General features: G+C 39.7%; 2 protein-coding genes across 7 annotated transcripts; one reads left to right on the top strand and one right to left on the bottom strand.

Annotated features, from left to right (window-relative positions):
- The first annotated feature begins 30,013 nt into the window (after positions 1-30,013).
- RNF38 (ring finger protein 38) lies at positions 30,014-119,968 on the top strand. Of its 6 annotated transcripts, XM_063294846.1 has the most exons (13): positions 30,014-30,825; positions 74,982-75,052; positions 95,459-95,652; positions 97,229-97,439; positions 101,076-101,243; positions 102,367-102,537; positions 104,849-105,013; positions 107,338-107,444; positions 109,444-109,528; positions 110,172-110,293; positions 112,433-112,532; positions 116,433-116,539; positions 116,739-119,968. In XM_063294846.1, exons 1-12 carry the CDS (start codon positions 30,276-30,278, stop codon positions 116,493-116,495), a joined length of 2,007 nt encoding a protein of 668 aa, XP_063150916.1. In that variant the 5' UTR covers positions 30,014-30,275; the 3' UTR covers positions 116,496-116,539; positions 116,739-119,968. The 6 variants fall into 6 exon arrangements, with proteins under 6 accessions (XP_063150916.1, XP_063150915.1, XP_063150918.1 ...); XM_063294845.1 differs by having other exon boundaries at positions 116,433-119,968; XM_063294848.1 differs by lacking the exon at positions 30,014-30,825 and adding an exon at positions 30,977-31,079 and having other exon boundaries at positions 116,433-119,968.
- Positions 119,969-122,727: 2,759 nt separating this feature from the next.
- On the bottom strand, positions 122,728-138,472 carry NANS (N-acetylneuraminate synthase). Its single transcript, XM_063294869.1, has 6 exons — positions 138,249-138,472; positions 130,412-130,627; positions 129,369-129,468; positions 127,579-127,733; positions 127,041-127,307; positions 122,728-124,471 (listed from the first exon to the last, which is right to left on the bottom strand). Exons 1-6 carry the CDS (start codon positions 138,378-138,380, stop codon positions 124,262-124,264), a joined length of 1,080 nt encoding a protein of 359 aa, XP_063150939.1. The 5' UTR covers positions 138,381-138,472; the 3' UTR covers positions 122,728-124,261.
- Positions 138,473-140,148: the final 1,676 nt, after the last annotated feature.

Below are 140,148 nucleotides of genomic sequence, written 5' to 3' on the forward strand. Positions count from 1 at the left end.
TTGCATTTTGGCTTGGGATTATTTTGATCTTGAGGAACCTGAGGAAGGCTGTTGCCCTGACGCTAAAAAAGGAAGTGAGTTGAGAAGGTCTGGTGAAGATTCAGCTGCATGAAATGGGTTATCTGACCATTTTCAGTCAAAGATCAGGCCCAGTCTAGTGACAGAAACAACACTGCTTGCTCTAGTAGATGAATTTTATGGAGACTTAGAAGGGGTGAGGTGCCCCTCCTGGCCCTTTAGGATCTTGTGATGACTTTTGATGCTATTGACTTTGGTCACCACCTGCAACCACTACAGTGGTTCTTCTGCTACCCAAGTAGGCAGTTCCACCCTGTGATGTGGTCACGTGGAAACAATGGTTGAGTCCTTTGGGTACCACAGGGGCTCAGTTTTTTTCCCCAAGCAATTCAATATCTATACAAAGCCAGCAGGATGGGTCATCTGTTGGTTTGGGATGGATGACAGCAATATGTTCATGACACCCAGCTGTATATTTCACTGCAGGAGAAGCAGGAGATGCTGTAGACACCTTAAATCAGAATATAGGGACTGTTAGGATCTGGATGAGGAGAAACAAACTCAGAGTAAATCCTAGCAAGATAGAGTTACTGTATATCTGTAAATATCATGGTCATCCATACCAGCCCTGGTAGCATCTCTTGATAAGGATGTATTCTTCCAGAAGCGGCTGGTCCACAACTTAGGGGTCTTCCTGACCTCACATTCCTGCTAGATCAGCAAATGTAGACCATGGCCAGAGGAACCTTTGCCCAGCTTCTATATGTGGGGTTGTCTTTGAAGATGATTTGGAAGCTACAGCTAGTACAAAATGGGATAGCCAAACTACTAGTTGGATAGATCTGTTATTGTGGAATAATACCTGTCTTGTGGTTGCTGCATTGTATAATGTAATGTAAGATTCACAAACTGGTAAGGATTCAGAAGATGGTTTAGTAAACGGCCACTTACAGGCTCCTCTGTTATCATGATAGAATGTCTCCTTGCTGATCCATCAGAAAGTTGTTAGCAAGAAGTAAGGGTCTTTGTTCTAATGTGTAGAAAGTAAGGAAGATGATATTGATGGAGCTATGCAGGAACTGTTACCTAAGCAAAAGGGGCTGAGATATATTTTAAAGTCCAGAACAATGAGATAACATTCAAAATCAGTTTAGACAAATGCCTCCCTAAATTCACTGAAGTATAAGATGGAAGAGGAGGTACAGCAACATGAGACTTGCAAGATTCTATTATTATAACCAATCTCAATAAAAGTAGTTTTAGCCTTCCCATGGAGTTGAATTCCTGGTCTGGTCTACCCAGTGGGGCTGACAAATGTAAGTTGCTGGAATTCTTGTAACTTATCTCTTTTATCTCAACAAATCTTCTTAAAGAGGCTTTGTAAGAATCTTGGGTTTGTGGCAAGTGCCCAAAGTTTGATGCACTGTCTGCAAGTAAGCTTCCAGGTCCAAATCAAAGTGCTGCTTATCATCTATAACCCCCTATACAATAGCATGAAATATGATATATCACAACAACATTGTGATGTATCTTACTTGGACTTGCCAAGTAGGATTCTGATAATCAGGGCTAAATAACAAGGGGAAGGGTGCTCCAGATTTCTCTCCAACAGGAATTTAAGGAAGAGTAGGCTAGGAAACAGGACTCCTTGATAGTAGCCTCCATGTTATGGAACCCTGGAGGTGTTATGAACCACCCTGTGCTCCTTGCACCCAGGAGGGTCTTTAAAATGGTCTTATTTCAGTGGACTTTTGTGCTCTAGAGTGATTAGACATGCACATCTATTTTTGATATTGACGTTTTCCTATTATTATGAGTTTGATTTTATTTTATTATTTTTGTTGGGGTATTTTGTATTGATTTGTTCATACGCACCAGCCAGAATTGACCAGAATAGAGTAGTTTATGAATTTTATCAGTCAATTAATCAATAAGAGAGCTGAATAAATTATTCCACCATAAGTCCTGCTACAGCTGTTTATGTCAAGTAAAGCATACCATGATGCTGTTGATACTTTGTTTTTCTCCAGGAGCAAATCCATGAATATTTTCTAAACAGTAGCATAAATTTTAGTAAAGAGGCATCTGTTTCACCCTCTGGTAAATCCCCAATCACTATTCAATATAATTTTATGTAGTGGTAATAATGTCGAGATAAGAGAGAAATTCAACTATGTAAGATATGTGTGAAAGATATAGTGTCCCAGAATGCTGAGAAATCTTAGAGCTTATGGGTAGGCACATGCTGCTCTTAAAATAAATTGGTTTTATGACTGGCAATACACTACTTCAATATTTGTGCCATCACTTGTAGTAATGAGAAAGGAGAAGTACTAATAAAATGTAGTTGAATCATAAATACTGATTAGCTTTTCAATGCACTAATAATCACGACATGATAATATTACTCCAGTACTATGACAAACTAGCTCAAGGGTGTTTTTCTTATTCTATTGAGGGCTGTGCCAATGCAATGAAAGTGACCAGTGACTGGATCTCTCAAAAATATTGGTATTTTACTTTAGCATCAAATGGGGTATATTCATGATGAGAATGAGGGCTGTAGCAGGTAAGGACAAAAGTAGAGAATCTGACCCCGTACAGGATAGTTATCAAAATGCAGGGCAAGTGACTTCCACACCCAAATCCAGGAAATGAGCAGAAGAACGCCTTATCATGCAAAGGCAGAAGAAAGAGGTGCTGGGTTTAAATCCTGGGGGTGATATATCTAGAGGGCTTGATTTCTAGTTCCTGCAGTTACTGCTCTTCTTCACTGTTGGTGCTTAGTTGTATCTGTGGTTTAGGCAACATACCCATCTAAGCCTGGTCCTTGATTCTCCCAGGTTGAGTTTCTAGGTAGGTACAGGATGTATTTACAGATACTGGGTGAAACTCAGACACAGAGGTTAGGAGCAATTTTTTAAAATAAGAATTGTATTAAGTTTCAAGCAAAGATAAAAGCTACAGAAAGACAAAAAAGCTACAAAGAAAAAACTAAAAAGTATAGAAACACAAGAGAAAATTTTTTCAAAATTACAAAAAGAGGTGACTTCTGATTTTTACCAGCAAGGATATACAAAAAATTTTCCATAATCAATCCCTTACTCTATATTAAACCAAAATCACATTATTTCTATACAGTAAATCATTCCAATGGCACATTATAAAAATCACTAAATACAGTTACTCCCTCCACTTATTTTTTTTTAAAAAATATAAACTTCCTAATCAACTTCCCCCTCAAAGATAACATTTAATTATTTCCTTCCTACTACTATTCTATACATTCCTGTCTACTATAATAAAGATCAAACTAAAAAACACAGAAATTGTCTGCCATTGTACTTGATAATATAGCAATTTTAATAATCTCGATCATATTAAACACAAAACCATCCAGATAGACATTTATTATTATTTTTATTATACCTTAATAATGTTAATCCAGATCATTAAAGATAAGTGAAATCAGCCAAACCCTAAAAGCAATTTAGATAAATATTCTTAAACCCTTATCCCACTTCAAAATACACCAGAGCATTTACATATCCCCACAATGTGCACAGAGCTTTTTTCTTAAAAGAATCAAACAGCCCAACTGCCCCCCTCAAAAACTCTGACTTCTCTTCAGGAGACCTCCTATACATAATAACCCCTTCTTTTCCATGGCATTCCACCAGACGATCAATTTCACTTATGGCTTGCAACTCACTCTCTTCCTTAAATTTCTCCAGCTCGACTATTCGATCTTCATCCAGCATTTCAACACAAATCCCAATCTCACTCTTAGAAGAGACATTTCTGTCACTGTTAAATTCCTCAGTTTCATTCATGACATCCCCAACCAGATGGCACATTTTAGACCTCATATTTTCCACAATGTCCTGAATGCCTTGTATAAAAACTTGGTAGGAATCAGAAAGAATCTGTTTAAAATATTAGTGGAAGTCAGAGAAAGTCTGTTTAAAATCCTCCATGTCTCATGCAGTAGATTATGGTGCCCCCTAGAAGCTTATAGAGTGAAAGTCGAAGATATGAAAGGATTCTGGAATGTGTTTACACAAGCTAAAGTAAGGTAGTGGACAGTTCCCCAGGAAAAGTAGAAGCAGAAATCTGAAAGTTCAAAACAACCGATTCAACATGTAGGAAAAAGCTAATATCTTCAAATTTAGTACAAAAATAATAACAGGGAGACAATTATTTGCTCTCAATCTTACTTAATATTTGGAGGAAAAACAAAGTCCAAAACTTTAAAAGAAATTTTGAAAAAAATTAATCCCCAAAATAACGATAAGCACCAAGAGAACCAGTTTCTCCTTGTTGTAGAAAGCCTCTCTTAGGGTACGCGTACTTAAAAGAAATATAAATTGGATGATTTAGAAATGGGGTGGCTGATCTTAATGTCCCTTTAAGGCTACAGTGCAGCTTGGAAATGGTGATGTCCCAACCTCCCAGCTAGCTCTTACCAGTCGAGTGTGAATGCTGTTTGCGATCTTCTGGCTGCAAGCAGCCATCCGGAGGACAGGTGGGGTGATTCCAGGTGTTTTCCTTTTTCTGGAAAAACACTCCTGGGCTTCAGGAAAAACCTGCCCAGGCCCAAAAAGATTGCCACGCTGTCAGTTCTGCCCGCTGAGCCAGCAGGCACAGCTGTTTAGTCCACCATAACCCCACCGGAAGTTGAAACTCAGACACTGAGGTTAGGAGCAATTCTTACTGCCCATCACCACATGTATAGTTTTCCCAACCCAAATTTCCACAACACTCACAACAGCCCTGTAACAGAAATGACATAGCTAGTTATGGAGTGTGTATATTTTTCTCAAAAGCAGTTTGGAATGTGGTAGTCTTGATTGGGCATAGGAAGAAGGGTTAGTACTCTCTCATTCAGGAATACAGCTAGGGATTTTGAATGCTGAACTTAATGTTTTTATGTGCCCACCCCTTGCTCAGACCAACATACACATTTAGTTGTAAAACATATTTTTCTCTTTCTACCCCTCCACCCACCTTATGCTCTATAGTCCCTTCTACATTTCTCATACATCAGAGCAAATAAAGGGAAACAAACAAAATATCAAACCTGTTTGCAAACCTTGTTTTCTAAAAAAAAAAATACTTCATGTGTAAGTATTTCCACAAGTTGAACTCACTCAAATCAAAGAACCATCAGGACTATATTCTTGTGTTGGCCTAATGTGAACCTCATTTATTTCTGCTATAACCAAAGAACAATATTTTTATAAAGGAAAGATTGAATCTATATGTTTGGCCAGCTATCTTCTAACTCTGAAATATAAAAAGGATATTGCTACAATCAGCATTAGCCGTGGTGAGCCCTAGCATGCTTTGTCACCCAAATGCTTGCACCAGGCCTATTCATTTGTTTCATTCATTCGATTTGTATCCCACCTTTCTGCCCAGATGACACCCAAGGGTTCACCCACAACCTGTTGTTGTCTTGGGTAGTTCAGCTGAAGTCCCCTGAGCTGTAGGAATTCAAATCCTATTGGTACCCTTGCCCTCATCTAACTTTGATTATGGAAATCAAATAAAAGATAGGCCTACATTAAGATGTTCTCATCCAATCATTTGTACCACATCTGCTTTAATCTTGTATGTAGTTTGGGTTATTTCTAGCCTCTGGTAACAAGGCTGCCTAGGGATGCCACCATTACAGTCTTAATGTGGGAGAAGTTCAGAAATGCAGTTGCTGGAATCTTTCTGGCTTACTATCCCCTCTAACCAAATTTCACCTCCCTGCAGGAAAAGCAACACCAACTGCTTTCCCTAAAGTTGGCTGGGGAAGGAGATACACTTAAACCAATGGGTCCATGAGTTGCTTATCTGTCAAAATCTGGTACTGATTCAGAGTAGTCAGAGTATTCGGATGGGACCAGCCCCTAAAGTGGCCAATAAAAGCATGGCAGATCCCAACACATGACCCACCGCATGGTCAGTCAAGGGTCACAGATTGATCCGAAGCAAAAACTGTATTGGGACAAGAGGGAAAAGTCTGCTTTAAAACAGAAACAGCTAAATACAACTTTAAGTTGCCTCAACTGCAGCCTGATGAGATGAAAGCAACATCATAAGGGCATGTTATATGAAAACAGTTACCAGAGCATGTTTATACCATGGTCAGGAGGACATAAAGCTGAGCCCCAGTTGTTAAAGACAGGTGGTACTCAATTCTGAACTCTCTCATTTTACCCAGACTGCTTTTTCTGGCACCTTTCCCTATTGATTCTCTTCCTATCTGTTTGACAAATCTTTCAATGTTTCCTGAGATAATGATTCTTTGTCATTTCACTCCTATTGGGTAGCTCACTTAGTGAGATTGTCACTCCTCATCCACAACAATTCTGTATCATTTATAACCCAGTGAAACACAATTGTTTCTTTCCTTTTGCTTTCTCTGTACCTTTCTATATCTGCATGCCTCATCTCCATTTCCATTTGAAAAGTTAATTTCAGTTCTTTAACAATAGGAGAAATGATTTTATTTTTTTTTAAAAAGGAAGAAAAGCATAAATGCTGCTTTTTGCTGTATGTAGATTTTTTTCACATCACGGGAGATATTTTGATCACTGCAGTTGTCAGCAAATCCCTGATGCTATTTCAGATCAGGAAAAAAAAATCTTCACACCCCTTACCTTCCTTCTTTTTCTAAATTTACAAGAGTCTTTCCCTGATGTTTTTAGATGTGTTGGGACTGTAGCTTTCAAAATTCATAGCTGGCAGATCTTGCCATAATTATTGAAACACAAAAAAGGAACAGTGTTAGAAGAAAATAATATGCAGAATTTTGAAGCAATGGCTGAAATCCAGTTTACTTAGGCTTGTAAGGTAAAGGTAAAGGTTTCCCTTGACGTAAAGTCCAGTCGTGTCCGACTCTAGGGGGCGGTGCTCATCTCCGTTTCAAAGCCTTGGAGCCGGCGTTGTCATAGACACTTCCGGGTCATGTGGCCAGTATGACTCACGGAACGCCGTTACCTTCCCGCCGAAGCGGTACCAATTAATCTACTCACATTTGCATGTTTTCGAACTGCTTGGTGTGCAGAAGCTGGGACGAGCAACGGGAGCTCACCCCGCCGCGCGGTTTCGAACCGCCGACCTTCCGATCGACAGCTCAGCGGTTTAACCCGCAGCGCCACCGCGTCCCATTACTTAGGCTTGAGTGAAGACTATTAATTGCTCTTGAGGGAACACAATTAAGAATGAGTGAACAGGGAGAACTAATGGTTCCCCAGGAGTTCAAGGGGAAAGCCTTTAACAAATCTTTAACCTCTAAGTGGATAGTGGAGAAGAGAATATGGATAGATGCAGTTCTGCAGTCATGACCTGCAGTGCTTGTAGCATGCTTGTGTTCCTTCCTGAAAATAACAAAGTGTACATATACAGCAAATACAAATGTATTGCAGTGCTCTAGGACTTAGGGGAAAATAGGATCAGAGCGCTGAATAGTTCAGCTCATAAGAGGAGATGGACATTTCTTGGACCAAAGAAAGGCGGTGCTACAAAAAGAACTGACAGAGGAAGTTTCTCTCTACAAGGAAGAAAGCAAAAAAGAGAAAGCAAATCCTATGGATGAAAGGACAAGCAGGAACAAGAGAATCGGAAGTAATTTCAAAGCAGCCCAGAAATAGCTTTCAGCAGATGAAACAGGATCCAAGTCACCAGGGAAGAAATAAGAGGCTATGTTGCATGCAAGACAAGAAGCTGGACACCTGAAGAGCAAAGAAGATACAAATGCTTCCTGCAAGAAGGTGAAGAGTATCTGCTGACCCTATACTTTGAGAAATAGAAACATGTGCCAGCTGAATCTGCTAGCTTTCAAGGTGTGCTATCCCCAGAGCACAGATCAGGGATGTGGCAGAGCAGCTGCCCAGATGCATCAAGTCCACTACTTGCCAGGATCCACTCCCTTCCTGCTGATTCATATGGAGACAAAAGATACTGTCAAGAGCATCATCAGCTAGGACTTCAAAACTCCAGAGAAGACAGTGAAGAACTTCAGGTTTCAAGTGGTACTCTCATCTGTCCTTTTGGTCCATGGTGGATGATTGAGAAGGAAAAGAATACTGAAAGTGAATACGGAGAATGTAGTAACACCAGCTTCCACAGCAGTTTTTGTGACAATTATCAATGCACATAAAGGGTTATGAATATGCAAGATGTTGTATAAATACTAAGCAGCTTTCATTAAGTAAAGGAGCAAAATGTCCTGTACAAGATGAGTGTATTGGTCTTTATAGTGGCTTTTGCTGATGCCTTTCTCACAAATAGGCTTTTCATTTTTTTAAAATAAAATGCCTTGTAAAGTTAACCATTTGTCATTTCTGCACAAATGAAATAGATGTATGGATGAATGTATGCCAAAGACAAGTCATTCCCAGGAAATTCAATTTGGTATGAGAGACCCTCAGACTCTGTAAGATTCCCTGTCCTGTGAAATGGGGTAACATGCCCCTATTTTCCCCTTCCCTAGTGCTTTAAAGGACAATTGTACCCACAACATATTTTTATTTATTTGTTTATTTGGTGCCTTCATGTCAGTTTTTGACTCTGGGCAACTTCCTAGACTAGTCCCTGCATCTTCCTTGTCTAATGAGGAACATTCATACCTTCAATTCTGTAACCAGTCTGAAGCAGTGCAATGTAGCAAAAGCCAAAGTTTGTGATTGAGTTGATTGCCTAATTAAGATAAGCAATGCTGAAAAGCAACCAGAAGACAGAAGCAACCACTGGGGATTCCATATGGGGTTCCATATTAAATTTGGAGGGATTTATGGGAAATAATTAGGTGGTGTGGGTTTGCTGAAAACTGGGTCATGTTCCTTAAGCCTTAGCACACGATGTTTGCTTTGCTTACTGATGCATTTTTAATCAGCCCAGCTTGGTGGCAGCATCTACCTGACTTGGGCTGATTTCAGACAACCAAGGAGAGTTGGATTTGGTTATGCTGTATTTGGATGGGAGACCATTATGAATGATCAGGGCTGCAGGCTAGACATGAACAACCTGCTTTTTCTCTGACTGCGGGTTTCTTTCAGCCCTGTTTCTGCACCAGTTAACCAATTTCTCTATAAAACCTGCATAAAAACTCACACATTTTTATATCTTGCAAGCCGCATTTCCTTAATATGTGTTTTTGTGCATCTTTTACCCTAACATATGCATTTTGTGTGTGCATTATTTCCTTGGTATGTAAACATTTTTCAGTTGTGAACTGCTTTGACAAATTCTGAAACATGTTTGAAAACTAAAAAGTATGCTCTTGTTTGTGTCTAGGCTTGCAGAAAGTAGACATTGTTAATTGGTAAAATCTGTACAGAAATTCACATGGAGTAATAAGCTTGCCGATCCATAACTGCCAGAGGTAGAAAATTGCCATGATTCCTAAGCAAGCTCCCAATGCAACCACCTTTGAACTATTTCATATGTTTCTACTTCAAGGAGAGAAAATTGGGAGGGAAATTAGCAAAGAGTTTTAAATATTAGAAGTCCTGCGGTATGTTACTTCAACATGCACTGAGGTCTGATTTCTAAGTTCAGTGATTGAAGAATGTTGTTCACCACTTACTGTGATTAGGTGCTACTGTATGTGGCTGATGAGGAGGGGATGACATATAGGCTTGCACAAGCTCTAATGTGGCAAACAAACCACATGTGTACCTCCATTAGGTTTTGATGAATCTCACTTTTTGGGGGGGGCGGTCCTATGTACTTAGGAATGAAAACCAGAGGGGTATCATGTCCTTGATAGGTCACTGTGCAGTACAAAGATGGTAGTTTAGGTTTAACCTGCAAGGTCATGAGTTACATAAGTCAGATATCCATCTGTATGCACAACATATTGGCTGATAACATAAGCAGAAGCAAAATCTTAACCCCTAGGGGTTACAATCCAAGTTTAGAAAGGAAAGGAAGGAAAAGGAAATGGGAGCAAATGTGTATGACATGGTCTATACCGGTTGGAAATAAAAATGGAACTACACCAGGAACTATAAAATAGAAGGCCTATTTTCACATCAAGAAAATGAGGGGCTTATGTTCACAGTATTATTTGGGGGGTAAATATGGAAGAGATTAGAGTAGTGGAGAAAACAAACCTAACAAAGAACATTTCAGGGTCCCTCTTTCTTGTAAAGCAGGCACCCACCCAGCTTTTTTGTTTTTTGGGGGGGGGGTTGTTGCTGTTTTTATTTGCAATAAACATGGTTCTCCTTAGTGTTGTGCTCCTTCTTTGGAGTGAATCCACAAAATTAGAAACCAGAAAAAGGTGCTGTCCAACAAAACAAGGCTTGAATAGGTTACTTTTAACATGTGTTTGTCTCTATATAGCTATGTAGTGAAATTACTACAGGAACCAAGTCTGTTTCAGACAGTTCAAACAAAGAGGCCTGGAGGGCTTAGGAAGTTGATAATAAGATAAAGAGCCCTTACCTCTGGGTCACTGCTTTGAGCACAACCCTGATTGGTAGAATGGCGTCCAAGCAGATGCTTAGTGACCTGTATGTTATTAACTTGTGACCTTAAGCCATGACCTTGCATGACTGAAGTCGATAGATCTGCCGTTGACCTCTGTGACCAAAAGAACAGACCTCAAAGGGGTCAACAATGTGAATATGATCATCATCCTTTGCTCTGCAACTTTAGATTAGATCTGTCTGCACACCATAAATCATTGTCGTCGTCATCATCATCATCTTCAAAAAGCTGGGTCTGCCATTTACAAATCCATACAGTTTCCTCACAAGCCAGCCTTCTTCAGGCTGATACTGGCCACAAGTGATGGACTACAGTTTCCACATAATCTCTTGGCCAACATGCCTATGCTAGGAGGGGGATCCTGAAAGGGGTATCTCAGGAAGGTTAGGTTTTGGTTTAGTGTAAACCCGTTGTGGGCTGTAAATCATTATTTATGATTTAGCACATTGTGCAATATATTCAGTAATTAAGGTTCTAGCATGAGGTAGTGAACCCAGTCAATAGGTGCACGTATAAACTAATGGTATCAGCAGAGGGATACCTGAGAAAAGTTGTCCTGTTCAGTCATTCTTTTTGTGAGTGAGCTCTACATTTAAAGAGGGGGACTAGAGCGGGATGGGCTACTTTTACCCCCCAACTCCCAGTAGCTCTTGTTCCCTTTTTCACATAGAAAATAACCCTTTGCAATGCAAAGCTCCATCTGTCCAGGAAGATGTTTAGATCAACACTAGAAACTTGGAAAACCAAGATTTTTTTAGAAACAAAAAAACTTCCCAAGTACCTTCACAGATAAAGGATGTACCCTGCAGTTGTCCTCCATGCGGTCAGGCAGCCACAGCAGAAGAGGCCAACCAAAGATGCTCCTTGGCATTGTCTCGCCATGTGTGTAAAGCTTCCACATGAGGAGGAGGATTAAATAGGGCTATAATTATATCACAATACACCCTAGGTGGGGGGAGTTTGTAGGAAGGCTAGCAACCCATACTATGATGGAGATCACTGAACTGTGCTCGCTTTCTCTTGTTCACCCAGTTATTACAATAAAGCAGCTTGCTGAATGCTTTCTATGTAAAAAGAGGCCCTACACATGAAGAGACATTTAGCAATCTAGCTGGCTATGGCAACTTTGACCTGTCTAGTGATGAGGCCGTATCTGCACAATTTAAAACTCATTAACCAAGGCTTCAAAATAACATTAATAAGTGAAATAAGAGACCTGAGGATTTTTCTCAGTGCCTGACCATTCTATTAAGGGATGTCTATATAACTTAGCGAGAACAAAACAGCTATGTTTCCTGCTTTTACTTAAGGCTAGAAATGAACTAGCATTCTACCAGGAAAACTATATGCTTCCAATAGCTTCCTTTGCTCTAGAAGTATTAAATTGCTGGAGTCAGCTGTGGTTCAAATACACTATGAACTGGGGAGCCGTTTGTATACTGCCTCCAGCTCCAGTACAGAAAAAAAAATGGTAGGATATAACTGAGCTGAATAAATGAATGACTGCTGGATAATATTGGCAGAGGAAAGACTTATTCCCCATCAGCAAAAGAATAAATCTTTTTTCAGTACCATGCAGTACACAGGGGAGCTTCACACTTTTAGTTCAAGCATGGAGCATATTCCTGACAGCAATCCCAAACACCCCTCTAGAATATCTGCACTAAGAAAGGCTAGTCTCCTTCAGATGACTTGAGCTTCAATTTTTGTGATTTCTAGACATTACTGCTGATGGGAGTTCAAAACATCTGGAGGGCACCAGGTTGAGGAAGGCTAGTATATATGGCTGGTTTTGTTTAGAATATTGGGATAAGTCATGCTTCAGATACATACAGCAGTGTTAGAAAGTTCTCTTCTTCTGGAATTGAATCTATCCAATTATCTTTTAGGCTTATTAGATGTATTATTACTCCTTTTTACTACTTTGCAATTTGCACCCCATTATTTTAATCTTTTGCCTTGCCTTATTCCTTTTTTACTGGTTTGTGCAACTATGCTATGGAGGAATGGGATTAGAAATGCATTTCAAGTATGTGCATATATGCATATATGCTATTTCCCAAGTGAATGGGTCCACAATTAAAATATTTAGGTAGTCACTGCTCGATAGTGAGAAGAAAACTGGCTTGAACTTAGTGGTGTCACTCATTCACCTGGGCCATAAAATTGTACCAGCACAAACCCAGAACATTTTAGTAGAGTTTTAGCCAGTGAACTTTCTAGCTGACCAAAATCAGGGAGAAAAATTCAACCCTTTTCTATTTTTTTAAAAAAATCAGTATTAATATTTATGAATCACCCTGCAATAAGCATGAGAAAGAAAGGAGGTTGATATATTAAAAAAAGCAGTCAATAAAGCCATGCACATAACTAATTATATAGGTAAAAACTGGTTTTCTTGATTAAAGATACATTTATCAAATTGCCCAACCATTTATCTCTTTTCTATGATAAAGAAGTACGTGTTTGTCTTCTGCCATACACCAAAGATAATAGATACCCAGAGGGCTTTTCACATAGGTTTGTACACGTTCAAATTCTTTGCTTGTGCACATTCCTTTAAGGAAAAAAAACACTGTAGAAACCGGGCCAGCTACATATAGTTGTACTAGTGACAAGACTCTGGCTACGATACCATACAGAGCTTTATGTGCAAACTGAGCTGTTCCTCCATCAGGAAAAGATCCAGTTGGCTGGGTAAGCGCATGTACAAAATGAACATGAAAGAGAACTGGGAGAATATCCGAGGCATGTATATGAAGCATGTATTGATGGGCTACTCTAGACCCAGATTAGTATATAGGCTACTAACTTGGCAAGCTTGCATAATGACATTCTGAATCTCAAGCTCTAAACATAGAGCAAAGCAAGGGATTAATAACTGGGACTAAAATAATGATTGCTGTTGTAAAAATAATCTTTCCTAAGCACAACCCCCCACCCCCAAAATTGATCCCAGTAAAGAGTGAGAACTAATGGAGCCAAAGCACTTTTTTCCATTCTCAGAACCATCAAAGAGGAAGCAGTCAAGTAGCATGCACTTGCATGCTGCTAGTTAAGTATCAGGCAGAATTCTGAAAAAAATAAGAGATAATAATTGCAAATGCACCCAGTGATAAGTGAAGAGTCCTGGTTTATAAAACAATATATGGAAGAGCTGCATATAGCCAATTCACTCATGCTTCTGCCTTCGGTGAGTGCTGCATATATACATACCTTCTGGGGTATGACACATCCACACACCCACACACCCAGAGAGAGAGACACACACACACACACTGTATATTCAAATTTATGGCTGTCCGTATCACCCAAGCAACTCCAGGTGGTGAACAGAGGTTAAAAAATCAATATAATCATAAGAACGGCAATGCAACAAAATAGAGTGGCAGCCAAGAAGAACCATCAACAATTATGACAATAATTATTATTTTGTGATTAATTAACAAAATTAATAACAATTTATTAATTTTGTGAGCCTGACAGGCTCACTAACTTCCCAACCCCTGGCTCCAAAGCACAGACAAGGAATAAGAAAAGGGCTCCAAAGACAAGATAAGGAAATACAGCTAAATCTAGTTACACCAATACTTTTCACTCTACTGCTCCATAATTCTCTATTCTTGCAAACAATCATTTCTTCTTCCAAGTCTGTATCCTATTCATACACTGTATTTTATCCTTTAAACATCTCACCTGTTTATTTTTGAGGATCCCATCCATTCAATCCAACCACAACTTCCTTCGTCTTCCCCTTCCTCTCAACCCATCTACTCTTCCTTCATATATTTGCTTTGGAATTTGATTCTCACTCATTCCTTCTACATGGCCAAACTGTATCAAAGCCCTTCTTTTATATTGGCAATTCATTCTATGTTCCGAGCATATTTATTCAGCACCTAGTCTCTCCTTTTTTCACTACTCATAAGTCTCCCATTCCCACTGCATCTAGCTTACTTTTATGTTTCTCCTAACATACTCAGCTCTAATTTCTGTATTAGACAGTGGGTAGACTGACTGCAGCTACCTTTACTTCTTTCGACACACATGTATTCTTTGCAACAAACCACATATTACTCACTACCTTTCTACCTGCACTTTCAACCCCTAATTTATTTCTTCGTTGTATTTTTTTGCTGCTTACTGTATGTATAATTTTCAATTGCTCACCTCATTTTCCCTGCCAAGAACAACTCTGATATGTTCATCTTCAAATCTTACTGGAAATCATTCAGATTCTCAATCACCTATATCAGGTTGTCCAAGGAAAGACTATTCCATAGTTCAGGGGCCGTAACAGAAAAGCACCCTGTCCTGGCCTTGGGCCCCAACTTTTATACTATATACATACAAAAGTACATGTACATTCACATTCACAACCAGCACTTCTAACATTACTGGCAATATGTTTTCTACTACAGATTAAGGTTACTATGGTAACTAATCATTTTGGCCAGGTGAAGAGGTTGAATTTTATTGTCCTCTTTTCGGATGTTAATTTTTGCACCTGGGGAGAAGAACTTGCCTGGACTTGTTTTAGTTTGTTTCCCTTCTGTGTAGGCATGTAGAGAGTTAAGCAGCTCTCACTGAGAACCTGTAAGTATGTTTGCTTTCTGTAAATAAAATTATTTTTATAGAAATGCCTGGTGTGTGACTTTTCTGATCTCTCCTGGGCCAAAGGCTTTCCTAGCAATCTGCTAACAATTACCTGAGTAATTCCTTGTCTGTTGATCCATAAACTCATTAAACAGAGGGTTAACATACATCCTTGTCTTACTCCTAATCTATGGTGAGCTATTTGTTTAACATTCCATTTATTCTCAGGTATGCATTACTTCCTCCATATAACATTCTTACCATATTCTGCAACCAAACTTCAACTCCATGTTGATACAAAATGCAACAATGTGCCTTTTAACTGGCACTAGTGTCGACAGCTCATTACACACTAGGACTGGTTCCAGCATTGGTTGCCAATTGGTTTAAAGTACTGATTTTAACCTAAAATGCCCTATATAGCATGGCATCAAGGTAGTTGCAGGACTATCTGCTCTATCCAGAATTGCCCTGTCTGAATTGTGCCTCCTAGGAAAAGCTGCATTCTGTGAAGTTGGGGGTTCAGGCCAGGATGAGGTGTTTTTCCATTACAGTTCTTGTCCCATGGCTTCCCTTAGAGCAATGCTTCCCAACCTTGGCAACTTGAAGATGGGTGGACTTCAACTCCCAGAATTCCCCAGCCAGCTATCCTGGCCGGGGAATTCTGAGAGTTAAAGTCCACCCATCTTCAAGTTGCCAAGGTTGGAAAATACTGCCTTAGAGGTAAGGCTGGCCCTAACCCTGATGCTTTCCTGCAAGTTAACATAAAAATGGAACTCCTCCAGAGAGCTTTTATGATTTAAATTGATTGATCCTATCATGCAGATCAATAGTTTTTGTACATTGCTCCAGTTGTTTTAGTAATCATGCTGTTTTTAATTTTGCTCATTATTTACTCTGCGTACCTTAGATGCTTTTGTATGATGTTTTAGGTTGTTTCGTTACGTCAAGCAGTGCCAAGAGTCTTTTGATTTCAGTGGCACAGGAAAGTGAAATGTACATACTGTATTTGCATAAAACATTCTATATAATATTTCAAGCCTATTCACTTTATGATTTACTTCCTTGAAATTACCATAACCTTTCTCATGTTCATACATTTCCCAGTGAGTGCAAAAATCTGGTCTTCATACCAGATAAAGCTACATGTGCTTCCCAAATTCTGCTCATTGTCATTCCCAGGCACCCTTTCTATCCTGTCCCAAGCCAGACACACACACATACACAAACCAAACAGTTAGTTACAAGACTTTACTTTGGATTTGTGCAAGCTAAGACAGGTACAAATGCATGCATGGAATAACCAAGTCCCAATCCCAAGACAGCTTGCCAGCAAAGAGTTCTAAACCACCAGAATCCAAGGGGAGAAGCAGAGGTCCAGTCAGGTCATGGTCCACAAGTCCAAGAGTCCAAACATGGGTCGTCAGCTAGTTTGGGTTCAAAGGAGCAGAGTTTCTCACAAGCAACAGGTTCCGTAGACAAATGCAGAGAGTTCTGGTAAGTGGAGTGGTTGCTTCCAACAGAGGATTGCTGGCAGTGATAGTTCTTAAATGGTACTTGCTGCAGGTGTAGGTAATCAAGGACTGGAGCATCTTTGATGGGCAAGAAGTCATGCTGAATGCCTTTGCACTGGTTGGGACTCTGCACACATGTTCTAGGGCAGGGGAGTCCTGGATCCAGCCCCTCATCACCTGATGCCATCAGCTGCCCACATGTTCCCTGGCTCCATCAGCCCCAGGTTCCTTATTGCTAGTTCCTGAGGCTAGTTTTCATCTGGGGCCTCCCGAGTGGCACCCTTCTACCCTTGTCCAGCACATCCCAAGTAGCATCTTCCAGCTACTTCTACTCTTCCAAATCTGAGCTGACCATGACACTTTGAAAGAGAAGTCTGCCAATCCCCTTCTTAAGTGTATTCAGAAACTAATACCTTGGTATTCTTGCATTGCTGCCTCTATCTTGCCCTTCTATAGGAGAACAATAATGGGATTCTTCCAAATGTTGGGCACAGAAGTCATCTTGACATACACATTAAAAGGTTGCATAAGCGCTTCATAAGCAAACCCCATTGATATTTTAAAATTTCTCCAGATATAACATCTATTACCGGAGCATTACCATTTCTCAACATTCTCAAAGCATTCATGACTTCCCTTTCATCTACTTTTTCAATGAAATTAACATTTATATCATAAATTTCCCTTTCACTCTTCAAGATATCATCATTCTCTCATGCAAACCTCTATGATCATTTCAATTTTACCCCAAATAATTTCATTACTTTTATCTTAATTCTATTCATTCCTCTGGAGGCTCAACGGGGTTGCCCTTGAAAAGCATTTGAAAGCTTCAGCTGGTTCAGAATGCAGTGACATATGCAATGCTGGGTGCATCTAAGTTTGCCCACATGACAGCACTGCATTGACTTGTAGCAGCTTTCTGGGTACAATTCAAGTTACTTTATATCACCTTTGAAGCTGTATATGGCATAGGATCAAGTCTGAGGGACCTCCTCTCTCCAGTAGTTTCTACCTGGCAGATCCAAAAGGGTGGGTGTGCTCTGCATCCCTTCTAAAAAAAACCCCATTCTGTTGCAGCACCTGCCCTATGGAACTTCTCCCAAGATCTGATAGCTCTGATTCAGCTGGCCTTCCAGAGGGCTGTGAAAACCTGGCTTTTCCCTCAGGTGTTAGGACCAGGATGTTAATGGAGCAAGTTTTGGGGGGCTGTGAGTTGCCCGTGAAATGTTTTGGCTCTTATATTCATTGCTTTTAATTATCTTGCTTGTATTCTTGTTGCTATCCAGAGTTATTTGCTTAAGTCAGACAGCCATATAAATTTTTAAAATAAATAAACGATTTCCCCATCCACAGCTTCTTTCACATCATCTTTCCACCAAGCATTCTTTTTATACTTCCTGTCACACTTCTATGGCATTTTGTAATCTAATTCTTTTCACTGAGTTCCAAGCATTTAACATTCTCTTTTGTTTCATCCATTTAGTGGGCATTCTGGCAATGATTAACTACATTTTTCAAGCATTTTTCTTTTTTTGCAATGATTAACATTCTACTTTCTATTTTCATTCTCATTTCTTTCACTTCTTTCACTTTTTTCCAGATCCATTTTTTCTATTACCTACTCTTGACACTACAAAGCAATGGTCTGTCCCACATTCATAACCTCTCATCACCTTTGTATTCTTCAGTAATTCTCTCACTGTTTTATCATAAATGATCAAACCAATCAAATTAGTCATACTTTTAGATATATGGTGTACCAAAAGTCAGGCCTCATAGGTCAATCTCAATATGTTTTATTAATTAATATTTTTTTCAGAGAAAATCTTACTGTACTTGAAATATTCAAAGGTCACACATCAAACAAGTAAGGAAATATTTAGAAGAAAATGGCAACCCATTCAAACATGTTACGTAATTTATATAATAACTTGTCTATGGGGACTGACTATCATTCCGTTGTCATGACTAGTACATACTTATATCTTTGAAAAAAATACTCTTGTTTTGTTCCCACTCATCCATTCATGACATCAATGATTTTTCCACTATATCAGGCTCCTTCAGAACGTTGCACAATTTCTCTCAAAAACTCATCTCTGGTTCTTTCATTCTCATCATATATAACATAGAATTATCACCAACCTAAGGATTCCTGTTTTCCTATCCATCTATGACAACCTAGATGATACCAATTCATGCTTTCTGGCATATATTTTAGCTCTTTCATTCATAATTAAACCGATAATTTGCAAATTTGCCAAATAGGTTGTGATCTACTATAAAAGATTAGGTGCTTTAGTCCAAACAAGTCTTACGACAAAATATACTAGTGATTTGTCTATAAGAAACTTACTTTAATATTGCTTGCTGCCCAGATTCACTTGTTGAGATCGCTGGCCATACAAATTGGATGGATGGATGGATGGATGGATGGATGGATGGATGGATGGATGGATGGATGGATAGATAGATAGATAGATAAGAAATGGAACCCTTAAAGCAGAGATTGGAGGTAATCACAATGGGCACTTGGCTTGTGCAGATGGTATGATTTCCAGAGTTTCTATGTGTTAGTTACGTTGAATCTCCTGCAACTCACTCAGGGGTGGGGGTAGTCAAGAATCATTAAGTCTTTTTTATCTTTTTCATTTTGTGTCAGCTACAAACTGTGCCACCTGCATTGCTCTCAGTCATCACAGATTAACTTTTGAAACAGAAAGAAAATGGTTTTAGTCAAGCCAAGCAAGCTACTCCCTTCCCAAACTTTTCTAGGGAAAACAAACTGTTGGCTCATTCATAGAAACATTCAGAGACAAGAATGTTAATTACGTATGGGAATAACACTGGGTAACAAGACAACTAGAAAATAACACCTAGAGAACATAACACTTCAATAGTAACCTTTATTTGAAGAACACGGCCCTTGTAAACTATTGTCATTACAGTACCTCTCTTATTACCTCACTATACTTACCTCATCAACTTGCATATGCTGCTACCCATAGTCCTCGATCAGCGACCATTCAAAGTTACGATGGTGCTGAATGAGGGGATTTATAACCATTCCTCATAGTTGCAGCTGTCGCAATGTCCCCATGGTAACATGATTATGATTTGGGTGCTTGGCAACCAGCTTGCAATTACAATGGTCGCAGCATCCTGCAGTCACGTGATTGCCATTTGTGACCTTCACCACCGGCTTCCGACTAGCAAAGTTAATGGGGAAGCTGGCAGGAGGTCACAAATGGTCATCACATGACTGTAGGGCACTGCAACCATGTGGGATCCACCTAACAATGACAGCTGGAACTGCCACAACTGCTGTCGTGAGTCGGTGCAGTCACGTGATGTGCTTTATAACTGCATCCCTTAGCGATGGAATTGCTGGTCTCAATTACCATCATAATCGAGGGCTACCTGCATACCCAATTGCTTATTCTTCTGTACTAATCATATGTATATTGTAATTAGCATATGTCTATAGAGTTACAGCCCCATCCATCTTTAGGCTTGCTTCTGCTGCCTCTCGTACCATATTGCTGTAAACAATCTGTGCTTCAACACAATTGTGTGGTGGTTTCTGGTTCAAATGAATTCTCATGGAAATTTGTGTGAGAGAATTCTCTTACACTTTCAAGACTGTTCTTAGTTTGTTTAAAGTAAATCTGTTGCAAACAAATTGGATTCTTGTGGGTTTTCTTGGGGTTAGCTGTCTGCCCACTGGACAGGGACAGCTAAGCTGGGGCAGAACATACATCAGTTAATCTCCCTTGATGAGGCCTCCATGCCTCCTCAAAGTGTTGGGGTAGAGCTAATCTGCAATAAGCCATGCACGGCAGCAAGTTTTGATGAGCCAAATGTTGCAGCAGACAGCTCTTCACTTAGAAGTGTGGTTTGCTTGAACTTTCACTGAAGCAAAATGCCCTTATGAAGATCTGTGTTCATCTGCTTCCATTCACTGGAAAATATCTAAAGTTTTACATTATTCTCTTTAGTAAGTTGAAGTGAAAAGTTTACTTCCTTTTTAGTGTAAAATTATCTCTACTTTATCCTCAAATTTTCTCTATTTTTTATTTATTGATAGTGATTCTATTAATAAAAATAGAATAATAAACCATTCCATTTCTGTACTGGACGATATTTCTGTGGCCTCCAACTTTCCCTTTTTAGGGAAGGTTGTTGAGAAGGTGGTTGGTTCACAGTTCCAGAGTGTCCTGGAGGAAAAACAGATTATCTGGACCCCTTTCAGTCAGGTTTTAGAGCAGGATACAATACTGAAGTAGCATTGATTGCATTTGCAGACCAGGATGGGGTTAGTGCATCCACCCAAGCCCTCCTTGATCTCTCAGTGGCTTTCAGTACCATTAATCATGGTATTCCCCTGGACCAGCTTTAAAGTTCAGAAGTGGGAGAGATAGTGTTGCAATGGTTCTCCTTCTTCCTCCAGTCAGTGTCGGTAAAGTGGGGAGAGATCTAGCTGTACTGTATCTTTACTCCTATTTAACACTATAGGAAACTGTAGGTGAGGTCATCCATCAGTGCAGGGTTATATATCATCAAAATGCTGATGATACCCAGTTATACATCTCTACTCTAGGCCAACCAAATGATGCTATCAAGGATCTTTTCCAGAGTCAGTGTAGAGAAAAGTAGAGATAATTTTGATGAAAGAATGCAGGATCTGTTAAGGGGGAGAAATAACAACTTAGTCCTAGGAAAGAGAAAATGTGTGAGAGAAACTCAAAATAATCCCACTTGATTCTGTTTAGTATAAGAGGGGGCAAAGGAAAATTGGCAGGTTTCAAGATAGTTGTAGATACAACAAAGTAGCATTCCCATAATCTTTGAGGTGTCTGTTTTCTGACTTGGACTCCCTCAAAGGGCAGATAGTTTGCAAGCTATGGGGGCCTCGATGGAGAAGAACAGGCTTTGACCCAACCCAAGCAAGACCAAGTGGCTATGGGTTTTGGGGCTCCCAGTTTGGAAGACTTTTCACCTTTAGTTCTAGATGGGGTTGCACTCCCCCATACAGAACTGGTGCACATTTTGGGGTCCTCTTGGACTCTCAGCTACTGCAGAAAAAGCAGGTGGCATCTATAGCCAGGACAGCCTTTGCACAACTCAGTCTCCTGCACCAATTGTGCCCTTTCCTGAATTGGAAAGCCCTGCTTACGGTCACTCATGCCTTGCTCCCCTCCTGTTTGGACTACTTGAATGCATTCTACATGGGGCTGCTCTTGAAAACCACCTGGAAGCTGCAATTGGTCCAGAATGCAGGGGTGTGAGTAGTTATGCATGCACCTTGGTACATCTATGAAATACCACTGCTTCACAACTTGTACTGGCTCCCTACAGGCTTTCAGGTACGCTTAAGATGTTGTACTAAAACTTTTATGGTAGATGGCTGGGTTATTTGTGGGATTGCCTATCTCCAATTATCTCTGCTTATCCCATGTGATCCAGCAGATTGGGCATGCTACAGGTCCCTTCTACAAAACAGTGTCACGTGATAGGACCCAGGAAGCATGCTTTCTGTACTGCAGCACCCTCCCTATGGAAAAACATACCCCCTAAGATTCAGGTGGCCCCAATCCTGCTGGCCTTCCGTAAGGCCCTGAAAATCTGCTTCCTTCCCCCAGGCATTAGGCCAGAGCATGGGATTAGCACATCCAAAAATGAAGATCTTGAATGAAGTATGTTGGCCTGTTATTGTATGAGGTAAATTAATTAATTAAAGCTTTTGTAAATTTATATGCAGAATAATTTTAACTATTGAGAACAGATTTTAATTGGAGAAATTTGGAAGTTAATCTCTGTTCTTATTATTGTAGTTCTTTTAGCTTTGGTACATTGTACTGTAATGAAGAATAGCAAAGACTAAAAATGGTATTTCCTCCCAAGACTGAGTATGGTGCCTTTTATAAAATAAAATATAAGTTATTGTCCACTTCCTTCAACAGCACAGAAAAGAAACCATAAGTGAAATCTTCTTGAAAATGTATCCACTTTAATGATTAATCAACTGTTTAAAGAATGGTACTCAATTAAAATTAATTAACTGATCAATACTCTTAGTCTAATGCCTATTATATTTCCGGACTATCCATTATCAATACATTTATATTTATGTTGTATCTTCTGATTATCTATTATTCCTATAGGGTTGTTTTGTTTGTTCTAAATATATTAGATTTCGAATGCATATGAAATTCCATAGAAACTGATTGAAGTCCATTTCTGGGGCCTGAGAAGAACACCAACCAGGATCTAAGAGAATAAAAAGTTGAATACCATTATTCACCATGCCACATTTTCATAGTTAAAGATATCATGTATAGACTGAGCTGAGAAAATAGTTGGGAATCAAGTTTATACAGTTGACTGGTTTATTCTGGCAGAATGGTTCAAAGGAAGTTTATTTATTCATTCATTCAATTTATATTGCCGCCCATCTCAAACTAGTGACTCTGGGCAGCTAACAACAATAAAAACAGTCATAATATAAAACAATAAAAACAGTAGCAAAAATTAAATATAAATACATCTGAGCAATCTTAAAAGCCATGGTGTTAACATAACTATGAAATGGGGCCCTTCTCACACTCTGGGCCCCAGGCCCAGGCACAAAGCCAGGTCTTCAAGGCCTTCCGGAAAGCCAACAGGGTCAGGGCCATCCTAATATCAGGAGGGAGGATGTTCCAGAGGGCAGGTTGCCACAGCAGAAAAGGCACACTTCCTGGTCCCTGCCAGCCAACATTCCTTGGCTGACGGGACCTGGAGCATGCCCATCCTGCTGGACCAGATTGGACAGGCAGGACTAACTGGGAAAAGATAGTCCCTAGGGTAACCTGGTCCCAAGCCATGAAGGGCTTTAAAGGTGACAACCAGCACCTTGAATTGCACCCGGAAGCACACTGGCAATTGATGCAGCTCCCGAAGCAGAGACGTTATGTGTGCTGAATAGCCGACACTATTTACAACCCAGGCAGCTGCATTTTGTACAACTTTTGTTGTGTAAAAGATGGAGTCTGGAAAAATAAAATATCTGGGGTTTTAGACTGCTGACCATGAAAACATGCAAGAGCCTACAAAAGGACTGTTGTATGAAAAAATATTCTCAAAGACTCTGAGAAGGGAAAGAAAAATGGGAGAGAAATGGGAAAGTCAGTGTTTACAGATTAGTTTGAGCTAATGTGAGTAGATCAATAGGTACCGCTTCGGCGGGAAGGTAACGGCGTTCCGAGTCGTCATGCTGGCCACATGACCCGGAAGTGTCTATGACAACGCCGGCTCCAAGGCTTAGAAACGGAGATGAGCACCGCCCCCTAGAGTCGGACACGACTGGACTTTACGTCAAGGGAAACCTTTACCTTTACCTTGAGCTAAGCAGACTCATTAGCTGTAGATTTCAGTTATGTAATTTTAGAATCTGGACTTAGTGAACGTTGGGAAAAACCCCTTTTAAGATGGTCACGTGATGACCTCTACAACACGTGTTAAGTCTGTCCTGTTGGAGGAAGGAGCCAATTGTATTCAGGCCTGGACACTTCTCAAAGTCCAGCTGTGATGGAACCATGAGCTATGTAGATGCTAAGCAGATAACTGTGGACAACAAAGACTGATTAACATTCTCAACTAAGTTTAATTAACCACTGCAATTCTTCATATACTTTCTCTGAAAATTTTTGTGACTTTTAACAAGGTGTAATTCTGAGCAAAGGAAACGTTCTCTAGAAAAGTCTCCCAATGAACAATGGGACTTGCACAAAAGCAGTTGTATTTTTTGTTGCTTTCTACAGTATTAATTAGCAAGGGTAACACACGGCAATAGGCAATGCTTCGATATCAGTGTTGGGGAAAAACGGGGGGGAGGGACTGAGACTTGAGGTGACAGTGCAGTAAGGCCATAGGTTTTTTTGTTAGTTAAGGTTATTGGAAGGTGATGAGGATGGTGCTGATAATGACAATTGAAAGAATTTATACCACGCCTTGCCTTTTGGCATGCTCTCAAGGTGGCTCACAAAGAATTACCATTACAGTAGAAATACTTTTTAAAATATCAAACCAAAATATAAGAGTAGCACAAAAGCATTCAGTGGAAATAAATAACATGTCCAAAACAAAACGTTGTCTTTTTGTATCTTAGCAATCAATGTTATTTCCAGAATTGTAGAGACAGATGATTTCCCAACTGCTGCAAGTGTACCAGAGTGTTTTTTTTTTTTTTCATTTCTTGTACTTTACCAATAAAGATTTTCAGGCTTAAGTAGCATGACAGGAGGCCTTGATAAACCCCTTCGCCTTATAAATCCATTTCTTCCTACTAATGAAGATCAAACTAGATGTGCCACAGAAAATAATTTTCAGTCTCACACATCTCCTGTAATAAACATTTCAGGGGAGAACTGGTGGATAAGCCAGGAAATGCTTCACTCTTTCTCAAGTGATGATTGGTTATAAATCCCCACCTGAAAGTTCTTTATTTTTCTTTGAAATGGGGGTTCCAAAGTTAGAAGTGACTCTGGATCCAAGGGAGAAAAACTGCTGTGGGGGATCCTGGAGGGACAAAATGACAAGTGGAGACAGAGTTGTGGTTATCAAGTCCCTTGCTTGTTCTGATCCCTCCCTGTAAGGGGCCCCTTGATCTCACATTCCTACTATCTTGGCAAAATGAGAGGCAGGAAAAAAGGAGGTTTGAATGGTTGCGCTTGTCACATCCAGCCGTAATACGCTTCACTTGGTTTTAGCTTAGCGTGTTGTGAAAGCTCAGCCCCTGCAATTTGCAAGCCATAGTTTATAATAGTTTGATTTGTGAATTCAATAAATTGGCCCTTATTTAACCAACAGCATGGCTTAGCATAATGTGTAAAAGCAGTGCATGTCTAACTTGGCCTTGATAGCCAAAGATAATATATCCAATTGGAACTGACAGCCCTGGTTTACAGGTACATGAATTCCTTAGCATTAAGCAAGCTATTGGTCCTGTATGGGCTTCTTCGTGGAGAGAAATTATACATCAGCAATGGCCTTCCCAGGATATGGAAGCTCAGTCACTAGGAAGCCAAAGCAATGGACTCACCAGTTGTTCATAAATGGCCCTGGGGTACGTTGAGCAATGCAGGCTCCCTCCAGATGAATCATGTTTGAAGGAACAGCCTAGTTCTTGTTGATTTTTAAAGCTACGGCTTTGGAAGTATTCTATATTTCCAAATTTGATTAAAAGAAAAATATGAAAAATTGCCTTTGCAAATTCTTGTGGACAGTTCATACTGAGCTGATTAAACTAATAAACTGGTTAAAAGCCAAAAAGAGAGAGAGAAAAGATTGCCATTTGGTTATAGCTCCTAACGTACACACACACACGCATGGTTAATGAATCAATACCCTTTCACTAAATGTCCACTATAAGAAACAAACAAGCAAACTTTAATGTAAGAATACCTTACTTCTTCCAGTAATAAGCATTTTTGCAGCAGATCTGGTTAATTTCAAAGGCTGTCTTAGGCTAGTCAAACATTTCAATTTTAAGTTTCTAAGCAAAATCATCTGTTTGTTTTTTAAGACACCTTTTCTGATTGACTTTGACAGTGGAACAGGGCACTGCTGCACTAATTAAACATCTGGGATTATCAACTGAAAATTAATCTTCAGGCTCATACTCTGCACGTCTGCCCTCAAGAGACACGCTAAATGAATAAATAAATAAATAACCCCGCGTTAGCCATTCCTTGCCTTCTGACAGTTTTAACTATGTCTGAATACTAACCAACTAAAGTAGCCCCATTTCTCTGGAAATAAATGGATTTTTTTTAAAAGTTCTGCAGTTTGGTTCCAAAGTTCCTGTTCCAACACAGTAAGCGATAACCTTAAATGTATAGCAGTTGTTTACAAAACTGTAATTTTAGATTATTTTGTGTTCCTAATGTCCTGTAAAGTCAGCCTGATGATGGCTGGATTTGTACCAATGCACCAGTCCATAAACTAGCCAACCACATTTGTGTGATGTGAATTCACTCTATGTGGTTAATGCATGAGTCAGTATGCTGACTGAAGCCATAAAACAGGGGATTTTGAGTAACCAATGATTAATCACAATTAAATGTGTCATGTGAACATAGCCTAAGATTTTTTAAAAAATAATTGAAGTCCTTCATTGATTTCAGTACTGTTTACAGGTAAACATGGGTAGGATTACAACTCTACTCAGAAAGTAATCATACTGTATACAGAAAAATTTCCATCCCTACTACACCCAGTAATCTGGGAGATCCAAGGGCTGGTTTTGGAGTATAATGAATAAATCTGAATTGTCGGTGAACTTTATGGTTGAAGATGGCTTGGAACTTCGGACAAGCAGATACTTTTTAACTGTGTTGATATACAGCCTGATCCCATCTCTGTGCACCTCCAATCCTCACTAAGATTTGCTGACACACACATGGCTGCAGTCCTACTTACCGAGAAATCCTAATTCGTGTCTATGCATTTCTGAGCATGTGTCGCACAGCAAGCTCCACATGGCCAGGCTCCCAGACAGTGGGCACACGATTAACTCGTGTGCATGTGTGTGCTAACACTCTTCAAGACGGGAGAAAATCCTTAGTATGCATTCACCAACCCCGCCCCCCCCCTTCAGCGCTTGTTGACGGCGACAGCTTCCTGCGAGTCTGTAGCGTGCTTGCCAGATGTTCCTCGCCTTTTTTTTGAAGGCTTGTACCAACCCTGACAGCTCGTTCTGTATACTTTATCCTCTCTCCCCGCCCCCGCGCCTTTTTCTTCCAGAACACAAAGCCTCACCAGGATCGCTTAAACTTTTTCTTTTTTTAAACCGGACTGTCTGAAAAGGCCCGGCGCATGTATGCTGATGACCCATCTAAGTTGAATGCCCAGGCGCCCGTAACATCGTGGGTCGAGGGGTCCGAAGGCTGCTTGAAAAGCAGAAGAACTTGCATTCGAGCAGCGCTGATGCTGTTGGCATTGTCCGCCTAAGTTTAGACAAGATCACAACACCAGCCGAGGCAAGCTGTGGCCACAAAGCCTGCTGTCAACAAAGCGCTGCTGCGTTGGTTGGAAAATAATTGATTCCTCCCTCTCTTCCTCCGGCTCTTGCACCCCCTCCCTCCGTCAGGCCCCAGCTTTGTCCGGCGGCTCTTCTGTCCCGCTCCCCGCCCCCCGTCGCCGCATCCTAAGCGCCTGATGGACGGAACGATCCAGACCCGGAGCCCAGCGATCAGCCTCGTGCAATCGCCCGGCTGCCCAATCGATCGCTCCCCCACATTCCCTCCACGCCGCTCGCGGCCGGGGAGGGCAAGGGAGGGAGGAGGGTTCCAGCCAAAGGCGATGAAGTCGAGAAGGGGGAATGCATTATTTTAAAAATAATAAATCATACCTATTTTTTTTTCTCTAGGTAGACAAAAGAAAAAAAAAGTTTGGTTTGCTAAATTGCGGGATTCCCAGAAAGCAAGCTCTAGAGGGGACTTTCCTGGGATTCACTGCTGCATCACAGAATGAGGAGGGATCGCTGATCAGGATGAAAAAGATACTTTTTCATTATTTTTGGTTCCCCCCCCCAACAAGTCCCAGAATTTCCGGGAACAAAGAAGGGGAGACGCGGGGGAGGGGGGGAAAAGAGTGAGGATGATTCCGGGTTTGGCTGCTCAGGTCTGCCTCTAAGGCAGAGCTTTCCAGTGTTGATCTCCGCACATTTCACCCCGCGGTCGCTGTAGCCAGACGAGGTTTCCTGTCTCTGTGGAAACTCTTCGCATCCCGGGTCAGAATTCCTCCGGAAAAGCATTCATTCCCCTAGCAACTTCCTACGAACTAATTCACAAATATATCGGCGTAGAAATGACCAGATTCCCGGATGCATATAAAACACGTGCGTCCATCCTTCATATGAATGTTCACCCCTTCTTTTATTATGCATGGATGGATGTACGCACGTGACGAAGTAGAGCGTGATTCACGAAACTAATTTACGCGACAGGAGCCTTAGTCTTTCTAGGGCCAGAAGAAATGCTTTGTAAAAGCATTTAAAATTAGGACTTACAATTCCGATTAGATTACTCTTACAGGTGAACAAGGAAAGAAGAGTTTGTCTTTGAACCCAGGCAATCTTTCTTCCTCCCTCCGAACTCGAGGTTGAGCGGAGGTGGGGAGGGAAGAACTATCGCTTTAGAGTACTTTTAACCAAACCTCGGAGTTTTACAATCCTCAGTAACTGGAGCCAGCACAATCTCGGCTCCCTTTACATAACCAGCGTGGATAATAATCCCCACGCCTACTCTCAGAAAGAGTGATGAAACATCCGCTTTTACAGGTACCCTGATGAATACCGTCGGGATGATTAAAAGGTCGCTAATTACGGGCGAACACTGACTCACGTCAGGACAGGTGATGCTGAAGGTGCGCCTTTAGTGGCCGTTGGCAGAGTTGCAGCTCTGAAAATGATCGCCCACCCCGTGTCCAGTAAAAAGCCATCCCAAGAGCATTTAGAAGTAGGAAAGGATCGGTGCCGGACTAGCTTTAGGGATACAGTTCAGGGGGGCGATTAAATAACCAACCGAGGCGCCGCCGCGTTTGTTTGGAATACAACGAGCGTACGAAGGAAGAACGCCCGGAATGCGGACGACGAGTCCGCCACGGTCTCTGCATGAGTGTCTGTTCTAGGGAGGCTCGCATTTACCTTCCCCTTTTCCGCTTCTTTGGATTGAGCTGCCAGGGAGCTTTAAGACTGGCGGCTTGTGCTCCCCCTGCCTTGTGTAATTTATGCTGCGCTTCTCAGGCCGCTTGCGTAGCTCAGCCGGAGCCCGCGGTGCGGATGGGAGGAAGGAAGCAGCAGCCAGCGAAGAGTTTTTAATTTCGAGGTTGTCAGGAGGAAGCCGTAGTAGCAGAGAGAAGAAAGTTCTTTCGCTCGGGAGAGAGGCCGGTGCCGGAATCCACGCTTGACCCTCAGCCCTGCCGTACAGAAAGGAGGGGACGGTGGCTCCCACACACGCGCACAGAGGGATACGCGCTTACCCGCACAAAGACCGACTCGGATGTTATTACTGGCGACCGGCGCACTCTACGCGCGCGTCTACCTAGACTCCTCTTCATTCCTGACTTTGCCCGGGCTCTGAATCCGAATCAGAGAGTGGATTTTACAGCGGTTCTTTGGGGCGGAGAGGGGTGTCGTTCAGACATTCACTGCGTGGATGCCCTTCGCTTTCCCTTCCCCCTCTAACACGGCGTGCTGCTGCTGCTCTGGCAGGGAGGCGGTGCGCGAGCAGCTGCTGCGTTTCCTGAGCAGACCCGCCTTTTGTTTTTGCGATTGCACCGAATTAAGCCTCCCCGCCCCCCCGTTACCCCCTCCCGCGGGCCAGACAGGAAGGGGCAAATCAGAGGCAACTGCCCGTGCGGGTAAGCGGTTGTCGCCTTCTTTCCACCCTTCCTTTCACCCACCCCCGGTGTACTTTGCTCTGCTGCTGCTCCTCCTCCTCCTAAGGAAGTTTCCTCCCCTCTCTTCTTCTACCACCCGCGCCGCACTTCCCCTATTTCGCAGGCTGCCCGCCCCAACTCCTCGGGGAGGAAGGGCTGTTTCCATCACCCCCTTATCTCGAGCGGGGCTGGGCTGGGCACAGACCACCCCCGGCCCCTGAGCGAGGCCGAATGCCGGTGGCCGCAAATTCGCCACCCCGCGCGGTGCAGCAGCCCGACTCCCGCCCCTTCCCTGCCTCCGCCCGCCTCCGGGACCGGGACCCCGCCAAGCCCCACCACCACCCAGGGGCCGGCGGCGCCGACGAGCGCCAGGAGCCCCAGCGCCACGGCCAGGCCGGCGGGGAAGCGGCGGGGCGGACGGGCGGTAGTGGTGGCGGCAGAGCGGCGGCTCCTTCCGGCGCCCCTTCGCCACCCCCTTTGCTCGCCTTCTTGCCGCCCTCGCCGCCGCTACGTCCCGCCGCGGGCCCTTCGCCGCCGCTGGAGCCCCCCCGGACTCGCTCCCGTTCTCGCTCCGGATTCTTCAGCCTGCTCGCCATGAACGGCGGCACCGCCGCTACAGCCGCCGCCGCCACGCACTTCCAGCCGCCGCCGCCGCCGCCTGCCCCACCGCATCTCCTTGGGCCGAGCCTGCCCGAGTTAGGCGCCCGCAGCCAAGGCAGGGGCAGCCCCGCCGGACACGGGCACCCTCGAGCTCCGCCGGGCGCCCGGGCGCCCGCACCAGGTAATGGGGCCCAGGCGGGAGGGAGAGGCGATGGGAGCAGGGAGCTGGGCGGGCTGCGAGCCGGGGAGTTGTCTGGGCTCTGGGCGGCGGAGGGGAGGGCACCACGCGAACGAGCAAGGTCTTGGGAAGTCGCGATTGAAGGGGAGCAGCAGCGCGAGGAGAGAGCGGTGGCCAAGCCGGGCTGCTCCGGGCAGGCTTTGCGGGAATGGGAGGTGACAGGATGTCCGCGGAGTGACTAATAAAAGAGGGCTGAGGTGAATTATAAATGGATGCAAAAGTGGGGCGGGGGGGAGAGAATTTGGGAAGGTCTTGGCAGCCTTCCGCTTAATCGTGTTTACTTGGAAGTGAAGTCCCACTGAGTTCAATGGGACGTAACTTCCTACTGAGGCGTGTTTAGGCTTTTCGCTTGTTATTTTTTTACGCGTGCTTAGAATTGCACGGCTGGGTTCGGGTTGGTATCCTGAGAATCTCCAGATCGCTCAAACACCCTCCAGTCCTTCTCCAGTCTTCACGGTAATTTTCAGAAGTCGGATCTTCGCCATAGCGAAGCGTCATAATAAGCATTATAACCAGAGACTGGGGAAAGGAAAGGTTAGGGAAGATGCGTACATGAGGCAAGAGGGGAAGGTACTGCTTAGTTTAAGGCTAAGGAGGAAAAAATGGTTAAAAGAAGTTCGATTTCCCAGTAGTGCTTTGCTGTAGTGAGTTCAAATATGCCTGGGTTCAGGGTTTGTTTATAAGCAAACTGTGTAGAGGGACAGAGAGATATACTTCCTACTTTCTTTTTAGTACTTTTTTCCTGTCATATTGTGCTTCGGAATAGCAGCAGTATACAGTATGTGCTCTCTCACGCTGCTCGGAAAGGGACTTCTGATTCTTTAGTATTGAATCTGTGTGCTAGTAAGTCTACATGGACAATTAAGATAATTTTGTCTGCTGGAATTAGTTGGGAGGTTGCATCCCTGGGATGAAATGGTTGTAGCAGTGTGCACGTGAGAATGAAACAAGAGGGTCCATACTTGGGATTTGGAAGAAAATAGCGAGCAGCCGGAAGGAGTTTGATAGGATAGAGTTAACACGGCCAAGTTTGACAGGATTGCAGCTAAACTTTTTCACTGTGCAGAAATAGCAAGGTCAGGATCAGTGTGGGGTTAGACCTAAGCAAGTCATGGGAGAGTAGTTTATGTGTAGTACCTGAAATTTTGAAAGGCCTGTCAAAGAAAACAGTGGAGCTTGTTGGTTATATACGTTTTATGGTCAAACAGTACCTACTGCAAGCAAAGTTTTTGTTTCGAGACAGTGTGTGGATTTTCCTTCTGCTATAAGTAGAAATATACTATGGGCAGAGAGATGTATAGTTGTGGTAGATCATACATTTTTATTGTCTTTTTGTGCTCTTCTAATAAAACTTTGTGTTCTCCGAAGTAAAGTTCCATTCATTTCCGCAAGAGCATAAACTCAGATAAGTATGCCTAGGATTAGAGTGTATTATCTCGTTGTTGCTATTATTCCTCCAAATAGCTTATTTATATTGGTTATATTTTTTATATGAACGTTGTAGACCTGGGCCTTTTTAAACAGCCATAGGGCTTTGCGAATAATAATAAATACAGCAATGTAACATTTGTGGAATGTCCATGACTAATAAAGTTTTAAGGTAACAATACAGTTTTGTACAAACCAGAATTAATAATTGCTATAAATAAATTAAAAATGCCACAACTGTAATTCTTCCTGGCAGTCACACCCTCTGCCCTGGAAGATCTTACTCCTGATTCCAGATGTGTGTGGGCTGGTTGTAGTTACTCAGTAGTGAGGGAAATACACATTGCAAGTTATGAAACCGAACATTCCTTTATTATGTGACCCTTTAGAGACTTCTTAGAATCAGCTTTCATTTGCCTTTATTGGTTACCCAAAGTAGAATTTGTGATAGGTTTGTATTTTGTTGTCTAAAACAACTGAGTGTACAGAAAGTTTTTCTGTGTTTAATAAAGAATACAAGTGCCAGCACTTTTTTCTATTTTGGAAGAAAAACACACACAATTTTAGATATCACTTGTTTTAAAAATACAAGCTTGTTAATTCTAAGGAATGTCAGTTTTTCTTAAACACAGCAACCTGTGAACAACTGGTACAGTCATTTGGCTGGAAGAAACATGGAAGATAAGTTACCTTTTCTAGAATCTTACAGATTTAGCACATATCACCAGAGTAAGTTTGTCTCCCGAACTGAACACAGTACATGTGGAATACATCTGTCGTTCCTTCAGTGGAGCAAGCGAACCATTTTTTTCTGTATGTTGGAGATGAATTTTACATAGCCAGATATTGCCACTCTTCCAGAAATACTTTTTCTGTTGTAAGCGAATATTTACAGCAGGGGAATCTTTGGGGACAGTGAGTACATTAATAATTTCAAGAGAATCTTGTGGATGTTCTCACTGAATGGCTGTCCTGGTGATCCTGCCTGTTCACAGGCTGCTGCCAGGCAGGTGCAGATGCACTTCCCTCTCCCTCCTCATGCTCTTTCAGTATAGTATGCACAGTTCTAAACAAAGCAATCCACTGCTCATATTTTTTAAGAGCGCTTGTTTAGCCTTTGTGGAGCCCAGAGGCATTTTTGACTTTAAAAACTGTTGCTTTACTTTGCAATGTGCCAACTTCTCATTTCTTCCTTTTTAAATTAATTTAAAAAAAAGTCAGGTGGGACAGGAAGCCTGACAGGTGTCAAGGAAAGTGTCTGCAGGCACGCTGGAGTCCATGCATATTTCAGTGGTCTACTCCTGCTTTGCAGTATTATCTGCTGCAAAAATGCAACTATTTGTGTTCAGTTTTTAATCAGGTGAAATACTAAGATTTACACAACTGTTACTGTTAAGGTTCTGCATTCCACATTTTAGTAGGTAGTTCAGAATATTCCCTTTTATTTATACTTACAAAATCTTTAAATGAAATGATCTGGCACAAATAGCAATAACAATTTAGAATGCATATAAAGCATGTAGTTGGAATGTAGTTTCTAAATTTATATTTAGGTGCAGTTATTAGAATAATATATAGAACTGACTAAAAAGAGGAGTTTATTTGATATATATATATAGATAGATAGATATATACTTGCTATATTATATATATATTGGATTTTAATACTTTCTGTTTTAAATTCAGTTAATTCTTTATGATGATGTTGGACTTCAGCCTTGAATTCAGACAGGCATAACCAGTATGCCATACTGGGTATGACCAGTAAATACCACTAAAATAGATGGTCTTACTTCCAATTTAGTATGTACAACCACCATAGTAGGATCAGTGCTGTGAATCTCTGTGACAATACTATAACTAACTACATTTTTTAAACCTCAGAAATAAATTGAATATACTTACAATTAAAAGTTACAGGGAGAGTTTAGTTGTGGATTCTTTGTGTCCATGCCTTGCATTTTTCAAACTCTTTTTTTTCTATTACTCATTTATATTGTTGCTTCACTGGGAAAGTAAATCAATTGGAGGACGAAACAGCTTGACTGGCCTTGGTATATTATTGATACAACCCACCCTTTCCTCGCTGGCATGCACCGAGGTCTGTGGAGAGAGGAGGTGAGGAACCCTTCATTTCCTACTGGGCTTTGGAGGTTTTGAAAGTAGAGAGCATCTGTAGTTTCTGGATGTCCTGAAGAACTTGTGGGAGAGGTACAGTTTGGCAGCCATGTCCATCACATGGTGAGAGCACTATTACGATACACCAAAATCATAGCAGGAGTGTTTCTGTATGTGTCACAATTTTATAAAAGAGGGTGTTTGTGTAGTCAGTTTTTCATGCAGCTGGAATTCCCCCTTCTGTTTAACTATCAACAGATCAATATTTTACCAAACTATTTTTGTCCTGGAGGATAGGCAGACTTGAACTCTTTTTCCAAATCTTTTGCACACTCTGTTTTAAGCAGTCCAGAAAACAGAGTTGTGAGCTATTGCTGGTCACATCCAATCTGTATAGCAGCTATAAGCAGAAATGCAAGCCAGATCGAACTCATCTACACACAGAGTAGGAGAAAAATGCAGGCTTGGGGTGTGATTTTAAAAATGATTTTTAAAAAAACATTTCAGTTTTCAGTCAGTTCAAAACTGAAGTTTTGGGATGTCTGAGCAACAAAAATAAGTCTTGTGTCACCTTCAATTCAACTATCACATTCATTAAATCCTACAGTTCAGCTATCACATTCATCTAAGGAGAATCTAGTACACATAAGTATAGTCATAAGAAAGCATCTTAAAGATAGCACAGTATTTCTTAAACAACTGTTTTATAATGAAATTTAACGTAACAGAGGGTTTTTTTAATTGAATTTAAACCTGCTTTTATAAAGAGAAGAACCAGAGGAAAAACTTAGCTTATGACTCATATTATAACAGTCACAAAGTGTGATTGTTCTAGACCTAGTGTGTGACAAATGATCACAATAGATGTATCTTGGATCACCCATTATCTCTGCTTGGCTGGCCTCTATAAATTGCTGGCTTCTTGAAAATTCTCTTACACATTCTTTAATTCCACAGGATGCCCAGTTCTAAACATTACTCACCAAATAAAGTGGTTGTTCTGATTTTAAGGAAAAAAGCTGTTTCACTAATTGCTGGCCTTTTTTAAAGTGGGAAAACTAAGTGACTTTGCTGTATGTTCCCTGCATCTGGCAGCAGATACATCATTTCTCTGTTGCTTTTTCTTCCTGCTCCCTGTACCATCTTAGCTAATATAATTCCTTACCGATCAAGTAGGCTGCATAATCTGCTTTAATCAGTTTAATAACCTGTTAGTCTATAGTCTGAATTACAGTATGGCAGAATCCCAGAGGAGAAAATACATTTGAAACAATAAAAATTATAACTCTTGTTGCTCAGCATTGACTCAGAGGGTTGTCTTAGCTTGGAGGCTTAATATTGATGTTGCATGTAGTTTCTGGACTGAACTTGCCTTCTGAAGCCACAGTATTCCCTCACTGAACACAGTACAAAAGGGAACATCAACAGGATGTTGGTTCCAGCTTTTTAAGTTTGGGGCAAACTGATTGTAGTATTTGGCATAGTAGCTCCTTCTAAAGAGATGAAAGATTCGTGGGACAAAAGAAGATTGTTTTGTAATAAGCACATCTTAATACTTGAGTCCTTACCCTACCTTCTCTATAGCTTTATAAGCAATTTCCATGAGATGATAAAAAGCTGGAAGTTCCTTAAGATAAATTCCATATATCATTTCAGAAGAAAAAATGCTGAAAGTGTGTACAAGGAATTTTAAAGTTTGTTGGCCTTTTTTTTTTATGGGAGAATCCTCTTTTCAATTATTTTGTGAACAATTGTGTTTGTTTTGACTATTATACATATGGGTGCAGATTTTAAAACTCTATCTTCTTGTAGAGCCAAGTGGTTGACTTCTGGAAGGTCAATCACTATGGCTTTAAGAGCCACAGATTGTCTATTTAATCTGTGTTACTTGGAGAGGAAGCTTTGTCTTTAGAATAAGGGGTTAGAAGTGTAATTAAGAGTATGTGGATTTTTATTATTCTTTCCATCTATTCAAAACAGTCAGGTTATTTGAACTTGAATATTTAAAAAAAAACCCAGAAAAATAAGGCCATGTATATTTGCTGAGCTCCATCCATTTTCTCATTTCAGTGACCTTGGAAAAATTAAATTTGAGTGTCCCAAGGGAATGTATTAGCTAATTCGTTTTTGTCTTTAAAACACAATCTAAGATCATCTCATGATAAGATGTGAGAATCACACCGAATACATTAGCAGCTGTGTGGGTAGCAAGTAGTACCAAAATGACAAGGAAAAAAAATCAGTTCATATTTAGTCCTGAATACATCTTCAGTGTGCTTGACCAAATAATGTCATATATGGTAACTCTGTATGTCAGTATTCTTTATAGAACTGATGTATGAGTAATGTAACTAGTTTTGAAGCACTTTAACTGGATGAATTCAAGGTTAGAAAAGCATATGCTGTATATACGAAGCTGTTTCATCAGTTTTATTTTAAGAGCATCCTCCTCCTATGAACTGTGTATACAATCTCAAATATATATAGGTAGAACTGCAGTTTTAGTGGAATAGTCAAGGGATGAAGGTGATTTTTTTTCTTAACAACCCATTCCTCTTTCATATTACAAGATTTGAAGAGGCCCACTGATGCAAAACACATAGGAAAAAGGGTCTGGTATATCTGTCTGATGTAAAAGATACTGGGTGAAAAAGTCAGGGTAGGTTTATATAATAGATGATGTACAGCTCAGTCACAGTTAAACAGCCTTGTATTCTGATTTGTTATATGGACTGCATTCCTCATCTTTAGGCAGATGGAAAGGAAAAAATGATTTAAAAAGCTCACGTGTGTCGTCATACATAGTTCATACATTTGGCTAGCAAGGAGGAACTAGCTATGCAAACATAAGCTAGAGATAAGGCTATCACGATAAGGGAGAGAATAATTATATTAGATTAGTAATTAAAATGTAGATCATCAGTTACAAATACATTTATAAATAGCTATTTTCATAGTTCTGTTAGAGAGTTCTATATGTTCTAAATTAGTTTTTGGACTGACAAACATTAAAAACATATATAGAGATACTTTAAAGCAATGGGCTGACCTAGATTTAGCCATCCATTAGAATAGTACATTTACAGGTACACTGATAATGGTTTGAGTGTTAGACCAGTGCCTGGTAGATACTGTACTGAGGTCTGCCCTCAGTGATGAAACTTCACTGGATGATTTTGGACCAGCCGCTTGCTTGCTTGCTTGCTTGCTTGCTTGCTTGCTTGCTTGCTTGCTTGCTTGCTTTCTTTCTTTCTTTCTTTCTTTCTTTCTTTCTTTCTTTCTTTCTTTCTTTCTTTCATTCATTCATTCATTCATTGTCTTGTTTAGGTCACGGCATTGTCGGGGAGATATAGTGGTGGAGGGACTACTGTGCAATCTTCCTGAGTTCAGGAGGAAAGGCAGAATATAAATCCCTTTAACAATGTTGGTCATCATAAACTTGTCCTGTTGATTTTAACATGGCCATTTTAAGTATGACTAATACTCTTTACCTAAGTTCTGTACCCGGAAAACTGGTTCTGTGCTTTATGGCAATAGTATTCCTATAACTAAGTTTCCCACTTAAGTTAATTAGTGGGGTTCTGGGCAGCATTATGATATTGTTAAATGTACAAAATTAATTTTTAGTTTATTATGACTAAATACATCGTTAAGAGAATGTCAAAGAATGGTGATTTATTTTTAATATATGACACAATCTGTGAAGAGTATCTGATTTTAATATATTAAATTGGCATAATAGGTTGCTAGTCCTCAGTGAACATGTTTAGCAGAGTTCATAGTACATAACTGAGCACAAATGGGCTGAATAAACTTGATGACTATGCCAAATAATATTTATTTTAGTGCCCCTGAATTAATCATTATATTAATTGAAACTGCATTTGACAACAGAACGAAGGTTACCAAATAACAAGATTTAACACCCAGAAGTGTATATTATATGAGTTCTCCTATTGCATGAAGGTATTCAGAGTTATTGTGTCTGGAAGAGTTGAATAAATGAAGCATATTTGAATTTGGATCTCTCGACAGCACTTAGCCTTTTTCACAGATATGTAAGAATGTTATTCAATCCATGTACCTCTGCTCTTTTTTCTTTTTTCTTTACAGAAAATAAATAAATAAAAACTTTACCATGAATATGTGGCAAAATTCATTGAGCTGTTTATATGAGACTCTTAGAAAGCCAGTTCACAAATGCATGATTATTACTCAGTGGCAGGTTCTTTGAATGAAATTTCCTTGTTCCAGAGCAGTAAATCTTTGAATATGGAATGCCGTTGGTAACTCAGGAGTAGATGTGAGAATGCATATGTTCACACCTGGATGCTAGTGTGGATTGACGCATCATCTCAACCAGCAAGGTTCTTATGGACTTGCTTATGTGGATCAGGTATACTTTTCATATTGTCAGTTCTAATACTTTGATGGAATTGGTTCGCTAATTTGCTTTGACTCACTTACTGAGTAACGAAGTGGCAAACATCCGTGTGTGAACTAGCCCATAAAATGACTGGCGTTTTCCCTGTTATTTGAAATCCTCACCTCCTTAGTTGGGGTAAATTTAAAAAAGGTTTGATGTAGTTACCGAAAGTGGTAAGATTATTAAGATTGGGCATGATACCATAATACTGTAGGCTGCAAGTTTGCAGTACTGTACTGTCTTTTAAAATATAAGCAAAACAGTTAAAGATGAAATATGGCTGAAATAATTTGTAAGTTTACTTTATGTATTGCTAATCAAGTAACAACTTTAGGTAGAGGCTTTCATTTGCAAAAGTGTGCTCTCTGAGGCTTTAGGCATTTGACAGATGTAATATAAATTGTACTGTTAAGCTATCTATGTCTATGAATAATAAAATCTGCAGACAAGAATTTCATAATTAAGGGGAAGATCTATTTCTGTATGGCATATTATTATGAAATATTATGAGAGGAAATTGTTCATTTTGGTGTTATATATTGGGATTCCTCCCTTTGAATTATCAGCTGTGCCGGATTTATCTAGCAAGGATGCTCTGAGTCTGCACTCCTATTGATTTTAAATGGGCATTTAGAATTCATTAGCTTGCTGAATCAGCCTTAGAGCAGTTGAAGTAGCAGTGCTCTTCCATGTAATTTTCTGTTGTGAAGTACAGAAGTGGACATCTGCATAGCACAGGTCCATCTGGATGTGGCGCAGCATCAGCAATGCCATACCTCGAAATGAAGCAGGAGTGATTTGGGGCTGCTAGTACCTCATGCTACAATCTTTGTAACTGAAGTGAAGCCTAACAGAATTCTTAATTCTGCCACCTTTTCAGCAACTGCTCCAATGGTATATATATATTGGAATATTCAATCATCTCTCTTAGAATGTTTTAACAGCCCTCTGTATGTATTGTTCGAAAATGTTGCATTAGCAATCCAAAACATACCTGGCCATGGAAATGTACTGAACCATTTACAGCTTACGCAGGCATTTCAGCAGCCATTTATTTGGCCCCAAATTTTTAAGAGTCACTTGATTTCAGCGAAGGAGGAAGTTGTGTTGCAGATATACTTAAGTTGGTGAGGTAGTGATACTTTTTTGTTTTGCTTTGCTATGGCTGCTAACCTTTTGTTCATATCTGTGGGACTGAGTCAGCCACTTCCCATTCATGGTGAATTAGTAGACAGCAAAAGAGCAGCTGCTGTAGCTGGGATCAGGATCCACCCTTGACTGGACATAATTTTTTGTGCTGCTGTTGCACCTGTGAATGATATGCTCTGTCACCACTTGTAATCCACTTGGACTAACATACATGGGTGGTTTTAATTGATGGTAGTTTAACTCCTTGATGAGTTAAAGATGTGTCCCATATTAAAATCCTCCTATCTTAACTTTCCATTAAAGAGGGGTAGTGCAAATGACTTTGATAATGTGAGTAGATTATTTTATGTATTTTATGTCATAGAGTTGGTTGTAAATAACAATGTATTATGTCACTTTAAGAGACTAAAAATCATTATTAAACTCTAAACTAAGAATGAATATTGAGAACTATGGTCAATGCAGTATAAATCACTGAGTAAAATTATAAACTATAATAATTCAATCCATATTAACACAAATCTGATCTGTTTTTGATATCTTGTGAATTTAAAATACAGATTATACATAGGGAAATCCAAAAATTGTTTCACCAGTATTATACAAAACGTTATAAAGGAGAAGAGATTTTCCTGGTAAAAGTAGAAGAATATTTAATGAAACAAAATTGACCAAAGATAATGGATAAACAAAAGCAGATAATGAATGAACCTTTAACAATAAGGGAAGTCTGTGAGGCTATAAAAAAAGACAAAAATAGGGAAGGCTCCTTGCCCAGATGACTGATATATTGCTTAGTATCAGTATATAAGACAGCTTCTAAATTTTCCAAAATCAACATGTGTGGCATTGTCTTTATTGTTCCTTTAATCTAGGAGTACTAGGTATTTTAAAAGTTGTCAGTCCCTTAATCTGAAGAAAGATATTGACAAAAACTAGATCATCTGTAATAATGAACAATCAATTATACAATTGCTATAGATTTTATGTTGTACAGCAAAGGTTTTATTCCCCTTATAATATCTTTAAAACTTTACTCCTGCAAACTACACATAGCGCACATACCACTCACCCTACAGCTCACATTCGCTTGAATTATATATGTATGTAAGATGTTAACAATAATTGGACTGACTTTGCATATATTAGTAAAGTATCCATTTTAAGTTATAGATACTTGGTTATTCTGTAGAAGTGTGTGGACTATCTATTTTTAAAAACAATTTTATTCATTATGTTCTTCCAGATCTCACTGAACCTTTAATTCAAACAGTTTTGATCAATCGGTGTAGTTGTTTGAAGCTGGCTGGAATAGGCTCCTATTTATTTTAGAGGATTTCTTTCTCAAATGTTTTAGCTAAAGCTCTCTTTCTATTTTGCCCGGAGAGACAAGGCCCCTGTGACTCTGGACACACAGAATCAACAGAGCATGTGCTTCTTCAGTGCCTGTTCTACAGAGACTTTCCTCCTAGCCTCATCTCACCACTACTGCATAAATACGCAGGGCGCACAGGACAATTGTACACCTCCCTGCTGCCTTCAGATACCAACCCTGCTACAGCATTCAACGTTGCCAGGTCCTGCGCAGCAGCCCTTAAAATCCGTCAGATGATGACCTGTGCCATAACCTAGACTTAATGAGCATCTAGTTCGCCATACTAGAGTGCTCTGTAATTTGATCGATACAGTCTTCCACATACTACCCTTTAGGCTTCCCTACACCCATCTAATGCTCCTACCCTGCCATTTAGATTCTTTGACTCTTGCTATTTATATATACATTATGTTTTAATACATATATTTTTATATCTTCTAGTTTTTCATAATTCTTTTTAAGACTGCACTGGTCTATGACCATAATAAAGATTTGGTTTGGTTTGATTTGATGATCTTCCTATTTTTTATACATAACATTTATTTTTGAGGGACGTGTGTGTGTGTGTGCGTCTGTGTTTTCAAAATAGTAGGTTCTCCTTCAAAAAAAAACCATACAAAAATATATATGCACAAACACATGGACAGATAATGGGCATCTGCCAGGGCTTGCTTCTTCTGTCAGAACAACAGTAGCGTCACGCTGCAAGTTCCTCCCCTTTAGTACATGCATGCAGTGTCATGATGCACTAACAAAAAGTCTTGCATCACAATGGTGCAATGCTGCTTTTGTAATTCTGTCCTCACCCTGACCCAGCTGATGCTGCTGTGCATATGATATGCAGGCATTTTTCCTTTCTCTTAAAAAAAACACTCATCTTTAAGCATTTAATTGCATGAATGTTAAATGTATTCAATTTTTATTTGAATTTTTCTTAAGCCAAAAAAAATGCTCTTAAGAGTGCTTTAAAAAGATTAAGAAGAAGAGAGTCTCTGTCTCTGACTTCCTGACTAAAAGAGCACAAAATGAAATGAGATTGAGGGGAAAAGGGATAGACCAGTGTTTCTCAAACTTGGCAACTTTAAGATGTGTAGACATCAACTCCCAGAATTCCCCAACCAGTGGGAGTTGACATCCACACTTCTTAAAGTTGCTGAGTTTGAGAAACACTGGGGTAGAGGAATAAATCACAGTATTAAGTCTAGAATTCTTGTACTTAACCACCTAGGAAAGAAAAACGCTCAAGGAGAGAAGAAGCAAACAGTTGGCCAATCACAGTTGAATGACATGGTGAAAGCTGCTTCTGGATTATTCTGTTCATCAATAAATAATAGGAAGGCCCTTTAATCTCAAATCATTCATGGAATAGGGTTCCAAATGACCCCTAACAAAGATTGATCTGTTTATTTTGTTTAATTTGAATTTTTGTCTTAATATCTATGTGAGAACAATGTCATGGCAAACAAGGACCATAATATTCACATGGATCCTCTTCTGTATTTTATATTTCTTTTTATTACAACATGACACACATATGCAGTATTAAAAAGACATCATTGCTATTTGAATACAAGCTTCTCAAAAGGAGGTAAGATGTCAGCATCTAAAGACCTCTTTATTTTTGGGAACAAGAGTTCAAACTGTACCAGCTGATATCTCCAGTTTGCCATTGATGAGAGATCTTGGGAGTTAAGCTGTATTTGGAGAGCCACAGGATCCCCAACCCTTCTGTAGAAAAATGCTAGGGAGAACACACAATATTAGACCCAGGACTAGTCTTTTTCTGGAAGAAAAGTTAGCTTCAGTCTATGTATAAAAACTTTTTAGATGATGAAACCACGTTGGAAATGTACTTTCTGTATCCTGTTCAAATTAACAATTTATGTGTGTTTCCAGTGGAAATGTGGAACATACTGGCTGGTGAATTGTGATATCACATGCTCATCTCTCTTTCTTTCTCAAAAATTGGTTGCTGTTGTTTTTTTAATGAAGAAAGGACATTTAATTGAATAAAAGCACATATGCTGTCAAAAATAGGACAACTGGACAACTCATCTGAAATACCTAAAGAGAAGGCAATAACTGAATTAGCACTTGAATTGATGGTTTGTCTGCCAGATACCTTGTGAAGGGGAGAGGAATAGGCTTGCCCAATGGGGAAAAAATCCCCCTGTGACTCGTAGTTTAATGTTTCATTTGTGTTAAGCTCTCAAAGTGTAATTTTGATTACAAATAGTATCTATTTTCACGCTTAGCCCTTGCCCTTGTTTACCAAAACAGCTGAAATTTAATTTTCATTCTGCACTGTTTTTCTTGCTCTTTATTATCCTCTACAGACATATTTTGCTGAGGTTGCCCTTTCTTCTTTGCAAAAACATGTGTTTTGTTTTAAAAGTAACTTCTTTTTTGACTGTTGGAAAGTTTTTGACACAGTGGTCCATCTTGTCAGGTGTCCAGACATGTGTTGTCAAGGTTTTTTTCCTCTTCAGCACTCAGACTGCTTCATTCCAAGGAAAGTAGGCTGTGAGAAAAATGGCAAAGAGAAGATCGGAGGACTTTGGACATCCATAGGATCTCTGCATTATGGTGTTGATTTCCCATGGAGCTAACTGGAGCAGTGCCATTCCAATAAATAGCAGTGGGTAGTCCAGGGCATCAGAAATTGATATAGGATATGCACTGCATTTGTGGCTCTTAAATGTGACTACTACTTTGACATGCTAACTATTTATCTCTGAAATGCCCTTTCCAAATTCCTTTCTGTACTAAGCTTGGATAGCAAACATTTTCCTGCTTTATTTCTTCTTTTTATATTGTCTTTTCACTTCCTCACTGAGCTAGATCGTATTCAGCTCCGTAGGAGTTTGGGCAAATGGTATCTGGCTAGTTTGGACAGAAAGTTTCCTTATCTGTTGCGCTTCATTTCTCACATAATCTTCAGCCTTTAATTTCAACTTAAAATTAGTTTTGTGGCTTTTTATGATTGGCTGGGTAACCTTCAAAGGCAGAGAACAAGATTCAAGCATACTCATGATGTGTCAGTTCAGTACAGCAAGCTTTCATCTGTTCTTCCTGCATACATGCAAGGAGGCCATTTTCTTGTTCTGCTCTGTCACTGCATTCCGGTGGAAGAATTTATACGCTAAGTCAGACATTGAACCCTTAAGTTGTTTTCACAATGTCTACATTTTTTTGTTGTTTATTCGTTTAGTCGCTTCCGACTCTTTGTGACTTCATGGACCAGCCCACGCCAGAGCTTCCTGTCGGTCGTCAACACCCCCAGCTCCCCCAGGGACGAGTCCGTCACCTCTAGAATATCATCCATCCATCTTGCCCTTGGTCGGCCCCTTTTCCTTTTGCCTTCCACTCTCCCTAGCATCAGCATCTTCTCCAGGGTGTCCTGTCTTCTCATTATGTGGCCAAAGTATTTCAGTTTTGCAATTAATATCATTCCCTCAAGTGAGCAGTCTGGCTTTATATTCTGGAGTATGGACTGGTTTGATCTTCTTGAATCAAGGCACTCTCAGAATATTCCTCCAACACCACAGTTCCAAAGCATCTATCTTCCTTCTCTCAGCCTTCCTTATGGTCCAGCTCTCACAGCCATATGTTACTACTGGGAAAACCATTGCTTTAACTATGCGGACCTTTGTTGTCAGTGTGATGTCTCTGCTCTTAACTATAATAAATAGAAACTAGGTATACCCTATTTTTGTTACATAGATTTCAAACAGCTTTTATGACACTTTTCTGTAAATGAATATTTTCATCTATTTTCAGTATTGTGAATCAGTATACATTCTTAAACATTTTGCCTTCTAATTTCATGATGCAATGGCTGCTTATTATTTTGATAAATTTATATCTGGCCAGTCTCATGGCTCTGTGGCTTACCCTAATAGAATACAGAATCACAGAATGGAAGAGACCTTGGAGATAATCTCTTGTCTGACCCCTCCCCACCAGTGCAGGAATCCATCCCTACAGCATCCTCAACAGGTCGCCTTCCCACAAAGGAAAGTCCACTACTGCAGAAGGAGTTTCTCCCATTGTTGAACAGTTGGAACACACAGAGTGTAGAATTACTAAGTTTGATATGCTTTTCAGTATATTTTCTTGTTAAACACCTAAGGATGTTAACCCATATACTATATTCTTGGGGATAAATGTGAATCAGTTTCATAGACTTATTTCTGAGTCACCTTGAATAGAGCTGTAAATTGTTATGGGTGGAGTGTGAGGATTGGCACCATACTATGAGGAACATAACTAGAAGTGAATAAGATTCTTGTACGTGCTGAATAGAAGATGGGTAGGTGAATAAAAAGATAGTAAAAGGAGAAATCCTGTTAATTTAAATTGTAGAAGAAAAAGCATAATTATGTTCAAAATCTGCAGGGAGAGACCACTGTGTTGCAGAAACATTCTCAAAATCCTTAACAGCTCATTAATAGCCTTAGATACTTCCTTTACATTTCTTTACATTTATAACCCAAGAGATTATCCTCAACATGCTACTTATTGAATGGGATTCAGTCTAGTGGCTTGATGGGCTAGCAGGCAAAGAATTTCAGTAATTATTGCTGAACAAATCTGTCAGTTCCTTGAGCTAAGCCATCTTTGAAAGCAGTTACGATGATACACATGGAAGAATAAGAGGAGAATCAGTTCTAGCTGGGCAGTATATGTGAACAGTACCCATTTGTAGCCTTCAGTGAAGGCCTGGAGATCCTCAAAGGGAAGACTCAGGACTGAACGTGCTATTCTTGGCCAACTGCCTGCATTATGAATATTGAGAAACTGATCAAGTAAAAAGAGTTTCCACCAACAGTATCTGCAGTACCAGCATTGGCATTGTAACTGGGCCTTCTTTACTATCATAACTTGGAAAAGGACTCTGGTTATCAGAACACATTTTTAATGTACAAATTTATTTGAAACCAGTTACGATGAAGGGAGGAATGGAAATATTTGAAGTAAATTAAGTGCCTGTTCTAAATATAGTACAAATTGGCTCCATCTTTTGTGAAGATGAAAATGGTGTAAATCTTTGTGTCCTGTCAAGATAGTTAAGAACCACACACACACACAAAACCCAGTTTGGCATAGAAATGATAAAAATCATACAGCCAAGAATATAGCTGGAAGGTTGTTGATGAATGCACTGAAGCTGTTCTTGGCTGTGTTGCTTCAAAAAGTAGTAGGAAATACAGTATGTGAACTTCATACCTTCATGATAGTCCAATTTAGCTTAAGTATTAAAACATGTTACTTCTTTTGAGAAATTGTGTGTCTGTATAGCTTTGAGTACATCCACACCCTTTGGTTACAACAGCAGTTTTGAAGGAGGCGGCAGCACAAAAATAATGAATTAGAAATGTTGATAAAATATGCACCGGACTAATGATTCTATACTGTAACTGGAAAAAACATATTTCCTGCTTTCAAATGCAGCGTTGATATTGCTTTGTTTGTCACAGACAACAGATAGGATGGTCAGAAACTTAGTGGGATGAAAATTATTGAACTGTGGGTGTATTGTTCTCCCCCTTGGCACTTTACTATATTGCAAAAAAAACACCCCCTTCTTTTGCTACCATCTGTGCTAAGCACACATTCACACTTACAAGGAAGAGTAAGTTGAGAATGTAGAGGCTTGAAATGAATGTGATGGAAGTCCCTAATGATCCCTCTTCCCCTGACTGTAAAATTAGAGTGAGTACTATAAGATCTGAGGACAGACACCAAGAAAAGAAAATTGATGCTGTAAGGATAATTGTCGTCATATACATAAGGACATTTGGAGTGACCCTCTAAATTGATATTTCTGTATAATTGCATTTGTTAGCATAACTGAATGTTTAGTTGGGTTCAGGTGCTTTCAGAAAGGCTGAACTATTAAGATTAAATGGAAATCTTATTTAAAGAAGCCTTAACAATGCAGCACATAATGCATTTGTCAATTATTTCTTTAATTGGCCTTCTTGTCCTTCTTTAGGTCAGATCAGATACGAGCTTTAGCAGTCAGTTTTTAGTTGTGATGTTTTCTGCCTGGTCATAAACTGCAAATATCTATATCTTCCATTTCTGTTACATCATCCTCGGCTTCTGTATCTTTTTCCTGATAAAAATTGCTTTGGAGAATTCAGATATAGTGGTAACGTGACTTAGATGAGTATTAACAAAATTCAGCTGGATCAAAGAAGGTTAATAGGATTTTAAAATGCATCAAAAGCAGTATTATAAGAAAGACATTAGAAAATCATTATACTATTGTACAAAGCTCAGAGGTGGTTTAGGCCTTAGGCTATAGTTTGTAACATGGGGATGTTCTGCTCCCATAGGGATAGACAAAATTAGATCTAAATTATGGGTTGTTGAGGATGATCTCAGGAAGCCTGAAATCAGAACAGTTGGGAGTCCCTCTTATGTCCATCTCCAAAGAGATTACAGTAAATTGAATTATGGTATGGTCATTTAATTTTCTTAAAGAACTAGAAGTTGCACACAAACACTAGGAAAGATAAATAGCTGACACAGGTGGATTTAGCTCTTAAAAGCTACATTTTAAAAGATGTATACATGATGTAACACAATCACTGATACATTTTTATATGCTATTTTAAACTATAGGTTTTAATTCTGTCTTATGGTTAGCTGTAATTGAGGCTGGATCCTAATAATAGATTTTATGCAATAGCAGCTTGTTTCTTCCCTCATCTCTTTTCATTTGTGCACCATCCGTTGCTTGTCTTGTCTTGTGAGTAGCTGATTATCTACTGTGGAAAAGGAACGCGCTAGTTTGGTTCAACTTTATGCCCATACTTTGCATTGAAGATTACTAAGATTTATCAGTAATTGAGTCCTGAACAATGTCAGTAACATCCTAGCTTAGAACATATTGATTGTCCCCACAATATCTTCCATAGGTCAATAGGAGGGGTTAGTGTGTTGTGGGTACAACAAAAAACGAGGTAAGCCAGTCAACTAATTCTTGAAGGATTAAATTTAACTCCTAAAGAAATTCAATCAGGCTCAGGTTAAACTAACTGCATGTGGACATTTGGGGCAACATCTACGTAGATCTAGCCAGTGTTGCATAGCTGGTGCTCTAAAAACAACTGGGAGAAAGAGTGGCTGAAAAAAAACAACCCTTCCCATTACAAAACTCATTGCAAGTGTTTGCCAGCACAGAATACACTTCCTGAACACCGATTAACAGTAGTGGCCAAGCCACGACTGCCGCTAACAACTGGGCCAATGGGAAAAGACATAGTGGGGTAATGAACCTGGCCAGTATGTTCCTGATGCAAGGTCTCTAAAGATACGAGAAAGTGAGTAGAGACTTCCTCTTCCAGTAGTGTTGATTTCAGTATAAGGAGAGTATATGCTGTCAGCACTTCTGATAAGGAAATGGGATGAGGTTAGTGGTTGACTGGGTGAAGTGTGTTGTGATTTCAGTAGTGACAGAGTGGCCAAAACAGCTACGGCAGATGTCTGAAAACTTAATATTTGTCGTTTAATTTATTTTTCTTACTTTTTTCCTATGCTGCTTTTCTGTTTCCATATACATAATAAAAAATTGTGAACTGATACTTTCAATATAAAACTTATATTGTATTAGACAATATAAAGTTTTAAAATTGCTCTCAACTTTTTATTGTAAACCGCCCAGAGTCCCTCTTTAGGGGGAGATGGGCGGTAATTAAATTTGAATAATAAATAAATAAGTAAACTTCAGTATTGTCTAGGCTGTCCCCACTGCCCCCACAAAGGAGGAGTAGGGAGATAGCAGATTCCTTACTCTGCTGGAATAAGATTCTCCAGCTTAGGAGCAGTCAACATCCTTAGGAGCAAGTCCTGCTCAAAACCCTCTTTCAGCTGCTATTACAATGGAGTACACGGTATGCTAGTGCACTGGTTGATGCCCCCACTGACATTGTTCTAATGATAGCAATTTCATGAATGCGTTTGTGCATTCAATGTGAACTTCTGTAGAAGAGAAAACCTCTTTGCTTCCTTGTGAGTGAGGAACCTGATAATGCAAGAGAATTCCAGGGCTAAAAGCTAGACTGGGAAGTTAAAAAAACAAAAGCAAAAAAATCCCAGAAGAAGGCAGTTTGAATTATTGCCAAGAAACTGCATGGTTGTGTCTGTGTAGTCCCCAGGAGTCAAGCTCAACTTGAGGACATTTTTATCTTTGGTATGGTTCATAGCTATATTTAGCTGTCACCTCAACCTGCATATTAACTTAAAAGATAAATATTTTAAGGGGAAAAATCTATACTGTTATATTCACAGAGGATGTTTTAACTGAGTAGAAGTAAAACAGTGTGCCATGGACAATATATAGAGTTTGTTTTTCTCCCACTAATGAAATATTTAATGTGTGTTCTGTAAGACAGCTGTTTTTTAATCCAACAAATCTCAGTCCCATGCCCAAGAATGAATGATCTGTAGTTTTGAGATATCATCTAAGCCTAGAGGCTATTAAATTATCAAGTGCAAGATACCTTGAGATACTTTATGTTGGAACAGGTTGACTGTGCCAGACTTAATCATAAGCTTTTGCTTTTTTTTCCACATTTTTCTTCCATAGAAATAAGAGATTCCAAAAAAGAGGGTGCAAGATATAACAGCTAGTAACTAGACCAATGCTGATGCTAGGGAGAGGGGAGGGCAAAAGGAAGAGGGGCTGACCAAGGGCAAGATGGATGGAGGATATTCTAGAGGTGACGGCCTCGTCCCTGGGGGAGCTGGGGGTGTCGACCGACAGGAAGCTCTGGCGTGGGCTGGTCCACGAAGTCACGAAGAGTCGGAAGCGACTAAACAAATAAACAACAACTAGACCAATGGTAAATAAATATGCACACTATCAAGGATGATATGGATTTGTAAAAAGAGAATTTTATGTGCTGTGAGCCATCACTGCCATATTTAACAGAGTACAGTTTTTATAAAAGATAAACCTAGTATTGTGTGTAATATTTTTTTAAATTGAATCTATATTTTCAATCTTTCATATTTTGGCATTTTGTGAATGTTGTTAAAAATTGAGGGACTTGAACAGTTTGAATACTGAAATGGTTTGAGGCAGGCATCAATATCTATGATAAAACAACAAAGAGGATTGTGACATCTTAAAGATAAATACAGTTGTTATGACATGAACTTTCATGGTCTACATTCTACTTCATCTTTTTCATTAAAATGTTATGCTGATATACTCATTCACTCAGAGCTTTTGAATCAGAATTATAATATGTGAAGTTAGAAGGGAACAATATTCAGAAAGGAAAGAGAATATTAACTACTGTACCTGTATTTACAAAGCTTATACAAATTGAGTTAATCACATGTTTACTATATAGGTCAGCTGGTTAACATGCGTGGCACAATTAAAAACAAATGTTCCAAGTGGACATAGAGTTGAATCTGTTGCATTGTAGCTCAGCTCTTCATCCTTAAAATCTGCTTTGAAATTCAGGAATGTGCTCCTTAAGAACAATAGCAGTGCTCTCTTATGAAACTGATGCGTTCAGTGAAGTAGTTTTGGCAAATGATGACATATAGAGCGTATAAAGAGGATAAGAAAATGATAAACTCCTGATATTACAGATTACAATAGATTATATTATTAGGTTTTTATAATAACGTTGGCAAGAATATGGAGACAAAGGTAGCATTTTGCTGTTGCTATTAAGTAATTCTTAGGATGGGCAGCTGTATTTAAACAAGAACAAACTTATTGCCTAAAGCCAGTAAGAATTGTCGGTCCAGAATTCTTTATAGAATACTTTTATATTTGAGTAGCTTTAACTGAAAGTTTATAAGCATATGCATTGATCAGTAACTTTCTGACACAGATAGGTGCTAATTTTAATTATGTGCTTTCAAATGGTGCCCCAAAAGTGAATACACATAAGGGTAGGTCAAGGCTTAATTTAATGAAGAGATAAAATTTATTGAAATACTGGTGGACTTTGGCCATCATTTCTTTCTAGGGGTCTGGATGACAAAGTTCATTGCTTAAAAAGAAAAGTTGACATAAAAGTATTGGACCATGCTTTGTAGTGCCATTGAGCTGAAGATGGATGTCCTCTATTAATACCTAATTTGGGATAAGGATACAGTGGCAAAGGCAGGTGGCTGAAGATACTATAGCATCATCTGGAGTGATAATCACAATGGTCTAATGTTGTTGCAAAGTAAGGGAGGTACTAAGGAAGATGTACTTAGAGTTCTGGGAAAGTGTTGGAGCATTGCATTAAAATGGAAGTGGTGCTATTTAGAAAATGGGCAGTAGTCACATAAAAAAAATGAATTAAATTAATGTACATTACTTACGTGCAGGCATATAATTAATGAAATTCAGTTCTCTACCTCTAAAATAATTCCATTCACTTCCCTTCTTGGGTTTAAGAAAATGACTCCCCAGTCTGATAAGAATAAAGTATTTATAAATTGATTTCCTTCTTGCCTAGATGATAAGTTATTTCCAATTCCCCTCCTGTAATAAATTTAAATAACTTAATTTTAAAAAATCCCACTTCACCCTCTACATATACATATAGCATGATAAACACACACATTCCACCTCTCCTACACCTTTTCCACCCTGTCTTTGCTGTGATTCGTAGGAAAATAAAAAAAAAATTGAGAACTTATGATGGAAGAAGCAGACAAGCTACTAGACTTACTGCTACTAAAAAGGGTATATTATCTATATTTTTGCTGCCATAACCAGCAAATAGTGGAACAATTTTGAGACTTCCTTTGAGGCGGAACATAGGAAATACAGCATTGTTATCAAGCCTGTAGAGCAGTGATCCCGAAACCCTTCAGCTCATTGACCCCTCCATGAAGATTCAGATTGTTCATCAACCCCCAAACATTTATCATATAAAAATAATTTAATAAATACTACTTTAACTAACAGTACTATGAATAATAACAACAATAACAATAATGGGTAGTCCCATCGACCCTTGAGGGTCGATATTGACCACTGTGGAGAACCCTGCTGTAGACGGTCACTTGATTACTCTTGCTTCTTTTGCTTCTTCCTGAGCACGCTCTCAGCACCGAAATCCCTGTATCTGCTGGCTGGTTAAGGCTGCAAGCATGTATTCATACTTAAACGTTAGAGTATATTCCTTTTTAACTTAAAGGGTTTGTTGCTCTTACTGAGTAATGAGCTGTTGAACTTGTTGCCCACTTGCCCTTGGGGGCATGAAGTCAGTGAGAATATTTTTGGTGAGAAGTTTGTTTATTTATTTACTCAATTTGTATGGCCACCTGTCTCCAAATACATGACTCTGGGCAGCTAACAATGCTTAAAAACAAGATAAAATCCGTATGAACAAAATTACAAAGAACATATATAGCAGCTGAGAAAAATCAGCCAACAACCAAGATTAACACAGCCACAATACAGGCTCAACCATACACCCGGGCCTCAGGCTTGACAACCAGGCCAGATTTTCAAGGCCTTATGAAAGGCCAGCAGGGTTGGGGCGAATATGATCTCTGGGGAAAGGATGTTCCAGAGGGAGGGTGCCAATGCAGAAAGGGCTCTCTTCCTGGGTCCTGCCAGATGACATTCCCTGACAGATGGGGCCTGGAGCATGCCTTTCCTGCCGGATCTAACAGGAAGGGTAGATACAACTGGGGAGAGATGGTCCTGCAAAAAACCCAGTTCTAAACCAAGTTGCTCCATATTTACTGCTCCATCATTCTCACTAGTTGTTATGTACCTAGGAAAGTGGCTGAAAAATTCGGCAGCTCAGTGGTAGGGTAGAGCAATAAGCTTTAGATTTAAGTGGTGCTAGGGAGGTCATAACATCAGGCATCTGACTGTCACAATACCTTTTGTGTTACTGGCGGCTACATGTAGGATAGATACAACATGAGGGCGGCTTGTGCTCACAGTTGTCACGTTGCTAACTTCTCATATGAACAGGTTTGACGTTCATAGTACAGATTATGTGTTCTGTAAGGTAGTGAATTGCCCTTGTATACCCATATCTAGTTATATAATATTTTGAAAATATAAATACATATTTTGTATAAAAACACCAAATTTACATCATTGAAGGCAAAGTTTTATCGTGAGCAGAGATTCCTCCTTTGGAGTGCCTTGGATGCTCTGAAAAAGCATCTGGTTCCAGCTTTAGCAGGGAAGAAACTGAAATAAGCACATAGTGTTCAGAAAGGGGCATCTCAACCTCAATTTTGCAGCAGGAGTAATAGCTAATTGGTTTTGGATTTAGGGTTTGTTTGTTTTTTGTTTTTTAATTATTCAAGCAGTGCCTAAAAGTCTGGATATATGTTATGAGAGAAAAGAGTAAAAACTGTTCTGTATACAGCTCTAAATACAGAAGCTGCTTAGCAGAGATCTTTTCTGGTCTTAGGACATGACCCTTGGCCCTACCAAATGGAAACTACTACAAGGAGAGAAAGGCAAAGGGTAATGTGCTGAATGAAAGATTGATATCAATAGGTCATCCAGCCATTGTTCTGCTCAAAGGCTTCTTTAAGTATGCATTTACATTTCTGTTGAATATTCAGTAAGCATTTTCTCTTGCTATTATGCATGTTCTGCTAGCATCCTAGTGCTCTGAAAGAAGGGTTAAGAGTTCAGAACATGAGCAATTGATGATAAATTCCAGCTTCTTAAGGGTTTGGGGTCCTCTTGCCTTGCATCTGTTTCTGTTGAAGCATTTGCTGCTAGGAACAAACAATTTCTAGCATACAGGAACATCTGCATAGATACCATTTAAGAGTATATTATAATAGTTGTCAATAATTGCCAATCTTCTAGACATGTTTTCATAAGGCTTTCTCAAGAAATTTGTGAGAGGAAGTTTCCAAGTGCTGAAATCCCAGTCTGAAGAGATTTGTAAGAAGTACAGGCACTTGGGACTTTTTTAGGGGGCCTCAGGGGTGGGGGACAATTATATTGATCTTCTGGGTATCCTAATTACTGTAGTCCGTTACATAAAATAATGCATTATAACACTTTAACAAATAATGTACATAACAATTACAGCCTTTATGAGAAACTCTAAAATAGTTTTCTACATACTTGAGGTGTTTCTTACTCCACAGGAACCTCTGCTTTATCTATAGGTGATCATTCCATTGATTGGTACAGTGAAGTTTGCTACCTATATGTATATCCTTATAAGCCCACACATTAGTCTGTATGTCTAGGGAATTTCTTACTACATTGAATTGTCCAAATTAAAAGCAAGCATGATCCTACTAGTTTGCCACAAAAAAGTAAATGTGGTTAGAGAACTACTTTATATTTTAAACAAGATAGACAGAATCTGTACTTACTTCTGTGTTACTGTCAGTAAGGTTCCATGTTCCCCAGAATAGTTCATTTACAATTTCAGAATCATTTTTTCCCTGTAATTATTTTTTCCTATCCCAAAGGCCAGGCCGTGTCTGTGTGTATGAATTTTTTAAAAAATTCTTACAACTGCCTTTCCATTACTGAAGCCTTTTAAAATAAAAACAATACAGTGGCTTTCAGTCAAGTGTCCTACTTTCCATTCCTCCTTTTTTTCCCCATTTCACTCTCTTAGAGCGAGAGAGAAGGGTTGGGTTAACATACAGCAGGATGGAAGGATTCCAACTGTAGCTTCTTTTTTGTGTAGCTTCAGTTTGTAGTGCCAACAGATGGTAGCTAAAATTTGATTACAGGGTTTAAAGAATATTATTTTCTACCCCACCATGTTTAAAACACTTTGTTTCTTAAGAAGCCAGCATCTTAGGTAAAAGTGGAAATAATGTTATACCTCAGATTAACAGTACTGACTTTACAGTTCCCATGCTCACTGTTAGAACAGTAATTAATTCTTACATGTTTATTGCCTTTCTAAAGCTGTCTTGCCTTGTCATCTTAACAGAAATACCCATAGAACTGAGACAGGTTGCTAATGAAAGTGAACCAAATTGGGTTTTTCTGTGTGATCCCACTCCATTGGTGTCAGGCTTCTCAGAGCTGATCTTGCAGATCAGCTTACCCCAGGATGATTATGGGCTGCTGACCATTTCTCAAAGGCAGGAATGTACACATCATCCTCTAATCATACTCAGCCCACCAAGAAGGCAACTTCTGACCTTTTTCTACTATGCATTAAAATTAGTGTTTTCTGACTTGTGCCAGCTCAAGCAGTATGACAGCTGTGCTTCGTTTCATTATGGATGAACTACCCCACTCCAGCTGGCTACTGTGTACTGTGGTGGGAATACCCCTCTCTTTCCCTCCCTGTTCACTGCCCTTCACAACCACAACTGTTTTACACCTTTATTACGGAAAGAGTGAAATGATGGATTGGTAGTCCTTGTATTTGGGTGTTGTTTTGTGTTTAATTCCTTGGTGGAACAGTGAAAGAATGGACCTAGCTTTCCTTATTTTTTTAAAAAAGTTAAATTGACAGGAGTTCTGCCATTTCCCCCTTTTTAATCCAACTGAGGGATAAAGAAGGAAGGGAATCCATCAATTGGGGCTGTGGTAAACACAGTGCAGACATAAGATCAAGCCATCAGCAGGATCCATTTTCAGGTAGTTTATCATGGGAGACAGGAAGCTTAAGGTTGCAGTGTGGAAAAGCCCTCAATCCTCAAACCTGTTTAAGTTTGCAGTACCTTTTTAATGCTTCATATTATTGGTTGATGTATTTATAGATAAATGTATAAGGAACGCTTGTGGTGGCGTTAGAGGTGGTGGTGACATGAATATATGTATTCTTTTGTATGTGGAGATGTTATGGGCTTACAATGGAATGATTTGCAGCAGATGCTAAATAGACTATATAATGCAACAAAAAGTATGGATCTGACCAGGAGAATGGCTCTGAAAATTAATGTATCAAACCAAAGTAGTTGTGTTTGACATGCAAAATTGAATGAACAATTGCAAGTTATACATACCTGGAGAAAAATTAGAGTAAGTGGGTGAATTTGTATACCCTGGATGTTTACTAAAGTTGGGGAAATGGAGACATCTCAAGACATACAAATGAGAATAGAAGGGTAACGGATAGTGTGGGATCTATTGCAAGGAATCCCTATTTGTCAAAAGAAAATAATATGGCTGTGTATCAGATTGTGCTTTTGCCTAGTTTCTTATGTGGAAATGGGAGTTGAAATACGTCAGCACTGGGAATGGGATACTTAAGAAGTATGTGTGTGAAAACCAGAGGAGAGTGACCAGTACGAAACAAGTGCTTTGAGGTGGTTTGGCCATTTCTGAGGATGACATTTCAGTACAAATCCATGAAGCAAGATAGACTGTGTTGAGAGGAGGGGAAAGTAATGCTTGGATAGAGTTGATGATTTGCAAGGATAGAAAAGTATGGAGATGTATAGTGAATGGTGTTGGTTAAAACTAGTTTTAGCTCTGTTTCCTTTTATTTTTCTTACGGTATTAATATCTTTGGCTCGCTATTTCTTACTCCTTTTCTGTGCTCTTTATAATGTTGCTTATCCTAAACTGGAACAGCACCATGGGTACATGTATATGTATGCTTTATATTATATGAAGGAAAAGGGAAATGTTATTGTCAGAAGAAGTTTTGTCTGCTTTTTATTTCAATACCCTTGCTTAAGAGAGCAAACTCTCTCTAATGGGCCTAAGGTCCTGTCTAAAATCTTACCCCCCAAAGAGATTGGTCAGGTGTTTGAAGGCAGCAAGCAGGGTTGAAGGACAATATTCCCTTCTCCGTTCCCTGACAACTGATATTCAGAGGCATGCTCTCCAGAAATAAAATACAGTTGCTACGATTAGTAAGCATTGCTAAGACTGCCTTGCATAAATTGCCTAATTCCTCATACTCCATCTTGTGGTACTGAATTCTACAAATTAACTTGTTTTTCTGTAAAGAATTATGTGCATGTCTGTCTTGAATCCACTGCCAATCTAATGCTACAGTCTTTTGGGTTGCTTTTGATCGGTCTAGCCTACAGTCCTGGTATTCCCTGGAGGTCTGTCATCCAAGTATTAACCCAGCCTAACCCTGCTTATTTTGTCCTAGCCCAGGCAAATTAATTTAGGTCCTGCCATACAATAGGCACTACCATATTCTGATGTTACAAAAATCACTGTAGTCTTACCTGTGCAGTTTGTCATTGGTTCAATTCTGATACGTTGTTTAGCATATTAATGAAACTTGCACTATAATAATCATCTTTACTCAGCAAAGTCACTCTGTTAGAGGAATTTATGCCTAGGCAAAGAGACACAGAATTATAAGCTAAAATATGTAAACATTTTTTAATTTGCACTCACAAACAAGATTATTCCAAATCTGTGAACTATTTCACTCTATTATCCAAGCACAGGTTTGCTGGTGTTTTTCTGTCTGAGATCTAGGGAAAAAGTAGAAATTACCAGTAGTAGAGTAAACAAAAGAAAATACATGTGCAGAGAAACAATTTCTTACAATCACAGTATTATGCACTAGTAGCATATTTTAACATAGAAATTCATGTCTTTGAAAATAATTTTAAGTATCTATAGTCCAGAAAGCTATGCATATTGATTGGAAAAGATTATAGGAAGCATGTGGCTGTCATGTTAAAACAATTCCTTTGACAACCATCTCTGGGCACAATTCAGGGGGTGACTTGTGATATATAAACGTTAATATAACTTAAGATCAAGATGTTCAAAAAATAATGTGCTCCCTAAAAGCTTGACTGTCCCTTTAGGCTCTTGGGAGAGGCCCTTCTCTTGAACCGGCTACTGTCAAGGGCATATCTGGTGGGAATATATTTGACTTTTTTTCCCTTATTTTTTTTTTTAATTAGAAATTTTCAGTGTAATAAAATATACAAAACAAACAAGAACAAAGATAAAAAATAATAGAGAAACAAGGAAGAAACTGAAAAGAAAAAAAAATACAATTGTGCCTTCCACCTTTCTTTCTATCGAGTAATTGTCATCTTAAACTTTTCCCCAACCTCTTTGTCCCATTTTTAATCCCTGAGACTTTTTTTTCTTCAAAAGTTGTTCCCAGGCTTTATAACTTTCTCCCAAGAGAGGTCAACCTAGTTCCCCCTCTGTTATTCTTTATTGGCAGGTGGTGGTCTCCTCCTCCTCCTCCTCTTCTGGCAGACTGAGGTATAACAGGTTTGATGAAAGTTTTAGCTGTTTTTTATAGTTGTGTTTTTAATAAAGTGCTTACTTATATTTTACTTACATTACTTTTATTGTTCAGAACTGAAGCGCTGGAGTTCAGATTTCCCTATTCCATTTCTTAAACTTGGCTCACCATCATACAGCTTTTCAGTGTTAGAAACAAATTCATGGACCTAGGTTGAAAATGTGTTATTGCAAAAATTTCAGCCAACTTTTTACATCACAGTAACTTTCATGTTACTGGGTTTAATATTTTGTTATGAAGTGGTCTTTGAAAAGATGCTAAGGTAATGCTTTGATTTAAATGTAACTCATCTGTGGTAGGAGACAAATTACAGACAATATCATGTGTCTGCATTTCTGGAAAAAATACATTCCAGGGGAGACCTGGAGAATTAGTAGGAAAGGAGAGGGGAGCAGAAATTGGCTCCCAGATGTGGTAGTTATGGATACTGTTTTTTGGCTGATGTTGTAATTCATATTGTCTATAAACTGAAAGGCTGTTGGTATGTATATTTTTCTAGAGACTTTCAAGCTTAACTAATAGAACTGTTAAAATTTAGCTTGAGCTCTTTGCTATATACCTCCTACACTAAGTCATGTGAATAGACAATATACAAATTTCTATATTTCTATCCACATTTCTGGTAGTAATTTTTTTTAATGTCCTGGTTATATAGTTTTACAGTGGCAATTATTAGAATTCTGTTCCTACTATGACTTATGTCTATATTGCCAGCATTTGGAACTGACAGTTTCACGGTGCAGTATTTTTTGGAAGAGTTTCCCATAATGAAAGCTCCTAGTAAAAAATAAAACAGGAGAAAAGCATTGAAACATATTAATTTGCCAATCTGTATCTATAGAAAATTTAACTTTACCATAAGCAACAACATAATTCCTAAGTTCTTAATAAAATTCCTTAGTTACCCACTGCCCTTTCTTGTAGTGGTACTCCATAAAAGTGTATAATAGCAAACCAAGTTAAATAGGGCTGGTAGGTAATGGTTATTGCATGCTTTGTGTACAGATAGCTCTGGTTCAATTGCCATCATCTACTGCTTAAAATTTTCTCACATAGCATGGCTAAGAAAGTCTTCCACCTAAGATCTGAGACAGCCATTTCAGTTAAAATACCTACTAGAGAAATAAACCTGTGGTCCCTATAATGGTGATATTTTCTGCTATTTGTAAAATAAAAGAATAACATTTAACTATATAAAATGTACAAAAATGATTCAGTGTCAGACACGCTACATATCCAAAGTATAGTTCTGGATCAATTACTCAAGAGTGAAATTGATATGAACAATGCATTCCATTCAGATTTATGGTTCAGCTTGTTATTCACTTGACATTTAATTAGGTTTGCATCTAGTGGTTCTTGTCTTCAATTTATAAACAGAACAATTTATTTTAAGTATCTTTATCAGAGAACAATGTTAGTTAAACCAGTGTCATGGCAGATAATAGATACTCTTTTTGATTAAGTGTGGGATAATTCTTGCATGTAAATGGATTTCTGGATGTGTTTAAATGCACAGTCTGAGGTTGCATGTACATTACCCAGATGAGCCCAGCAAACAATAGTGGACAGTAATATTGCATTAACTCATCTTTATCAATTCACTCTTGCCCTGAACTTCAACAGATGAAGGTTTATAGACCTAAGAAGGTAGATCCTGCCACATGTTCTTGTTTTTCCACATTGGGAAGCTGTGTCACTGGAAAACATTCCATATTTTGCTGAAATAGTTTTCACTCAGTGATGTATTATACTTACACACACACACACACACACACAAATGAAGGAACTCAGGAACTCTATCAAAATGTCAAATAAGTACTTAAAGGCAAATGCTTGCTTGCTTGCTTGCCTGCCTGCCTATCACTTGCATGCTTTTGTTTATTTCCATTTTCTTTGCATTTTTACTATTTTCATAAGAAGCGAAATGATTTATCTATGTAATTCTCAGACTTATAAGAAGCTGTTGGCTGCAGAATTTGGGAAAAGGGAGTGTAGGAACATTGGGAGGTTCTCAAAACATAAGATACTGGAAGGACAATTGCACATCATTCCAGTAAGATGAAAAAAGGAGACAGCTTAGAAAACTATTGTGGATGCATAGGGAGTTTTCAACTCATATGAGAGTTAAAAAGGGCACATGAGTTTCTAGTAGAAAGCATGACCAAATGCAGCCTGGGCTATGCTATCGTTAGATGCATATAGATGTATACAGGGGCCTGAAGGAAAGACTTATATCGGCCATGTAGCCAAATTCTGTCGCTGAAGTTGGGAAACAGGACTAGGTGATCTCCAGGATCCCTTCCAACCTTTGCGTTCCATGATTCTATAGTTTCTTGGGAAGGGGCAATAACCATTAAGCCAGTCTGTTATGAAGATATTTTCAAACTCATTTCCTCAGACCCCTTGTTTGTCCATCAACTGCTATTGCATAAGCCTCATATTTTAAATAGTCTATGTACGATGTCGTTCACAATTGTTACTGTTTTTAGTTTTATTGGCTTGCTTTTCTTCATTCCTTGATTATGGTAATTACAGTCCCTAATAAGTGCAGTATATTGTCTGTTAGAGAAGAAGTAGGCTATTCTTCATGACGCTTCAGTATGAAGAAACAGATACTCTACATATACAACAAACATAAGTTTCTGATTAAAGGCACAAAATAATGGAAACATTGTTATGACAGATTGGGAGGAGAATAACTTAAAACCTCACTGACAGACCGCTTCTCCCAAGGATTCCACAGTAAGTGATAATTATGCTAAATTGGACCTATCTAGCTGGAAGAATATTGAGCCCTTCTAGCAAAAATTCCTTCCTTCAGGTCATCTCTAGGAAAAATAGAAAGGCGCTTTGGATCTTCCTTCCTGAAACCAGTAACAGACAATATAAATCTTGTGCTAATCCTGAAATATGAGGCTACTGTGCAATCATGAAGTCTTGCTCAAGAGGAAAGTTTTAACAATACATTCTTTTTTAAATGCAAAGAAGTGAATTAATCCATCCATCTTTCCAATCTGTGGGAGAAGATCAGAAAGAAAAAGCAAAATACTGCAAGTGATTGACTTGCTATGTAGACAGTGGCGATGGGAGAGATTTGATTTCTGGAACCTTAATCTAAGTTCCCAGGATGATATTCTGCTGGTACAAGATGCACTTCATAAGAACTGGTAATGTGTTTGGTCAAACATGGCGATCAGGAAGGGGTTTAACCTGAATCCTGTGGGGCACTGCCCCCACTCCCACCCGAACATAAGACTCTGAGATTAATGATAAAGCGGGAATGCTGCTTTAATGGCTCCTATTAAGCCATTCAATAAAAAGAAGGAAAGGCATTGGCTGATAAAGTTCATAGCCTTCCTTGTCTATTCACAAATACTCAGACATATAAGAATGAAGCAGGATAGTCTTGAACTCTTAGTAGAGGAAGATAAGTATGACTTAATGGGTATAACAGTGTCCTGGTGGGGTGACTCTCACGATCCTGTTTGTTCAAAAGGAACAGAAATAATAGAAAGGGAGGAGGAGTAATACTGAGCATTAAAAACATTCCCATTTACCCAAAATGCTGTAGAAAGCAACTTGTTAAAAGAAGTGGAGGAGTGAATAAAAGTAATACTGTTACATCCGACAAAGGAGAAGAATTGAATGATGATGTATTTCCAGGAAAAAAATTTCAGAACGTTCAAAGAGGCATGACGCAGTAACAACAGGGGACTTTAAGTATCAGTTGGGAGACAAATGCAGAGGGTGGAGGAAGGCATAGGAGGGTCAGCTATCTTTCCCTATTAGTTTCAAGCCAAGACTTAGTTGAACAAGTGGAAATAGCAGGAACATAAGGGGGAAATATCAGTGTAATGCTGGAGTTCTTGATTTTAAAGGAAATTAAAACAATATAGTTGAATCTGTATCTGAAAATGTATTCAAAATAGGGATATTAATAAACTCTGAACAATGGGATTGCAGGGCAGAGAAGTTAAGGGGAAAAGGAGTTCAAGGTAGATGGGAAAAAGATATTCAAAGCGCAAATACAAACAGCACTGAGGAGACAACAGAGGAAACAAATGTACGAACCGATCCACACAATCCCGTTGTTTTGGCACAAAAAGCCCCATGTTTTTTGCTGAGGACGTCTCACAACGTTGCTTCTGTCTCATTCAGCTTGCTACTAAAGCAGCCTAAAGATGGCTGTAGGTGTTCTGATGGGGTGTGTTGTGTGTGTGTGATGCCACCACAGAACATTCCATGCAGACAATTTAGGGCACGTGAAGGAGGCAGGCTTGAGAAGAGGTGATCAGGATTGGTTATCAGCTCCAGGTCCAGCAGGTCTGCTGTGGGACCATCCCCTTCCATTTAGTTGCTGGGTTATGTGCCTGTTCCATAGTGCTCTTTTCTGCATGGGAGATCATAACCCCAGCTCCCCTGCCACTTTCTTTGTGGATTTTTTCTTCCTCTTTTAAGGTAGGTTGACTGATCAACCTAACAGTGGTTTCTGCCTCAACCATGGCACCATGCAGCCTAAAGTATCTGACAGGCAGAAAATGCACAGGCATCCCTCCTCCTCCTGAATACTAGTTCACTTCATGCTGTGCTGTGGGAACAGTGGTTCAGGGGGCTTTTGTACATGCTGGGGATGGAAGATGGGCAGGGGGCCTTCCTCTGCATTTAAATTGCTGTGCAGCTCTTTGCTTGCTGCATTTTGAAGGTGGATTTACCTATCTGCCGACAAATACACAGCAAAACTCCTTTCTCTTCAACAACATTTATCCAACAGTTGCATCTTGGGTGTAGAAAACTGGATAATCTTTACATGGCAGCCACAAGATACAAAAACACTCTGCCAAATAGTAATTAATAGGTTGCTAGTCATTTTTTGAAAAATTCTGTTGATACACCTTGGAGGACCCCACAGCTTAACACGTTTCCACATACACAGAAACCCTGGGTACAGAGAACAGCACAGCACGGTCCTGTTCCAGATGTACAGGAAAGACTCATGGGGGGGCAGCAAGATTTAGGGTGACAGGAGTCCTCGCTCTGGGGCAAGCAAGAAGCATAGCAAACGAGGGTTTGTGGATGAGCCATCTAAAGAGCATAACCTGAAGATCTAAAAACGAAACTTCCATCAATCAATTTTATTTCGGTCATACACCAGCATATAAAAATGAAAGCTCATTGTATGTTATTGTTGTCATAATAGTTCTTAACTGTTTGGGGTTGTTGTTTTGATTGTTAGCTGTTAAGGGTCATATTTGCATGGTTGTGGGGAAGGGAGTGGCAAATTGTCATGGCTTTGTACCTGGTATGGCAATTAAACTCTCCCTGCTCCACATTCCCTAGCAGACAAAAAAAGGTTAGACAAGTTGATTTATTGCAGAGCATTAGGGAGCCATATATATGAAAAAGTTTCTTCTCTAACAGCACCCTGGAATCCTGTCCTCTGTAAATGCTGCTACACAAGCTTAAATCCTGGGCCTCTTCCTGGTGCCTTTTCTGATCTGTAGCTGCTTATTTCCCATTCTTGAAGGTTCCTGCTATCTGCCCCTTGTTTACAAACAACTCTCTCTGGCATAAGAATCAATATTTCCTGCCTCACCAGCTGCAACCCTTACAGGTATTTAGATAAGATATCAGGAAAGTCAAAGCTCTGAACAAGCCAGAGTTACTGAAGGAAGTTAAGAACAAGGGAAAGGTCTTTTTCAGAAATGTTCAAAATAAAAAGAAAAGAATTAGTATAGGTTGCTCAGTGAAGATAGCAAAATGCTGAGATATTACCAAGAAAAAAGCAGAGATGCTCAACTCAGATAACTTGGAAGAGCAAGATGGAGAGGCAGGATTGAAGTTTGGGATTGATAGAAACATGGAAACCAAATACTGTACCTGTTTACTTTGGATGAATTTAAATCTCCATAGTCAAAAGAATTGCATCTTTGGTTGCTGAAGGAACTTGCTAATGATCTGACTGAACCTTTGATTTTGAGAAATCCTGCAGAACTGGTGAAAGGCAAATGAAAGGGAGATGGGAGGAGAAGTCACTTTGACTTTCAAACCTAGGAAGGTTTTAGAGCAGATCATAAGAAAATTGATCTGCGTGTACCTTGAAAACAATGAAGCAGTTGCCAGAAGTTAAGAAGGATTTGTCAAAAACAGTAACTCTCACTCATTTTTGACAGAATCCTTAGTAGGTTATGGGAATATTGTAGATGTAATATTTCAGTAAATTTACCGATTTCAGTAAAGCATTTGACAAAGTACACCAGAATGAAAGAGTAAGGGATGAAGAGGTACAGAAAATGCATATAAAATTGTAGATGACACAGAATTGGGTAAGACAGGCAGTCTTCTGAAGTAAAAAAAAAATCAAAATGTGCATGTTTCCTAAATAATGTCCTTTTATGTCCATTATGCTTCATTCGATTATATTCAGCTTATTTTTCGAATATATCACATTAGAAAAATAAGCTGAATATAATCAAATGAAGCATAATGGACATAAAAGGACATTATTTAGGAAACATGAACAGGTGTAGAATGGGTTATATTTGACTTGGTAATAGAACTTTTGAAAATGATCTTGAAAAAGTGACATCTTTGGATGACTGGAGGCCAATGATCTGGACTTCTTATTTGGATGATGTTAGGCAGGCCTCCCTTCCTCCCTTCCTTGCGCTATTCTCAGTTGTATGCAATGAGTTAGACAGATGAAAGCCAGCTTCTCTAGACAAGAAATAAGCAGTCTCTCCAATCAAATAAAATAAAATTAGAAATTTTAACTGGCTGGATAAAACTTTCTGATGACTCTACAATTGAATTTTAAAATCACTGAATCAAGTTTTTGTTGTGCCTTATAAAAAGTATTATGTGGGAGACTTTTTTTGGAAAATAAAATATGAATTCTGTCTATTCAGGCCTGGTAGCATTGGGTCAATTTATCAGATGATTTAGGAGGTATTATTGTGCTGCATTCAAAACTAGAGCTTTTTCACAGTTGTTTTGCAGCTATGATTTAAGTGGATACATTTCTGTGCCTGTTTAGGCATGAAATATAAGTTTACATCTGACTTAGAATTACATTTTTGCATAAAGTGTAAAACATTCTTCATGAAGTCCAAGTGTTGGCCCCAAAACTTATGGAATTTTTAACACAGTAGCTGCTGAACATCCTCTCCCCATAAACAAATATTGTTTGCTTGTTTGTTTGACAACATTTATAACCCTCCCTGTTGCTAGAGGACTCTGGCAGGATTTTAAGCCTAATTTAATTTTTAGCCTAACAGTATAATTTGCTGAGAATTATAGAATGCATGAACTTCCTTCGGTAATTGATAAAATTAATGTTATGTGTAATTATTTCCTGGCCACAGAATTTACTTTTGTGTAAACTATTAAAAATCTAAATCTTGTGAATAAAAAGAACTATAATTCATTTGTTGTGGACTTCGCTGCACTAGCACAGAGAAAGGGCGGCCAGGTGCCACAAGTTAAAGGTCTGGCAACATTTGGCTCTTGGGACTGCTTGTGTATCATTTCCAGTGTCTCAGTTTGCACTTTTTAGTGTATTTTGAAATGGAACAAGAGAATTGCTTTGAGAACACTGAAGTAATAATCTTAAAATCATAGCATGCACTGTATTTCAGAAACAGAATGAATACACGCAGATGTGTTTGTAACTTGAAAAAGAGACACAAACCTCTGGAGTGGGAAAACTTGTAGTATATCTTGTGGAAGCAACCAACCAACCTGCTTATTTAATATATAATTATCCAATATATTTAATATATTAGAAAAGATTGAGTAGAAGGATATTCAGAATTTATCTGTATTATTAAATTATCCAGATACCTTTTGAGATAGCGAAGCAGATTTCAGAACGTTTTCTCAATGTAGTTATACAGGTAATGTATATAGGTAAAAATCTGGCAAATGTTTGTAGTGGCATTCCTCCTATGCTGAAAATGTGCGAATGAATATATCTTTCTAATAAAAGCAAACAAGAACTGAGCTTAAATATTACCCTTCATGAAACAAGACTTGGACAGATGCTGGTTAATTAGAGCAAAACCAAGACAGGCAAGAAGGGTAAAGTTAATTTATGTCTTACGGGCCATGAAACAACACTTTTATTTTGGCCCTGGTGCATCAGTCTTATAGACTACAAGTGTGAGTTGCTGCACTAAACACTTCCACCTGCCATAACTTCCCCGAAAGGGTGCTTCATGATTTTGTTGAGTGTTACTTCACATGTTTCTCTGTTTTAGAGTGCAAGACACTTTGTATATTTAAGCCATTTGAAGCCTGTCATTTCTTATTAAATATCACACAAGTGAACAAGTGATAGGTGTTTGACAGTGATTTTGAATCTTGGAATTTTCAGGCTGCCCTCAAGTGTTTGAAGATGGCAAACTAATTAGTCTTGCAATATATTGCATTTCTCTGCTTGAGGTAAGATTTGAAGCAAAAACTGAGAAAAAGTTCTGAATCCACAAATGGATGGCATTCTTGCATTAAAGCTATGTACGCATACATAACAATACTTAATTTCTTCAGTGGTCAATTTTAAACATTAATTTAGGGGGATTATTAACATTCAAGGCCTTAAATACTGTAAGCATATATTTGTTTTGGGAAGCAGAAGTGCGTAACTGAGGCAGAAAATCAAACTGACTTGAGAGAAGAAAGATACATGTGGGCAGCTTACTCAGCAGCATGGACTGAGTTAGGCGAATTTGACATGAACTGTTGTGCTGCAATTAATGAGCTTATTATACCCATGCATAATTAACACAACTGAAATGTTTGGCAAGAGGTGAAGTATATATCATGGGTGGTAACTGATACGAAGAGATTCCTGATAATACTTGTTGGATATTTTGGATATAGGATGTGAGGATGTTGGAGAGTGCATTTGCAGGTATTAAAACTGTCAAGAAAAAGATTCATAAAATGACATTGTAGATTTACATCAAGGAAGTGTGTGAATTCAATAATACACACAGTACCCTTTTCTTGTGAAAAATCTCAAGTATTATAAGAGCTTTGAAGGTGAAACCACTAGTTCTTTAAACTGTCAAATGAGTTCTTAACAAATTCAGGGTGTTAGTTTAATAAGGGTTGCCTAGTATTCCCCCCACCCTACTCTGGGGCCAATGTGCCAGTAACAGTACCAACAATCTTATAATCAATATACTGTTCAAATAATCACAATTCAATTGTTCCATTTAGCAGAAATAATAACTTTTGATACATGTTTAAGTTTTATTTCACTTGTCAGCTGGGAATAGCTGCTCAGGCGGCAAATATGAGCAGGAGAAACATTATAGTCAGTTCTGATGAAGGTCACAGCATTATAGGAAAGTTTGCATATTGTGCAGTTAGTAAGTAACATAATCTGTGTTCAGATTTTCCACTCTGTAATAGGTCACAAGTAGCGACTACCTCCGCAACTAATGCTTGACTGTTTTCATTTTATTTATTTTATATCCCACCTTTATTATTTTTTTATAAATAACTCAAGGCGGCGAACATACCAAATACTCCTTCCTCCTCCTATTTTCCTCACAACAGCAACCCTGTGAGGTGGGTTGGGCTGAGAGAGAGGGACTGGCCCAAGGCCACCCAGCCGGCTTTCATGCCCAAGGCAGGACTAGAACTCACAGTCTCCTGGTTTCTAGCCCATTGCCTTAACCACTAGGCCAAATTGGCTCTATTTTGCCAACCTGACATGCTGTTATAAAAATTTAAATTTTTTAACCTGAAGTTTGCACTGTGATTAGTTGGATAATGCGTTAAGAGCAAAGTATCTTGAATATGACATACCCAGGCAAAATAATTTGCGTTTCTCTATATATAATGTAATGACAGATTATTATAATAGTTCTTTTGAGGGTAGGAGATACTGTATATTAGTGCCTTTTTCATGGGCTAGGAAGTATACCAAATAAGCTCTTAAAGCATCTATGTTTTCAGTTAGTAACCTTCACAGAAGCATTCAAAAGCATATTAAACCATTGACAGTTGTTAAAACAAAAGTAATAAATAGGAAAAATAGCTCTATTATTGTAACCTTAAAAAAGAACAGATAACCTTGAAAATTTGGGGAGGGTGGGGTTTTTTTTCGTTTTTTTTCCGTTTTTTTTTTTCCGTTTTTTTTTTGTGCATTAGAGTCAGTTTTTGACTCCTGGCGACTCCCTAGAAAAGTCTCTGCAGTTTTCTTGGCAAGGTTTTTCACAAGTGGTTTGCCCTTGCCTCCTTCCTAGGGCTGAGGGAGAAGGACTGGCCCAAGGTCACCCAGCTGGCTTGGTGCCTAAGGTGAAACTAGAACTCCCGGTCTCCTGATTTCTACCCTGGTGCCTTAACCCCACTATACCAAACTGGCTCTCTAATTTGGGGGGTATACAACAGGGTATACAGTATGAAAGTGCACAAAGAAAATACTACGGTATGCCTGAAAGTTCTGGAGAAGCTGCTGACAGTCTTATAGATAATACTGACCAGAGGCTTAGGGCACTTCCATATGTTTTGGGACAAGTTACCGTATGGTAACTGACTCTGGATGTTTCACTGTGTCCAAAATGTAAAATACTCCATCTTCATAAGATCGTATTAAATTTATGCTGACCAGTTAGATCTGTTTGGATGATTCTCCAAAGAGTACCTTCAGATCACACAAGAATCTACAGTTTGGATTCAAAGCTCTGTCTCTGGAGAAAACACAGAACCCTTGAAGGTGAATCCAAAGTCCCCTGTATATGTATTTCTCTGACCATAACTTCTGATCCAAGTAACTGTAAGTGTCAGTTCATGGCTTGGAAGATTATCTTAACCGAGCCATTGTGATAAATTAATGGACACCTCACTAATTTCTAAAATTATGGTTTTCTTTGTTGTAGTGGTCCATACCCAACTTTATTTATTTATTTATTTATTTATTTACACAATACACAATACACACATACCCATACAGAGGTGTGTGTGTGTGTGTATATATATACTGTATATATACACAGTCATATGTCTATGCAAATTGACTGTCTACAGTTATGAAGCTAGGCTAAGAGAAGTAGTAACTGTACTGATCTAGAACCTTGGTCCAAATCCCCAAAGCTTTGACTGAGTTATTTGCCCAAGAACATCAGCAATCACCTTGATCTATGTTATCCTTACAAGTTCACTGGGAGAATTAAGGGATGAAAGATCTATGTAGGCTTTCTTCAGTTCCTGAGTACTAAGTCCCTGAGTATTGAGCAATATAGTAACATATTGTCTTATTATGGCTGCTTTAATAAAAGATTGATGCCATGTCTGTACAGTGTTGGCCCAGACAATATTGATGTGATGCTTTGGTATTCTGGCTCCAAAGGAATACCACGATAAATATTTTATTAACAAAATAGTAGGGTTTGGAATCACTGAATGAAATTGAATGGTGGTAAGTTAGGATGGAAAACATGCTATCATACAAAGGCATTAATTATTCATAAACACTGGATGTTGGATACATTTGAATGGTTTTAAAAGGATGAGACAAATGTAAGGAGGGAAGGCTCTTGATGACTACAGATCCTGATATCTACTGATTAGAAAGACAGTTCCCACCCCATAAAATGGAGGGTGTGTATCTGACATTTGCTTAGAATTACAGAAGCAAATCATTGAAAACAAGCAAATGGGCAAGGGTGGAAATGGCTGCATGTATCTTTAAAGATTAGCCATTAGTTGGGTGGGACTTCTTCTCTTTTAACAAGGCTTGTTTTGTTTCGTTTCTCCCTTTTTCTCATTACCTCCAGTTTTGATCCTCACTTTCATTTTCCTTTCTTTCCCAGTGCACCCATGGTACTCCCCCATTTAATCCTCTTCCTGTTTTCTCCAGTATGCAGGTATATGTTCTTGTGTGTCAGGTTTTGCACAGATATGGCTGAAAATCTCAGTTCTCCAGGCACTAATCTCTTATTCTGGAACTCACTCACCTGGCAGAAAGCTCACAGGCATGGGACAGCTAGATTAGGGTTTTTTATTGCAGACTAAAGTGAAGCCACATACTCACAAAAGATCTGCTTACTGCTGTACACAGAAGTCAAAGTCTGTATATAGGTCTGTGTTTGAGGGTTTATATTCTAGGCCTTTCCTTCTGCCTTTCTGAGTCAGTGAGATATTTGGCCATTCTCTTGCTGGCCATCTCATCCAATGTCATAGTTCTCTATAGTCTGGGAACTGCTGGTACCTGCCTTGCCAGCTTCATTCTTTACATTGTATGTTTTATCTACCTATCTATCTTCTGGCCCTGCCGATTTTGGAAAGTGGCTTCTGTCGGGTATGTACAGATATACATCTACATATACTAGTGTGATTCATGCACACGTTAATTGGGCAGGCGTATTTGTGAGAATCTCCAAGATTAGTTTCATCTGGAAATAGCAACATAATTTGACATGTCAGGAAAGCTGGGTACAGGTAGTCCTTGTTTAGTGACCACAATTGATACTAGCAACTTGGTTGTTAAGCAAAGCAAATGTTAAGTGAAACCACAACTGTGCTTATGATCCTACTTCAGCTTTGTTTTGCTTTACAGACCTGTGAAGGTCGTAAATGTGAGGATTGGTCATAAAGTTACTTTTTAATCACCATCATAACTGCGAGCAGTCGCTAAATGAGGCAGTTGCTAAACAAGGACTTATATTGCACAGGATTTTTTGCAGAGTTGTTGCAAGTAAAATGCAAAGCATGAGAAAGTTCCACATTAAATTAAAGAAGACTATTAAACCGCTGAGCTGCCGATCGGAAGGTCGGCAGTTCGAAACCGCACGGCGGGGTGAGCTCCCGTTGCTCGTCCCAGCTCCTGCTCACCTAGCAGTTCGAAAACATGCAAATGTGAGTAGATCAATAGGTACCGCTTCGGCGGGAAGGTAACGGCGTTCCGAGTCGTCATGCTGGCCACATGACCCGGAAGTGTCTATGACAACGCCGGCTCCAAGGCTTAGAAACGGAGATGAGCACCGCCCCCTAGAGTCGGACACGACTGGACTTTACGTCAAGGGAAACCTTTACCTTTATCTTTATATATTCTCCCAGTAATTTTTGCATTAAGAATAGCATAAATACAATATCTAGAGGCATTTTTTCTGATGTCTAGTCACATTGCAAACTCAATGAAACTTAACTCTTTAATGTGAAGCTGCCTGAATTTGAAATAATTTTTTAAATAAATCGTGATCTCCCAGGGAGCCCATAGTGACCTCTCGTGGAACCCTAGCGTGCCACGAAACCCTGGTTGAGAAACCCTGTGTTATATTGTGAGTGGCTGCTTCCCAGTGCTTTGTCTGGAACTATCCCTGTCACCCCAGAAAATAAGTAAAAGCAGGATCGATGGTAGTGCCCTACAGAAAGACATGGTTACATGGGTTAGCATGGTGGTAAACTGTATTTTGTAACCAGTTACAATCCTCGTGACAGCCATTTGGTAATGGGGCAGTTCTGCAGCAGCTATTAAGGACAGAATTTGCAATATATTTTCAAAATCTAAAATATACCCAGGTGGGTACACCTAGTGTAAGTTAATTTGTGTGAAAATTCCCTTAGTTCTGCTACACAAGGGAAGTTTTCACTGTGGCTAGAAGCAGTTGGAACCTAATATTTGAGATATGGATCTATGAAACCAAATATCAGAATTGATTGAATATACTGCTTGCTTGTCTAGTAAATTAGAGCTTTTAAGTTGTCAACAAAAGATACTTGCAGATTGGTGGAAGATAGGCAAGGCCTACCTCAGGCTAATTTTATGCAGTCATTGGCCTAGTTTTAAAACTTCTTTTCAAGAGATCAATTCAGACCTCTGTCCCTTCCCTGGAAGCATCGTGCTTTGGAGCAAGTTACGGCTTTGCAAAAATAGAAAAAAATGTAATTGCATCAGATGGAAAGCTGTGCTAAGATCTGTGTTTGCTAACCTAAACAAGGAATGCAAGAAAAGGAAGCATGGAATATGCCTTGGATTCAGTGGCTTGCACTCTTAATTCAGAGTTATCACTCCCTCATAGGCAGTTTTGAAAACCTGAATGCAGAAAATAAGTATCACTCATATGAAATTAGGTGCTGAAAATGCATATAAACATTTGTTCAATCTTGAAGTGTTGTTTAATGAAATAATTCAGTGTGCTAAGGGAACTCAAGGAGAACTCATTCTGTAAGATTTCGTGTGCAGAGAAGATGGCATTACAGTGTAGCTCACGATAGCATCTTACATGACCAAAAAAAAAATCATATCAAATTAAGCATTTTAAATAGAAAAATCCCAGTATGTATAAGACATGGAATTTCAATCCTCACAGGGCAGTATAAAGAGGAATTTGAACACGAGACCTCTCCATTCAAATTGATTTGGATTTCCGTTCCTTAAATTGCAGCCTGCTGACATGGTATAGAGCCTCAGTGGGTGGCAGGATCTGGTTGCCCTGATGTTGGCTCGTAAGCTAAATGGAATCAGGCCTGATTAGTACTTGGATAGGAAACGTCCGAGGAATACCTGGGTGATTGGCCAGGTTGGGAAGGAAAAAAAAAATTCCCACAAAAAGGCAGTGGCAAACTCTTTCCATTGCTGTTGCCAAGAAAACTGCCTGGATGTGACATGCAATAACCAGGAGTCAAGCTAGACTTGAAGGAGATTTGACTTGGCTCTTAATGGAAAGCCCTGTTTGAAGACAAACATAGTAGAAATCCCAATTCTTTGTACTTTGGTTTGCTTGAAACAGCTTATTGTGTCCCAGCCAGTATATTTTGTACAGCCATGACAAGAACTTTGTTCCAGTAACTATGGTAAAGCCAATGAGTGTACTTAGAGGGGTGACTCAGGCTTCAAATGATGTGAATTGGCTCCTGTCCATGAACGAGCAGCATGCAAAGGCCAAGTATTGGGTAGGGCTCAGCATGTTTTGACTGAATGCAGAGTGGTGGCTTCGTAACAGAACACTATGTTTCCGTACCCCAAGCTGATCAGGAAGGAAAAGGAGCAGGCAATAAAATGGAAAAGGAAGTACAGGGAATTTGAAACACAGGGAATCCCTGTGGCATATTAAACTGGTAGCAATGTTGTGGAAAGTTTTCCAAGATGTATTTTAGCTTCATTGGCTAGAGCAGTGTTTCTCAACCTTAACAATTTTAAGATGCATGGACTTCAATTTTCAATTCCCAGAATTCCCCAGCCAGCATGCCTGTGTAAAAAGTGTTCTCTATGCTATTTTATATAATGTAATTTAAAAATGTCTTAAGATTAGGACACTTAGGAAGGTGCAAACATTTTTATTATATAACAGCAGTTTTTTGGTATAAAATTACGACACTGCAAAGAATATAGTAGCTTATTTCAATCTATAGTTTAGATTCAGAATTGTAAACAGATTGATTAAATAATCAGATTATTCTATTCTTTAACAGTCCCTGTTTATTGTCTGCACAGTGATGGTGAAACAGTGGCCTTCCAGATGCCGCTGGATTATCTAACTCCAAAAATTCTATCCTACAATTTTGCTGACGGGCTGCAGTTCAGCAACTAGCTAATAAGTGTGTTCATTGTAAATCTCAGTGCCACCTTTCTTGGACTGAGTTATGTGACACTGTGTATTGCCAATTTCTTTTAGAAGTGTTCACCATATTGTAAAGACACAAGTTTAACTCAGAATAAGCCAGTATTCATAAATAAATCACCAACTGAAAACAATTCAGCAGCTTCATCTTGTTAATCCAGTAGCTCTTATGCCTGTGTAAAAAGTATGTTGTATGCTATTTTATATAATGTAATTCAAAAATGTCTTAAGATTAGGACACTTAGGAAGGGCCAAACATTTTTATTATATAACAGCAGGCATATAGCACAGAATCCTTAGAGAATGACCAATTGAAAATATGAGAATCTTTGTGTATTTAGACTTCATCATATATTTAAGGGAGGAGAAATGACAGAATTGCTGGCTTTGGGGGAATTTAGGTTTGGGTTGCTAAGTGAGTACACTGAGAATGGCAGTTATTTCATTTTCCATTGTAAGTGCTAAAACAACTGGAGAAACTCACACGAGGCACATTTTGTTGTTCATTATTTGCAAATGCTTGTGTATTCTTCCTGTTAAGAAACTTTTACTTTAGCCTGGAAACAGAACTGTGAGCGTGTGTAGCTGAGGGCTGGGATGGAAAGAGAGAGATTTGTTGCAGTACCTAAGGATAGTTTTGAGAATTCATAGCTGATGTGTTTGCCTGTCTTCTTGGTACTGCAATGCTAAGTTCATCTCAGGGAGTAAACTGGAGAAGGTGCGTTGTGGTACTTTGTGAAGAAGTCTGTCTTCTGTTCCAGAATTAGAATTAATACAGGTGCCTATGGAGCCAAGAGTTTGTTATATTACCTGTTAAAAATATATTAAGTTTCTGCTCACTTTCTTTGCAGGTGGTATTGGTGCTTCCTTCCAGTGCCAGCTGATCCATCAAGACCACATCTGTACTGATGACAGTGACAAGGTAATTGAAAGTAATGACAGCTAAGTGGAACTTCCCATTTCACTAAGTTTTTTAAAATAAATATTTATACATATTTAACTTTAATTGTTGTTATTGGCTAAGGCAGTTTATTTGTTTGAATAAGTATATTGATACACACACACACATACATGTTTATATATAGAAACTGATCATTTTTACATACAGGTAATCCTCATTTAATTACCATTTGGTAAATGATGGTTCGGACTTATGAAGGTGTTGAAAAAAACAACTTACAACTGATTCACACGACCATCACAATGTCACGTGATCACAATTTGGGCGCTTGGCAACCAGTTCACATTTATGACCATCGCAGCATCCTGTGGTCATGTGATCGCCATTTTTGACCTTCCCAGCTGGCTTCTGGCAAGCAAAATCAATGGGGAACTGTGTGATTCGTTCAACCACCACATGGTTCACTTAACGGCCATGGTGATTCACTTAATGACCGCCACAAAAATCATAAAATTGGGTCAGATTTGCTTAATGACTGTTTCGCTTAGCAACAAAATTCCAGTCTCAGTTGTGGTTGTTAAGCAAGGACTACCTGCATATATTTTCTAAAAGTAAAATGATACCATTTACATAAATTATATGTACAAAATATAAGGGAATGGTGTTAATTTTTTTTACTCCATTTCTCTTGCAAATATTCCATGGAACTCAGGAGCAGAGTTTAATTTTCACATAACAAGGCTTTTAACAATAATTAATTGGATATTTAGAATTTCAAACCATTGAAGATATTTATGCTCGGCTAGAAATGAAAAGGTTTGATTTATATGTTTGCACATTCTTCCAGGTTTTCAATGCATGTTAAAGTGTTTCAAAGTTTTCACTGAAATCCTTTTTCGGTAGTATTGTAAAAATTGACAAGTGATAGTAAGCTGTGTGTTTCATTCATTCTGAAGAAGCAGGTTTCCAGCCCTTAGGAAAATGTGTTTTTAAAAGTGTGTATTTAATGCCTATTGAGATCTCAGAAGCCCTTACAGTTGCTGAGATACTTTCCAATGGTTGGGAATGGAAATTCAGTGCCCTGTATGGTTTCTTAATCCTTCCCCTGACTAACAGAATTGGAAGAAATTACCAGAATTGTTCACAGAAATTGGACTAATTACGAAGTTACAGAATGGAGATTTTCTTTCTGCAGAATTTCAGTTTCAGTATATATTGTTTATCTCCTTCCTATTATATTCCACCAAGCCTTTGAGAAGCAATTTCCCCCACCTATTCTTTAAACTTATTTTCAGCCATCTCAATTCAGCAATGATGTTAATGATTGGATGTGATACAGTAAACTGCATATAGTCCAGCCTTACAGATAATATGAAGTATTGGCTTGTATAGGTTATCATTAGATCAACATGATACCTCATGCTTGATAAAAGTGCATTTATTCTAGGCTATCTGGGAAGAGGTTAACTTAATGCATTCTATTAAGACTATAGGAAAACTTTCTATGACTTCCTTACCTTCGCGGGAAAGAACAAGTGTACTTTTCTGTTATGTAGTAGACCCATCCCAGGATAAAATGTGTCAGGTCTCTTGTTATTCATTGTGGCTGGAAAAGGAAAGAGGGATGATGTCTGCTTTTTTTTTGTTTTTTTGTTATGCTTTTCTAGCCTAGGGTCTTGGTCAAGAAACTTCCTTTACCATTCTAATTTTTGGCCTCTCCCATTAAGACAGATGAAAGGGGCTTGGTTTTCCCTCATCTCTTCAGAAGGGGAAGGGGAGGCTCATTTTGGATATTATGAAGGATCTGTGCCTTTGAGCCATTCTGGGCCAAGGGAAAATTGGCTTGCTCATGATTCCAATAAAGGAATTATTCCTTCTGAAGATGGAGAAGGAGGCAGTCATTCGAGACTGGAGTGCAGCCACTGTGAGGTGGCCAAAAAGTATACCAACGTAATTTGCTCTGCCCACATAGCCAGTTTCTGTCTGTTTTAGTGCCAAGGGCAGCAAGTGGTACAGTTCTAGCAGTTTACAGTTCCAGGGTAAATCGAAGTGCAACGATTGGTGGATTTCCTGCTGGTGCGATAAAGATCCACTGATTGCTCCTCCTAATCTGCTGGGGCTGGGGGAGAGGCGAGTTTTGACAGATGGCTAGAGCTGTGGCTGTTGCTTGTGAGGCCTATGTAGAAACAAAGGCCTCAACTGCAGTATTCTCTAGTGATCTTGGATGCTGCTTTAGTCTTGGTCTTCTTGCTACCCTTAAAGCAGCACCAGGTTTTTTTAGATAAAGTGGTAGGCCAAGAGCTCTGTGACAGGCAGGTCATTTTAAAGGGGTTCTGAGCTCCTGCTTTCTCTACTTTTCAGGGTGCTGTGGCTCCTCTCCTGGAGTTATGTCAGTCCAGCAGCACAAACCATAAGGCCATGAGAAGAACGTGGCAGTGGCTAGAGAGAAGAGAGTGTGCCCAGAGCAGCTGAAAACAGCCAGATTCTAGCCCTTGCCTTGACATAAATCATGCATATAGCAAGGCTTATTTCCAAAGCTGGAAAACACCACTTCCACATTGAGCCAGAAACAACAGACTTTAGTTGGTGTTACGGGATGGAGATGTGAGGAAGGCTACATCACATGGACTTGTCCTTAACAAATGGTCAGGAGATACTGTATCTTCAGGGAGAGTTAGGGGGATGTGTGGATGTGCTCTTAGGGAAATCTGCCCCTCCTTCCTACACATACGAATGCACAACATGTCATCTACATGACCTTTTTCATGCCTGAGGCCTCCAATTTTTGGAAAGAATGTTTAAAAGTTAGGAGCTGCTAGGTGTTCCTCTCCATAAACACCAGTCCCTCCCCTATCCCTTAGATCCCTCTAAGACATCAGGTAATGTCTTTTGGATGCTTTATTTACATATTGCTTTCTTAGGATTCATAAGTAATTGTGAATGCCTTAGATAGCCACAGAAGAGGAAAGAAAATGGGAACCAGATAAGCACTGGCATGTGCATGTGCTTACCAAACTGACATTTAGCGCATTGCTACACCTGTTCTTAGCAGCACTAATAGAGATGGGTTGCACAGTAAACAGGTTGTTTTCTGTAGAAGAATGGTGGCAGAGTACAGGCAGTCCTTGCTTAACTACCACAATTGGGACTGGAATTTTGGTTGCTAAGCAAAGCAGTCATTAAGTGAATCGGGACTGATTTTACCACCTTTTTTGCAGCAGTCATTAAGCAGATCACTGTGGGTGTTAAACCACATGGTCATTAAGTGAATCACATAGTTCCCCATTGATTTTGCTTGCCAGAAGCTGTCCGGGAAGGTCAAAAATGGTGATCACATGACCATTGGATGCTCAGATGGTCATAAATGCGAACTGCTTACCAAGCGCCCAGATCATGATAATGTGACTACATGAACACTGCAATGGTCATAAGTGTAAGGACAGGTCATAAGTTGGGTTTTTCTACACCGTCATAAGTCTGAACTGTCACTAAATGAATGGTTGTTAAGCGAGGACTACCTGTACCAACCCACTCTCTTTAAAGATTTAAAAAATGGTTGGAAAGCACTCCTGAAAGATCAGTTATTATATTATGTAACTGTAATATCTATTCTGTGATCCCACCTGTGGTTATTGCTCACCTTGTAGTGACTTAAGAGAGGGTCTTCTTAGTAGTGGTACCCTTCCCTCCATGGAGAAATAGAGGTAGCCCTCATGCTGTCTCATATTAGGTGGCAGGCTACCGTGCTTGTTCACCCAGGCAATTGTAGGGTAGATGTTGCTCCAAGATTAAAATGCTACCAGACAAATGACAGCTGTGTAAAGTATCTCTGTTTTAGTATTACAGATTTTGAATTAATGAACAGCTAAAAATAGTCCTTTATTCATTTGACTGTTTTTATTGCTACTGTTTTCTATAGTACCCTGGCATACAAAATAAAAGAAACAGTTTATACTAAAAAGATAAAAATCTCCTTTTTAAAAATATGCTGGCATGCATTACTTCACTTTTTCTCTAAGAAAATACATGAAAACTTTCTTTCCCCATTAATTCTAATAATACTATGCTCTCTTTGACTGTTCATGTGTGTGCTGCATAAATTTCTCACACCTGGTGTGTAGAAAAACAAGTACCTGTGACAAGATTGCAGACTGAGAAAGTAACAAGGGCTGCAAACCTTGATGACCTATTTTTGAATAGGTTTTTATATTGTTGGGAAAATAATTTCTTATGAACCCAGGAATATAATGTTCTCTAAAACATGCAAAAAGAATTATAAGTAATAACATTTTCATGTTTCTACTCCAGTTAATTGACTTTGTGAACTCCGGAGCTAGTGAGGCATGCTCTAGGTATATACAGTATGATTGTGCTCTTGATTAAGTACAAAAAACAAAATAACTGGCTCTGTTAATATTGTGTTACATGCAAAATATCTACATCTGTCCAGAATAGTAAGCCAGGATTCTGGAGAGTTCTCATTTATCCTGAAATGAGCTGTTTTATCTCTGTCTTGCTTTTATTTTTATTTTTTTAGTTGATGAGATTTTTGTTTCTCTTGAAACTGAAATAGAATTTATTGAACAATTATTAATATTTAGTGTGTGCCCAAAGTTAGATATTTTGATAAGATTCCTTAAGCACTTACTCTCTGAAAAAGTTCAGATTTATGTCACTAAAGATTACTATTTTAATAGCAAGTCTTCAAAGAGCTTGTTATATTGCTATGAAATTCTAATTTAAGTGATTGGGATTTTTCAACAGTTGGTACTATTAAAAAAATTAAAGAACAATAGTGCTGTCTCAGAGCCAGTTTGGCCTAGTGGTTAAAACATCAGGCTGGAAACCAGGAGCCTGTGAGTTCTAGTCCTGCCTGAGGCGCGAGGCCAGCTGGGTGACCTTGGGCCAGTCCCTCCCTCTCAGCCCTAGGAAGGAGGCAAGGGCCAACCGCGCCCAAAATCTTGCCAAGAAGTTTATAGGGACTAGTCCAGGCAGTCACCAGGGGTCAGAACTGACTTGAGGGCATTCCCCCACGCCCTGCGCTCCCAAATGCTGTCTAGGATATACTTTCTCAACCTCAAGTTTTATGGAAGTTTTGGATTCCTGCTTCCATAATTCCTGAACATTGGTCTTGCCCAGGGAGAGGTATATATGTCTAAAGATTTTCAGATCACATGATCATTGTTCAGTTATGTGAACAGTGCAAAACGATATTTTACCATCTGGTTTTTAGGAATCTGAAAGCTTTATTCCCTGCATTCTTTTGATGTATGATTTTATAATTACAAATATAAACAAGAAATACAAATGTATTTGGTATTTATACAGGGGAATTTTATCTAAATGTGCCTCCCCATCTTACAAAGAGAGAATAGACTAGCTGAGTGTTTACAGTAAAAGGCTTGAAAAAAAAAGCTAGTTTCTCTGAACAACTAATTTTCAGCACTGTATATTTTCACTTGGCTTAAGTGTTCTGACATTTCAATACAGTATCAAATATAATGGTTCTTGCCTCATAAAATAAATGAAAAACTGTCCTACATATCTTCCTCCAGTTAAATGACATATCTATGTCAAAGAAGCAAGGTTTTTTAACTTTTGAGAAGGCAACCAAAATTGCAAAATACTTGTTAGCAATGTTTCCCTGAGGTGAGAATAGATAGAAAATAATTTTACAAGGCTCATCAAACTTTTCTCCACAACAGGTGGTGATATATTGAAAACGTAACAGCTGTGACTGGATCCCATGTCAAACTGGATCTCTAGACACTGGCTGGATGATTCTGAAATAATGGAGCTGTGTGGCTTCCTGAATGTGCTTGGAAATTTCCCACCACATCTCTTGGAAACAATGTCAAGTTCTGCCCGATCTGAGAATATAGAGACAGCTCAGGCTGTCCAAGGGCCTCTGCCCTATGGCAGAGTCATGTCAGCCCTTTGGTTTACTAGGGAGTTGAGAGCAGTGAAGCAGATGGGATAATAGATGGCATACAAGTGGAGGAACTTCTGGCATAGATCAGATCAGGCATAGGTGGAGGCCAGTTTGAAGTCCTACTCTCTAGCAGCAGAGACAGGGAAGCATGCCCCTGTTACATCTGCATAGAACAGGCTTTTCCATACTGTATAGCATTTTGCTCACAAAGAAATTAGAAAGGAGAGCTAAAATGATAAATGTTTTGCTGTGAGGAAGTCTCATCCCACTTACTGAGTCACCATGGATCAGCTTGGGCTGTAGTGTTTGCTGGGGCAAATCAATTAGGATGTAACCTCAGCAACTATTATTTGGGATTCTTGTCAGCTTATAGAGTGAACGAATGTGGGTAGCTTGAAGAGGTAACAGCTGTCACATGCATACTCAATCCTTACCCCTCTCAGATGATTAAACTGACCAATATTGAATTAGCTCCTGGTTATAGGGAGTGATCAGTGATTCCTAGTGGGTAGCATGTGTTACATCTATTAAAGAAACCCTCCTTTGATCCAGGATAACTGCACAGTTATAGGCCAATCTCAAGGGTGGTATTTTTGCAGCTCCAAACACATCTGAATGGCATGGATTACTTGGACCAATTTCAGTTGGGCCTTTGTGTAGGATATGGTACTGAAACTGCTTTGGCTACCATGGTGGATAATCTGTACTGGAACCTGGAGGTCATGCTCCCTGGTTGGTTCTCCTGAATCTCTTGACAGCTTTTGATACCATTGATCCTATACAGTATTCTAATCTAGACAATGTGGTAGGATTGGGTTTAAAGACACTAGAGGTAGTCCTCACCAATGGTAATTGGGACCGGGAACTCTGTGGCTAAGTGATGTGGCCATAAGGTGTGACATCATGTGACTCTGCCAACTTACAATGGCAGTTCTGGCAGTCCCAGCTGTCGTTGTTAGGCAAATCCCACGTGGTAGCAGCATCCTGCGGTCACATGATCACCATTTGTGACCACCTGCCAGCTTCCCTATTGACTTTGCTTGTCAGAAGCTGGCAGTGAAGGTCACAAATGGCAATCACATAACTGTGGGACGCTGTGACATTGTAATTATGAGCTGGTTGCAGAGTGTCCAAATCATGATCATGTGACCACAGGGATGCTGGGACAGCCGCAACTACGAGGACCTGTTGTAAGTACTCGTTTAGTGCCATCATAATGTTAACCAGTCACTGAACAAGTGGACGTTAAATGAGGACTACCTGTATTTTGCCTTGGTTCTGCTCCTTGTCAGATACTTGTCAGGCTGTGTCAAGGAGGTGATGTTGGTAGACTGCTGTTCAGTACCAAGGCCATTGACCTCCAGTGTCCCATAGTTCCATTCTGTTCAGCACCTTCATGAAACCACTGCATAGGGAACCATGATGATAACATTTTATTTATTTATTTTTCAAATTTATATCACCTCCCGTCTCCCCCAAAAGGGGGACTCTGGGCAGTTTACAATAAAATAAACAGTTAAAAACATAAAAACATAATTTACAATAAAAAACGTCATTATGAATAAATAGATATAAAATCCATATGGCGATAAGCTCTCATTCAATAGGGAGGGCACTATGGTGCCAGCCCCAGGAAGAACTATTGCCCTTCCCATCCCAGGCAAGGCGGCAGAACAAGGTTTGGTGACTGGCCCAACGTCACCCAGCGGACTGTCATGCCTAAGGTGGGACTAGAACTCACAACCTCCTGGTTATTAGCCCGTTGCCTTAACCACTAGCAATCAGTACCTTCAGTGATGCCTTCTTAATGAAGGGCTGGATGAGGAAGAACAAACAGATTAAATCCAGCCAAGACTGATGCACTGTTACAGAGAAAATTGGACACAGGCATTATTTTAAATGAAGCTGCACTTCCCCTAAAAGAGCAGTTTGTAGTTTGGGAATGTGTTTTTTATTCTTAGCTGACATGGATTCCCAGTTGCCAACTCTGGGAAGTAGTGCTTTTTGAATTAAGGTCTTTTTTTCCCCCTTAAAATTGCTTTTATTGCACTAAATATTTATTAAAGATTATATCTGGTTGAGGTTCAGTTGAGGGGAAGTTTATTTTTTTAATACTTCCAAAATCTAGCAATGACTACTCTAAAACCAGCTTCTGGTCTTTTCCCAGTGCATTCTAACCATTACTACTTATTTCTACCTGAACTAATATAGCTGCTTGTGGTTCCCATGGTGACTGGCAGCAGCACTAGATAATGGCATGTTCTGTTACAACTGCACACAAAAAACAGGCTGCTACCCTGGTATTTTTGGCTTGTACTCTGCAGCAATGCTGGATAGATATACTCTGTATTGGATACACTGCTCTAGTGCTGATGGAAGATTCATTTTGCTCACAGACATCTTTTTTATGTTGCAGGCTTCAACAGTTACACAATACCCTGGGTTTTAGCCTTACAGTAATTACTAATACAGTTTTGGATTACTTTATCTGCCAATTTCTGGTTCTCTAGAAACATATTTTTCTGACTGCCTACTTCATCAAATGAATCATTGAGACAAAACCCTTTTTGCACACACATAAAGTGTTCATGTGCAGGATGTCTGTTATGATCCTTCAGTTAATTTAGATAAAGTAGAGCAACTTAGTGGATGTATCTGATCTTTGCAGTGTTTGAATGCTGTCTTTAATATGTACTTGCTATCTAAAATTCCATGGTTAGAAAAAAAAACAAGCAGTGAGGGGAGCCTGGAGCCAGGTTGGTCTTTCTTTCTATCTTCACCTCCTTTGCAGCATTGCCATTTCATGTTATTTTTGCACTTCGCTCGTTCAATGGCATTGTCTTGTTCCCATATGGATCTTAGCCGTGATTTAAAATTACAGCAGTGCTCTCAGACAGTAAAAAGTTTTCACATTTTGGATGAACATAATGTGATGCCTTTGCACTTGAATTTATGACTGGGTAATCAGTACTCCAAACATACGGATCATCTTAAATAATGAGCTTAAACTCCTCTTGCACTGATGCCTGTTCTGCTTCCTGAGAATTCTCCCTTGCTACTAATTGTCCTTTTTAAAATTGTGTTCCACGTACTTACTGTATTGGACTGTAAATAAATAAAACTGTCTCTGACAAAAGCTAAATAGCTTCCTTATGGAAGTTTTGCCCTTTCCCACCTGCTCTTCCATCTTCTGCTCCAACATTCTTCTTACACACTATCATTTTTTCTCCTCAAGGGCAGGATCCTCCTTAAGAGAGATTGCTAGGAAAGCCATGTATCCTGCTCTTTACGTATGGTGTATTTCCCCACTGCAACTAATACTCTCTACTTGAGTTAAACTTTTTATATAAAACAGAAAACCCAAACACCAACAAAAAGCAGCCATATTAAAATAATAATAATAATAATAATAATAATGATGATGATGATGATATATCTAAATCATTTATTCCTGGGTTTATTGTAATTTGCAGCCAGACTTGAAAATTATAAAGCTATAATGATACATTGTGTAGCTATATATTTTAGATATGAATTGCTAAAGACAAATGGATGATCTTGGGGGGAGGGAGCTGTTAGTATACAGGTAGCTCTGTGTTAACTATATATTGATCAGTCATTTAAAGAGGCTTGTAGGGTGCTCTATGATTGAGAGAGCAGTAGGTATTACGATTTTATAGAATACATTTAAAACAGCATGTTGGCTATATTTATACAACATGCTAAGCCATGGTTACCTTAGACATGATTCATTGAACTACTCTATGGGCCACATAACATACTAAGTTGCAGATTAGCCAGTCACACTGTGGCCCATCATATTGTGGAAACCCAGCCATCATCACTGTTGGGGTGGCCAGTTTTAATTTCTAAGTAGGTGGTGTAGAATATGCATCCCTAACATCCCGGATTTTGGCAGCTGAGCGTTGAATATACAAAGTGATTGCATGCAAAGAGGTGAAACAGGGTTGGGATACTTTCTTCTCTCTCATTCACCCCCCCCCCCCAATTCTCTTGGCCTCGAAATAATGATTTTTGTTATCCATTCACATTGAGACATTCAATACCACTTTTTATGCGTTCTGTTTCTCATACTTTAGAAGTTGTCTCATTTTCCCCTTCCCATATTGAGCATAAAGGAAAAGGGAAATGAAGATTGATACACTGGCTTGATGATAACTGAGTTGCAGAGCATCAGTAATCAATTTTAAGTGCTATTCTATTTACTGATCGTTTTTATTCACTAATATTAAATCAGTCAGAACCAACTTGATTTGTAAGTTTCTAACTCTGTAATCAAGCTGAGAAAGATTTATTTTGCTGACAGCGTGAGATTTCGTCCCTCTTGTTTCCTATATTGAAGTGAAGTCAGGTTCATCGTATCCAGGTCTTCTTAAGCATATTTGAAATAATCCCTTAACTCGTCTTTTGCATTAAAGCTGCCGAAAATTATACTGTCATAGCGTGTGTACAGACACATAGATTATGGGGGAGAATGGCTTAAGCAAAGGAGTTTGACATCTGCTTCCACCTTTCCCCCGTTTTGATATGAAATGCATTTTTAACACCCCGTCGTTTTTTCCATCCCAGCTTTGAATATAGAAAGTGATTTTATGCTAGGGGGTGAAACAGGTTTGGGGTGATTTGTTGTCTCCCACCCCCTTCCCCCCAAATTCTGTTGCACTGATCTCGGGGGTGTTTTAAAAGATGCACATACTCTGATTTTTTAGTTTCAACCAGTCAAACAACAGCCCCTCCATTCAGCTCCAAGGCAGACTGCAGGCAGAGGCTCTTCAAAGGAGCTGAACGTTTTATACATACGACCCAGGCAAGGCACCTCAATAAGTATGAGTAGCGGAGAAATGGAGGAAGCGTCGCAAAAAATTGAAACTAAAGAAAAAACAACAACCCTAGATTCGACTCCGCCCTCTTAAAGGAGAAAGGCGTCGTAGGGAGGGACCACTCAGTAATCACGTGCGCAGGCGCTGCGAGCGAGAGTTTTTTCCTAAAGCAACAGCCTTGAGCGCGTGTAGGCTGCTTGGCTACGTCACCGTGCTGACGTAAAGAAGACATCCTCTAGTGGGCTCCGCGTAACTGAGCTAAAACAAAGGAAGGAGTCCTTTGGTTGCTGCGGGGGGCGGAGAGGAGGTGGAGCCGGAGGGCTCGCAGGCGATCAGGCTGGCTTGGCAACGGCGATTGGTAAGCTAGGAAGTCAATAGGCGTGACGTCACTGTTCCGCTGCTGGCTGAGTGGTAGGTGGAGGGCTTCCTTAGGGAGGGGGTGGGACCAGAGCATCATGGAGAGCGGCGGAGGTGGTGGGTTCTGGATGTTGGCGGCAACCGGGCAGGGGAAAGGCTCTGAGAACGTTGGTGGCGACGCGGTCGGGCGCTCAGTGAGGGAGGCGGCGCGGTCGGGTTCTTTCTTGTGATGGGCGGATGGAGTCGCACTGATTATCCGGGAAGCCATTGCAGGGGGTGGTGTGGCAGACCTAGGCCTACTGGTGCAAGCGGTGGCCGCCGCCCCCGACCACAAGGAGATCGCTCGCAGCTCCCGTAAGGTACCGGCGCCTGGATGGGAGGGGGAGACGGGGGTTTGGTTTCTCGCGCCCCTTCCCCCGCCCCTCTTGCTTTCCCGCGGGTAACAAATTGCCTCCAGAGCTGACAGGAAGGGAGGGGGGGTCTCGTCTAGGAGGAGCTTCTTGCACCGCCCTGAGCGAAGCTTTCTCGTCTTCTGGGATGTTGGGGTGCCTCAAGGGGTGCTAACCTTTATTCTTCCATGAGGGAAGCGGTAATGTAATGCAGGTTGTAGATGACCATTAGGGTACCTGTTAAAAGAGATGATCCCAGAAGGGCTGTGGAGGCAGTGTGGGCATGCCTTGACACCCTCCACCCCGCCTTTTGAATGGCTGTAGGAATGTGCTGGGAGGCCTGTCCTTTGTGTCTCCCACCCACCCTCAGCATCCCTTGATTGCCTGTTTCTTGGTGGGGGGGAGTGCTGTGTTTTTTTATAGGGATATGTATCAAATGTTTTATAGGGGTGGAAAGAAGAAAGGCAAGTTCCTAACCAGTGGAACCTAAAACCAAGATGTTGATGGTGAGGAAAGGAGAGTGTTAAGAAAGATCATAATAGCTAAGTGAAATATCTGTCATTGTACCCCCTTCCCCCCTTCGACACTTTTTTACTATAAGTTATATGTAGGTATAGGCGTTACTAAATATAACACATACAAAGGGGACAGGAAACTCACAGGAACTACTTTAAAAAGCTGACATGGGATAGTTCATTGAATCACACTTTCTAATGCTTGAGAGTTGCTGTGTGTGATCTTATGTTCCATCTTTCCATATGTGTGCTTGTCTATTCTAAAGGGATATGTTGGTAGAAATGCATGTGATACTTTGGTGGTACCAAGCCATTCTCTTTCCATCCCTCAGGTTGAGGGTGCTATTGAATACTGTACAAAAAACCAGTTACAGTGACCCATGTGTAATACTGGGGGATTAATACACTACAGTATTTCTATATTTGCTAACTTACAGTCCTGCCTTTTTAGTAGCAGTTTTAGTCAAGGTGCAAAAAGCATTTATATGTTGTTCTTCTGAAATAGGTGGAGTGGACAGAGAGAAAACATTGGAAGGGAGAGGAAAAAAGTATTCAGTGAAGAATGAAAAGAAAGGTTGGTGTGACAGGAGTGTAAGGAATTGTATGATGGTGTCTACATGGATTATGGAAAAGCTATACAATTTCTTTAATTGCATACTTACCAGTTTTCCTGAAGACACATTGCATACTTATATAAATATTTATATAAAAGCTAAGTTACTTTTGAAAAGCTAGTTACGACTAGGTTAGATAGTACCCCATGTAGGTCAGATCTCAAGGGTTTGCATGTGAAACCACTATCTTGTCTGTATTTCCACATTCAATGTGAATTGCACTTTTTTATCATTTTCAGTTACTAATGACAAAGGTCCACTATATATATATCAATTATGTATACTGAAGTACCTGTTTTTCAGAATGTTCTGAAGCATTGTCTATCATATTATTCCAGAATGTCTTGTGGGTGCTTTCACAAAATGAATGCTTGGGAAAATTGGTCCATTCACAAAATGGCTGTAATGGAGACATAATTAGTTCCCTCTCCCCCTGTTGCCTAAAAATCAGTTGCAGATCCCCTGGAGCTTCCTTAGCCTATTATTTTGACTTTTGAGCAATCTCCCATTTTTATTCTATAAGACAGCTTGTGCTGCCATTTTAGGAGGTAATATTTCCTTTGCAATATGACAGCTACTGTCTTTTACCTTTTTTCCCTTAAAATCAAGTGACGCAGAAAACATGCCCAGTGCCCCAAATATCTGCAAGCACAGTATTATTATCCAGGCAGGTACCCAAGTTCTCTGTGTGTGTGTGTGTGTGTGTGCGCGCACACACACACACACACACACAAACATATACTGTCCAGGAAGTTTCCTATATATCTGTATGATGACATACTGGTTGGAGAAAAAGGAATATATGAGATACATAATAACAGTGGCTATTTATAAATGTTTATGAACTGTTCAGCTTCATAGAAGCTGTGGGTTGTGTCCAGTCTTTTCTCTTTACTTGCAGTTTCTCTTCAGGCCAAGCTGCAAGGTTTTAAGCTATCCTCAGAAGATTAGAGGGGCGCAGGGGTAGAAAGATTGGGTGTATCCATTTGCCTAAGTGTTGGATACATCCTAATTAAGAATCGGTGGGAAATTGTACCTGAGGTTAGGGTTTTTCCCATCTTTTAAGTTTAATTGTTAAATCTAATAATGTAATTTTAGAGTTATATATGAGATGGGTGGCAGAGAAATTTGATAAACTATGTAATTATTTTGAATTGTTATAGATGACAAGCCAGATTAGACTGATGCTCTTCATAAATATTAAGGAACTACCTCCTAGATTTGGAAATACCATTTTGGTATTTAAACTTTTGTATCACAGCGTAACAGTAAAACTGTCAGTTGCCATATGGTTGTCATAAATTACCTAATATGACTTTTTAAAATCATACTTAATTTTGCCAAAATTGTTATAAGTAGAATAAAATAAACAATTGTTGGAGCTAGTCTGTTGCATCTGGAGATTGGTTGAGTTGTCAGTGTGATGTAGAATTGGAGAGATACTGGCTCTGAAAATCCATCTAGGAAAGAGCCTAACTGGTCTAGCTTTTTTTTTTTTAATAATAACTAACTGGGTGCCGAATGATTTAAAACTTTTTTTAAAATCAAGATAAATTTGCTAAGAAAAATTGAAATGGCGATTACGTTATACTGTTATTTTCTTTTAAATGTGCATATTAATAGGTAGTATAATAATTAGAATGTTGGCTTACAAGTAAATACTGTCTTAATACAACATAGAGTGTGATTTGAATCGTCAAAGCACATGCCTCTGAAGTATAGATACACAGTATTTACATAAAAATGAACTGGACAATTCTGAATGCTTACAGTAAGCATGATCCTTTTATTTGATGTCTGAATACTAGGAATTTCCAAAGCAAAGCCATAATCAAGTGAGCAGAACAGTGGTTTATCATAAGATGAGAGTAAGCACAATAACAGTTATTTTTTATTGATTCCCTTTTGGGGATAAGCTCAGGTTTGTTCTCTTGTTTTAAAATTTGTAGGACTTAATATATGTTCCAAACATCAACATAGTTTTCTTGACAGTCAAAAATATTTATTAGGGCTGTGCCTCATATTTTAAAAAATGACTTGAGTTTGAACATTTTGAATGTTTCATATAGGGACAGTGGGAAATTTTAAGAAATCCTTTTTGTGTGTGTGTGTTTCTGGGCTGTAAATGTTGATGGGTTCATCCATGGTGAGAGCTAGCAACCATCCAGACTTCAGAAAAAGTATCCACAAGGATATTTTTTTAAAATTAAGTTTCCCACAGCAAAGAATGGAAGAAACAATTAGGCAAATTTTTGCAGTTTTCTCAAACACAGAATTTAGGACAACATAGTAGCCATAAGCATCAATTTAATTCAGTAATGCAGCTCATAAACAGATTAATTTATTATTCTCAACATGAAGGTGAAAGGTCCCCTGCGCAAGCATCAAGTTACGTCTGACCCTTTGGAGGGATGCCACTTTCGCGATGTTTTCTTGGCAGACTATAGCGGGGTGGTTTGCCATTGCCTTCCCCAGTCAATATTAATATACTATACTATTATATTACAATATAATGTTATAATATAGTGTATTGTATTGTAATATATATTATATTTTATATTTAAATATTAATATACTTTTATATTAATACACTTTTTTGATAGGTGACTTTACAGGTTTGCACAGTACATGTTTTTCTTTGTAATTGTACGTCGACAAATCTCAAAACCTAAATCTCAAAACTAGTATCCATGTGCAGTACAAATTTTTTGTATTTGGCAACCTACCTAGAAGGAAAATGCAACATAAACAGAACACATGGTGCAACAATTTTATATTACAAGTTATGACTGCTTGCTTCCTGTAACAAAGTATTTAAAAATAATAAGCCATCTTATCTACCAAGGAGTTGTTAGTCTTTTTTTTAATGCCTAGAATGGTTCTAAATCTTGGAATATGTTCTTAACTGACTCTGTTAAGTTTTAAAAGATTAACTGTCTCTTGATGAGATTGCAGTCTGGTTCTGTGAGCCCTTCTACTGTTTATGCTTTTGCAATTGGCAAATAACTAACGTGTCAGTCTTCCACGGCAATTCCATCATGTTGATTCCAAAGTGCATAGTTATATTCTACAAGGCATTTATGGATCACAGGTTTTATGCTTATTTTACTAATATTCTGAATTTATATTTTGTGAATGATCTATTATAAACACATTGTGCAATTCCTTTTAGTGAAAATAAATAGTATATAGCTAGTGATATTTGAAAATAATGCTATTTACTATCTTTTCAACATTTGATATTCTGGGAGAAAAAAACCATTCTAAGGTCTGTTTTTAATGTTTGCAAAGAGTTTTAAAAATAATTTGCATTATTAAAAAGTTTGAAAAATAGTATTTGTAGGCCCACTAAAATAATTTTATAGTATAATAATTTTTTACTATAACTTTTTTTAAAATGTAGAATCAGTAGTGGAGCCCCATGAGGAACACAGACTTATTTGCAGCTTTGAGAAAAACTAGTTCTGTTGATGTTGTAAGAGACTGGGAGTTACAACTAGTTAATTTGAAAATGGCAGCTGAAATTAAGCAGCATAGTGTGGGTATATGGCATATAAAAAGCTAACGTCTTAATTCAGAAATGTACCATCCTGTGGAGCAGACATGGGTACCTGTGGTCTTCCACATGCTGCATTCTCACAGATCCACGCTTTTGTGGCCCTGTCTGATGCATCTCTGTCTGGTCATTACCACAATGAAAATGCTTTGGATCAGCTGTGGAAGACTAGTTGCTGACTTCATTCTCCTACTGCACAACATAAGCTTCAGCTGGATTTTTATTTCTTTGTTGTGCTGGTCAAGGGTTGAAAGACAGGTACATTGAGGAATTACATCACTCCAGAGCTGAGAGATAAACTGACCAAACCCCATATTTATAGTATTCAGAATTTCAAGATTTTGTGTTGAAGGAGGATTGAAAAAGGTTGATGAAGATGAGATAGGAGAAGCAGAGGCATCATACCAAAAAGAAATCAGTAAACAAATATTTCCTAACCCACCTTTGCGTGTTACTCTTTCACTGAGTTAATGCCACTTTAAAAAAATAGTCCAGAACGCTGCTCCCTGGAGAGAAAGAAGCAACTTCCAAATGTGAACACCAATCTCAGCTGCCAGGACCAACTTTCAAAGGAATGAAATACTGTACGTTTGGGCTCAGAACTAGGGAGGAATATATTCCTTTTCAGTCAAGGTCTCTCTTCACTCACATGATTAGCCATGCTGGCTGGGACTGCTTGGATTGCTGTAGGGTTTCTGTGCCTCCTGTAGTGCATACAGTACGATACAACCTCTTTGCAGCATAAACTGCACGTTTGGGCGGGGTGGAACAGGGAGAAAGCTGGCATTGCCAAAGCTGTATGCCTTGTAGGCAGTAAAATAATAGATTTTTCTTACATGCTTATTGACTTAAATTGACTTCCCCATCCATCTCTACTTATCCATTCTTAAGACTAAGGATCAGTTTTAATTTACTTACAAAAAATTAACTGCAGTTAACAAGAGGGGTAAGGAAGACAGAAAACCTTGGGAGGATCGGCAGCTTGTGCACCCATGGTATAGAGAGAGAGAATCCAATTTATCTAGACCTCAGAGCAGATACCATTTGTAATAAATTGGGAATTAAGGTGCCTTGATACAGTTGACAAGTGTTACTGTAACATTTTCACATTTATTTTTATTCTAAGAGTAATTTTCTGATCAGATCACATGGAATACAATACTACACAAAATAGTTCTGTCACATTAAACTATAAGAGAGATGCAAGGAAGGCTTTCTGGCTTTCATAACTGATTCTTGATAACACCAGTTTGTTCAGTATTCCATATAATGGAATAATACACAGAAGTATTAGTTTAAATTGTGCCTGCCTTTAAGAAAATGAATTAGATGTTTGGTTCAATTTTTTTTCCAGCAGCAGCAGCAAAAAAATGCTGGGGAAGGGGGAAACTGGTGGAAAGTACAGTCTGAGAATGTGGTGAGGTTTTCAGAGGGTTTTTTTTAGAATTTTTATCAGTTCAGAGGTGGCATTAGATCACCCACAATACCACTTGTTGATGTCTGTGGAATCCCAAAATAAAGAATATTTCTAAATACTTTTGATTGCAGGATTGTTGAAAAGCTCATAAGAACTTGAGAGAGGTATGGGAAAACTTGAACTACTACAACATTTATTTTCATATTTTTGGAACTTGCAACATTATGCAATACCACATTATGATACTTGAAAAGATAATCAGTCCCTGGGCCTTTTTTTTTTTTAAGCAAAGTGAGGTGGAATAAATGTTAAAAATGGTGGCAGAGGGTTTAAGTGGGTAGGCTAGGGCAAAGTTAATGAAAGTTGGCTGTTACGTTGTATTTCTGCTACCAGGCATGATTTATTGACCATATTTAAGTGATTTTCCTTTGAAGATTCGATGCTTATGTAATGTGCTTATACATCTTTCAAGCAATACAGTCTATCTTTACAAAGCTCTGTTATGAAAGGTTCATATACAAGAGGACAAAATATACTCCTTTCTTTTTCCAATTGTAACTATTGTACTGCTTGCTTGAGAACACTTATGCACGACTTGGATGTACTCTGGTTGTATGGACTTCAACTCCCAGAGTTCACAGCAGCAGCCTTGCTTTCTGGGACTTCTAGGAGCTGAAGTGTATCCAGGTAGGAAAGGCTGCTCAAAAACAATGCTGTTTTCTTTTCAAGGATAAAAAGTGTGATAGAAATTTTATAAATACTAAATGAGGTTTGCATTTATTTTCCAAGACAACTTCCTATTAGTGATTTGAGAAATGAAAGAATTTAAATAATTGGTTCAAATGCTCCAGTTCATTTCTATTTCATAGGACTTGAAAAAACAATAATGAGCTATGTTAATATTAACTGGATATTTTACATGTATCACAGGTGGGAGACTTTTGGCCATAGAAGCCCTGTATGGTGATGAGACATGTCTGGGACTAACACACTGCATACTGACGATTAACAATTTCTGTTCAATCTTTGTGTTATTGTTTAGGTAGTTATTTTACCAAACCTATTATGCCTGGAAAATACATATGTGTATGTATTTGATTTGATTAATACACTTGATCACAGTTGCTCCAACTATGCAGACATACAAACACTTAAAATTATAACCATTATGTTTTAGAGTGGCAAAAATATGTTTTCTGATTGTATTCTCAGTATATTATTTTCAAAAGGAAAATAAGCCAGTTAATATTCAAGATGAGCAAAAGGGAAGTGGTAATGTGTTTTTGCTCTGATGTGTTTTCTGATGATGCAACTGTTTTGTGTATATTAACACTTTGAGCAAATTAATTGAGTTGGAACACTGGCAGTGACTTTGCTGACTAAATATTATTGTGACCAAGTAGAGCATTCACTAGTGTTTAGGGAGCTGCTGAATTTTTGATATAGTGGCTGATAACCAGGGCAGCATGTGCAGTACTGGTTGAATAGCAAATTGAAAAGAAAGATATAAATTACAACGTTATTGTGCATTTTTCTGCAAAACGTTTCCTGTGCCACCATAGGTTCACTTTTTTGCTCATGTTCACCATCACCCTTTCCTTTGTATTTTTCTCAGCCTCATAATGTCATACTATACTCGTTCTTTGCTGGTGCCCAGTACCTGCCCTTTTTCAAGGGGTGCTCTTCTAGCTGGTCCTACTCTGATTGCAATCTCCAGTAATAGCCAGCCACTATCTAGCTCAGGTGAGGCCTAGGGATGTCAAGCGATTCAGAGCAGGTGTGCATACCACATCTGTTGGTGCTTCCCTAATGAAGCCATGTCTTTGGAGTCATATGCATTTGACTTAAGGAGGTATTGAGAGTGTACCCATATCTGCTCCAGAACACTTTGCCACATCCTATTGGTACCTCTTTGAAAGTCCACGTGTACTACATTAACAAAATATGTAAGTTATAGATTAGAGTTAATGTAGAAGGCCAATGCCTGGCTACATAACAAATTGTGTATCTAGTAAGTAGTGAGAGCATGTGTTGAGCTGGAACTCCATCTGGCTGCAGCTTCTTTAATAATTCACATGCCTAGAGCATATTGGCATGAAATTAATGCTTATGTAGACATATTTTTTAAAAAAATAAGCAAACAGTAACTGTCCTGCCCCAGAGAACAGAGGGTAACCTTTATTCTAGCATAACAGATCTTTCTAAAATTGTTGTCACTCTTGAAACCAATTTTTTGCACAATTAGAAAAAAAATCCTTGCATAAGAAAAAAATATTGAGAGATGTGTCATTATTCCTTCAGGGCACAAGTACATATGTAATCATTAGAACTGTTAAGTTTATAGTTAGAGCTGTCCAACTGAGAACACATTTTACAGAACGTATTGTGGTTGCATGTAAAGGTGATTAATTCACCTAACAATACTTTTTGTATTTTAATATTCATCTTATTTTATGTCTCTGTATTCTATTTTATCTTATACTATTTTATCTCACTCTTTTATCTTTACTTTATCTTACCTTACTGTATTTTATTTTATCTTACCTTAGTCTATTTTATCTTACTTTGCTGTATTTTACCTTATCTCATTTTACTGTTATTGTGGCTGATGTCCCTTGCTTTGATATGGTCAATTGACTAATCAATGAAGTTATACTACTACTACATTATTTTAATAATAATATGCAGCTGAATAATTAATTTTTGTGTGGATTTTTTGAATCAAACAATTTCCTGAAGTAATGCCTTACATGTTAATTCTGAGATACCCATCAGTTGTGAATTTATTCATTTTACTATTGCATAGAGTGAAGATAGTCCAAGTCCCAAGAGACAGCGCCTTTCTCATTCAGTCTTTGACTACACAGCAGCATCACCAGCCCCATCACCACCAATGCGACCATGGGAGATGACATCAAATAGGCAGCCTCCTTCAGCTCGACCAAGCCAACATCACTTCTCAGGGGAACGATGCAACACACCTGCGCGCAACAGAAGGAGGTCAGCTTTTCTTGAGGACAGTCATATTCTTGATTTAGGAAGTAGTTTTTGAAGTATCAAATTTATTAGTATTAAATTAGTGTATAGCAGAGAATCATTCCAGAGTTTAGTGCTAGGGAGTCTTAATTTTATGAAACTCGTGAAGCGTATGTCAGAAATATAGCATTTTACATCATAGGCAGTGAATTTTATCTACAGTCCTGTTTAGTTTTCTGTACAAGTTTAATGAATAGTTGCTTCTTATATTTAGTAAATCCTAATTTGTTTAATTTTGGTTGTCCAAAAGATTTAGTTGTTAGCTTAAATATTGTTGTTCTAGTAATCTAATTCATCTTCATCCAAAGATACCAGAGTTGACATCCAAGTGTTTACCTTCCTTTCCCTCCTTTATTCTTTCTTTACAACAACTGTGAGGGAAGTTTAGCTGAGAAAATGCGAGTAAGCTAAGGTCAGTCTGTCATGACCTTTGCTGTTGAAATAATTGTAAAATACAGAATAAAACTCTGATGGCAGATACCATATATCAAACTACTCTTAATAGTGTAATCTATGTTTACTGGAGGAATCAGTAGCTTAGTATGGCTGAGATTCTCTCATTTCTGGAAAGGGTAGCATATTTTTGCAAGTTTTGCTAGAAAGGTGGTATTCTTAATAGGACTCCCAGTTATCAAGATAAGATATTTTGTCGCTGGCACATATTTTGTTTCTTTATGTTTGTATTACATGCTTCTTCCAGGCAACACAAGATATGACATATATTATGTTTTATCATCACAATCTTAACAGGGAAGTTTGGACTGAAAATAAATGATTTTTTTTTCCAAAGTAGCTTAGCATATGAATGAAAAAGGAACTGAATGTAGAGCTATATAATCGAAGTGTGCCACTCTTTACTATGCAACATCTTGATTTGCTAGATTCATTTAAATTACCTATAAATGTTCATCATTACAGTCTCTTAACATTTCCCCCCTTCATATCAGCTTACCTTGAGCTTGATCAGTTGTTGTATGTCTTTTTCTAAGGTTTTCCCAGAAAAGTCACCATAGTCTGTTCATCACAGACCTTCAGTGTTGTATACATTGATTCAGCGGTTTTGAATATTTCCAGATTGCCAATAAGTTTGTGTTCCTCTTTTCATATCTTTTTCCTTCCCCAATCCAGTCACACTGTAGAAAGCAGATATTTTGTAAGAATCGCTATTACACGCTTGTATTGTAGAGGGTAAAGAGGATAACCAAATTGCTCAGTACTCAAATGCTTGCCAACTGGCAGTCCTCATCACAGAATCAGTTGTCTGGCCTCTGACCCATCTGCTAAGTTCAGCTTGACCTTCACTCTTGCTACTAAGTTACATGAGAAGAAAAAGGCCATGTGGCAATTTTGACCCAATTACTTTGATTATGCCATGTTACTTTTGCACCAGAAAAAAATACAAGCGCATTCACATTTTTATGAGTAGAGAAATGTAGGAATACAGGAATAAAAGGCATATCCATGGCATATAGTCAGTTTAAAAATAGAAATCACCATAGCTGTTCAAAATATACAACTTGTCCCATTTGATTATTTATAGCCCTCCTGTTAGACGCCAGAGAGCAAGAAGAGATCGACTGTCTCGCCATAATTCCATTAGTCAGGATGAAAACTACCACCTTCCTTATGGACAGCAACAAGCAATAGAAGAACCACGAGCCTTTCACCCACCAAATGTGTCTCCCCGTATGTTGCACCCAGCTGCTCATCCACCACAGCAGAATGCAGTCATGGTTGACATCCATGAACAGGTAAAGACAGAAAAACGTTCTCCAGATTTCTGATGGCTAATACTTTTTGACTGTTAATATTTCCAATTAGCTGGCTACTTTGGAAGGACTCATCCCCCATGATTCCGTGTGAGTCAGCTCTTGTTTGGGCTGCTGCCTGTGCTGGATAACTGGGTGTCTGCACTGATAGCAACCTGATTGAACAAGGTAGTCACACGTTAGTGAACTCTGATTGGAAGGCCAGAACTCTGCCTCGTTTCTCCAGGAAAGCAGTGGTCTGTTTCTTGATTTCAGGTGACTTTTCATAATCGATACTTGCCTCAGCACAGTGTGTAGGCATTACTGGCAGATGTGGCAAGTGCTCTGAGACTACCAAATCTTCCAAAAGGAAGGAGAAATTAATCCATCAGGCATATTGAATGTTAATTATGTTCAGACATTCCTTTTAACTACAGGTGGTCCTGACCTTACAATTACAATTGGGACTGGAATTTCCATCGCTAAGCGATGCGGTCGTAAAGCACAACATTACATGACTGCATTGCTTAGCGATGACAATCCTGGGCAGTCCCAGTTCCTATTGTAACCCCAAGACGTGCAGGTCATTAAGCAGGAAGAGGCGAGAGTCCCAGGGTAAGGAGCACATGAATGCCACGGGGTGGGGGAGGCCTGGGAGGCTGTGCAGGCCACAAATGAATGTGGGGGTTGGTGCTGCAGTGCAGTGCGAGCTCAGGAAGGCTGGGGAAAGAATATGCTGCAGCTCAGGGGCTTCTTGGCCTGCCATGACTCTGGGGCTGCAAAAAGCCCTTGAGCTGCAGCACAGCACGAAGCCCTTAGCAGAGCAAAGCCCATCCCCAGCCCAGCAGCTTGGCACAAAGGAGCTTCCTGGTGCACTGTGGCTCTGGGGTTGCAAGAAGCCTCTGAGCCACAGTGCGAAGCCACAGCCATTCCTGGGAGCCTCAGCCACCCCAGCAGTGCGGCACATAGCCTCAGCACCCTGGGAAGCTCCAACAGTGTGGTGCAAAGTCACCACGTCCCAGGAAGCCCCAGCCGCAGTTGCTCTCGCCACCTTGCACTCCAAAGCCCCCGCCACTCTGCACTCCACCACCCGAGCTGACCTTCGCTGTCTTCTTGCTCCCACTGCTGATGAGGCATGCCCACCCTGGCCCTTTGCGAGGCAGCTGTTGGTCATGTGAGGCCATCTTCCCCAGGTCTCGCAAGGAAACCACCCTGCACGGCCTTGGGAGGAAAGCCTTGTGCGGCCAGCAGCTGCCTCGTGAAGGGCCAGGCTGGGCATATTTGGTCAGCAGTGGGAGCAAGAAGACAGCGAAGCTCAGCTGAGGCGGTGGGGGCCATGGAGTGTGGGGGGCCAAAAAGGCATAGATGGGGGGAGATAAGTGGGGGGGAGTTGAAGTGCCCCTGCGGTTGTAAGGGCAACTGGGCTGCCACGTGTCCGAATTTTGATCACGTGACTGCAGGGGCACTGCAACTGCCATAACTTTGGGGAACCAGTTGTAAGTCCATTCAGTGCCACTGAACGGTCACTGAACGAATGGTCGGAAGTTGAGGACTACCTATATTCAAACAGTAGAAAAGGCAGTAGAAATTTCCCAGTGTCCTCTTTCGTTTCATTGTGATAGTCTAATATATGTTTATCATACAGCTTGGTGGGATATGTTTGAATAATGACATACTGATAGTACCTCTGTAATCATGAAGGTCTTCTTGAAGAAATTCTCCTTATACCTTAGAGGCTGCAGTGAATGTAGAGTACTGTAGATTTCATGTGGATGGACTGAGCTGCCAGAAGGCGTGTTTATCTTCATATTCAGCAATAACTATTTTTAGTTTTGCATGCACAGTACAACATGATATTTAGATCTGGACTGAAAGCGCTTTAGATCTGGGATAGACAGAAGGTTGATCGGGGTCTACTATTTAATCTTTGGGTTATTGGCAGTGAATCAGCAAGGATTCCATAGTCACAATTATACAAGAAATGATGACAACTGGCAGAATGTTCCTAATGTTGGGATGTGAATATTCTGAACTTGGTGCGCTGCAACTTCAAATGTTCTGCCAGTTACAGCTAACAGACCAGAACAAGGGCAGAGTAACGTTTCTCTCTCTCTATTCTTTTCTGTTTCTAAATTGTTTCCATCCTGTTGCATGTAGTGTTAGGAATAAAATTAGACCAGTTCTCAAGCTAGCTTAAATTAATATGCTTTAAGGCTTCGTGGCATTTTATTGCTAGGGTTTGGGGTCTAGCAGATTCTTATAGAAGATCACTGGACATTGCTGGCCTTTTAGGTACATGCTCTTCCTCACTTTGAGAATAAAATCAGAGATAGGTGCGTGATCTCTGGTGTAGTTCATACATCTGTTCTGAGGAGATACAGCACCCCGTTTAAAACAATTCAGGAAACCTGGTCCCTGCCCATTCCACGAATGTTACTCTGATGCTGATATACCTTCTGTGCTTTCACAGCCCATTTAAAAGACAGAAATAGTCCCCAGCTGTAGGGGAAGTTGCATGCTCCTGCCGTACAAACATTCTGATCCATCTTCAGTGTGAAAAGGGTTTGCTTTTAAATATTTCTGATAGCACGCATGCTCTTTTTGCTTGAAGAAGAGTCGTAAGTCCAAATACTGTATTTTAGCATGTTGTATTTTATCTGTAAGCCACCCAGAGTCACTTTATAGTGAGATGGGTGGTGTATAAATTTATAAATAAATAAGAAAAAGAAAGAAAGAAAGAAAGAAAGAAGAAAGAAAGAAAAAGAAAGATGTAGTTTGGTGTGGGATTATGGGCCACCTGAGAATCTCTTCCCCTTGTAAGGTTTATGGGACTTGGATAAGGGATATGTAATCCAGCAGGTTTGGAAGGCATCTTTCCATCTTGTACTCTGGAAGATCATGAAAACCTTTCTTTTCCAATCTATTTTTGGATCCACTTGATTGGTGCTTCTGTTTGTGTATATTATTGTTGTATATTTAATTGAATTTTGTTTTACTACTTGTATTATCTCGGCTTATTCTTACTTCATTGTACACTGCCCAGAATTGTAAAATAGGGGTGGTTAACAAATACAGTAAGCAAATAGTCCTCTCTAAGCTTGAAGCATTGTATAATATTTCAGAGGCTGTCTTTCTACAGCAAATGAAAGGCTGCTCTTGTGTTGTTGAAATGTGTTCCACCAGACAGATAAGAGGCTAGGTTTATTTAATCTGAATCTAATATTTCTGTTCAAAGTCCAGCTCCAGATATGGTCAGAAGTTCAACCATGTAGTTTTAAGTAGGAGCAGTATTATAAAAAGAGTGAGGGCACTGGGGGTATGTGCATTGTGTTCATGCATGTTTTCTGTGGATGGGAGGTAAAAATAATCCTTGCAATGCTGGGGGAGTAAAGAATCCATGTTTCAGCTGCGGCTGTCAATTGCCTTGATGCAATTAAAAAGAGGTAGATTTTGTTCTTTGTTATGAAAAGATATATTCTGAAATATTTGACTACTACCAAATAGATACTCAGTTGATAGCTGGCAGATGATTCTCAACCCTGGTAAAAAAAAATTTGTGGAAAACCAGAAGCCCAATGACTTCAGACTTTCCTGTTCTTTTAGTCTTTGTATATTGATATTGTTTCTAATTGTTCTCAGATTCACCAGGGCACAGTCCCTGTTTCATATACAGTGACCACAGTAGCACCACATGGGATCCCACTTTGCACAGGTCAGCACATACCAGCTTGCAACACGCAGCAGGTCCCAGGGTGTTCGGTGGTTTTCAGTGGGCAGCACCTCCCTGTCTGCAGTGTGCCTCCTCCAGTAAGTAATTTTTAATTTTAATTTTGAAATACATGCTGAAAATAATTGGAAGAGCGGACCGCTTTAAAGGATGTATTTAGACCTGAATTCTGTGAATATCTATAAATATAAATAATTGAAATTTAATTTTAGTGAAGTTTAGCTTGCATGGAAAAAAAATTAAGAATTAGTTTTGTGTAACAGTGCATCATCATGTATTTAAATAACTGTTATGTCTATTCCACAAACTTAATTTAAGAGTAGAATATTAGTCTTTTTTTCCCTTGATGGTTTTGAATATTACTTCCATAAAGTAGTTTGTGCCTAACCTCTGAATACCTATCTTACCCTATTAGTAGTAGTAATATTTATCCCACCTTTCTTTTTATATATACTCAAGGTGGCCAACATACCTAATACTCCTGCCTTCTATTTTCCCCACAACAACAACTCTGTGAGGTGGGTTGGGCTGAGGGAGAATAACTGGCCCAAAGTCACCCAGCCAGCTTCCATGCCTAAGGGAGGCTTTAATTACTATTTTTAACAACTTTGGTTCAGAGAATTCTTACAGAACTGTTACTTTAAAGTTCAGATAAAATGCCTTTCCTATATTTGATATCCCAGGCAAATTTTTCATAAATTATCTTCCCTTTGTCAGCTGTTAACCACTCTGTGCAATATCATGTTTCCTTGAATAGTCAATAATCTAATAGCATAAAATACATCAGTGCATATTTATTGAAATTGACTACTCACATAGTAGTTCAGTGATCATAAAAGAATTAATTTATGAATCTTACACGAATACCTACAATTCCTATAGAAGAGACTTAACATTGCTTAAATTTGGTTTAAGATTCCAAATGACAGTATTGTGAGAAATGTTCCTTTCTCTTAGTTTCTAAACAATTGGAGTTTATGTAGTTCCCCAGGAAAGATGAATTCTGCAATACCAATAAGTTACTTCTTCTTAGTTTGCATAGTTAATGTTGCTTTTGTTAATAAAACAGAAGGAAATAATCTATACTGTTGCAACAGTATTGGTTTTGTAAATAATGCTTTATTTTATCTAATTCCTTTATAAACACAAGAAGCATCCAAATATTGTATGTCACATAAGGTTATATATGTTTATCTTCTGCAGATGCTTCAAGCATGTTCCGTTCAACATTTGCCGGTTCCATATGCAGCTTTCCCACCCCTTATTTCTAGTGATCCATTTCTCTTACATCCTCCACACCTCTCCCCACACCATGCTCCACACTTGCCACCTCCAGGCCAGTTTGTTCCTTTTCAAACACAGCAATCACGATCGGTAAGTATTTAAAAAGAAAAATCTTCTAGTAATGGTTTTTGGGATACTGTATTATACAATATTTTGGTGGCTGGCTGCCAAGGGTATTAAATTAAATTGAGACTTTCTGTTAATGATAACAAATTTTCTAATATAGGGGTCTGTGATATACAAAAACCAATTGAGCCTTAATAACTTTAATTCCAAGTTTGATAGAGGAACAGAATTAAAAATGGATTTTAAGTGTGTACTATGGAAGTGGGTTTCCTATCTGAATGTAGAAAGAATAAATCAAAGTTGCTTTGAATAACCACTGGGATTTCAGTTTGAATTTTAGGTGCAGTTCCAGATTAGGTTTTGCACATTTTAGTGCTTTGAATCAGTAAATTCAAATGTTACTGTTTGCCTTAAATTGATATGGTATCTTGTCTTAAATTAATCTACTGTAGGGCTAATCTTTATTAATACAGAGTACAATAATATGAGTAAATAACTATGCAAAACAACTGGGAAGAAATGCTACTTCCAGTCCATGAAAGTATTGAATTTTTTTATAAAGGCTTAAAATGGCCTAGAATGCAAATATAGCTCTGCTTCAGAATGTACTATAAATCTCTTTACCTCTCTTGTTATGCACACAGAGAATTTTAAAAGAAAACTTAAAACTTAAATATATATTTTTAGTCTCACTGTAATGGTGAAATAACATTTCCTGGTGCTTTTCAGAAGTATTCAGACCAAAATTCAAAAGCCTCTTCAGAGGCAGGGATCCAAAGTTCAGGTGACGATGGTTAGCACATGAGACCGTTGTTACTAAGATGCTAGGTTGGCCTGTGCCAAGAAGGCTGTTAGTTTGGCAGTATGGTATGTAATCGCCTGTACCTCTTCATTTTAGTTTTTCACACTTCCCAGAAATATTTGTAATTTTATAATTTAGACTACAGTGGGAGTTCACGTAACACAAGGTGTTCCTGAAACAGGATTAGGCAACTTGTGGTCTGCATATGCTTTCTTGGTACCTCATTTAGAGATCCCAGAAAATTCTGAGGTTAGATTTCTGAAATTGGGTATTAGCCTAGCTATTTCTTGATGTGAAAATGCCCAAATAAGAGTGGAGCTATGCATGCAAGGCAAAGGTACTTAATTTTCCACACCCCACAGAACCTCAAAAACTCAAAAGTGTGATTTTGTGCCTATAGGTTTGAAGGTGCCACATACAAAACACTCGCCTTACTCTTTTTAAAAATCACCTAAAGAGACGCTTTGCTTTCTTGAAGGTTTGAGTGGACACTCCTGAAGCTATCGTGCAAAACCGTGGAGCCCACTAGCTCTTAAAGGCAACACAACCATGTTGCTTTGTTTTGTTCTGTTTCATAGCTCCTCCTCAGCACAGCACCTACACGGCAATTTCATCTGGCTTCAGCAGGTACCGCTGGAGAACACTTGGAGTTGTTGTGAAGTAATGCTCTTCTCTCTGCCTTCTCCAGCAGAGTTCTCAAGAGCCAGAAGTCTTCTGCTTTAGAGGGCACCATTAGAAAATGTTTTGCTTAGCCTTTTCCAGGAGAACTACCCAAACTTCTCGGTGTTCTGCAGCAGTCCCTGCTAAGTTTGGGAAGCACTGCTAGAGTATGTTCAGCAAAGCTGGAAGAGGCTTCTGCCTAGCCACTGTGTTTGCACAGAAGCCTATGGTAACTTTTGGTGACATGAAATTTCAAGACAGTGCATAGGGCTTTGTTGAGGTTATTGGTGTCTCTTTACTTTCAGGAAGAGAATCATGCTGCAGCTGAAAGCTCTTAGTCTACAATTTCAGCTCTGAATGCCAAAAGAAGTAAAAAGCTGTCAGTTGTACAATACTAGAAAAAAGTTGTACTGTATAGTAAGGTAGCACCCATGGTGGACAGCAAATTAATTACATTTAATACTGTTTAGCATCAGAATGGAGAGCCAGTTTGGTGTAGTGGTTAAAGGCACCGGGCTAGAAACTGCGAGACAGTTCTAGTCCCACCTTAGACGCAAAGCCAGCTGGGGGACCTCAGGCCAGTCTCTCTCTCTCAGCCCTAGGGAGCAGGCAAGGGCAAACCACTTACGCCAAGAAAACTGCAGGGACTATCGAGGCAGTCACCAAGAATGGGACATGATTGAACGGCAGGAAAAAAAAGCATCAGAATGAATGCTTTAAATTAGCAAGGTTAATTTCAAGCAGTACATTCTGTGGCTTCAGCTCTGCTCTGAAAACAATAGAAACGTGCATTGTCCATTTGTTCAGTTAGTCAACTAACCATATGTTGAAGATGTTAAATATAATCTGATGTGTCTTTTCTTTTTTCCTTAGCCTCTCCAAAGGATAGAAAATGAAGTAGAGTTACTTGGAGATCATCTTCCTGTGGGAGGTTTTACCACCTATCCGCCTTCTGCCCATCCACCAACATTGCCTCCCTCAGCTCCTCTTCAGTTCCTAGCGCATGACCCTTTACATCAAGAGATGTCATTTGGAGTAGTAAGTGATGTTTTCCAATATGCTGTCATGAGTTCTTATACATTTAATAAAACCCTTTTGTTTTAGTTTTTTTTAATACACATTTCTGAGCATATTGTATGAAGTATTTATTTATTATACTTATATACTGTGAATCAATTATGACTCCCTGCAGAGGATGAACTAGGGAACAAAAGAATGGTAATATATACCCTACATAAACTAGCAGCAATACTGTTTCTCATAAGAAATAACCATAAGAATTTGTTCTTAATGGCCTTTCAGAAAACCACCCTGGAAAGTGTGGGTCTAACTCTGCGGTGTGGGGCAGGGGGGAACTATTCTGTAGAGTGCAGGCCACCAAGGAGAAATATTGCCTCTGGGCTGTCCCCCATCTCATCTCAAAAACTGGGGCAATGAAGCATCCCCAACTGGGATGAGTACACAGGATGGGCCATTTGTATGCAAAAGAGATTGCTCTAGTCCTGGAGATAATCTGGGAACCAAACCACATAAAGAGTTTTCAAAGTTAAACCGGTGCTTTAGAAACCTGTTGGTAGCCAACGTAGTGCCTACAGTATAGATAATACATAATAATGGATGCTTTTTCCCCCATCGTGCAGATTACTGCATTTTGTACCAGTTGCAGTTACCTAGCAATGTTCAAGGTAGTCCCATTTAAGTACATTGCTATAGTTTAGTCATTATGAAGGTGAGAGTTATTTTTGTAAAGGTCTCCTCCAAGCAGGACCTTCACTGTAGACAGACTGTGTTGCTCCAAGTAGGACCAAACCTGGGTGAAGTCCTCTCTGGCCACAGCCTGCATCTCTGAATCCAGTGATAGCATTGAATAGTTCATTCTATTTCATCCTATCTGCACCTTCACAGCATAAAGGCACTATGTCAAGACTTCCACAGCATCTTTGACTCAGGCCAGGCTAATGTTCAATGGGGTATCATCAGGATGTTGATAATATCTTGAAGTGTCACATGACCTCTTCCAGTGATATCACATAGATGTTAAATAATAGGGGTGAGAAAACTGAATGTTCCCCCACTCCACCAACTCCTGCTTATAAAGTACCATGAAGGTCAGTATCCCCAACTTCTACAGATGGCTTGAGATGCCACCACAATCAATGCTATTGAATGCTTCTGAGAGGTCAGGAAGGATCAAGCTGGATACTCTCTTCCTATGTGGATCTCAATGGAGGTTATTCACTAGAGCCATCATCGTTTCTGACTGCACGATAATCTCCTTCCTCTAGGGCATCCTTAGTTGTGCAGTTATTGCAAATGGAACACAAATTAGCCTTATGTTCCATAGACTTAGGACACATTATCCAGCTAAATGAAATAATTCTTTTTTATAAAGCAAGGAGTCAAATTGTGGAGTTAAAGGAAAATACACTGTGTTAAGGCAAAAGATTTATACGATCTGAAGAGAAACTGGAGCATGGTTTCTTCTTACCTTCTGGCTAAAGTTAGTTCTACTTCCTGTAGGTTTGGCCCCATTAGTATTTAGAGATCATTTTAAATCATCATAACTTTAAAAAGCCCTACATAAAATTCAGTGGCTGAGCTTCTCTATGGAAAGTCTGTGCTCTATGGAAAGTCTGTGCTCTTTACAGCCCTTAAGCAATGAATTTGGGATATTGATCTCCAAACTTTAAGTTAGGTTTTATACCCCAATATTTATCATTTCCTTCCAAAAGGGTTCGCTCCAGCTTCCTACTTACAATCCATTACAATTTTGAAATTTCGTGAGGCCTTTACCTTAGCCAGATTGGATGCTTTGCCCTCAGCAGTACTTTTTGGACATTTTAAGGGTACCCCTATGAAACTTCAGTTATGTCCATGTGGTGATAGCTCAATGGAAACTCTAAGCCATATGCTACTATAATGTTCCCTACATAAGGACCCTAGACAGACCCTTATATATCCGACCTTGAAGAAATGTTCAGGTAGGGAATGTGATTTCTATTTAATGTTAATGCTTTTGGACAAGGACTCAAAAATATCCTCCCAAGTTGCTCAGTTTTATGCTACCATCTGTACGATATGCCACACCATTACTTAGGTTTAGAATTTCTTATAGTATTTTACTTTAATTTATTTTAGTATCTTTATTGTTAATTATTTTTAGATCCTATGATACTTACTGTTTATCTGTTTTATGTGTGTGTGTGTGTGGATGGAATGCTTCTGTTATTAGATATTTTGATTGTATCTGGCCTTAGGGCTGCAATAAAATTGAATACACCGTGATAACTTAGTACCATATATAACTGATCTCATTTTATGACTTCCTATACTTTTAAAATACCTTTCTTTGTTTCTTTTAGCCTTATCCACCTTTTATGCCTCGAAGACTCACAGGGCGCAGTCGATACCGATCTCAACAACCAATTCCGCCTCCCCCTTACCATCCCAGCCTATTGCCATACGTGCTGTAAGTTTGACACCTGTTTTTTCCTGTGAATTTAAGGTGGATAATGTCATTTTGCTGAGGAGTCAGGTACAGATAATCCTCAACTTATGACCATTCATTCAGCAACTGTTCGAAATTATGAATGTGCTGAATGAATGGTGGTTATGACCAGTCCTTAGAGTCCCAGCTGCCCTAGCACTCCCGCGGTCACGTGATTGCAATCTCGGTGCTTGGCAACCAGCTCATGCTTATGACCGGTTGCAGCGTCCCACGATCACGTGATCGCTATTTGCAACCTGCCTGCCAGCTTCCCCAGAAAGTCAGTGGGGAAGCTGGCAGGGAAGGTGGCAAGTTACTAGGATAAGTCTTCCCCACCTGCACTCCACTCCCCAGCCCCTCTGCGCTCCCACCATGCCGTCCACTTGCCACTGTGCATCCATCCCAAGCCTCGCTGCACCCCTTCCCTGAGCCTCCCTCGCACCCCCTCCCCACGCTTCCCTTGCCGTGCCTCCCTCGCATCCCCTTGCGCCTCCCCCACCCGGCAGCAGCCACTTGCCCACCTGCCAGCTTGCTTGCAAGCCACCTGGGACTTGCAGCTTCCTGCCAGCTTCCCCACCAACTTGGTTGTGGGAAGCTGGCAGGAATTTGCTTCGCCTAATGACTGTGAGATTTGGTTAACGACAGCAACTGGGACTGCAGGGATTGCCATCGCTAAGCAGTGCAGTCATGCTTTACAACCACATCGCATAGTGGCAGGAATTCCGGTCCTAATTGCCCTCATAAGTTGAGGACTTCCTGTATTTCATTCATCCCTTCTAAACATACGCTGTTTTAATGCAAATAGCCTAGGGAAAGCATCAAATGTTGTTGTGGAAACCTTAGGTGCTATTTTAATTCTAATCTCTTTGTATTAGCCCTGGTGTCCGTGCAAAGTACCACTGCATTCTTTTGCTGTTCTCTTTCTTTGCATTCAGATGAGTAAAAAAACTTTCTAGACCAGGAGTGAGTAATGTGATTCTTTCCAGATGTTTTAGTTTACAGCCCCAATAATGCCGGAGCATAGAGTGGATGGAGTATAGGAACTGTTTTCCAAATTTATTGAAGGGTTAGGGTAGGTTGAAGGCATAAGGTTCCCCACTCTAGGATTGTCTATGAAGTTTCTAATTAAGAGACAGAATTTTCAGTTTTTGGAAAATGATAGCTCTGCCAATCTCATAAAAAAGATTTTAGGAGGGTTTTGAAAAGTGCAACTTGATAGTTATCAGTAAGAAATTATGGCACTTGGATGAGCTGTCTTTGTTGGATAGTAGAGGCTGGAGAAGTAAGGTTAGATGTAAAGGGAAGTATGTCTAAGGGTGCCATATTGGTGCTACAGAACTTTCTGGAAAATGTATAGCACCTAGCAATGGATATATTACAATCCTTTTTAGCTGCTTTTGTTTTTATTATTTTGTATAGAAATATACTGTGTTTGTTTCCTTCTTTGTATTATTTTTCCAGATTTCAGCATGGTCCCTATTTTTACTATTTTAATCCCAGTCCCCAGTATGCTTTCTTTATGGGTTCCTCCATAGGGAAAGATAAATGCTTCCTTTTCCTGGAGAAATACCAATTCTTAGTTGGAGTCCTGCTTCAGCTTGATTTAATACTTTAACCTATAGGACATCATATTACCTGTTTTTAGATAGTCACGAATCCATTTGTCAGTAGCATCATCTTCAAGCTCTTGCTCACGTTGTAGCTTGGAGAAGGTAAGAAACAGCGGGAGTTGTCTTACCTTCTCGAGACCCAATCAAAAATAAGAAAAAATGCTGCTACTAGTCCCAAGTATTCTGGCATGCCAGAGGAAAAGAGGAGATCAGTGAATACAAAGAATGGCTGACAACTAAACCGAGCTAATTTGGTATAGGGACCCTTTATGTGAATACATAATCCGTCACTTGAATATGTGGTGATATTACATAAATATTCATTAAAAAGTATTTTATTTTTGGAATAATAAGACATCGCTCTTTCCCAGATCAATGCTTCCTGTGCCACCTGCTGTTGGGCCAGCCTTCAGTTTTGAGTTGGATGTAGAAGATGGCGAAGTGGAAAACTATGAGGTTGGTTACCACTAAATAAGCATGCAAAGCATAGTTAGGAGGACTTAATTTTTGTTTTGGGTTTTTTTTTCCTCAAGGTGTTAGATTATCTGTAATTGCTGCTGGAAGGCAGTTTTCACAGTATTAAATTTCAGCTTCTTAACTGCCAGCTCTCCTTAACACTGGCCAGAAATTGGAGTGGTTGTAGGGTACTGTGAGGGAAGGAGAATCTAAAATTGTATGGAAGAGTCTCAGAGCATTCTAGCAGCTCTCTTTATGCATAATACCTTTGAAGCATCCTCCCCCTTTCATGCCAAGGTTTTTAGGGGAGGAAAAAAAATGCATCTATGGATGAAGAACATAAAGACGTTTGCAAACGTCTTTGTCTGGAATAGAAAAATACATTAGTTCCACAAAACTACTTAATGTGTAAGAATAAATTTACACAGATGGAGTTCTAAGATATTTTTCTGTTCTAAGCATTTTGTATCTGTCAGATAAGAAATGTTTATCTCAATGTATGAATGCACATATGTCCTTCAAATAATTCTGGTTTTGCATATCATATGGACTGCATAATTCTGGTTTGTTCCTCGTCCCAAATTAATAGTGATATGGAAAGACACCAGTTGAACTATGTTTAAAGGAGTTATTTCTTTCGCAGGCACTGCTGAACTTGGCAGAAAGACTGGGTGAGGCCAAACCAAGGGGATTGACAAAAGCAGATATTGAACAACTTCCATCTTACAGGTTCAACCCAAATAATCATCAGTCAGAACAGACTTTGTAAGTTTTTCATACCTTTGTTGAAGCTTTAGTATGAAGGCATGCTATCTTGCTAGTCTGGAGTCCTGCACAGAAGCACTTGTAGGCTTAAAATTAGTTCCCAGCTTGTCTATATGTTAACCTATGGTTTTGTGGCTTTTTCAGTTTTCAGTCTTGAAGATATTCCTAACCACTGAACTGAAATCTTAAGCATAAGGCTTAAGCACATTTTAATACTGGTGGTCTACTCGCAATTATTTTAGATGTTTCAGAAGGAACACAGTTTCTCTCTTGCCCCCATCTAACGGACTAGAATTGTACTAGAATAGCAGAAAATTAGGTGGAGGGAATGCCATTCCTGTAAGATGAGAACCAGCACTTCTGTAATGTCAGCAAATCAATCAACTCTCCCTTCCTAATCACACATTGGTATCTGCTTTTGAAAGATGGAAATTATCAAATCAGCTTGCAGTGTAGCCTGGGGTACAGCTTTTCAAGGGGGAAATGTATCCCATAAAAAGCATAAAAACAAAATAACCTTTTTTCTTGAATTTTTACCTCTGTCCATATGCAATTTGGCCTTTTTTTAAAAAAAAAAAATTCTGCTATATTTTTGTTCTTCAGAAATGTCCTGTAAGGATAAATAAATCTGTGTTTTTGAAAAAATAAATATATAATCCTCACTGAGCCTGTGTTGAGATTGGGAGAAGAAGATTTAAGGGGGGAAAAAACCATTTTTTTGTTATTCATCATTGTCATAGAAGACTTCTAAATAAGAAAAGTAAAAATGGTATTGCTACAAAAAGAATGAGGTTTGAATTGGGAGATCAACCGTTCAAATTTTGCATGAATTTAGCAGACACTTCTAATCTGCTTAACAGGACTATAATTTCTAGAATTATTACTCAGCTTGGCTAGGAATTCTGGGATTCATAGTCAAGCTGAACTGTAATTTCCAGACAAGGACTCAAAAATACCTCCCAAGTCACCCATTTTTTTGCTACCATCTGTATGATATGCCACACCATTACTTAGGTTTGGAATTTCTCATAATAGTATTTTATTTTGATTTATTTTAGTATCTGTTGTTAATTATTTTAGATCCTATGATACTACTGTTTTTCTGATGTGTATGTATGTATGTAATACTCCTATTATTAAATATTTTGATTGTATATGGCCTTAGGGCTGTAATATAATTGAATCAACGAATTCAGAATTTCTAGGCATGTTACCTTTCTATGCCAATCATTTCAAGTACTGAAAAGCTACACTAGATAGATAGAGGCAACCCACTGGGCTTATCCTCAGTTCTATTTTCATCTACTCGAGGTAGATTGCTGAGGTACTAATGTATGTGAAGTGTTTTACACTCACCCCAAGCAGTATATAAAGAACTAGGAATGTGCAAAACATTCCTTGCACAAGCTGTTCCATGCGCAGAATTGCTGGTTTTGGGTGGTCTGTGCTCACACTGCAACACGCTGGTTGTCTCTTCCAGGCACAGCACACAAAGGGACTGTTTTGATCCAGGCATAAATGGTTACAGAGGAAGGGAGCAGGGGAAAAGCCAAGGATATTGATGGCTGAAGTGGGAAGGAAAGAAGACACCAAGAAGACTGAGGGCCAGCATGTCAGGGGGATATGCAATACTGGAATATCAGCAATGACGGGGAGAGGAAGGAAGGGTGCTGGAAAGACCAGGGGTAGGTGGGCCATTTGGAAGTGCCAGTCTGGAAGTCGCTGATGGAATTGAGTGGGGCTTTCTGCCAGCATTTTGTCTCACCTGAACCCTGAAAGAGCCAAAGGTTTCCAGGTTTGGGTTCTTTGGAACAGAGCCTGACCCCAATTCCAGAATACAGTGGTTTGTTCTGAGTTGGAAACAGGACATTTTCCCCATTTCATGCACACCTGTATAATGACCAGTTCTGATAGATTATTCATTGCTCATAATTGGTATTGAATTGTATTTTTAGCCAGTGAGTCTATTTAAAAATAAAACAAAATCTGACACTGATACATCAGTATATCTCACTGAAATGCATGGCTGTTCGTATTTTTAAACTGCATAGAAAACAGCTTTAGCCTTCCAAGTAAAAGCTTGTTAAATATAATTGTTGCTCTTGTTGAGTAAATTATCCTGCACTGTTTCTTTTCTAGGTGTGTAGTATGCATGTGTGACTTTGAGTCAAGGCAACTGCTAAGAGTTTTACCATGTAACCATGAGTTCCATGCCAAGTGTGTCGACAAATGGCTTAAGGTAATATTATTTTTAGAAAGAAAGTTGTTCTAAATATGTCCAAATTGCATGCAGTAACTTTGCAGTAGTATGGGATGGCCAGAAGTATACTTGATGCTTGGAGTAGTAGTTATCAAACTAGGAATAAAATTGCTGTTTTTAAGAGGAGTCTTCTTGTTGAAGAATAGAAGTCTTGGATTGTTCTAATCTTCCCTAAAACAGTATTTTAAAAAATGTCATTAAATATTTTTTTAAAATGTTTTAAGGGTTAGTTGGCATCACCAGAAATAGACTAAGAACAACAGTGTTCTGCAAAATTTAATTTAAAGAGGAAATTAGAAAATTTCAGAAAATGTCTTGAATTCCATTGTATCGCTACAGTGACAAATTCTAAAGAATCAGAATACAAAAATCTACTAATGTTTTGCATAGACAAGGTTATTAAGTTACAATTTCAGTGGTCTGTAAAGAGGTGTGTATATGAAAAAATATTTTGAATTTGGAGGGATTCTTAAATAGAATTAGATATCACAATTCATCCCATTGAAATTGTGCGATGGTAGAGACTTATATTAGTATCTAAGTTGGTAATATTATTACTAATGGACATTGCTACATTCAGATATACATTCATTCAACATTTTAATCTTACTTTTTTTAAAGAGAAAACAGCTTAACCTGCAGTCTACTGCACACAGAACTTACCTGTTTTTATATTATTTGTATACCATGTAGGTCTGATAGAATTGCAGCTGCCATGTTTCATATGTTAGAAGGATGTTAACCTAAGAAATTCATAGATTCCTAGTAGAATTTTTGTTTAGCTGTAAATAATAAGTTGTATAGCATTGTAAATACTTTAGGTTATTTTAAAGAAACTTGTTTTCTTGCTTTAAAAGTAAAAAATGGGGAGGGAAAACATAGAACTCTTCATTCAAAACTACAAAGATTAAAAGTTGAAGAGTAAAATGCATGCCACAAGATTATATATTTGAAGTGATAATTGATCTAAAATTGTGTCAGTCCAAATATATATTATTTGGTTTCAAAAAGAGAAATCGGAGGGGAAAAAATCTGAAATAAAGCCTAAGGAAGAGTGTTGTTTAAAATTACCAAGTTGGGGTAAATATAGAAGGGCAGAAAATACTTTCTGATGAAGTAAAAAGACTTACTTTGGTGTAATTTATAAAAAATATACCATTATCCTAAATTTTCATTACTAAATTACTTTGCTCAGGATTTTATTAGAAATGCTATTAGGTTTAATTTGTTCAGGATTTCATAGTACACTTCAGTATGTGGGGTATCCTACATAAAATTTTGAAGGCTTTTTGTGTCATATTTTATATGATTTGTTTATATATTTTGAAATATTAGAGGGAATATTATAGGAACTTGGTCATTTTAAGGATTTGCATTTGTGCCATGCGTGTTATTCTTCAATTTTTACTAAAGCTTTGTATTTTTGAATGAATACTTTTTGCTTTCTTTGTTCTCTGATGCATTTTGTTTTATCTTGTGATTTTAGGGAGGTATACAAAATTACACAAGCTGAGGTTTTCATTCCTGTGAAAGACTGTATCAGGCTTTCCTCTTGTTTATTCGTGTAGCTGTTGTGACTTACACATACACAATATCTCTGGAAACCTCAGCAATTGTTAGGAACTTTGGTCTCCTCTTTCTGACACTATAGAAAGTTATATTTGCAATTGATCTTTAGGAAGTTTCAGTTAAAAACATTTAGAACAAAAGTATATGTTTAAACAAGCAATGCGTGGAAGTGGAAGAACACAATAGAATAGGAAGGACAAGAGACCTCTTCCAGAAAATTAGAAACATCGGAGGTAAATTCCAGGCCAAAATGGGTATGATCAAAAACAAAGATGGCAAGGACCTAACAGAAGAAGAGATCAAGAAAAGGTGGCAAGAATATACAGAAGAGCTGTATAGGAAGGATAACAATATTGGGGGTAGCTTTGACGGTGTGGTCAGTGAGCTAGAGCCAGACATCCTGAAGAGTGAGGTTGAGTGGGCCTTAAGAAGCATTGCTAATAACAAGGCAGCAGGAGACGACGGCATCCCAGCTGAACTGTTCAAAATCTTGTGAGATGATGCTGTCAAGGTAATGCATGCTATATGCCAGCAAATTTGGAAAACACAAGAATGGCCATCAGATTGGAAAAAATCTACTTATATCCCCATACCAAAAAAGGGAAACACTAAAGAATGTTCAAACTATCGAACAGTGGCACTCATTTCACATGCCAGTAAGGTAATGCTCAAGATCCTGCAAGGTAGACTTCAGCAATTCATGGAGCGAGAATTGCCAGATGTACAAGCTGGGTTTAGAAAAGGCAGAGGAACTAGGGACCAAATTGCCAATATCCGCTGGATAATGGAAAAAGCCAGGGAGTTTCAGAAAAACATCTATTTCTGTTTTATTGACTATTCTAAAGCCTTTGACTGTGTGGACCATAACAAATCGTGGCAAGTTCTTAGTGGTATGGGGATACCAAGTCATCTTGTCTGCCTCCTGAAGAATCTGTATAACGACCAAGTAGCAACAGTCAGAACAGACCACGGAACAACGGACTGGTTTAAGATTGGGAAAGGAGTACGGCAGGGCTGTATACTCTCACCCTACCTATTCAACTTGTACGCAGAACACATCATGCGACAAGCTGGGCTTGAATCCAAGGCTGGAGTTAAAATCGCTGAAAGAAACATTAACTATCTCAGATATGCAGATGATACCACTTTGATGGCTGAAAGCGAAGAGTAACTGAGGAGCCTTATGATGAAGGTGAAAGAAGAAAGTGCAAAAGCTGGCTTGTAGCCAAACCTCAAAAAAATCAAGATTATGGCAACCAGCTTGATTGATAACTGGCAAATAGAGGGAGAAAATGTAGACGCAGTGAAAGACTTTGTATTTCTAGGTGCAAAGATTACTGCAGATGCTGACTGCAGTCAGGAAATCAGAAGACGCTTAATCCTTGGGAGAAGAGCAATGACAAATCTCGATAAAATAGTTAAGAGCAGAGACATCACGCTGACAACAAAGGTCCGCATAGTTACAGCAGTGGTTTTCCCTGTAGTAACATATGGCTGTGAGAGCTGGACCATAAGGAAGGCTGAGAGAAGGAAGATAGATGCTTTGGAACTGTGGTGTTGGAGGAAAATTCTGAGAGTGCCTTGGACTGCAAGAAGATCAAACCAGTCCATCCTCCAGGAAATAAAGCCAGACTGCTCACTTGAGGGAATGATATTAAAGGCAAAACTGAAATACTTTGGCCACATAATGAGAAGACAGGACACCCTGGAGAAGATGCTGATGCTAGGGAGAGTAGAGGGCAAAAGGAAGAGGGGCCGACTAAGGGCAAGGTGGATGGATGATATTCTAGAGGTGACGGACTTGTCCCTGGGGGAGCTGGGGGTGTCGACGACCGACAGGAAGCTCTGGTGTGGGCTGGTCCATGAAGTCACGAAGAGTCGGAAGCGACTAAACAAATAAACAACAAACATATGTTGACTCACAGTTTTAGTATGACTAGAAGTCCTTCAGCAGTATTGATTGCCCTTGAGTTTTGGTGTGGTTCTTTCATCATCCCAGAGCTCTGTTACCATGCTAAAAATTGTGCTTTATATTTTTTTAGGCTGCAATCTTACCCAGACACCAGGATAAGGCATAAATATGGATGTAAGGGGGATGAAAAATCAACAGATACTCCCATCCCCACCCACCCCCAGAAATCTTGCTCTTCCCCCGTTAAGTTCAGCCTCCAAGTGAATTTCTACTTCTGTTGAAGATAGATGCCATTTATTATAATGAACCCTACTTAGGTTTTTTTCCCCTAAAAGTGTGTTTTGCATTTTGTAGTCAGTGTAGCATTCCTTCAGTAAAACCTCTTCTTTGTATTTTAGGCAAATCGCACCTGCCCTATCTGCAGAGCTGATGCTTCAGAAGTGCATCGTGATTCAGAATGACCAGTCTAAGAGCACAATTCTACTTTGGGTGTTCCTAGTCACATGTGTGTATATATATATATGAACTCTCCATTGAACTTAACCCGTGTGGCTTCCAGCCTTCCCTTTACACAAAAGGGTCAACGGACCTTTCTTTGCACTGTGTGATTTAATCAACTATAAAGCTTATAATTAGTCTTCACAATTATGGGATTGTTATACTAACTGTGTGATTGGAACTCCAAAGATTTTTTTTTCTTTTAGCTTAATTTCGTGTGTGCACTAACATTCCCTGGTTTTTGTGTGATCATTCCGAGTGTTGCTGCGAGATTACAGTGGAACGTGATCTTCTAGCATGTGCTTTTATATAAAAAGTGGTAGCTCCAAACAATATAGCAATCTACCTTATATAGAGCCTTCAAATACTGTGAGTGGGAATAAATGGTGCGGGTGGGTGCGTTGATCGCAGGGTGTCTGTATGTATGCAGGTGAGCAAGTGTTTGGGGATAGTGTGTGAGAGGACTTATATACCAGCATGTACTGAGGATGTATGTGTGTAGTATTAATTATGCTGCAATGTATAATCTTGTGTGTTATTTAAACAGTACTAGTACTGTACACTGGTTTCTTTCCTTGCGTTTGCAGTTGCACACTGAATGCAAAGGGTGCAGCAATTATAGACATTGGATATTTCATCCCCCATGTATTTAACAGTATAAAAGGTCCTTTTTGCTTTTATTCAGATAACTATTATGCTTCCCATTAATTGGGGGTCCTATATCTGTCATTATAGAGCATACTGATTCTCAGTTACAACAATTAATTAGCCTTAATTTTAGGCTGCTGGAATTTCTACATTTTTAAAAACTTGCAGCTCACTGCTAACTGTATAAGGAGTTGCAGCATTGCACGGTCAGGTAGCAATATTAAAAATTCTCAACTGATGACTGAAAGTTGATTGTCCTCTCTTTTTTTAAATTCTTCCAGTCCAGATTGGTTCTTTTTTATTGAACTTTGGAATATTTTTTTTTAAATTTCAGAGAGTGAAGATAACTTCGTTTTGAGTTTTTTTTTTTTTTTGTCAATACAGAAACAGAGAGGATCTTCAAATCTTGTGCAAATGCTTCTTGTATTGTTGGCAATATATTTGCTTAAGTATACAGATACACTGGCACTAACTCACATTCCTTGCCATATACAAGCAACCGTATACAATTAAAGTAACCTTTAAAAGAGATTTTTTTTCCTTTTTCAAAGCCTTCAATTTTGTGAACAAAGTAAACCCTTAGCACTTTCTTAGAGATAGAACATTGTGGTTCTCCATCTTAGCCATGGTACCATGTTTACCTTTTACTGCCTGGCAAAAGTGTCACAAATGCAGTTTCTAGCTTGCTGTACTGGGTAGCAAGCTTTTGTGTGGATGTTAAGGCATCCTCAGTATTGTATGGATAGTATGAAGAATATTCATGGTCAAGAATGGGCGGGTATACAAAATCAAGAAAAAATAAATGCTGTGAATCTGGAGTTGACCTCCTTTCAACTGCCTTCTGAATAATGTAGTGGTAAAATTGGCATCACTTAACATTTTGGACTTAGTGTTTAACTTTTTTACAACAAACGAACAGTTGTCTACCCATGGCTACATAGTTCTCCAAGAGAGGAACATTTATTTGTGGATTATTCATTTCTCTCTTATAAGCGCCATACCTTTTATTGTAACGGCACAAGCACTGCAGCTATTGCTGCTAGTCAGCTTTCCGGATCTTGTGTGTCTTTTCTGATGCTTTATATGCTGCTATATATTGAATCTGTTTATTCCTCCAGAACAGTGTTGGTTGTGAATCATCCTCCTTTCTCAAAGGAAAGGAGTAACCGCAGTGTGTGGTTCTACAAATTAAAAAGCACAATTCCCACCAACCTTCCTTGTTTCAGATACTGTTTGCCTCTGTTTAGTAACTAGACGCCTTAGTCTGTCCATAGTGTCAGGAACTGTAATCTGTGTGACAGATTTTACACGTTAACGATTTTTCTCTCAATGTGCTCTAAGAAATTGTCTCAGTGTGTTGAAAAGTCTAAATTATTGCACATGGTAAATTTTATTTTTTTAAGCAAACAAAATCATGGGTTGGGAAGTGGGAGGGAAGCCACACATGTTTTACAGTACTCTGGATCTTTTTTATATTGCTGGATTTTCAAAAAAAAGAAAAAAGAAAAAATTACCATGCAGAATTACCATAATACTACCCTGCTCATTGTCTACTGAGTATCCACTCAGTATCGGCCCTGCTTTGGTAGAAGTAAGACGTTTTCTGGAACAGTGACGAGGCACATAGTATCTTAATTCTGAGAAATGGCTCCTCAGCCCTGCATCTGGATCTGATATTGCAGTGCAGCATCTGTCCCTTGATTCCCAGTTTTGGTTGAAGGACACTGTTGATGGAGGGATAGGACTGCAGGAGGGACTACTTTGGTAACATACTCAAGTTAATTGTTGCACTCTTGTGGCAGATCTCTTTGAATGACTTGTTTGCTTGGGACTCTTGCAAATGTGTGCAGATTTGCTTCCTGTGGTTAAGTTTGTGTGAGACACACGTGCATGTGTTCTGAACCAGCTCATGCTGGCTGCAGTGGGATTCTGAGCCCGTTGTGGCTGGCAGAAGAGAGGGGGAATCATACTCCGCAGTAAACTGCCATTCGTTATGCACATTTACACGTCTAATTCCACAGCCCTCGATGCCTGACAGCACCCAATTATAATATTGGGTAGCCTCTTCCCCCTTATCCCTACCTCTCCCTAATGGAAAAAAAAGTTGGCTTTATCATGTTGGCACTGCTGGGGCTTTATTTGCATGAATTGTCAACTTACTTTGACGACCTGGCTTTTAAAAAAAAAAAGGTATAAAGGCCTTAAGGATATCTCTTGAGGTCTCACCTCTTGGTTTTCTTTTGCAGATTATTTTGTGGAAAGTAATTTCTTTTGTATAGACTTCTTTGTACAGTCTCCAGAATGTGATTATTTGTTGCAGCTGTTAACATTTCCATTTCTTGTACTATTTGGGATTTACCAACTCTTAACTTTGCTTTCTAATAACTCAATACAAACTCTGTTACTCGTAGACATAACAGAACGGTGATTCTCTCACCTTTACCCCCTTTGGTACCTTCAGTTACCTCATTTTGGTATTTTTATGTTGCAAATTTGCTAATGATTATGAAAGCTTATGGATTTTGTTAGAATTATATTTGTCAAGTGTTTTCTTTAAAATCATACTCCATTGTATCATTTAACATGTAGTTTTAAATGTATTATAAATATCTGTAACCAAATCATTTGAAGGCTTGATAAATTTTTAACAAAATTTGTACATTTTTTATGAGAGTTACTAGTAATGCTTTACTAAGTAGTGCAATGAATTTTTATTTTTAATCCCTGTGCCCAATTTTGGAGTTGAGAGGGTTGTTCAGTAATAAATGTATGATGTACACTTAGACAACTTTTGTGTTTTTTCTTCTCACACTAAAATTAGCTCTCTAAAATCTATTAATTGGCCTGGAAATCTCCCCTTTAATCTAAAAATGCAAATAGAGGTTGAATTATATCCACTGAATTACTCATTTAATCACATAGCCAATACATGGTTAAAAGCCCAAAACATTGTTAAAAACCCAAATGACAATTTGACTCTAATTTAGCATTGATAACATCATTTAAAATTTCAGCAACTGAAGCGTTGGAAATGCCCAGTCTCTTTAAAGGGCATTGGGTATTCATGTTGATTGCTGTTATATATTGTTTCTGCTTATAACAACTTTTTAAATGTGGTGTGACCCAGTTATGCATTTCAACTATGACTTACTTATAGCTTTTACCCTCTTCAGGTAAAAGACAGATGTGGGACACTCCATTGCAGAAGGACATTCCATTTCCAGATGATTTATATGCAGTCCAAAATGCTCCTTTTATCCATCCATCTGCACAGTGCCAAAGCATCAAAGTGTTTGCCATTCCCTATACATTTGCATATTCTTGTGCAACGGACCAGTATCTCAGTTTATGAAACTTTATTCTAGTAATAGAAATGTTTGGATATTTGAGTATTTTTTCTTGCGTAGTCTTGACATTTTGTCCCTCAGATGGATCTGTTACAGATGTACAGCAAGTGATGGAGCTGAATCTAATGACAGTGGAATATCTTCTGTTCCTTCTCCCAGCTGTGTGAAACTGGATGGTGCTTGACTAGCGATCCTCCCTTTGTTTACAAAGGCATGTATGATACTGGCAATTTTATTTTCAGTTTGCCTTCTACTTCCTGCTTTTTCACTACCACTCATAGCACTCAGATATTTTCAGTAGGAAGGATGCTCCTGGAAAGCTCCCATATGCTACTTAAAAATATTTGTGGTTTTTTGGAAGTTGGAACAAAATATCAGGGCTCTCTGTCCACCCCACCAGAATAACCCTCTGGAAACAGTGGAATGGGACCAAATTTAGAGTGGGGGAAGAAGCCAGCAAAAATAAGATTGAGTACAAAGATGGGCCAGACCTGGCTCAGGGCCAGAGAAAAATATTCTGAAATTAACCCCCAATCCTCTCTGGAGAAAAATTTGGGCGCTAACTCAGAATGTTGCCGACCCATTCAAAACCCACCTCCCTTTTCTTTCCTGATCATATAATCCAGAGCAGAGGTTCTCCTTCCCAGTGTTCAAATCTGGCCACTGCTGTAAGGGAATGGAAAAGAATTCCAGAAGCCATGGCATCTATTTGAATTGTTCCTCTCAGAGCTAGCAATTTTCAAGTTTCCTTCCTAAAGCAGCATTTAACCCATCTTTCCTTATCTATAGAAATTAGCTTTCTAATTACAAAAGCAAGTCTCAAGTTCACATGCCTATAAAGCGACAGTAAGTTTTTTCCTGTTTGAAACATTTCAAGCTCAAAGTACAGCATTTTGAACTCTAAACAGTTTTGAGTTCAAAACAACTGTCCTTTCCAAATATTTCCCAAGACTGAATAATTCCCTAAATATTCTGATACTCAAAACAGCACTATTTCAAACTGAGGCCACTTCTGGAATGGTACTAGAACACTTCCAGTACAGTTGGGACAACCATTTTGGTGCTCAAGATACTTGATTTTGCCAAACAGTGTTTAGGCATGCACAGGGGCACAAAAGTGGCAACTCTTCAAAGCAGCTGAACCTTTTCCCAGGATCATGGGGCAGCTGCAGTTCTAGGGAAAGATATAGTTGCTTTAAAGAGCTGTAAACAGGTGCTACTTTTGTGCTCCTGCAACCTTTGAGGCCTCTTTTTGAATGAAATCCAAAGCCCTGCACAGCCCTAGTATATACTTAAACTAAAGGGGAATACAACTACTACCAAGGCATTGCACTAATGCCTCGTGTGAGCAATGTTTTGCCTAAGAAGTTAAGAATAGTCAGACTTACAGAGATAATTTTTTTAAAAGGAAATTTCACAAAAGTTAGAGGAACGTTAATTCAGATAAGTAGTTAACAGATGATGAATAATGGAAAGAGCAAGAGAATTTAAGGATGTTTGACTTTCATTTCATTTGATCACATTACTCTTCTGTAACTCCAAAGCTTTCTAGCATTTCAACCAGCATGGGGAAGGGCAAACCACTGGGAGTTTTGTAATCCAAAATGTCTAAAAGGTGCCAGATAGGACCACCTCAGCCAACTTGTAACCCTCTAGATGTGTGTTGGGTCAACTCCTGTTCTGCTTTCCCACTGGTCCTACAGTGGAACACACCTCCCGCTGTCCAAGCAAACCCAGCCAGTAATGACAAGGCTAATATATCTGGATGGTTGTTACTGGCAAAAGGTAGAAAGGTTATTTAGTTTTAAGAACCACTTTGAGAAGCGGAAATTTGATGGAATTCCCAAAGAAAGACTAAGCCTTTGTTCCTAAATAGGGCTTTTCCTGTTTCCCTATAACCCTGTCCTTTGCATTCTTTCATTAAGATTGAGATGGATTTTGTCTTTCTATGCAAAGCAGCCAGCTTTCTGGGCCACCGTTGACGAACCCTGTTTAGTGTATTGGCCCTGTCACTATGACCTCAAAAGTCCTACTCTTTTCAAGCATAGTTCTGGGTAGCAAGGGTACATTTGTAGCAGCACTCAACTTTTCATAAATCAAAAAGACTCCAAAGGGGCTCCCTTTCCTCCCTCAATATTAGAAGAACCAAAAGGAGATACAATCGAGTTATCCCCATGAAAACAAAGAGGGAGAAGAAAAATAAGTTTATTCAACAAACTTTATTATTGTTTTCCAAATCTTAAAAAAAAAAGTTGGCTATTACTGTTCGATCATTTTCTTAGAGCAATATTAACAGAATGACACCATCGTGATTCACAAGAATTCTATGCAGATATTGCATCAAACATTTGGTTGAGGAACCAAGCCTGCACCAGCTTCTTCTCCTTGCTCCTGGGCTTCCATGGCATCCACGTACAGGGACACTCCTGGGGAGAGGCATGCACCTGTGTAGACTCCATAGCACATAGACTGCACCTCTAGCTTCACAAGCTGCAGTCTATGTTAGGCTATGTGTAACTTTATATAAAAGCCATAGTACAGCCATAGTATCTCACTGGCACGTACCAGAATGGCCCAGGAGTGAGGTAGGTGGGCTGCCACATGGCTGAAATCCCTGCTTGTGCTTTTAACCAAATCAATCTCACAGGGAGGCAACCTCTTGGACTCATTTCAAGCATAAGTGAACACATTCTTCATCCAAAGTTGTCCAGATTGAGGTGTGAATATCAATGTACCATGATAGAATAAAAATGCTAGATTTATTAAAAATCACCTTGAGTGATCCTGATTCACTACAAGGCACATGATATAACCAAAAATAGCACAATATACAGAACTACAGTAGGGTCATCTTAAACCTGTTGACTTAGTAATAAGCCGCCTATGTGCAGGAAAAGTTGCTTCCAAATAGGAATTGCTTATGATAGTCAATTTTCTCTTTCAAAGAAGCTTTCTAACTATGGTGCAAACAAGAAAGGTTAAAAATATAATTAAATATGTAGTTTTCACAAACCTTCCTGTAGGCCTCCTTCTATACAGTACATTACTTCCTTCATCATCCCACAGAGGTACCCAAAATTCTATGTAATGATTGAAAACTCTGTTTAGAACCAAGTTTCCCTTAAGTGCCTGATACCAGATTTGTCTGTACTTGATGTTTACATACTTGATAGCCTAGAACCATGCAAAGGGAGGTTTAAGAATTTAAAGTAGAGCCTGCATATATGTTATTTATTTATTTATTTATCCAATTTGTCCCCGCCCATCTCCTTCCATCGGGGCAGGGAAGACAATCAAATTGCAAGAGCATAGAACCTACTCAAAAGAAAGATATTCTCTATGGTATTCCCACTGGTCCTGCAGTTCTTACTCTTGCCCTGAATTCTCAACACTAGAAGAGTCTAACACAAGGACAAGAACTGTTCAATCCCATTAAACCATCATTTCCAAAGCTCTGCACTACTTTTTGGGCAATATCCCAACTGGAAGGACATTGTGTCATTCTGGAGTGTAAGGTTCTCAGCAATACATTCTGAAGACCCTCCAAAAATACATATTACCCTATTTCAGTGAAAGTCTCTTCTTCAGAGATGCTGCACTAGCATTTTTTCCATCTGAAAGAAAAATCCCACCAAGGTTCACTTTGCATTCCAATGTAATTTACAAGCATTAGGACTTCAATATTTCTGCCAACCATGTTTCCCAGGACACTCCTTGATATTATACAATGCCATTCAGCATTTCATTTTTTTCACATGATTTTCAATAGCATCTACAACAATGGTTTCATCTTCATCAATATTGACCTTGACCTTCTTGCCAACCAACTCAAACATATCTTCTGGTGGATATCCTTTGGGTTCCCCCACCTTTACTGTGAGCATGTCCAATGTGAGCATGGTGCCTTCTGGGATCCTGACTTTGGCAACTACGGATTTTCCCAACTGCAGAAAGTGAAATTTAAGTAGGCTAAGTTATAGCATGAAGAACTTACGACGGAAGTGCCATAAGCTATTCAAACAACATGGATTTCAGACAAGCCTGACCTGAAGCAGGAGGTAGAAGAAATGACTGTATGCTGTAACATACACCAGAGCAATATTACCAAACATTGTGGAGTTCATTCATGGAACGTTTGCTGGATTAGCAAACAGTTACACAGAATGAAAAGCCACAGCAAAATTAAGAAATCTGTTGGATAGCCAAATATCTAATTAGCCTAGGAGCCCATTTCCAACTGTTGTTACCCAACTTGTTTAAAACCATATCCCACTGTTGTTGTCTCCCCCAACTGGTATTCCACTGCCTCTGAACTTAATATTGCACCTGAACAGCAAGAATGCTTGGTTTTCAAATGGGGTAGAGAAGGTGACCCCAACTGTTTGCGGCCATTGCATACTTTTCACAGTGAGAGCATATTGTCAATGCTGAAATAAAATGGTAGGATCATGTTCACTTATAGAATGCTTGCCACAGTGGATATAGCCAGTCACATACCAATTGGCTAGAGGACCAACAGGTAAGATTGCATCTCTCCAGCTATGACACTGTGTGAAATCTGAGCCATTCTTGGAAGTTATGATGATTTGGGAAGCTGGTAATTAATTCTGCAGCATTCTAGATTCTATAATAATAACTTAAATATTAAAAAGTAAACTAGTCAAGGGAGTTCTGATCCCCAAATAGCAGGGTTCATTTTGGCCACTACTCTCTGGAGCACCTACTCAACACTGACTGATCTTGAAGTATGTCCAGATTGGACTAGTACTTTGAAAGGAAACCATTAGGGAATTCAAGAGCTATAGCCAAAACTGGAAAGGCAGAAGAACATTCCTGAAGAAGGTAAGGACAAATCATTTCTGTACCAAAGAATCTACAGAGATGCCTCTATGCAATCATTGGGAAGCAAAGTCAATTCAACAGGTGCTTCACCTTTTACCTTAACCCCTATGGCCCAGTACAGGGGTATTCATGAAATATTTACACATATTCAGGATTTATTGAACTAGGGCAGTACTTTCCAACCTGAAGCCAGAAGTGTTAGCTAGGTAGTACAAATAATAAAACTGGCATTGTGGCATAAGCTCTGCCCCTTCGTACTTGCATTGTGACATCACATGCTCATACAAAAGGGGTGGGACTTGCATCACAATGATATGATGCCTCTTTTGTCCTTTTGACAAAGGCTCCAATCCTGTAGGCATCTCTACCTGGGAGGGCTACTTACTGCTGCTCAAATAATTGTAATTTTTTAATATGATAGAAGGGGAAAACAATTAAATGTACTAGGATAAACTGCATTAACTATAGTTGATTTGATTTAAATTTGACAAATTTAGCATTTTTCCTGTTCTTGTTCGTATTTGTTTTGGCTCTGCCTGCCTTTGGTGATGGAGCCATCATATACCAAACAAAAGCCAAGGATGGCTTTTGATCCAAAAAAACCTGTGCAGCCCTAAACTAGGGAGATAAAATTATGGAAGCCATATCTTCCAAATTGTCACACTAGAATAATTGTTGCAGGGTTCCTACATTCCCAATCTGTTCAACAATCTGTTGCCCAACAACCAATCATGGAGAACTTTTATGAATGTTTATGAATTTACCAGTTCTGGTGACAGAAGATGTAATTGTTCAAGGTAATCAGATCTTCTGGCTTTCAGGGTTCCAAATTACAGCAATTTTAAGATTCCATATGCAGTAATGAGCCTTAAAAAAGCCCTGTGGTTCAAACCACAAACATACATTGCCCACAGGAGTAGTCTGAACACTACATGGGGACCCTGTGGAAAATGAGAACCAGTAACACAATGGGACAGCAAACACTTCAGAACTGGCTAACCAGAAAAAAGTCTTGCTCTTAGAACTGTGCATCTAAATGTGTATTACTCCCCAGTTCTTCTAATAAACTTAAAGTCACATCATATGGAGTTCCCAAACCATCTCATATCCAGGCACTAACCAGATCCACATCAATTTAGCTTCAGTAAGACAACAGTGATCGCTGTCACCAGGCTATGCCTAGTGACTATTAATTTACATGGAGCTTTGGATAATTGATCTATTAAACTAAGGATGCTGGTTCTGAAAGGTTACAGATGTTGCTTAATTAACAGGTCCTACCTGTCCTAGAGGCCAGGATTCATGGTAAGGAATGGTGGGAGGCAGAAACAGTGAGAATCGGAGGCTTTCGTCAAAATGAAACCAGCATCACATTGCAAGCTCCTTGAACATGCATGCGACATCATGAGACAGGTATCAGTGGGGCAGAGCTTGCATTGCTGCTTCCATCATGGGATGCTTGCTTGCCCGCCCCACAGACACCTCTGCCCTGAGTTGAGCAGTAATTGGAAGGTTCAGGATCCTCCTCTCCGGTACCTAAGTCAGATAGCCCTACCAGCAACAGGAATACCTCAAGTGGCAGCCACTCTACCATCAGTCACCCCCCCACCCCACCAAATTAGAATGTAATTCCTGAGAACAAGGTCTTACTACCTTCGAGAAAGAAATTACCTTTTCATTGCAAGCTTCTTCACAAGGCAAAAGCTGCTTGATTGGGGATCCCATGGCTTTCTCTACCATCCGAACGCTTCTCACCAACTCTGCCAACTCTTTGGGCTCCAGAGATGCTTGATGATCGCTGCCTTTCCAGGTCTTGTCCAAAGTGATGTGGCGCTCCAATATTTTGGCCCCCATGGCCACCGCGGCAATAGAAATGGCTATCCCAGTCTCATGACCTGAATAGCCAATAGGAATATCCGGGAAGGCTGAGCGATATTCCTAAAAGGAATACAACAAAATTGACCAAAATGATCAATGCAAAATGGTTTGGCTCAGCCATGTTTAATATGGAAGTTCCTCAGACACAATCCAAAGCAGCCATTCTCAGTCTCAACAGAAAAACAGAAGTACCTTTGCAGGCTTACTCTACAGTGAAAGTTCTGCTCACACTGAAGTCTTACCTAGCCCTGGGCTGGGAATCAAAATTACTCGGCAGGAATTATCACAGCAATACCCTCCTACAACACTCCAGACATTATTCCTCACTGACCGTTATGACACGAAGATTGACATCTTCAGGCTGAAGAGGGTAGGCACTGGTACACTGAAGAAAACAGAAATTTGGGTTGATGGGCTTCACCAGCTTATAAACTTGCTGCATTGTGCTCATCGACTGCATCCCACTGGAGATCACCATTGGGCGACCTGGAATGAAAAGCCAGAGCAGCATTTTTAATTTTACTAAGATTGACTTCTATGGCCAAATTATACCAACTGATAGACTATCAATCAATAATCTAATCAAATATATCATCCTTTCCCTATGGATAGATCTCTGTCTCAACTTGTTCACTGCACCATTTCTTTAACCAGTACTCCCCTTCCCAGGGGTGATGTGCCTCCATTTCATCCAATCCACAATAGAGGTCTGGATTCTCCAGTTACTTTACACTCCAAATTTGAACACTTCAATGAACATTATTATATTCCAAGCAAGAGAGGATATTTATCCTGCCTTGAAGTTGCATGTGAAAGAGATTCCAGCTAAACATTTTAAGAAAGTCCTTTTAATGCTAGATTTTAATAGTGCCTATGAGCCTACTTTCCACGTTTTGTGATTTTTACCCAGGGTTAATATGTGTTGTTGGTTTTATGGCAGAATAGTTTACAATTTACTTTATACACTTTCTTAAATGTGATGAAATTTGGTACAAGGTAGTCATGTTTGAGGGAGCCTATGAAGACAAACCTTTTCTTTGCAGAATGTTGTTATTCTATTATCACTGCTCTCTACTGTAAAGCCAATAATACCACCACCACCACCACCTATTGTATCGAGGGCAACTAATATTCAGAGAAAAGGGGAGGGGTGTTCCATGACATGAAACTATATGCAAAGCCGTGTGGCTGTTTTTAGACCCACCCAAAAGTAGAACGGCCCATCCTTTCTTGAGTCAAGGAACACCTTTCACCTGAGTTGCGGGCCAGGGGCGAACCGCTTAGTTGACCAGGGCCAAGGAATGGATGGGACTAGGAAAAATACACGCTTCATTTAAATTCACTGAACTAATGAATTACAGTTAAAATAACTACTCCCCATGTATCTAAATAACTTGTCAAGGTGGGTCCTACTGCTTTAAAGAGATGTTTGCTGAAAATCAAAAAGATGATTTGGAGCAGTGCATCTTTGCTGTCAAGCTCCCTGCTACTTCTGTTAGACTCTGGAAGAAAAGAACGTGCCCATGTCTTCCAGGGGCTAAAACCAATGCAGGCACACACACCACAGACACACCGTCTCCTCCTGACATTTATTCCCCTGCACTTCCGGCCTTTATCAGCTGCAGTCACTTGTCTGATCAACTGAAGGACCAGACTTATTCTAACCTCAGCTGTTCTGCTCTGAGGAGTCCAAAAGGTGAAAAATAAAAATATTTCTACCAATCCATCGCATTTAAAGGAAATAATAAAATAGTACATGTCACCTTCTAAAGAGTCTTGGAGTCCATAAGCCAATCTCACAGTTGCTGTCAGAGATGGTGTGGCCTGAATTCTGCTCTAACTCTCCATAACAGAAATAACTTTGCAGTGTGACATCAACATGTTGCATTTCCCACACACCCCTCCCCATCACTGGTAACTGAATTTCGAGTATGAAATGTAAAAAACTCTAATTTACAACCAGACTATGCAGAAGGCACTACTATTTTTTGTGGTGGCTGGGCATTCCATGCATTCTTTAGACATGGGAATACGTGAATCAACCCTCTGCAATTAGTTCATTGATACAAATAAAAACAGACAGTTGCACAATCATTATTTGCCCTGCTCCTAACGAATTACCGTTTTTTGCTGTCTTCTCCAAGTATGGGAAATTGTTTGTGTCCCCTGACCCGACTTTAAAAAATGGAACATCCAGTTTGTGTAGAAATTCTACGGCCATCTATTGAGAAAGACACGTAAAAGCAAAAACAAATATTCCTCGCATCAGTAAAAAAAAAAAAAAAAACTCCAACTAGATGAATGGGCCTACTAAAAAATTAAGGGAAGGGTCAAAAGGCAGCTATAACCATACCAAAACAATGAAAAAAGGGAATCTGATGAATACGTATCAGTTCCTATAATAGAGCAATCCACAAAAGCAACAAAGAAGGAAAAGGATCCCCAGGAAAACATTTATAGCCACTTGGATTCTATATTTATCTATATTGTATTTTATATTTGTAACTTGTTTTTATTTGTTATGGGATTTTAACATTTATTGTTATAGTATTAATTTTATTGTAAAGCACCCAGAGACCCTCTTTTGGGGGAGATGGGCGGTAACAAAACTTGATAAATAAATAAATAATAAATAGACTCCAATCAGTAAATGCTTCTGGATCAGAAACCTAATCCTGGACAAATGATCTCTATTTAAACTTTGTGAACATATCAAAAGGATACAACAGCACTAGTTCATTGGTGTTTCTGAAAACTATATCACATAACAAGGCGACAAACTGGCTAAAAGCCCAACCTGGCCCCACAGTTGTTTTCTCTGGTCCACAGCGTGGCTCTTGATGTTGATCTTATTAAACTTCCATCAATTTGGGTTGCATTCTCTGAAGTCGAAACATGACAGGCTCTGGAACTCTAACCCCACTTGTTAACCTCCCCCTATAATATATTCTGCTACTCTCTCCCACGTGGGTGGAACAACTAAAGCAGATAAAATGTGTAAGGACCTGCAGTGTCCAGGCCAGGAAAGAGGCAAGAAGTTCAGTAAGGGTATCAGTAAGTCCTGGGAGTGTTATGACAGGAGGTGTCTGCCCACCATTATGTGGGCCCGTTCAGAAACTGCAGCTCCTTTTTAACCCAGAACCCCAAACCCACATCTCCCTTACTTCATCCATGCCAGATGCTGTGAAGAAAATGCCGATCTCCTTGGCGTATCGTTGCAGCTCTCGGTACTGATCATGGCTGAACTCCAGGTGGCGCTTGTGCTCCCCGTAGGTTCTTCCCCAAGAGTGTTTGGAGGTATATGGCCTCTCCAAAGCTCTCCAGTTGAATTTATGCTCCAATTCGCTTTTCTGGAACTTGGCACAGTCTGCCCCGCAATCCTACAAAGAGACAGCCCCAGCAAAACTTTAATGAGGCCGCTTATCATACCACCCCATAACAAAGAAGGCGCCACGTGCCACTCTGTAGGACAGTGTTGCTCAACCTTGGCAGCTTTCAGAAGTGTGGACTTCAACTCCCAGAATTCCCCAGTGTGGTGGTCTCTCATGAAGAATATACAGGACACATAGTTTCTCGGGATGAGAGCCCCCATTGCAACCGTAAGCTCTCTCTTATTCAGTACACTCAAATCAGTAAGTTCTTATCATACAAAGCTGATTGGTCTAACTAGCAGTGCATGTCTCTCATGATAGTCTCCTGTGCGGCTCATGTTACAGCTCCCACCAGCCTCGAGATCTGCTAATCTCTTCCAAATAGGGAAGTTCAAGGAAAGTTCAATGTAAAGGAACATCTTGCCCAGCTGTCGTGGTTTGCCAGCCAACAGCATAGCATGCAATGCTCTCTACATCTCCTCCTTTTTATTTTTCAATTATAACAAACCATTTCGTTTTGGGAGAGAGGTTGGTACACAGGAGAGTGACACCGAGAGCACATGGAAGGGAAACAATAAATGCAACAGCAAATAATACAAATGAAACAAAAAAGAATAAAATATAGAAGATAACCATGACCCATCAGGGAGCCAAGAGTGATTTGGTGTCCAAGAACCGTGTTGTGTAGAGGCTATAGCAAATGAAAATAAGCTACATAAACAAATACATCAGATAGTAATCGAAGAATTGGCATTTAAACAAGCAATAATAGCTACAATAAAATTGTCTTCTGATTTAGGAAGATTGTTCTGTTGCAACAGTTGATTCGCTTGCATTCCCAGAGCTTTGATTTGTCCCCAGCTCAGACGGTGCTGTTGACGTGGCACTCGGGCCCTGTCGGTGGTGGCTCCCTTGGTGGAGTTGATCGTCTGGATTTGCAGCATCTGTCCGAACTGTGGAATCGGATTCTTCAACCCCTGATGCCATTCTGCCATGATAAGGTTTGACACAACGACCAGGAACCCACAATGGACGTGTGGGAAGAAGAAGAGCAGCATATCCCCTTCCCCAGGTCAATAAGGGAACAGGGCCTTTCCAGGTAGGGTCAGGGAGTTGCCTATAAAATACCAAGGGCTTTGGTAATGTAACTTGTGACCCAAAGTGACATTGAACAGCAGTGTCAGAATTGGAAGAGAGATTTAAATGATTAAGTGTAAAAAGGACTTGATTCAGCCATTGTTGAATGTTTGGCAATGAGGGTAATACTCCCCCATTTTGTGTTTTGTGTTTGTCTAGGGAGGACTTTAAAGTCTTATTGGCTTGTTCAACAATAGCTTGGCCAGTGGAATTATAGGGAATGCCAAAAAGGTGAGAAACAGACCATTGCTGGCAAAAGGAGGCGAAGCCAGAGCTGCAATATGCAGCCCCATTATCAGTTTTTAAAACTGAGGGCTTGCCCATGACAGCAAAGGAGCGAACACAGTGATTAATAACATGTTTTGTGGCCTCTCCATGTTGTGGGGTGGCAAAAATATAGCCAGAAAAGGTATCAATGGTAACATGTAAATACTTCCATGGAGAAAAGGAGGGATATTGAGTCACATCCATTTGCCAAATCTGATTGGCTTTCAAGCCACGGGGATTAACTCCCATGGAGGGAGCAGAGACATGTTGAGAACAAGCGTCACACTGTTGAACAATGGCCTTAGCGTGTGAGAGGGGTAGTTGGAATTGTCGAGCCAAAGCTCGGGCGTTTTGGTGAAATTGACTGTGACTTTCCCAGGGGGAAGCAGAAAACAACAACTGGATAGAAGGACGACAGGCTGCATCGGCGATCTGGTTACCAAGTGAAATCTGTCCAGGGAAAGGCTGATGACTATGAATATGAGCAACATAAAGAGGATGTCTGCGGTTATGCAAAACATCCTGCAGAGTTAGAAGAAGTGACAGCAAATTTTCATCGAGAGAAGGAGAAACATACGCACCAGGAAGAGAGCAGACAATTTGAGAAACATATAGGCTGTCAGAGATAACATTGAGAGGCTGGGAGGGAAAGAGTTGAAGGCCATAAATCATAGCAGCAAGTTCAGAGCGCTGTGCAGAGGTTTGAGGAGGGGTGATTTTTGTGTGCCACTGTGTGCCTGTTTGCCACGCCACCGCCCCCCAAACCTTGCCTCCATCAACAAATAAAGTCAAAACGTTAGACAAAGGAGAAGAAGAGATAATAGAGTGGAAGATCAGAGGAAGTTGCGAAACAGCCAATAAACGAGGATCAGCTGGAAGGTGATAAGTAACAATGCCAACATAGTCAGTTAAGGCCATTTGCAAGTCGGAAGACTCAGAGAGAAAAAATTCCCATTCCCGGAGGGGGATAGGGACAATGATTTGTACCAAATCCAAACCAATTAACGCTCGACTTCGGGAGCGACCTTTAAGAATCAAATTAGCGAACAGAGAGGCTAAGGGAGTAATAGTACGATGAGGAGTGTGGGGGAGGTGCAGCCACTCAAGAATGAGAACAGAAAGTTTAGAGTTCGAGTTGTTAGAAAGCAACTGGCAAAGGACCGCAGTAGGAAGCTTGCCAGTTGATAAAACAACCAATGTGAGGGGAATGTTGTCCCGACAGCGATCTACCCATTGGTGGTCAAGGCTGTCCTGAATATTATGCAAAACTTGAAGCTGCTCCTTAGATAACGTAATTAAATCTGCAGGTTCTTTGCCATCCTTTAAGGCAGCAAACAAGGGGCTCATGGCTGCTGTTGTTTGGCCAATATAAGGACGGAGCTAATTTATTGCCCCTAACAGCTGCTGCAGCTTAACATATGAAATGGGAGACTGAATCTCCAAAGATGGTAGTTGTGGGTGAGAATAGGTTTGCATCAGCTTATGGCCAAGATATAAAAAGGGCTCAGAGGATTGAATTTTCTCTGATGCAATTACAAGACCATAATTTCCCAAGCATGTCTGTAAATCATGCAGCCATGACGGTGGAAGAGAAGGACCTGCAATTAAGATATCATCCATATAATGATAAACTAATAATTTTGGATATTGGTGCCGAAAGGGCTCTAAAGCATTAGCAACATAAATTTGACACAAGGTGGGGCTATTGAGCATTCCTTGAGGCAAAACTTTCCACTGATATCGTTGCGTAGGCCGGTCAGCATTCAAAACTGGCACAGTAAAGGCAAACAACATTTTGTCTTTCGAATAAAGGGGAATAGTAAAAAAACAGTCCTTTAAATCAATAATTCTTAATTCATAAGTTCTGGGGATTAAGTTAGGGTTAGGCATCCCACATTGTAAGGCTCCCATAGGCATGATAAGAGAATTAATAGCACGCAGATCGTGCAACATACACCATTTACCTGATTTCTTTTTAATAACAAAAACCGGTCTATTATAAGGACTGGTTGTTGGCTCAAGATGGCCAGCTTGTAATTGTTCCTGAACCAACATGTGTAAAGCAGTTAATTTGTCCTTAGCAAGTGGCCATTGCTCTATCCATACAGGGTGGTCAGATTTCCACTGGAGGGGAAGGGCAGTAGCCTTCGCCTTATTCATCAAGAACAATCTTTGCCTGAAGCTGAGATAGCAAATCCCTACCCCAAAGATTAATAGGAATAGGTAAAATTACAGGTTGGAGATGAGCCGTGCTGGTCCCTTGAACTGTAGTAACTGTTAGCCAGTTTTTACTTTGTTTCACTGGTTGAATTCCTCCAACACCTCTGACTGCAGGGGATGATTCAGTCGGCCAATGCTGAGGCCATTGATCTGAAGCAATAACAGAAACATCTGCTCCAGAATCTAAAATTCCTTTAAAGGGCATGCCATTAAGTATGTATGTGCGGGTTGGCTTTTGTTCTTTAAGATTTTGTATGACTGCCAGAATGTCTGATTGTATGGCAGTTAGGTCAGTAGAACCAAAACCACCACACCCCTGCTGCACAGTCTTTCCTCCAGACGGGAGGTAGTAGGGGAGCAAAACCATTTGAGCCAAGGAGTCCCCTTTTTGTGTTATTTCTGGCTTGTGAGTTGAAAGTTGAACCATAATTTGGCCTTCATAATCAGAATCTATAACCCCAGGGATGACAGTAAATCCCTTCTTCCCTGCTGAAGAGCAGGGAAGAATAAGGCCAACAATGCCTTCCGGTAATGGCCCACGAAGCTGGGTTGGCATTAAACTGATAACATTAGGAAAGGCAATTATAATAGTTTCCTGATTAACTAGGTCTAATCCTGCACTTCCCATGGTAGCACTACGTTCTTCTGAAACAGTTTTTAATTCCATGACAGCATTTTGTCCTGGGCTTGCTGCCTGCCCGTAAATTAGTTTCCCGGAGTAGAATTCCGGCATTGGCTTGCCCAGTGATAACCCTTCTTACATTTTGGGCAAGGATTTTTTGGCTTAAACCGAATAGCACCAGTCCCTTCGGCAATGTGCGCTCCTCCTCCAGGTGCCCAGCATTGTGCTTTAAAATGTCCTGGCTTCCCACAATTGAAACAATTACCAGTGGGCTTGCTGAGGCGTCCTTTTTGCAGAGCCATTGCTAAAGTCCCCATCTGCCAGGCATTAGTCCCTACCTCCAAACAAGCTTTTAACATGTCAGCCAGAGAATACTCTGGTCGAGAAATAATAGACTGTAAAGCCTTTTTACAATCAGCATTGGCATTTTCTGCAGCCATGCGCTTGAGAAGCTCGTCAGCCGCTTCAACATTGTCTATTTGCCGCTGTATGGCTTGTTGAAGTCTGTCAATAAAGTCAGGGTATGGCTCAGTGGGTCCTTGACGAATGCTGGAAAAGGATTTTATAGGCTTTCCTGTTTGGGGTACCTTTTGCAGGGCTTTTAATACACACTGACCAATAATTGGATAAGCCGCAGGTGGAGTGCCTACTGCCTGTTGTGGTATTTGAGAAAATTGCCCTGTCCCATATAATTGATCCGGGAGATAAGCTCCACCTGATTGAGTTCCAGCACGTATGGCATTTCTTTGATATTCTGAGTCCCAGACTACATACTGAGCAGGAGTGAGGATCATTTTCATTAAATCTTTCCAATCTGCAGGAACTAAACGATACCCTGTGGATAAGCCTCCTAACATTCCAATGGTAAAGGAAGATTGCAATCCTGTCTCAGAAACACTCTTCCGGACTTCTCTCAAAATAGAATAAGGCAGAGGAGCCCACTCATAATGAATTTGTCCTGCATTGTCTTGAATTTCAGAAACAGGGAAGGCATTTAAACCTTCCAATAACTCTTCTCCTGATAATGTTCCAGTGTTCATGGAGGCTTCAAATCCAGTTCTAACAGCTCCTTTGTATATTGCTCCCTCTTGTGGTTCTACAGGTGCCACAACAGGCTGAAGTGAAGGAGTGGGTAACGTCAGTTGAGGACCCGGAATTGTTAATTGTGGGCCCTGAACTGGCTTCAGAGGATATGGTGGGGGAGCGCTTGGTGGTGGCAACAAAGAAGCAGTGATATTAACATTAAATGCCTGAACATGATATTCAGTTGCCTCTTTAATCTTTTTCCATAATAATAGCAGACATGGAAGGCCGAACACCCTCATGTAATTCCTTCCCTATTCTTATCCAATCCTCAAGTTCTAATGATCCCTGTTCTGGATACCAGGGACATCTGCTATATACAACTGTTAAAAGTTCCTCAATTGTCTTTAAATCAGTATAATAAGGTTTTCTTGTTGCCTTAAAAAACGTATTCCTTAACAGACATTTCAGTTCCTTGGCATGAGCTTTCTGCCCTACTGAAAGTTCACTCCCCATACTCACGAAAGGGAACTGAAGTCGTCCTGCGATCCAGTTGAGGTGCACCGTAGCTATTCCAGCCGATGAGTAAAGGGTTGCAAGGAATCACGTCGGGGTCACCACTTGTGGTGGTCTCTCATGAAGAATATACAGGACACATAGTTTCTCGGGATGAGAGCCCCCATTGCAACCGTAAGCTCTCTCTTATTCAGTACACTCAAATCAGTAAGTTCTTATCATACAAAGCTGATTGGTCTAACTAGCAGTGCATGTCTCTCGTGATAGTCTCCTGCGCGGCTCATGTTACAGCTCCCACCAGCCTCAAGATCTGCTAATCTCTTCCAAATAGGGAAGTTCAAGGAAAGTTCAATGTAAAGGAACATCTTGCCCAGCTGTTGTGGTTTGCCAGCCAACAGCATAGCACACAATGCTCTCTACACCCCAGCCAGCATGGGAATGGGAGTTGAAGTCCACACATCTTCCAGTAGCCAAGGTTGAGGAACACTACTCTAGCAGATGCAGCAAGCCCCATATTGACCATCAGGAAGTCATACGCAACTGATTTCAACCTGTACAGGGATTCATCCAACTTACGTAGCCTGAACTTTCTTTGAGGTTCAAACTTTCTACAAGTAAACCCTTATACTTTAAAAACACTGCACAAGATATATACAATGTAAAAAACAGAGACACTTCCTCCCTCCCAAGTGGGTGGTGGTAGAAGTCATATAAAAGCTCATACATAGAGACGTGACACAAAGTAACATCCATTTCTCCCTGCTCTGAGAGCTTAATGGAAGGTGATCTGTACGTACCATTCTGATAATAGTTAAGTCCCACAGACACAGGAATAAAGCAAGTAGGACTTTTTTCATATTGTTTAGGCATCTTGCAGATCAGCAGCCCAACTGATGAACCCCTTAATATCAATGAAGGGATTAATGCAGTGTTTCTCAACCTTGGCCGCTGGAAGATGTGTGGACTTCAACTCCCAGAATTCCCCAGCCAGCCATGCTGGCTGGGGAATTCTGGGAGTTGAAGTCCACACATCTTCCAGCGGCCAAGGTTGAGAAACACTGCATTAATGTCTATTTCTAAACACATCCTGAGGTTCTACATATTCTAGGCAAGGTGTTTACTGCACCCTGCCTTATTCACACATATTTTTATAGGAATCCACACACTGTTGTCTCCTATTTGTAATTCTGCCATCTTTTCCAACAATTTCTGTTCTGGTAGGAAAGGTGGAATAGTTGCAGAACAGTCGCACATCCAGGTTCCAGAGGTGTGCATGTGCACTTGATTCATTTTTGTTCTATGCTTTGTATTGAAAGCTTCCCTTAAAGGCGACAAACCAAGCCCGCATAGCAGGGGTACCCAAACAGGCATATTTAGTTGCAGTTGTTCTTATTATCATTCATACAGTGGTGGTTAAGGAATTGGAAGGGCATCTGGGAATTCTAGGTTCAAGTCCCTCCTTAGCCACGGAAGCTGACTGGGTGACTTTGGGCCAGTCACTCCAGCTCAACCCGGCTCTCTCACAGGGCTGTTGTTCTGGAGGGGAAATGGCGATCTGCAACCTGCATAACGGAAAGACGGAATATAATTCTAATAAATAAACTTCCCCGCAACTCCAATCCTCCAAATCAAACCAGCCCAACTCAACTGCAAGCAAGCAAGCGAAGGCAAGAACCGCAACACCTCCAGGAATCAAACGAAGGTTGCACCTCTTTCTTTCGCCTCCAACCGAGCCTAGCCAGTGGCTCTTCTTCGCCTCCCGCCTTTCCCGAGAAGCCCACGGATTCCCGGACATCCTCGTCCTTCGCCTTCAGGCCAAGCCCCCAAGCCGCGCTCGCGCCCCACCTTGGCCAGGCGGATCATCTGCTTGGCAATCTCGAGATCCCCCTGGTGATTTTGGCCGATCTCGGCGATAATAAAACACGGGTGGTCTCCGCCGACGGGCCGGCCCGGGCACAGCTCAAACTGCAGGGGCATCGTGGCAATCGCTGAGGATCGGGCGGTGACCGCAGCCTGCAAACCAACGGTCGCGCGCGCTCCGCGATCAGACGGAACTGGTACAGAGCGCGGCTCCGCCCCGCCCGCTACACCGAGAACCTATCACGGCGCATGCGTCCCGTGCCCACGCCCAGCAGGAGCCGTGGCAAACACGTTACTTCTCTGCCGATGACGCGAGGAGGCAGGCGGTGCGCCTCAGCCAATCCTAGCCAACCAATCAGAAGCCAATCAGCGCTACAAGTGTGGCGGAGGCCGCACTGGGCGCTTGGTGGTAGTGCTCGTGGTCTCCCTTTACCCGCAAGTCCTGGTAATTTGGCGGGTTGAGGATTCGCAAAAGAAATTTAAGATCTTCGTAGTGTTGATCTTGCTGGGTGATTTCTGTGAGACTTAGGGCACTGGGGAACCCTAAGTTTGCAACCCGCCCCGTGCAAGGACCGCCTAAGACCGCTTAGGAAAGCCCGAAGGCAGAACTCGACGCCTGTCTATTATACAGTGCGGTTAAATTACAATTTGGAGATGGCTTAATTATTAGAGAGCCAGATGGAGCCCGGGGGTGGTGCGTTCTGGAAGGAAACAGGAAGAGGTTAAGGCCAACACCCATTTTTTCTGGCAACGGACTGAGGAAAATCTTTTGCTTGGATAAAACGGAGGGCAATAAAGGTTGCATTCTCTTTCTCTCTTGACGGAATGAATTTGCACAGTCCCACCACTTCAGGATTGGCAGAATGGGAGGGGAAAACAACTCGGGAGATTTGTGATTATTTACTACCCTGTTTCGTATTTGAATATCTAGATAGACTAGTCCAACCTTCCCCAACCGATTGCCTGCTGGATGTTGGATCGCAACTCCGGTTAGAACCAGCCAACCTACTGGTTATGAATGATGGATGTGTAGCCCTGTATGTCTGGAGCAGTGTTTCTCCACCTTGGCAGTTTGAAGATGTGTGGACTTAACTCCCAGAATTCCCCAGCCAGCAAGGGAGTTGAAGTCCACACATCTTCAAACTGCCAAGGTGGAGAAACACTGGTCTGGAAGTACCCTTTTTGAGGATGTTTGCAATAGTGAAATGCATTTAAACCTCACATTGCTTTTATTTATTTATCTATCTATCATATTTTTATCACTGTCCATCTCCCTCATACGGGGGACTCTGGGTGGTTCACAATAAAACAAATAATTGAATTCATTTCATTTTGAATTTTAGGACATTTGCTGCAGCAGCAGCCTTTCCCCACCTTAAACTCATCAAATGTATTTACTGGTAATTTTGGAACTGAAACCCTAACATAGGGCTGAGGAAGTCTGATACTTGGAAATGTAACTTTTTCTGCTCCCTCCTTTCTCAAACAAATGTGGAGTAGCGCTGTGCAGCCTTTTGGATTTAGTCTTCAAAGGTGAGAGCACCAAGTACCTATTGCAACACTTTAAACATCTGTGTCTTTTCTCAGGATTGTGCAATTGCCTTCTGAAGTTCTCACATATTCGAAGGCACACTTCAGGGGTGGGATCTAAAGCTCTGCTTATCCATGCCAAATAATGTAGAAGTGGAGTTTGCAAGAAAAAGTTGCAGTAATGCTCACCAACTTGTCCCAAAAGGAAAGCTTATGTTCTGGGTAACAGCTGGTTCCATGCCCTTTTTTCTGGAATAACAAGTTGTCCAAGGACTCGGGCAAGCCAGTTCATTATCTTGCCCCATCTTCCATTCTACTTTTCATTTTACGTTCTCCATTCCATAATTCTCGACGA

The sequence above is a fragment of the Candoia aspera genome, chromosome 2, assembly GCF_035149785.1.
Source record: "Candoia aspera isolate rCanAsp1 chromosome 2, rCanAsp1.hap2, whole genome shotgun sequence".
Classification (NCBI taxonomy): domain Eukaryota; kingdom Metazoa; phylum Chordata; class Lepidosauria; order Squamata; family Boidae; genus Candoia; species Candoia aspera.

Coding starts and splice junctions, on each gene's coding strand:
- NANS (XM_063294869.1), bottom strand. CDS start 138,380: ATGCCCCTGCAGTTTGAGCTGTGCCCGGGCCGGCCCGTCGGCGGAGAC. Junction 127,308..127,578: donor TCAATCTTCGTGTCATAACG/GTCAGTGAGGAA, acceptor TATTCCTTTTAG/GAATATCGCTCAGCCTTCCC. Junction 124,472..127,040: donor AAGAAGCTTGCAATGAAAAG/GTAATTTCTTTC, acceptor CACTTTCTGCAG/TTGGGAAAATCCGTAGTTGC.
- RNF38 (XM_063294845.1), top strand. CDS start 30,276: ATGCCGGTGGCCGCAAATTCGCCACCCCGCGCGGTGCAGCAGCCCGAC. Junction 101,244..102,366: donor TCTGCAGTGTGCCTCCTCCA/GTAAGTAATTTT, acceptor TATCTTCTGCAG/ATGCTTCAAGCATGTTCCGT. Junction 110,294..112,432: donor CATCAGTCAGAACAGACTTT/GTAAGTTTTTCA, acceptor TTTCTTTTCTAG/GTGTGTAGTATGCATGTGTG.